Raw genomic sequence first — 144,179 nt, forward strand, 5'->3', positions numbered from 1 at the left:
ATTAAAAAGAGAGATGCACAAAAATACAAAACAATGCGCCCCTTTTCCCTAAATACTCTGAAAAATATCACTGGTCTCCATTACAAACTGCATGATGGGTTTTATCGTTGCTGTTTTAAAACGAGTTAATAAATAATTCTTCATGTGTCCACTGTTAACTTATCATACGATAAATACTGATCGGTACTGTGTAAAAGGGATCTTGTAACAAAAGCTCTTGAGGTCCTCCGTCATTGTTAAGGCTGTCGAGGAGTCCTGAGACCAGCACTGCAAACACCCACAAGGCGCTCGGCTAACGTAACCAGTCTAAGTGGTGTTTCTTACTGTCCCCGTTTTATAGTAGGGGAGACTGAGGCACGGGGGGAGACTCCAAGCCAGACAGAGGTTCAGAGCAAAGACAGACTCCAGCCCAGGTTTGTCTGAGCCCAAAGCCTGCGTGTTTGGCCAGATGGTGAGCACATTCTCATGCGATTTTCGGTGTTATTTAGCGACTAGTCGACAGTGGCTCTGCACGGAGTGGGCACCCTGCAAAGGCAGAGCGGATGAATGAATCCGTGAGCGAGCCTCCCGGCTTACACAGCATAATGGAACACATCTTGCTTTGAGCCCACCACATGCCAGCCGTGTCGGAGGGCTAAAGCACACTTCCCCAGAGCAGGATCGAGCCTGTCTTGATCTCTGCGTCTCCAACGTCCCGCACAAGTGCAGGCGAATGTTGGGGGGGTCTGTTCTCTATGGGAGGAAAAGACTTTCTTGTTCAAGGAAACCAGCATCCACACTAACAATCAACTCCACCACAAAAACCGTGGCTTTTGTTCGAATACCAGAGGAAAACTGGAAGCTGAAGAACTCGTATCGATTCCGAAAAGCCTTCCTGCGTGTCCCTCATTTTGTCTCGACATTAGCGAACTCCTGAAATAATCATTTGAAGTCGAACACCATCTGCCTTTTGTCTCGCTGACTTTCAGGGTAGAAAATGGCTGAATGCATCCAGAGGTACTTCATATTCGAGGCAGATCTGAAATCTATTCAGGCCAGGGCCACTGCAAGGGCTCTGCAGGAAGGAAGAGAACACGTGCTTCGACAGAGAGCTGGCGAGGTGGGGCCCTTGCAGACCCGGGCTCTACAGCCCCAGGGTGCTTACCCCCAGCACCCTAATTGCATCGTTTTATGGGGTGGTGTGGTTCTTCTCAAGTGCGTCTGCACATGGCTTGCAGCTCCCCATCCACACGAATTCGTCCCTCTGGTACACCAGGCGGTCATTTGAAATTCATATGTATGTAATTGAAAGCTACATTTCCTCCTGCAGTGCAGGAACCCACCAAGCAGTGACCACAGTGGTGATTAATAATATAGCTCCCCCAGCCCCCAGCCCCTAGGTTCAGGGTGGAAGTCAATTAGATTTCCACCTCTAAGTTCTCTGCGGCTCCGAAGCATATTATTTTATTCAATCTGTCAGTAATTTCCAACAATCTGGTTATAAAATCAAAGTACAATCTGTGGGGCTTCCCCCCCCATCCTTCCTCCTATAGGTTCTTTCTCCCCCAGATGAAATAGTGATGAAATCTGCACAATGAGGCTCTGATCCTGGGTTGTGCGCTGTCCTTTGCATGTCCCCGTGTCTGCGGGCTTCTCCTGGCAGAGGGCTGGTCCTTCCCCAGCCCCGTTCACGTCTTGTGGCAGACGTGTCCCCCGGGACGGGACTGCAGCTTTACTGTCTCTGCCACTGGTGCAGACTGACCTGTCGCAGCGTGAGGAGCCTGTGATCCTCTGTAACTCCCCTGCTGGGAAGCGTTTCGCTTTGGGTCATGGGCACAGGTCAGGGCGGGGACATGGACAGCGGGGACAACCAGCCCTACCCAGGGGCCCCGTGCCACCTGGAAGCCACCAGTGGTTTAAGAACTTCAATGTTCTTCATTCTCAAGTTTCCTTAATTAAACACCAATACGCACCTTCTGTTCCCAGGCTCCCATCCCTGGCGTGTCATCTTCTGACACTCAGAAGATGACACATTCTGAAGTGCTTCCCCCATATCCGATGTGCCCCTTGGCAGATGTGGACCATCTTTGTGAGTGCCGACGACTCATCTACACTGACCCAGGAATTGGTTTTTTAATTGGATGATCTCTGGGGGGGGGGGGGGGGGGGAGAGCTCAGCTCCTAATTGAAAAGGTTAAGCTTTTCAAACTTTAAAACCTGTGTTAAGTAAGGGCTCAGCCTGTAGAAGGAATAAAGTGGCCGAGGCAGGTGGGAGAACCCTAAGACCACAAACCCTCACAGACTGTTCCTCCTCAAGCCCAAAATAGGCTTGTTTTTCAAATGCTTCTCCGCAATTCTCAGTGAAGATGGAATGAGGGATAGAGAGAGAGAGAGAGAGAGAGGGAGGGAGGGAGGGAGAGAGAGAGAAGGAGGGGGAGAGAGAGAAGGACGGGGAGAGAGGGAGGGGGGGAGAGAGAGAGAGAGGGAGAGAGACTCCAAATGTAAGTCCCTTCTGGAATCTTATCGGATTCCAATTGATCTAGACTCTGTTCCTACACAGGTAACACTCCACAAGACATGACACCGGACAGCAGACATTTGGAATGTTCTGGATGTCAGAGCCACCTTTTTCTTTCATCTTTCCAACCAGATGAATGCCAAACTTGCAAGGCGGGTCAAGGTATCCACTCCTTTGTTAGAAAGTTTATGGACGGCGGTTCTCAAGTCCTGTGGTTGATTGACCCTTTAAGTATTTCATTTTACAGCCTAGGTTATCCCATGTAGATGGGCTGCTGTGAAAATGACAATGGCCAGGTTCAGTGGGATGACAAAAACCTAAATCAGTCTGTTTGGAACTTTGGGCAGTCCTGCCCGGTCCCCCTTAGGCCACACTGAAAGAAGCCAATTCAATCTTGGGTACCTCGCATTCTCAAAAACAATACAAACTTTCTGAGCAGGATTGCCATTTACATTTTAAATCAATTTCTAGGGGCGCCTGGGTGGCTCCGTCGGTTAAGCGTCAGACTTCAGCTCAGGTCATGGTCTCGTGGTTTGTGAGTTTGAGCCCCGCGTCGGGCTCTGTGCTGACAGCTGGGAGCCTGGAGCCTGCTTCGGATTCCGTCTCCCTCGCTCTCTGCCCCTCCCCCGCTCGTACTCTTGACTCTCTCTCACTCAAAATAAACAAACATTAAACCAACTTCTAGTTTTCCAGTCCCAGAAGAACCTTCCTACATCCGCAAGCATGGCATGGATTTTCAGGTCAGCCTGTTTCGGATCAAAGCACACTGCTTCACTCTGCCCATGGAATCCTCCAGATCGAGCCCTCACCCCACAGTTTCATTCCTGCTTCCCTGTGGCCCACGGGCCTCACCTCTCCTCCTAGTCTCCAGCTCAGAGCCTCCTCCCCCGGGAGCACCGTTCTCCTCATCCCAGGTCAGCCTTCTGGGTTCAGCCCAAAGGCTCCCTGATTCGTTTGGTTCCCCCAGATTCTTCTCTCTTTTCTCACCTGGCATGGTCCCTTGTTAGCGTTTGTCAAGTTGTAAATAAATAATGGGTAATATTTTGTCTAATGACATCTTCTCTACCAGGCTGTGCTGGGCAGATGGCAGTTGTTCAGTACGTATTTGCTGGGTAGTAAGGAAGGGAGGAAAGGAGGGAGGGAAGGAAGGAGGGAGGACAGTAATGGAGCCTCACTGGAGTTGACACTGTGACGTGCTTCCTAGCCCCTCTCATGAAGGATACCACCCAGCCGCTGGGAGGGCTGTCTGCAGGCAGAGACTGTAGCTGTTGGTCCCTCCAAGGACTGCCTTGGCTACAGAGAGCCGCCTCTCCCAGGGGCACACCCTTCTCCAGCGCACCCCATGGGTTGGCCAAGGCTCTCTTTGTATCAGAGCTCAGCCCCTCCCTCCGCCCCTTCTGCTTCCCCACACTCCTTTGCACAGGTGTCGCTCATCCCAAGGGCCCTCCCAAACCGACCTCCAACACTGAACTCTGTTTCAGAGCCTGCTTCCAGGAAAACCGACGTGAAACCCTCCTAAACCTCTCCTTGCAAACGGGTGCTCTCCAAAGCCTAGGATGCCCCAACCCCTAAAACTCAAGTTCCGGTGGGGAAAATGCCGAGTGATATTCCCCAGCTGTGCCTCGAAGCCAAACCATAAGTCTTGGCAAAAACCTTAGAAGAAATGGCCTTACTGGACCCACCACTGGAATCAGCAGTGAGGCATCTAGAAGTTTCTTTGCCATGACTGAAAGTTATTTTAAAAGTAGAAAAAGTCCCAGAAAGTGTAGCCAGGTACCTGGCAACATACCAAAAACCCAAGAAATGTTTGTTGAAACAATGAAAGCTCCTTTTTCCCTTGTTCTCTGCTTCTCCCCTAAGAATTTAAAAACCAGAAAAAGATAATAAGACTCACACACTCAGCCCCATGCAGTTATCTCCTCCAAATCACTTGTTTTTAGCACAAAAGGGATAACTACTTATGATGTATTTTTCCATTATTTTCTTTGTGCAGGAGGTTTTTAAATTAATTTATTCTCTCTCTGCATCAGGTTGTCTTATAATTGAAGATGTGAAGTGTTTGTCTTCCAGAGGCTTTCTGGTGATGTCTTTCTCGCTGTTAACATCTTCTTTGTCTACGCTTGTGATCCCTGCCAGATTGCCCACGGAACAGCAACTCAAGTGCATAAATTATGAGACCACATAGGCTCCGCTCACATCTCTTTGAGTCTAAATGTCTTAGGAGAGAAGTTTTCTTTTTGCAAAACAAACACAATCAAACCTTAATTAACTGGAGTATTTGGGGAATGGGATAGTCTGGATAATTTAATTTTCTGAGTTATTTCCAGCTAACCAGAAATTCGTCAATAGTTTCAAACCCTGATGCAGAGGATCTTTAGAAAATGTATTGTTCTTTCTTTGTGCTTTTTTGTAAGGACAGTAGAACATAATGGAAAATTTTCAGAGGCAGAATGTGATCACGTCACGGCAAGAATGTTGGACGTCAGGGCCGAAGCCCAGGTGTTAGTCACAGCTAACTCTGACTCAAGCCAGGACAAAATCCTCCGGTTCTCAGTTTCCCCTAAAAAAAAGAAAGCACGCACCGACAAACCTGCTCATCTTAGTCAAATCTGAAAGCTTCCTGGTGCCTAGATCAGCACCTATCTCTTACTTTCCTTTTGGCTCCGGAGGTCCAAGGGGACTGTTCTAGAGTTTGGGCTGCATTCATCCTCCCCGCAACATCCGAGCTTTTGCTCTAGAAATATTTTTTGAATGTCTACTCCATACTCAAACATCTGTTCGTGTGGCTCGACCTTCCCGTGTCCTGGTTCTTTTTCCTCAAGGTGGAATGAAGCAGGGCACATCTTACCGCATAGGACTCCTCTCGCTTTGCTGAGGACGGCAGAAGAAAAACGTACGTTTGCATGAAATGGTTTGAATTAGGGCAAGATACTTTCTCACGCCCCCTTCGGTTTTCTCAGCCCTCAGCACCACCTGATATGACACTGTTTACCTATTTGTCTGTCTGGTTGGTTCATCCATCGACATTCCCTCCGCCCAAACAAAAGCTCCATGGAATTCGGCCTGTATTTTTCAGTCCTATATCCTCATATGCCTACTACGTGCTTAAGCACTCAATAAATGTTGGGTGAACAAACAGGATGGAGCAGGTAATGGGAAAGCGTTGCTAAATTCTGAAATGGGGGGACAGAAAGTTCTCCATATGCTCTCGTTCATCTCTGATAATGAGGCAAGGGGTGGGGCCAAATCACTCATCTTAGAATCTTTCTTTCGGGGCGCCTGGGGGGCTCCGTCGGTCGGGCGTCCGACTTCGGCTCAGGTCACGATCTCACCGTCCGTGGGTTCGAACCCCGCTTCGGGCTCTGTGCTGTCGGCTCGGAGCCTGGAGCCTGCTTCGGATTCTGTCTCCCTCTCTCTCTGCCCCTCCCCCGCTCAAGCTCTGTCCCTGTCTCTCTCAAAAATAAACATTAAAAAAAAAATTAAAAATAAACTTTCTTTCCTCTCCTTGACCAGCAGTGAGCCACTTCATCCACTGACTTAACAAATGTGCACCAATACCCGCTATGAGCCATGCACTGTTCCAGCTACGGAGAACGCCAACATGAAGTCACCACGGGCCCTGCTCCAAGGCGATCCCTCCTGGGCTGTATATGTGGTTATCTCGTTCCCTAGCTCACTGGCCCCACTCTACTCAGTTCTCGAACAAGAAGACAACCTTTTGAGTAGGTCCCCAACAAATGACCTCTACGTGAGTGGGGGGCATGGGAGACATAAGGGGAGCAACCCTCAGAGCACAAGCATGTCTGACTGGAACTCTAGCCTATAGAAAAAACAAGCCTGAATAGCCAGCCTTTCATTTGTGATGGTGTCGAGAGGCCTCATTTTCGCTGAATTATATACCCTATTTCACACTATGTACACCCAGGACAACTAGATCTCCACTGTGGCCAGAGACAGGATTGGGCCACTCTGTCCCAGAGGCCACATGTACAAAGCCACCAATTTCTTATAGGAATCCATTCACTCATGCATTCATGCAGAAAAACAATTCACTTACTTCGGGGCAGAAATCGCCAAATGCTCCACCATAAAGGGTGTTGAATTTGCCTCTGGGAGGGAGACTGAAAGCAGATGTCCGTCACAGCTGGAGACAAAGGTCCGAGACGCCACAGAGCCAGTCCTTCTGCGTTCAAAGCCCAAACAGCAACAGGCTGCCACCGAGCAGGAGACTGGAAAGCTGTTCTCCTTGATTGCTGGAGCAGCCAAATTCATCTGCTTCAAATCCAAAAGTAGGGAAGCAGGTCCTTGAGAGGAACGGATTAGTCCTTGCGGCTCAGCATGAGTCCCTGACTGTGCTTTCCCGTGCGCCATTTGGTACTCACCAACCAACCAATCGACCGACCGACCAACCACCACAACAAAAATGTGTTTATGCCACAAGATATCACGGGACTCTTCCTTTGAGACTGAAACATGGGCTAATCCCTTCACTTGGGATGGTAGTTACTCACCTGTAAAGTTTGACTGAAGAAACTTACATGATTAACCTACAACGCTACTTGTGGCCTCAGTTCTATGGGCTCGGAGAAAAAAAATGGGGAAAGAGTTGTGCTTAAGAGGAACTAGAATAACAAAAGTAACGAGAGATGCGTGTACCTTTCAGATTCGCTCAATACTTCCCCCAGGGTGAGGGAGATACCACTGCTGGTGTGAAGATAGTATGTCATGTGGAGGAACAATTTTTAAGAGTTTAGTTTAATGCAGATCAGAAAATATACAATACTATCAAATTCAGGCTGAGATTTCACAGATATTATTATTTAGGGCAGTGATCCCTTCTTTAAGACAGAGGTGACAAAGAAGGTGTGGTATATACACAAGGGAATATTACTCGGCCATAAAAAAGAATGAGATCTTGCCGTTTGCAGTAACATGGATGACCCCAGAGGGCATTATGCTAAGTGAAATAAGTCAGACACAGAAAGACAAATACCTTATGACTTCACTTACATATGGAATCTAAAAAACAAAAATAGACTGACACTCTTAAATACAGAAAACAAACTGGTGGTTGCCAAAGGAGAAGTGGGTAGGGGGATGGAAGAAAGAAGGGGATTAAGAGGTACAAACTTCCAGTTCGAAAATAGTCACCGACGTGAAAAGTACGGCATCGGGAATACAGTCCACAGGATTATTAGAATGTTGTATGGTGACAGATGGTGACTGACTGAACACCGAGGGGCGTTTAAAACTGTTGAATCTCTATGTTGTACACCTAAAACTAACACCACGTTGCATGTCAACTACATTTCTATAAAAAAATTTTTTTAATAATAAAGGCATGGGACAAAAAAGACAGATGATTTAAACAAAAGTATCAAGTAAATAATATACCCACATGTGGACACATATGGCAAAAAGCATTAAATGGTTCTCAAATGACTGAAGGTTGGAAATAATGGGTTAATTTATTACTGTTAGAGTCGGAGGAGTTAGAATAAAAGCTCCTCAGATCCATCAATAAGTGTATCTGTGCCTTCTATTTTTCCTTTCCTACTTTTTCTCCCAATCCCTGTGTCTCCGTGGACTTCGAGTGCCTTCAAGAGGTATAGATGTGGAAGACTAGGACTGTGTTGGTATGTAAAAGAAGCCTACTTACTCCTGTGAAGAACACATAAGCTATCTTCATAGGGAGGTACTGTTTTGACTCATGAATGTTTTCTGTGTTAATGAATACCATTAAATATCCAAGAGACATCAATTCTAAGGGGAAAAGTTCTGGATTATTGCACTGTGGATAGTGCCCTCATGTGGCTTCAAAACTTAGCTACATTTAAGAATTTAAAAACACATTTTTAAGTTAAGAAGTCTAAAATATGGCAGACTACGACAAATGAGCCACGTGGGAAAAGGAAACAGCACAAGAAAATATGGTGATTCGCCATCACCTGATCCTTTTGTTGAGTGGAATGGGATACCAATATGGCGGACAGGATGTCTGGGTAACTACTTGGGAATAATCAGATATCGAATTCATACAGGATACTGCCTGTGTCGTTTGGGTTAAAATGTTAACAAATCACACGAGACGTTTTTCTTTTCAATTTTATTTTTATCAAAACAAAATAATTTAACCATATAAAGAAGAAGATAAATTTCAACAACCAACCAAGAAGCCAACAGCCTTCCTGATTACGAACAGTCAAAAGAGTAGCAACTTCTGAACGACTGATTGCATGTAGAAGATTCTGAGTCGCCCTCTGGGGCTCCAAGTGACAGAGACTACTTTTCCTGGCTCCTTTTCTTCCAGTGGTGAAGCACTACACTCAAATGTTCCTAGGCTTCTTCAGATCAAATTATACATATGCCCACAGAAGTACAAAGCATGGGACAAGAGAACTGTACAGGGGCAAATCTAGCACACGAGATTTTCTGGGTCCTGACACCTACATTTAATGAATTCTGAAAGATAAAGGCAGGAAACTTGTGCTTAAATACCAAGAAACGTAGTGTTTCAAAAGCCAAAGAGGCTCCCTCACAAGAACCATGGGCATCCCAACTGAAGTGAGGAAAAAACACCAGTTCTGTTTGCTGCGGCTGCAGCAATGTGACCGCCACGGAGCCAGGCAGACCGTTTTCTCCTCGCCATATTAAATTATGTCTGGAGAGTTGAGCAGCAGCACATTCCAATGATGATGACAGTTTCCATAACTATGAAAATCTGCCGCACCAGGCAGATTCTGTGCAAGATGCAAATTTCTATGCCGGGGAAAAAAAAATGAATAACGTGATCATTCTAAGTAATGAATGTAAATGCAAGGAAATTCTTTTTGGCATAAGGCTCCAAGTCGTTCATCTTTCGTGCCAAGAACTGTGGTCGCAATGCTTTCTGGCAAGGCTACTCTTCTCAACTGAGCCTTAAAGGAGGGATTTTAGGAAGGGGAAGTGTAACTCGCCCTCAGTGACCCATCATGCTATTGGCAGGGTTTGATGAGAATCTAAAGGCACCCCTCCGCCATCTTTTTTTTAATCCCTTGGCAAATGACCCATAGGTTCTCCTGGGTTGTTGAGTCAAAGGGATATTAGCTTCATCCAGAATCTCGAAGGTTATGAATGACAGGAGGCATGAGCTTCCTCCACCGTGCCTTACAACAAGGAGCATCTGGGTTGCCTGTTAAACACCAGGTGACTTTAAGAGTCACTTAACAGTACCGGCTGCCAAGGGGGGGGGTGGGGGGGTGAAACCTCTTTCCCCCACGCAGCTTTAACAAGGGATGTCTGGCCGGGTGTAGGTGAAGCTACAGAGGTAAACCTGGTGGTGAGTCTTGAGCATCGTGGGTCATGGCACTTGGATACCTTGCCCCGAGAGAACAGCAAGGAGTTCAAAGTGCACTTGACTTTAGTCTATGCCAGAGTCCCTAGAGTTATTCTCTGTGGAAGAAGCTGAGCACCAATTGACTTAAGACCCTGACCCAAAGGTACAATAAAAGTAACAGCCCTGGGGAGAGACAGGAATGAATCCCTGATCTGTAAACTCTAGTTTGCCTTGTTTTAAAGTCAATCTGTTTTACACAGGATGCACCCGAAGAGGAAAAACTGCAGCAGTTATCAATTAATAACATTGAAATTTTATTTTCAATAACCCAAAGCAGCGATACAGATCGCTGATGTTATCCCCAAAAGGTAGCCCTGGTGTTGCATTTCCCTTTATGAAAACCCCATAGGAAAGCTAAGACTTATAAAAGCAGAGATTATTGGGGCTTTATAAAAGGATTCTTTATTTTAAAAAAATTGTGTTTTAGGATGATTTCCAATAGCCAATTCCGCTAGAGTCATTCAAAATACTTTGTTGTTGTTGTTTTTTGATCCACTGGAATGTAGCTTTTCACAAATTCATGCTGACACAAAGTAAGGCGCACTTGGAAACACTGCCACCTGCCAGCTAAATGACCAGCTGACAGGATGGTTTGGCAACCCGCTCACCTTGGGAAGAGACACGAGGAGGCAGAGAGATGGAACCAGTGTTCCGCCATATTTGATCTAGGGTGGGATGTGGCAGCCAGCAATGGTGGCTCCTAGAAGGACAGGGCTTCCGTCACCATCTGGAGGTCAGTGTTACTCGGAGCTGTGACTTTACTGAGTTAGAACAGCGATCCCGCGGATAGCTTAGCAGCTACCAGGAAAGAAGGATCTGGAAGATGGTTTTCTTCCCCTGATCAGTGCCTCTCCAGACAAAGTACTCAGGTCAGCCTCTAAACACGTTGTCTTCCCCTCACACAGCAGTGTTGTGGTTTTGCTTCTAATCTTTGAATTATCGGCCAGACTTGTACACTGAATGACTGCACCCCCAAAATCTGGAACTCTGGGGGAAAAAATCACATGGAGCTTCTCTGAGCTCACGTTCTTTAGGGCAACACTTGGCAGAAGGTGTTCATGCTTCGGTTCTCCCCGGTCTCCACCCAAATGTCTTGCGTGTGGGACCCCTGCCCATGGGGGCCACCTCTGAGCCCCAGAACCCCCAGAGGTAAAGGAGAGAGAGCTCATCTCACAAGGAGATCACGTAAGCTGGAGATGCATCCAGTTCGTCTGGTCTAACTCTCATTCTCAGCTGGAGAAACTGAGGCACGGAGAGGGCACGTGTCTTACCCAAGATTTCCCAGCTCACTAAGGACAAGGTCAGGCCCTCACTCTCCCTCCAAGTCTCCCTTCAAGACTCAGACCACTCTCCTAGACCTCCTCTCTCATTACAGGAGCACGGGTAATTCAGAGGGTAGATAATCACCACATCACTTTTGTTTGGCTTAAAGAGCACACGACGAAGAAACCAATAGTACACAAAAGGAATGCCTGGCATCCTTTCATCTCCCTTCTTATGTTTTTCCTGGCTGGGCTTGAAATCACTCGGATATTTACGAGCGCACCTGAAATGACCACAGACACGTGCTAAGCCACCAGGGGAGGCTGGTCCTGCCTTGAAGTTTTCTATGAATAACCCTAGAATTGGAAAAGTCACATGATGGTCCTTGAAACGACCACCCTCGGGCCCAGGAAAGGACGCGTTAAAGCGCGTTCGCGCCTGTGTGCTGCCGCTTTGGATACGGGATGTCATACAAACGTCGTCACAGCGCAGCTAAGCCAAAAGAGCTCGGCTGTGCGTTTCAAATGGTACAAAATCACACCAAAAGAAAGTATAAAATGTTATCGAAATGCAGCAGTATAAATCTCGGTTAAGTTTTTCCTCTCCTCTTTAAGGAGAAGGAGAGGAACACAGTAAAACACAGTAAATCCGAGGCTTTGCTCACTGAGTCGGCTGACGTAGATCAGCTATTCTGTTCTGCACAGGGGTGCGCTGGCTTGGAATACTGGGGAATTTTATCTGTACTGTTCTGACTTGCACAATACAGAGGCTGATTTAATTTGACAGCAAAGTAACACCAAGCCCCCAAAATAAAATTACTGAGATGTAAAACAGCGTCAAAACTCCAATTAGTTTTGTATCCTTGAAGCTTCTGGAGGAAATCTAAAAGGCTCCCGTCACGATGAGCAGGCATCAATTTAAGCTGCACAGATTACTAAAATGTACCCCTCTAATTGAAATTGCTCAGAGCACAATATGACAGAGAGAATCAGAGAAAAATAAGTGAATTTTTCCCCCTCAAAAAATGACTCATTCCAGAGACTGTTCTATCAACTTTTAACACGGCGTTCCTTTGCAAGAGCTAAAAACACCGAGGGTTTCGGAGGCCTCAGCACAAAAGGCACCGGGCCCGAAAGCATGACATGCTTTTGCTGTAGGATCGTAGGTAAGCACTGACCACTTGGGTGACATGTAAGGACAATCGGCATTTCACCGGATCATAGGCATTTTGAAGGATATTTACAACTTCCACTACGGACGCAAGTTACTCTAGCCAAACTTCAGTTTTTTAATGCATCTCGATTTCGTTTCTAGAGTGAACAGAAGTATCTTGATGCCCACGTCATACCCCACCTCCTCTGCCAAGCTACCCCAGTGACCCAAGCATGCTTACCACCTTTGAAGCCAACCCTCAGCTTACTGATGGAGGAGGTCGGCCGACTCGACTCTATGGGTTCACTTATACGTAAACGAGTCGACTGTGACTGTGGCTCTCCTGGTTAATGCCACGTGACTGGAAGAGGCAGCGGGGGCCGATGCAGAGGACGCGGCTGGGAGTCCAGCACGGTCACCGTGCGCCAGGCGTCCTTAGGCTCTGCTCCATTGCGACCCCTGCCCTGCCTGGCGCCTGGTATACCGCCAGGGGATCTGGGGAAGGGAGGCTGGAGCCGGCTGGGGATGTCTTGCAAAGATCCCCCAGTGGCTCTCCTAACATGGAGGTGCTTGGCGAAATAGAGTTCAGCCTTCCTGCCAGCCCGACAGCATGCGGTCTCTGACTGCAGACATCAGAAGCCTCACATCTCTATCACTAACCGGTCCTCATCATCACTGCTGGTGTCGCTGACCTCCACTCGCGTCTGCTTCCTGAGTCCTTCCACGCCCCTCCTCTTGACGGTTTTCGAAGGGGCTTCAGGGGATTCTCTGGGCTGCCCTGGCTTGGAAGGAACCACACAATCCTTTAGGGAAGTTAATCCAGAGACTTGACGTTTCCCACTCTCATTTCCTAAAGGAGGGCAGGGGACCACCATTTCCCCACCCCCATACTGTCCCCCAGTGGGAAAAAACGTCTTGTGTTCTCCTTCCTCTTGGTGTGAACTACCTGAACCTGGTGCTGGCATTTCCAGATGAGTCTTTCCAGTTGACCCCAACAGAAGCGAACCTGACCTTCTTTGCCCACATGAAGGTTTCCCTGGCAAGACTGATGGCGACACGGCCGCGGCGATAGCCTTTCTAGCTGGGGAACTTTGCGCCAGAGCCTCCCCTGCCGCTCTGTGGTCCTGTGGCTCTGCACTGTGAAGTCCCAGGGTTGTGTGACCTACTCTCTCCCCCAGAGCACAGATGGCAGCCACACAGGGAGCAACATCCTGGCGGAGAGGGGTCCCTCTGGACCCAAGGGAAGAAGGCTCTTGAGTATCTGAGAAAATGGACGGTTTCAGATCCACCGAGACTTGCTCCCGGGTGGGCGGAGGGCGTGTCTCCAGCGTTCCCACGCCAGGACCTCTGCCTTGAGACAGAAGGCTATCAGTAGCCATGGCCACGCAGGAGTCAGAGCGCTCAGACGGTCCCGACCCGGAGGCAGTGTTCTGCGTGCAGCGGTCACCACGCCCACTGGGAGCTGCCGAAATCTGCAGAAAAGTACACAGGAAAACAAATGTGGGGGGGGGGGCGGTGGTTAATTGGTACAAACAAAAACAAAAGCTTGTGGTCAGAAACGTGGTCCTCAATGAAACTAGGTCCTGAGTTCCTAATGATTCTTGATCGAGCGTGAACTTCAATAGGATGTCCTCAATCGGTTCCCATTAATAACTAATTGGTGCAGTAACTCGAGTAAAACTCCCTGTTGACACAAAACAAGTCGCTGAGATTGCTGTGTGTTATCTGACTTTGTGAAAAACCACATCACTCCAGTCCCTCTCCAGTCCCGCGCATCCAATTTTAAGCTACCGCTGCTCGTGAGGTAGATGTGCTATTTCATAGCACCCTGTACTTAGGTTTGTCCACAGCAGCATTTCTAGAAGTGTGGTCTGGATTAGCATCTTTGTGCTCTGCAGCCCACGGCCCTCCCAACCTTGCCTGGCGGTGACGTCACGTCACGGAGATGCCCGCAGCGCGACAGCTTCTCTACCCTCTTCAAGTACAAATTCAAAAGCATATTTAGGACTTTTAGTGATCGCCCCGTTCTTTCAGTGCCTGGTGTCTGGAGGTGTTTGTGTACCTGCCAGACTTCGTGTTCCGGGCAGGGGGGCGAGCTCTGCCACACGGGACGCCGGCAACCAGGAAAGGAGAGCCATTCATCGACACGACCGACGGACAGAGTCGGCTCAGAACCACGGCTCCCCCCTTCACGGTTACCTGGTCCATTTCACTGCCGGCCCTTGAACTGGTGTTGGGAGAGAAGCTTCCGGAAGCTGGTCTGGAGACATCCTCCTCCTCCTCTCCGTGCCCACAACAAACAGGCGATTCTGAGGCGGTGCGAGATGGCTCCCCTCGCAGATTTAGACCTAAAATGGGGAGGTACATTTATACACACCGGAAAACATCAGCAAATGGTGATCCCCCAGGACTCTGCCTTCATCACCCACTCCGATGAGCTCGTCAACCCTCGTCTCCCACAATGTGTGCGGGAACGTTGACCTTGAGGCACTTCACACAAATAGAAGGTCTAAGCAATGGCAAAACCAACTCCCAAGGCAGAAAAATCCCCAAACTATATATATGTATATATGTGTGTGTGTGTGTATATATATATACACACACACACACATATATACATATATATATTTCACGTGGCTTTCTTCTATCAGAGCCATCTTCCTGGCCACGTTTGTTCAGGCTCACTTCCGACTGGCTTGAAGTCTCTGGCCATGCATCCGGGGTCAAGGGTAGAAATCTCCATCTATGTGGCGTATGAGGTTCTGTGTCCATCCGAGCACTGGGCAGCAGGAAGCAAGGTCGGTTTTGGTGCTGCTGTTGTTGTGAGATGGTTATTGCTGTGATCTGGGTGGGGAAAGGGGCACAAAGATGGGGCCTTGATAACATCTGCAAAACAGCAGCTCCCTTGCAAGGGCCTCACCCTTACCCTCTCCTCTGTCTGCCATGTTGGCCTGGGATACGGGTCAAAAGGACCACAGAATCGCAGGCAGGATGGCTTACAGCATGAGATGAGATCAGAAAAAATTCCGGAATGGCTGGGCCCCCAGAGAGAAACATCTGATTCACTTTCAAATTTGCTTCCATTTTATTAAAGTTACATAGGCACAGAGTTTCAAAAAGTTGAATCTGTCAACTTACTAAGAAAAATAGCGACGCTTGCCCACCCACTCACCTTTTCCCACTTTGCATTCTTCTGATATTTATCTCCCTCGCTTTTAACAACATGCTTCATAGCACTACTTGATTTTTTTTCCAGTTTGGAGGACAGTCTGTGATTTCTCCCAGGGGGACAGGAGCGTCGATCCCTTCCTCCAGCCCCCTCCGTCCAGAACCTTCATGCCCCGCCGGGTAGGCACACTTGCCACCCCGTCTCAACAGTTACATAACTATGACATCACAGTTTCGTTTAGGAGAATATTCGGTGTTCACATGCTCGGGACCGTGTCTCTCACTGCCGAGCCACGTCATGTACTGTGATGACAACGCCTTGCTGGCCAACACGGTTTTCCCTGGAGTTGATAATTACCTTGTTTTTTAAATTGTGCTTAGTTTTCTGTAGACCCAGTACTAAAACCTTCCTCCTACCTCCTTCTCAATTGTCTACGGGTTTCATTTCCTTTCCCTGGAAAGATCTCTCTGGAAATTCTCTGAAATGCCTACAGGGGACTGCTGCTCCCCGGGCCCAATGTGTGGCCATGCCCCAGGACCCCCTTTCATGCCACGGTGGCAATTCTCCTCACCTCCTTGGTTCCTGGGGCCCCACACTTCTTTTTCCTTGCTTTCCTAATGCAACCCTCCCTGCATCTTCAGGAGAAAGGGTGCGTGAAATAAAATTGTTTAGACTTTAATCTGCCACTTGTTTGGATACAGCATTTTGAATTAGAATTCATTATCTTTCAGAACCCAAGACACGGCTCCACTGAATTCTAGCTGTTAAGAAGTCTGGAGCCAACCTGATTTATGATTCATGGTCCTTTGGGCAAAACCTTTTTGTTTTTCGTCTCTCTGGAAACTCCTAGACTCTTCTTTGTTCAGTGTCTCTATGGGACTGGCTCTATTTTCATTCATTGTTTGGGCATTCAACGTGACCTTTCATTCTGAATCCTGTCCTTCGGTTTGGGGAAAACGCGTTGCTATTTCTTTGATATTTATTCTCCTTCTGTTTCATCTTTTCTCTGTTTCTAGAACTGTTCTTGGTGAGTTATTGGGTTTCCTTGTCTAACCCTCCTTTCTCTTCTCTTTTCTCTCTTTCCTAGCTGTCTTTTTATTTTACTTTTGGGAGAATTCCTTCAACTTTCTATTCCAACTCATAATCTTCTATTTCTATCATGTTTTTTTAATTTCTAAGAGCCCATCATGACTCCCTTCTGTAGATTTAATTTCTAAGAGCCCATTATGACTCCCTTCTGTAGAGAGCCCTGTTATCACTTCAGAGCTCCAGGGTCTTCCGTTGTATCACTGGCAAAATTAATGACGACTTGCTGTCCCTGCTGTTAATGCCGAAGTTCGCTTCTCCATACAGAGTCTCTCTCTCTTCCAAGTTCCTTTTGTTCTCATTTGTTTTTATCTTTCTCTTTCACATGAAAGACTTTCCTGAGGTATCCAGCAACCTTAATATCTGTCCACGTTCAGAAAACAGGCGCTCGACAACTGACTGGGAGCTCTTTACATGTGCAATTTGTCAGCTGGGGCCGCCCTGCAGGGTCATCTGGTTGCCGCATTCGAGCGGGAAACCCTAAAGGAATTCTCTGGGTCTTCCAAATTCTCAGGTTGGCTTCTATGCAGGGAGTCCTCCAAGCTCCTGCCTAGAAAGTACAGACCTACCTCTTCTATCTCGAGGGGTAGGTCACTAGATTATCAAGTGCATTAATCCTGAGCAAATCAACTTGGAAAATCTATAGAAAAGTACAGCGGCTTGGGAAAGGAAGCAGTAATTTTTCCTGTAATACAATTTTCACGTGAGCACCTGTGTATCGACACAGAACCAGGCTTTTGGTATTCCATTCGTTTGCTCAACAAATACGTCTTGTGCCCATTCGATGAAGCGGGCACCACGCTGCTCAACCCCGAAGCACCGGAGAGCAAGGCCAAGGCGCCCTGGCCCCCAACAGCCTCTGCTCCAACGGGGAAGAGAAACGACAAGTCAACTGGTAATTCACAGTTGTGCCAGGGGGGGTCATGAAAGAAACGAACACAGGGTGGGGATGTCACAGACAGTAAATACAACCAGGTGGCTATGACAGTGACTGGCAGCAAACAGGGGAGGTAAGCACGTTCCAGAGAGTCACAGTAAACGGGGGTCTTAACGGAGAGTCGCAGACAATGGCGGCATACTACAGAGAGTGGTGGGCAGGTGACTGTTCCACATAACTGAGGAAGGCCTCTCTGAAAAAGCGACATCCGAAATGAAACCTTGGGGACAAGAACGAACCAGCCCTCGGAGGCCATGTGGGGTGAGGAAGGAACCGATGAAGGTGGAAAGAAGCCCGAGGGATTAAGGAACCAGTGGGAGGGCACCCTGGAGGAAGGGTGGTGGGCAGGGGGCAGGAGGCAAAATGAGGGTGGGGAAGCCACCCGGGGCTCAGGTCTCGTGGGGTGCAGGCAGCCGCGGGGAGGGGTTTAGACGTTATTCCACGTTCGCCGCGAAGAAACCAACGTGGCTACCGCGCGGACAGTAGAGCTTGCCGGGGTAATCCAGCTGCCAGAAGAGATGGCTAGCCAAAGCAGTGGAAATTGAAGCGGAGGAAATGGATGGATTCAAGCTAGATTTTCATTCTCCCCCAGGAAGAATCACCGAAGGATAATAACGATGATAAACGTTTCTCTAGCCCTGTACTTCACCAAAGCATAAGCACCCCACCGTAAGTGGATTAAGCTGTGTCCCCACAGTGACAAAACAACGAGGCAATTCATTCAATTCAATGAAGAAGGAAAACCAATTAGTATAGAGAAAATAATCAGATTGGCCAAATGTCTTCTCAGCAGGTTGTGTGGGTTCTGAAGCTTAGCGGAAAGGCCATGTGCGCGTTCGACCGATGCCTTCTGACTCATCCGAGAAAGCGAAGGAAGAAAATCCATTGATTTAATTTGCTTTTGACCTACAGTCTACAGAGAAAAGTCGGTTATCTTTAATAATTGTGAAAAATGCCCAAATAATGTCACTGAAGTGTGTTAAACTAATTTGGATTATTGAAGAAGGAGGCTAACTTGCTTTTAAATGCATGGCCCTTTCCAAAAAGTTAAGTAGCGCCCTGGCCAAATGTTAAGGCACAGAATGTAATCCTGTTGAGGGCACAGCGTCACTCTGTGAATCACTTCCTCCTTCTTCTGAAATGATGGACTCCTCCGTCTTAATGCAATCTTCAGAAACCCGACTGCTCTTGCACGATCACATGAGTCTCCTTAAGAAACCACCTCTCATCCGAGCTCTGTGTGCCGTTCTGTTCTCCCCCTTGATTAAAGGCTGTGCTTTTAATCATTTCCCTCAGAAATAATTGCCAAGCCACGGTGAGAGGAAGAGACTGCTTAAAAACGTTGTAGCAAATTTAAATTTAGCCATCTTGAAAAGGCTACCAGAAACTGTAAAATAATTAGGAAGAAAATGGAGCGAAGCAGCCGGATGAAACTCACAACAGAAGCGTAGACCTCTTTAGTGCCAACCCTCTTCGCACTGTCTCAGTTCCTGGGCTTTATTAAAAAAATGCCAATAGACATATGACTTGAATATCATTATCTGAAAATGGAAGTAATTTGATGCATTTCCTTCGGTTCCCCCAATACACCAAAAACTCCATGAATTTGGGAGTCCACAGGCTCTGGAATTGTACATAAGGAAGGACTGAAAATGAGCCTACCATGTTGGCCTTCTAAGCAAGCTAGATGCATAATCAAGAACACACAAGTGATCTCCTAGACTATCACCTGATCTGAGATGGAACTGTCTAGAAGCGTACCTGCCACTGAAGGACGCACAATGCGTTAGCAGTTAAAATTTGCAGTTACTGGAGAAAAGCCGGGCAGAACTCTAAACGCAATCACCAAATGGGCAGATACTTGCTCATTTATTCAAATATCTGTCGAGCCCACTTTTCTGGAGTCTATATTTGTCAAGCCCATTTATGAGCCCATAATTTTAAGCCTAAATAGTCAGTGAGCCCATGTTTACGGAGTCCTGAGTACAGCCAGTACTCTGTGCCAAGAACTGTGCCGAACACAGGCAGTTAATTCAGCGGCAAACGAGGCGGACACCTCGTGGAAATTACAGTCTAACGGGGGAGCAATTCAGCCAGCACATAATGACACAGAAAACGCACCAAGAAAATGCAGTCAACACTACGAAGGGAAAAGTGGAAGGAGCCACGAGGTGGTGAAAATGGAGCCCTGACCCCACCCAGACCTACGGAGAAGACCAGAACCACACACACTGTAAGACTGTTCCGACAATGCACCTGCTGAGGCTGGTTTTCTCTCTACAAAGCCACAATCATTCACTCATGTAATTATTCGGCCACCATCTTCTAAGTCTCTATTTCATGCCGCGCACTGCACTAAAATTTTTTTGCAAGCAAATTCACCCGCTTCCGTCCATCCTACTACAATTTTGGTTTCTATGGGAAAGAGAAGAGAAAAGATCTTGCCGAGGATGATGGAAGACAGGACTTCTTCCTCTCAGGCAGAGCCTGGAGGATGTCGATTCCAATCAGAAAATGATCATGAGCCCGTGGGCGGCAGGCGGCAGCCCGAGACCTCAGTTCCACAGGCAGGGGGGTGGCGTGAGGGAGAACCACAGAAACATCTTCATCAAGTAGAGCCTTGGTATCTCTGTGCCATCCTAACGCAATCTGTTCAAAGTCTGCCTCTAAGTAATCACAAACACATCTTTTATTTCAGAAACCACTTTTCTTCGTGGTTTTCATCTCTTTTCTATTTCTTTGATGAAAGGCAATCAGGGCGACAGTCCTTCCCACGCAGAAATTGTGGGAAATACACTAAAACTGTGTTTAGTGCAAAGTGAGGTTCAAAATCTTGCTTTCAGTTAAAAGTTCTGTGGTGTCCAGGTAAGAGCGTGACTTTCAGATGCCCGGCAAAAGCAGGATTATGAAATCACATAAGGAGAAAAGAAGACTACGAAAGAAGCGCCGCTGGAAATGTTACAAATGCCAAGGCCGCCCCCTCGCCAATCTACTTCATGTGTCATTATTCCAGAATCTTCTTGTGGCTAAATGAGAATTATCTACGCAGGTCTCTTCTCTAGGACATTCGCCAGATACACCCGCAGCATCCTCTCTTTTCTTCTCCAGATTTACGCCTTGGAATGAAGGAGACACTCTTCTGTTTCAGCGATTTCGGAGCGCTAAGACCTAACTAATAGCTTTCGGGAAAGAATTAATACTTCTCTATTAATCCTAATGGGAAAAGATGTAGAGAAGTCATTAGCTCCTGTCAGAGAAGGAGAGCGAAGGCATGGGGAGAAGGGCCCTGGAGAGACTCCTCCCCAGCCCTACCATGTCTTCCTGACACGTTCGGAGGGGGACCCGGGTGAGGACGGGAGGGGGAGAGGTTAGCTGCCGAGGCCCCATGGTGAACCCACCGAGGGAAACTATTGCCGAGAGCCCGAGTGAACACAGGCAACGGCTACCTTTATTCCGGGGATCTGTTCAGCCTCTCCACACGCTGGTTAGAAATTGTACCTTTTATGTGTGTGTAATTAGGTAAAGCTTTTACTTCAGAAACTACCTGTAATCACAGTGTCTCTACATTTCTGTTCCTGAGATGAAAGCAATGTGTTTTGATCACTTGCTCCTCTCAGATATTTTCTCCAAACTCGGTGCATGGGGCTGGTATGAAACATTTCAGGGACTCTAAAGCTTGGTCGTGGGCAGAATTCAACAATGTGCCTTCACAGAGTAAGATGTTAGGCCCACGGAATATAGAAACATGATGAAAATGGCTCAGGACCACTCTGAAAAGTTTACGTCCAAACTTTTGACGTAAAATGGGTTTTGTGGACCTGTCTAAAGCAGTGGTTCTCAACACGGCGGCTTAACGCTGGCCAGTGCACAGGATGGCCCCACAGGGAGGGACCTGGCCCACAGGTCAGCAGATTCACGGCACAGACACCCTGCTTTAAACCAAGGTCACGATCTCAAATGCTATGGGGCCCGGGCAAATAACATAAACGAGACAAGTTGTCTGGGGCCGGGGACCGTGGGGAACGGAGGGACGCCCAGATTCCGGCACGCAGGAGACCCTTAGCTCCACCAACGGAGACCATGAAGAACCAAGGATCCGGTCGGTCACATCTGTCCATTTTCCAAGAGAAACCAGAAATGTCGATTCCATGTGTTTTTAAACACGGATGATGAATCCGCTTTCAAACAATAACACGGTGCCAAACGACGTGCCCGTAGCCTGAATTCGGCCAGGGAGGGGGTCAGTTTGTGACCCCCTGTTAGTTTATGAAGCTTAATAATCCGCCCACAGTGACGGTTAAGACTTTAGGCCTTACCCAGGCCTCACTCTTACAGAAGCGAAGTTTCTGTTAAAAACAAAAAATGCCATTGAAAACTATGGAAGAGTAAACATGTTTTTGCCAAGTGCTCTGGTGGTGCCTTACGCAGTGAAACATGTAATCATGAAACACATTGATCCACGTTTTGGGAAACTGACCCAGAATGTCTCCTGCAGCAAAAGAGCTGGGGTAGAAAAACAATAAAATAGCAATTGACAGGAACACAGGAACATCCACGGACACGGGAAGGGCCGGAGAGAAAAACACTGAGGTGCAGCTAAATCATGGGATTTTATGCCGTTATTAAAATGATCTATCGCTCACCTATCTATCTTTCTACGACACAGGCCTAGAATTTTACACAACATATATGAAGAGAAGTCGCAGATTTCTACATATGGGATGATTCTATTTGTGTAAAAAAAACAAAACAAAACAAAAAAACAAAACCAGAGACCAACACGGTCTGTTCATGCTTGTATGCATGTGGAGGTGGGTGCGCAAGGAACATCAGCTGGCCTCTGGCTGCCGCCGGCGGTCATGAGGCTGGGGACCGTCAAACCTCCCTCGGATATGTGGATGTCGCCTTCTTTGTTGCAACAGGCATGGGATGGCTTTATTCATTTGAAAGAAAAATCAGAAACAAATAATGACACCGGCCCCCAAATTCAGGCTGAAAGTCATAAGGAAAAGCCCCCGGGTGTGCCCGGCGTGTCCAGGCAAAGCTAAGGGTCGGGTCGGTTCGGTCAGAGCAGCCCGCTTAGACGGGGATCTGAAGCCTCGCACTCTGGTACGTAATGAAAGTTCTGCTTCTCAGCCAGAGAACAGACGAGACTTGCCAAAGGAGAGAAAAATACATTTTTCCATCTCTAACCAAATCTGGAGCCTTTCTGTACTCTCCTAATTTTTTTCTGAAATCTTGCCTCTTCCGAGTAATCATTTTTCAAGTTTTTTTTTTTTTTTTCCAGAAACCACTTTTCTCTGTGGTTCAAATTTCTCTTCTCTTTCTCTGATGAGAGGCAATCAGTTTGAGAACACTTCACTTACCGTTTTCTCCAGAAAAAAAAAAAAAAAAAAAAAACCAACATATTTAGTGGGAAAGTATGCTTAAAATCTTTCGGTAGGTTGAAACTTGAATCACGCTCAGACAATAAGAGAATGCTCTAAAATGAAGAGAGGACAAATTGTAGGGAGGAAGGAAAACTAAGTGGAGAACAAAAAAATTGCTAATGTTATTTGAATTATTTAGTGCCAAAATTTAGTCAAGAAAATTCACTTTATGGACCATTACTTTCAAAGTTTCTTAACTCTAAATGAAACTGCAGAGAAAGAAGTTCAGACTTGGGAATATAATTGATGTGTTTAAGCAATTGTCTTTTCATTTCTTAAGATTTACACCCTGGAGAAGGAGGTGTTATCCTGTTTCAAGCAATTCTGTAAGCAGTATTACTTAACTAATGGCTTTAGGAAAAGAATATCTCCCCATTAATTCTGACAGGAAAAATAATGGTACAGAGCCATTAGCTCCCGTCAGAGAGGCAGAGAGGGAGTTCGTGGATGAGGGAACCCTGGAGTTCACGCTGCCATTTTGTTTCTCTGAGGAAAACACTCTGAGGTGATTTGTGACAGAGGGAGCAGGGCACGAGTGACACCACGGGAGCCCCACCCCTCCCACTCCACTCACGGCAGACTAACAAAAGTTTAAAGGCTAAAAGGGGGGGTGGGAATCTACTCTCCTTCATTTCGGAGAATTACATCCCCGTCCTCACATAATATTTAGCCATTCTACCCCTTCAACATGATTAGGTAAACCTTTTATCTCACAAAGTACCTGTCAGAGAAGTTCTCTTTACCTTTTCCATTTTTTTTTTTCAACGAAAGACAGCTGCTGTGATAACCGTTACCCTCGGAGGCATTTTCCCTAAACTATGTCAGTGATTAAAAAAAAAAAAAAAACCAGTTAAAATCTTTCAGTCACTTAAAAGCTTGGTTATGTGCAGAATTCAAAAGAAGAGATTCTGGTGAGAAAGGAAGTAGAGGAGACAAAGAGAACAGAGGGGCTCCCTCACCCTGCAATTAAATGCGGGTTTACTGTCAATGATTTAGAAGCTCAATTCTACCTAGTTGATGCGACGTACGCAGAGCTGAAGAGAAGAAAATTAGGACATAATTACACAACGATTGGCATTGTGGTGAGAGCCAGAAAGGAGAGGAGTTATGAATCATACCACAAGGACATCTCCTCTGGCTTGAGACTCAGGAGTGACCAGCCGAAGGACCCACTAAAATGTCACCGCACAAAACCATCCAAGGAGCCAATGTGATCAAGAAGCCTCAGCCTGGTTCTTCAGAGAGAATGTGGCTGGGGGATAGGAAAGCAGAGGGACACAAAGATACATTTATCGAAAATCTGACTACATGCCCAAGTGTTTCCCTCTCCTAATGCAATTTTCTAAAAGTTTGCCTCTTCCAAGTAATCATATATTTTATTGCAGAAACTACTTTTCTTAGTGGTACTCATTTCTGTTTCTTTGATGAAAGGCAATCAATTTGAGATGTTCCTCTCAGAGAATGTTTCTTTCCCTGGAAGATGTTTAGTGGGAAGTCATGTTGAAAATCAATCCTTAAGTTGAAAGTTTATGCCCAGACCATAATCCCGTCCCTAAAATTCAGAGAGCAAATGTGGACAGTGAGGTGAAGTCGGGGGAAATACAATCACTGGAAATACCATTTGAAATCTATAACGCCAAGACTGAAAGTCAAGAGTATCTACTCTTCGAACTATTATTTTCAACACTTCTCATTACTAAATGAGTCTATAAGAGACAGTTCATTTCTCGAAATACAACTGAGGTATTTGAGAGCTCATCTTTCCTCAGGATTTGCATCCTTAAAAAGAAGAAACTGATCCATTTCGATGATAATAGCTGGGAAGAAAAATCTTCCCTTTTCTACTTCATTAATCCTGAGAAGGCAGAAAAATGGACTAATGTCAAACTCGAAACAAAGACAAGAAAGAAAATACTGGAGCTGGCCTCATCAGTTTTGGTTTTCCAATCACCCTAGGAAAGAAAACATTCTCGGCCCAGTCTCGGTGAAAAGATAAATGTGCAGGGAGAATCTAGCTCTTTCTTCAATCCTAAATTGTAGATGACTAAAACTCAACTGGACCCAGAAACCCAGGAAAAGAGGAGGAGGGAACACTTCTCTGTTTTCCTCGCACGGTTAGATACTCTCTACCTCGTGTGGTGCTTAGGTAATTTCTTCCTTGGGAATACCTGTCAGTGTGGTTCTCTCTGCTTTCTTGAGGAAGGGTGGGTGTTTGTTTGGAAAGCTGGAAACCCTCTTCCACTCAGATACTTTTTCTAGACAACGCTAGTGGAGGAGCCTGTTTACGATACTCCAGTAACGTAAAATCTTGCACGCGGACGGAATCCAGTAGCATTTCTTACATGCTATTTAAGAGTAAGAGGACCGGGAAAGAAGAGCAGTGGCCCCAAGACACTCCTGGAAGACTTTCGTACCAAAATTTACTCAAGAAGGTGTGGTTTTCTTCACAATGGAAGAACCTGGGCCGGGTGGACTAGGCCGCCATTGAAAGACTTTCCACGTGGCTTCTCTTTTCTCAAGATCTCCACCTCCGAAGAAAGAGGACTTCTGTAAGTGTGATCCTGTAGCGATGCGGCTCCAGTAGAGTTCTCTGAGCCAAAGCCTCTGCGTGATTTCTACGGGTCACGATAAAGAAATAAAAGGGGATGAGTTCTTTCAGACCAAAGCGGGGAACGAAGGATGAAATGGGACCTGTCCTGCTTCTGAAGGCCACGGACACTTGCACTTGACTGTTCCCTGTGCCGCGGAAGCTCAGAAGCAGGCAACAAAGAGAGGAGGAGGAAAAACAGGAAGACGTGGGCCAAATTCTCACAGAATTCTATGAAATCACTCTTTTGTCCTCATACCAGCTTTAGAAATCCTGCCTTTTATGATGTGGAACTTGAGGTACAGGGTTTTTTCTTTCTACTTCAGCAACTACCTCCCAGACTCAGAGTAGCGCCTTTATCCTCTCTAAAACCTAATCAGTCTGCAAATTCAAAAGCTCCAGTACACAAGCAAGCAAAAGCCTACCTAAGAATACAGGTAAGACCCCCGAGGCGACAGTAAGGAAAGACAAGAGACTACAAAAGAGAGAATACTGCCTCAGAAGTCATTTTTCATCCCAACGAATCAAGAAATCGAATTTCTCGATTTTTTTTTTTTTTTGAGAGTAGCAGTTGACGTGTTGGAACCATCTAGAAGGTCCAAGCTTTGAGACATTTAAAAAAATCTTTACACCTTTCCTGAAGACTTCTACTCCACCACCCCCCAAAAGAGGCATCTATTTTGCAGTCCTAAAGCAACATCGGGAAGGAAATCCATGGTCTGACAGAAAATGGAAGGCGCCCTTTGACTCTTGTCTGGAAAAGAGTGCAAGCAACATCGCACCCAGACATTCCACCTGGAGGGGGGGTGGAGGGTGGAGTGGGAGATGAAGCTTGAGGCAGACACACAGTTCCTCACAAACGACCTTACAGGGGCCGAGGGGTGTGGGGCAAGAACGGAATTTAAGCCACGCAAACAATCTTGCCTTGGAGCAGCTCCCAGAATGCTCCCTGGTGGCGGTCTTGGGCAGGCTTGGGGTGGGGGCACCGGCGCCCCTTATCACACAGCTGTCCACTCGCTCATCTTCTCAGAGAAAAGTCAGCTAGGCTGGTTAAGAGCAGCTCTCCGAAATTTTCTCCCAATAGAAAACTCACTTACGTACAGAAAATGAAGGTCCCGCGACAGGAAACTCAAGGTGGGGGGGGGGGGGGGGGCGCAGGGTGCAAACTGCCACCGGAGCCATTGTCATTAAAAAATCATTCAGGAACTCCTCTTGACTTGTCTTTAAAAATATGTTATTACCAAATTCAAATCAGAGACAGAGTAACACACAGCTCAAATTATCATGGGGTAAACTAACATAATGGCTCTGAAATAAAGTAGTTTCCACTGTTTCTGCGGATGCTGACAGGAAAATAATGAGAAAATTGCACGAGCATCCATCAAAGACGGAGGGCGGGAAGCGCCGAGAGCGGGTTCTGGGAGACTGGCTCACTCGGGCCCCTCACGAGAAGTTGAGAAAAAGGGAGGAGAGAGCAGGAGAAAATGGCAAGTGGGCTTCAACCCCAAAGGACGCTGGTCCGCAGGAAGAGAGCGCCGCGGCAGCCTCATCATCATGGGATCCCACACACTCTCTCTCTGAAGAGGGCTCAGCTTCTCTACGCAAAGGCACCCTCGCAAGCTTCTCTTTCGAGAGGTCATCGGCCCATTTGACCTCAAATATTCCTCTCCTGCAGGAGAAAACAAGGCTCTATCTGCCCATTTCCCTTGCAGAATATCCTCCACTGCCGTATTCGTGGGGAGCGCCCGTGAGTGAAGTACACTTCGTTACCGTGAAAGTTCTCTCAGGGAGAGGAATCCACACCCGGCCTCTAATAAACACGAGGGGGAGAGGACGAGACGAGGCGAAGCAGCATGAGGTGCGTAATAAAACTGAAAACAGGCTGCCGCGCAGAAATGTACCCCGTACGTCAGATCGCAGCTCGCCACCCATTACAGCTTCTCGATTACAGATTACAGCTTCTCCGAGCGCATTTTCTCGGCCAGATTGCAGCAGCTTCGATGCTCTCCTCCTCACGAATTTCAAAGAGAAGAGAAAATGAACCCCTTTCCTTCCGTGAGTTAGCTCTGAAAAGAAAGGGAATGAAGGTGGCCTTTCGCCACCGGTGAGGTAGTGGGCGAAGGCCCAGGAAAGCCCCTCCACCTGTCTGCCCTTCGGTTGTGGTGTGGGGCGGGGAGGCCTCAGGCCCTGGGAAGAAGGAAACCCCTCGCGTTGGAGCCAAGGACCCAGAGGGAAGACGGGCAGGGACGCCCGGAGGGATGCTGGAGGGTCCAGACGCCCGGTGACTGGAACCAGCCTCCCATCCCTCTGAAGAGACAATCCAGTGACGGTGTCACAGTCCGGAAATCAACCCGGCCGCAAGGAGGGCCCCAGGGAAAACCGGGCAGAAACGAGCAGGAACCCCCAAACTGACCGGGATTCAGAAGTGCAACCAGATTTGAAAGAAAGTTCAGGGTAAATTTTGAAACACATGGAGCCCCCCAGGGAGGTCTAAGCCAGCAAGGGTGCTCTGAGGGTCCTAGGGACAGTTGCCAGATAAAATGTGGCAGCCCGCTTAAGTTTAAATCTCAGGTCGGCAAGGAATCATTTTTAGCGTTAAGTATGTCTTCTGCAACGTTTGGGGCGCACTCAAGCTGAAAAAGAAGGTATCATTCTCCGAAATTCAACTTTAACTGGGTGCCCCGTATTTCCATTTGCTCACTCTGGCCACCCGCCTTAGGGTGTAGGGAAAGGGGGAGCTGGCCGGGGGCCGGCTGTGCTCAGAAAAGTCGGACATCTGACTGAAGGTACCAGGTTGGGCAGGTGACCTCGGCCCCCGACCGGCTCCAGGCACTGCCCTGGATGGATACAGGGTTTGGACGGGGCGACTATTATCAAGCAAGACATCTCGTGACGGGGCCCCTCACAAAGGCCCTGACAGTCAGACGGCCCCGACTGGTCTTGATGGAGACACGGCTCACGGGCCCTCCAAAACACTCAGGAGCCAAGCCCACAGGCAAAGGGCAAAGCAGGGGCCGGCGTGGACAGCCAGCCAGCCAGCATCCCGCAGCCCATCCCCTGTTTTCAAGACGTTTTGTTTTGTTGTTTTTTTTTTAATTTTTTTTTTCAACGTTTTTTATTTATTTTTGGGACAGAGAGAGACAGAGCATGAACGGGGGAGGGGCAGAGAGAGAGGGAGACACAGAATCGGAAACAGGCTCCAGGCTCCGAGCCATCAGCCCAGAGCCCGACGCGGGGCTCGAACTCACGGACCGCGAGATCGTGACCTGGCTGAAGTCGGACGCTTAACCGACTGCGCCACCCAGGCGCCCCTTCAAGACGTTTTTAATGCCACCATGAAGAGACGACCTTCAGGCTATTCCGGAAGATTATCAGGCTCTCTGATGTCATTAATTCTCCCACTTCTGTGGATACAAGGACCCAAGGTTATTTTTTTTTTCCCCCAAAAGGTCCCCTAACCCATACCCGCTAGAAAAGGCCTTCGGGTATAGTCTGTTATCAGGAAGGTTCTTTCCTGGGTGAGAAGCCTCAGCTAGCCTCTAACCAACGCGAGCGGCAAGGACGCGCACAGCGGAAATGGCCCGATGCAGATAATAACACCGGAAAGGAGCATCACGTGGAAATGCATTCTAGAGTTCTGCGTGAGGCGGCCACACTCCAGTAATTGCAGGCTCGGGGACATTTTCTAGACGAGAGTTCTGTTATGCTCGTCACTTCTCCCTCAAGGATTTTCACACACAGGGAGGGGAGAGAGAGACAAAGAATAAGCCCCTTTTTCTTCTCCTCTGAAGCCAGGAGGAAAAAAACTAGGGCAGACCCTCAGCCGTTACTGGCGGGCTCGCCAACGGCACCCACTTCAGAAAAGGACAAGGGTCGGCTTTGTTTCTGCCAAAAAAAACCACGTCTCTTTCCCCCAGAGGGCAGAGGGCTCCTAAGAAAACGATCCCCTGTCCAGAGGAAGGGACTCTGCCCTCAAGGGGGGCGCCCTGAAGGGACAAGTCAACAGCCCGGGAAGACGCTTGTGTTTTCATTTCCCTTCTCCACCTGCCAGAGGACAGAGAAGAAAGAAAAAGGACAAAATGAAATGTTTGGTCCAAATGCTCACTTTTGGGTTCGTCGTCGGTTACGTACAGCAACGTCAGGAAAACGTCTGGGGGCTGCAGGGGACCTGGGACAGGCCCAGAAGGAGAAACGAATTTACGAGGACTTCAGGTGGACCCAGAAGGCCACAATACAGAGACAGAAAGTACCGGACTGACCGATGGCCAGGCCGAAAAATCAGTACCCTATATCCTTCCTGTCAGTTCAAGACATTTTTAACCTCACTATGCAAAACCAGCCTTCAAAAATTCTACTTTAGAAAATTATTAGCGTATTTACCTCAGAAATCTCTCTCCCCCATATATGAGGCCCCAAGGCTATCTATTCTTCTCACTGAACGTCGCCTTCCTTGCCTGCCTCGTGGTCCCTGGAAGGGAATCAGATGTGTGCTCCACGATCGTGAAGGTCACTGAGGCACAGAAGGCTCTGCCCACCTGCTCGTAAATTCAGGGAGCAGAGATGGGAGTCGACGGAACAGCACAGGGTAAATGAGGAAAGTTAAAGCAGGTTTCAGTGCAGAAACGTACCCTATGGTTCTCCGTTTTTTCTAGTTGGTATCTCTCCTCTGATTACAGGCCTTGCATACATTTTCTCAGCGAGGATTCTGTGCAGTTCACACCACATATTTTCAAGGAAAATAAAAGTAATTTACTTCTCCAATAATGTTTGGGTTCAGGTAAAGACTACACGAACTTGGTCTCACACAGCAGCTCTGGGTTATCTTTGTTCCAGAAATCCTGATTACGCCATGCATCGCGGGAGACAGAACCAGCTTGAACGGGGACACCCTTGGAGGGCAGAGGGCAGAGTCTGCAACTGAAGGGAAGCCATGCAAGAGCGGGGCAGCAGAGGCTGGACGCTTGTGGGAGACGGAAGCCAAGTTCCCGCAGGGAAGAAGTCAGAGGGTGGGCATACGGGTGACCTTGCCACGGAGAGCCTGCCAGACCTCAAGCCAGAGAGGGTCAAGGTCAACATCAACCGAGGTAAGTCAGGCTGAGAGCCTGCGTTCTTGGTACGATAGGTCAAGGAGGGCACTTCGCCTCTGGAGTCTTGCTCCCCAAACCATTACCCCAAACTAATCATGGGGAAAACATCCGATAAATCCCAATACAGGGACATCCTACTGTTAATACACCTGGCCGGTTCTCCTCCAAACTGTCAAGGTCATCACAGACAAGGAGAGTCTGGGAGACCGTCAGAGCCAAGGGGAGCCTAAGGAGACAGGATGATAAATGCCATGTGGTGTCCCGGGTGGGATTCTGCGCCTGAACAAGAACATGAGGGGGGAAAAATAGGGACATCTGAATAAACTGTAAAATTCAGTTATTAATTCTTTGCCCATAGTTAATGTATGGTTAAGTGTAACAAATATGCCATATTAATATAAAAAATTAAAAACAGGGGAAACTGGGTGTGGGCTATATGGACCTCTCTGAGCTACCTTAACCACTTTTCTGTAAATCCAAAACTATTCTAAAATAAAAGGTTTACTGGGGGAGAAGGCCAATGGGCCAGGTGCTATTCGAAGGACTGTGCACACATGTCTCCTGGGGGCAGAGCTTTGTGGCTCTGTGGAAGCCTTTTGTGGAAGGGGGTGGTCTCCCCCTTCCATTGCCCTAGATGTCTCAAGACCTAGACAAAATCTAAGAACCTTCTAGAAGCCTACGCCTTCTCCCTTACTCTCCAGGACCCGTATGACACAATGCAGCTCTTCTGAGAGGTGACCGTGGGGCCTCTTTCCTCCCAGATGGGCCCTTGCCCCCCGTTCTCCTCTCCAACCACTTTCCTCGACGGAATTCGGGGTACTGTGTCATCCAGACAAACTGCCTCATTGGTAGGCCTCGTGCAAATGAAAACGTGGGCTCTTGTTCAAAATGATGGAGACCTTCAAGCCTCACGGCAGTGCCTGCCTGGACCACGGCGTGGGTCACACATGGGTCCAGACCCCCGGATGAGCTCTACTCTCAGGAAGAAACACGAGAGCCCACGGTCGGATCCATGTCCCTGCTATGCACATTCCCCCCGCAGCACCCGACGGGCTCGAAGGCAAACGCTGGGAGGAGACCCCCGGCCACGACGGCAGCTCACAGTGATGGACAGGCACGGCCTATGCCTGGGGGGGGGGGGGGGGAAGGCGACTGCCAGTGAGCCCCGCATGGCATAGCTGTGAGGACGGCCGTCTGCTCTCGCCTCCATGCAGAGGTCCTGTGCCTCTCTGTGCCCCAGTGTCCTCGCCTGTGCAACGGGACGATCCTAGCCCGTCCTGCGAGGGTGGTGGAGAGGCTTCAGCGAGCTGCTAACACAAGCGCCACGCTCAGGCTGCAAACGCGTGGGGCTCCTACTGCCCTCAGCGCTGCCCCTACCTCCACCGCTGTGACGTCTGGGTGTCGACCGGCTCACTGCTCTGGCCTGGACCCATCCCCATTCCAGTACAGTCAGCTCCGTGAGGGACAGGCCCTGCTCTGTCCTGATTGTAGCTTTTTCTGGCACCTAAAACACTGTGAGCGGCGCATAATAGGTGCTCAAGAAACAATCTGTTGAATGAACTCACTGAGTGAAGACCAGTCTGACTCCAAACCCCAACCATATGCTGCTTTCCCACTTCACTCCTCAAATCACAAATAACAATCTTTACAGAGCCTTTCCCCTTTGATGAGACTGCAGATCCCGGGGAGGCTCATCAAGGGTTAACCAAGTGTCCAACATCCTGGGGGGCCAGGAGGGGGGGCCCTGCAGCGGGGGCGGACCCCAGGGAGAACTCACAGTTGGACAGGCTTTCCAGAGAATCTCTTCTGATTAATGTGCCATTCTTCCCTCCCACCCCCACGAGTGAGATCAATAATGATTTGACTCTGCTCTGCTATTCTCACTGATTATAATCATATTTAAAAACCCTGATCATTTTCTTAAACTCCATTTAGTGTCAATTTGCATTCATCAAGGGTTTTTCTTTAAAGGGGTAGTTCTCTTTAACGGCGAACTCTGAATTTCGAAGGTAACGGGCCCTGTGCCTGAAGAGAGTCTGAGGAAGGAGATGAAAGGCACTCACGTTTTCGGCCACGTTTCCGCAAGGAGCCTCACCCTGCAGGGATGCACAGTGTCCCGGGTTACGAGCCAGTGCACGTCTGCGTGTCCCACAGCGTTTCTCCCCTCCCAGTTACACAGATATCAATGCTCTTTTTAGGGGGCATATGGGTACAGCCATGAGCCGTCCCTGGGCCATCGGTGGAAGCCCTGGGAAGGAACAGGAGAATACGTACACACAATGGGCCGCTCCGTGTAAGTAACTGCAAGGTGTTTTTACCACTCTTAGCTACTGCAGAAGCTCACCATGTAATTTGAGATTTCTTCGGCGGGCGATGGTGGGAAGCAGCGAGGACCGAATGGAAATGACAAAGATGAAGCCAGCCACCATCGGTTGCGGTGCCTCGAATCTCGGGGACAAAGGAGGAAAATGCGTGCCTGGTTTTACCTTCCGGGGCGGGGGGGGGGAGGGGGCACGCAAAAGAGGTTCAAAACAGAAGCGTCTGAAAGTAGAAGGGCTCAGGAAAGAAAGACACATGCCCAAGCTTATCAACACGAATGTAGCTGTTTATTTAAAAAAAATTTTTTTTAATGTTTATTTATTTTTGAGACAGAGAGAGACAGAGCACGAACAGGGGAGGGTCAGAGAGAGGGAGACGCAGAATCTGAAACAGGCTCCGGGCTCCGAGCTGTCAGCACAGAGCCCGATGCGGGGCTCGAACCCACGGACCGTGAGATCATGACCTGGGCCGAAGTCGGACGCTGAACCGACTGAGCCACCCAGGCGCCCCCCTTTTTTTTCTTTTTTAATTTTTTTTAATGTTTATTTATTTTTGAGACAGAGAGAGACAGAGCATGAACAGGGGAGGGTCAGAGAGAGAGGGAGTGAATGCAGCTGTTTAGTAACAAGACCCTTGAAGCGGGATCACCTGCCTTGTGCGGATAAACAGACAAAAATGTGCTCTTCTCCAATGAGGATTTCAAAGTTCTAGCTGTATTTTTTTTTCTAATTTGACTCATTTTTGCGACAGAGAATACAATCACAAACACGATTTTACTGCTACCTAGAGAGGCACATGGTCAGGGCCCAGAGAGAAATCGAACCATGTGAACAGTATCTGGAAAAAGGCATTATTGCACGAATGCTAACTGAAATGTTTCCTTCTAAGGAAGCGATTTCTGGACGTCCAGCCTGTCTGCATCTCAAGCTCATGTGGCGGAGCGTGTGCGTCGCCTCCTTATTTCTGTTCCTTTTTCTCAGGAGTGAGAACCCACTTTCTAGCTGAGGCGTGTTACCGCTCTGCTTAAAAACTCCATCTTTCAGTTTTTCTTGCAGACAAGTAGGACCAGGTAATTAAGTTCTGGCCAAAAAGATGTGAGAAGACATGATCTACAGAATTTGTAAAACATGCTCTTAAAGGGAGGGTGGATACTCTCTCCTTCCTCTCTCCCCTTTTCTCTTGGCTGGAATGCAGACCTAATGGCAGGAGTTAGAGCAGCCATCCTGTACCACAGCAACAGGAAAACTGATGGCAAGGAGAACAGAGCAACAGGACAGAAGGAACCTGGTCCCCACCACACTCCGGAGCCATCATACCAGACCAGGGTACCTACCCCGACAGTTGTCTGTAAGAGAAATAAACTATGTCTCTTTGAAAGTCATGGCTACTTTCAGCATTCATGAGAGAAGCCAAAGCCTTATTGTGCCTGATACCATGGTGATGAAAACTACTATACTGCGAGAGTCTCAACTTCAGCCTGTTTCTTTTTTTTTTTTTTTAATTTTTTTATGGATCAGCCTGTTTCTTAAAACTCTGATTATCCACACACGACCTTGCTCAGTACAAACGCCATGTCTGCTGACTGCTAAAGTATTAAGCCTTTATCATTTTGCCATATTTGAAAATTATGTGGACCAGGAATCAGCAAGCTACAGCCTGCAGGCCAGTCCGGCCCTCCACCTATTTTTATAAATAAAGTTTTATCGGAACACAGCCATGCCCATGTATTTACTATATATATATATGGCTGTTTCTGCCCCATAATGTCAGAGTTGTGTAGTTGCAACAGGGCCTGTATGGCTAGCAAAATTCAAAAAATAAAAAAAGTAAAAAATTACAAAAAAATTTTATCTGGCCTTTTATAAAGTTTGCAGACTCCCAATCTACACTATTAATTACATGAAAACTTCTAATTAACTCCCTTTCTCACTTAAACGAGACCCTTTTTAAAAACCAGATTATTGAGGCGCCTGGGTGGCACAGTCGGTTGAGCGTCCGACTTCAGCCAGGTCACGATCTCGCAGTCCGCAAGTTCGAGCCCCGCGTTGGGCTCTGGGCTGATGGCTCAGAGCCTGGAGCCTGTTTCCGATTCTGTGTCTCCCTCTTTCTCTGCCCCTCCCCCATTCATGCTCTGTCTCTCTCTGTCCCAAAAATAAATAAACATTGAAAAAAAAAATTAAAAACCAGATTATCTTTTAAGATCAGCTCTATATCACTGCCTCGGATGAAATGCTGGTGTTGCTTAGGGGGCAGGCACTGCACGTTGTCTATCCGCTACTATTCTCCATTCCTTCCTATCAACGGAACCCCAGAGATGTTTAGTGCACCTCTAGAATGCTCTTTTCCTGGACTCCCTGCAGCCAGGGGAGTCCTTGTGACCCAGCCCAGACAACACGACATAAGTAGGGGCCACTGACTGCCCCCGAGAAAGCTTTCAAAGGCACACCCTTTGGGGCCTCAGGCCCTTTTCCCTGCCTTTGGTGCAATCTTGAGGTCAGGCTACCCACAGAATAAAGGCCCAGGGTGGGGACAGGAGGGCAGAAAAACAGAAGGGCCCTGGGTCACTGTGGGGTCACTGCTGGGCTCCCTGGCCAGCTGTACTAGCCCAGACCACTTATCCTTAGCCTACTTGTTATAGGAAAAGAGGAACCACTTTTTTTTTTAAGAGCTCCTGACAAATGTGTTCCAAATCGCTACATGTGCCACAAAACAAACAAATAAACAGCCCCAATGCTTCACCGTTTCCTGTATCCACACCCTCTGCCATGTGATTTTCAAGGTCTCTCATGGGATGTGGGGTCAATTTCCTCACCCTTGAATCGAGGCTGGTCCTGTGATTCTCCTTGGCCACTAGAAAGCCACAGAAGTGATGTGCCAGTTCCAAACCTAGGTCCCCAGAGGTCGGTGTGAATCTGCGTTCATTCTCTCTCTCTCTCTGAAATATGGCAGGTTGGGAGACCCAGTCTTCACTTCACCCTCATTCCCCATGCTGATACCCAAGCAACCTCCACGCATGTGCGTGAGGCCAGCCTAGACCAGCCAGCTCCCCTCCAATTTCCCAGCGGTTCCCCCCTGTGACCCCGCAGATGTGTGAGCAAACCCAGCAAAGCTCAGACATGCCAGGCTCCAGTCAACAGAATGCCCGGCGAGCCCAGAGACTCACAGACAATGATAAATGCTTACCGTTATGAACCAGTGAGTTTGCTCTGTACGCAGCAGTAGCTAACTTAAATCATAAGTAAACATATATTTGATATAAGTTAGCTACTACTATATAGAAGATAGATGTACGGTTATTACCTTTGCTATTTTATATATATATATATATAATATATGTATATATATATATATACACACACGCGCGCGCATATATGTGTGTGTATGTATGTGTGTGTGTGTATGCGTATATATATATATATATATATATATATACACATATATATATACATACACATATATATCTTCTCCAACTCTATGAATCGTTTCCACGAGAACCCGAGATAACAGTTACCTACAAACCCTGTAATGGAGCTACTCACCCCTTCCTCCCCACTGTCTGTAAGGCTACCCCTCTCTTCTCAACACAAAGATCAGAAGGAGTTTGGGGGCCAACCCGAAATACGATAAACAGAGATACGGACGAAGTAGGCAAATGTCTACTGACAATATTCAATTTAAACCTAGTGGCGTCCACCCTGTAAAATCGCCCGTCACATCAGCTATTAATTTAGCAATCTTGTGCTTCCGGCTTCCATTTCCCGAGGCCGTTCTAGCCAGACTTGCAGCGTGCTCCTCTGTATGGCCATTAAGATACGTATCTTCCTGACTGATGTGTCTACTTTTTGATAATTTAAATTCTTTCTGAATATTTGATTATAAATCACAGAGGTAAACATACTATACGTTGGGGCTTCCAATGATAACTAGTGAGGCCTGGAGTGAGAAGCACGGTGGCTTATGACCTGGGACTCTCTCTGTCCCTCTCTGGCTCATGCTCTGTATCTCTCTCTCTCAAAAATAAGTAATAAACATTAAAAAAAATTTTTAATATAATTTAAAAACAGTTTAAAGGAGATGATAAAATGGCTCAGAATAATGACTAGTCCATAGGAAGTGTGCCAACTATATAAGCTGATTCCTAGAATTCTTAATAGATAATATGTGACTTTACAAGTAAATTATAATGTGACTGAGCACTTAGTAGAACCAGAGTTTGAGAGTAAAGTTGTTCACACTAAGGAAGGCTGAAACACATGACTGTTTCCAATAACGCACAGGAAAACGTCACTGCCCCAAACACCCTCCTCCGACTGAGTCATCGCTTAGATGTGGGGTCCCCTTCTGCTTGTTGTGAAGTGCAGAAAGCATTCCTTGTCCGTACCCTCCTACGTTTCACTGTACTTTCCAGATGTCGCCTCTGAATCAAGCGAGGCCGGTTGCTCGCACTTGAGCTCCTTGGCTGAACACTCAGAGGGTGTGTTATCTAAGGACCAAAGAAGTCACCTGAGTGTAAGAGGGGCTCCCCCAAATTCATCCTTCAGAGAAGATGGAGCTGCCTCATAATCAAATCCTTACCAAGAGTCCCATTTTAAGAGGAACTCTCCCAATTACTCCATTCCGAACTACAAAATACCGTTTAGGAAGGTACGCTGTCCTGAAAAGAGCCCAGTCCGTGGCCGTTTGGGTCCCTGACAGACATCACCTGATAAAATCAGTGTTAGAGGTGATGGGAGGGGGACTTTAATTCAGTCATCATTCTTGGGCACTTGGGACACAGTTATAAGCACTGACTATTGTAAATAAGTCTCTTGAGGACTGCCTCAAAAAGCAAAATGGGCCACGACTCTTTGGTGCAAATTACCAACGGCCAGCTACCAAGAGGAATGGAGGTGACAGTCTGAAAACAGCCGTGGGCAAGCTGCTATGACAGCACTGCACTCAGACTCTAGAAATACTAAGTCTCCAAGAGCCGAGATGGAAGTGAAGGCAATATGCTCTGAAAACTTGGATGACTCAGGCAGGTGGCTCTTGTGGTGACAAAGGCCATACAGAGGAGCACGCTGCAAGTCTGGCTAGAACGGCCTCGGGAAATGGAAGCCGGAAGCGCAAGATTGCTAAATTAATAGCTGATGTGACAGGCGATTTTACAGGGTGGACGCCACTAGGTTTAAATTGAATATTGTCAGTAGACATTTGCCTACTTCGTCCGTATCTCTGTTTATCGTATTTCGGGTTGGCCCCCAAACTCCTTCTGATCTTTGTGTTGAGAAGAGAGGGGTAGCCTTACAGACAGTGGGGAGGAAGGGGTGAGTAGCTCCATTACAGGGTTTGTAGGTAACTGTTATCTCAGGTTCTCGCGGAAGTGATTCATGGAGTTGGAGAAGTGGGAAGGAGTCAGACAGCAGTGGGATTTCTGGAGAAGTCCAGCCCTTGCCTGACCCCACGTGAGGCTCTGCAGTGAGTGCTGCTTTGCACAGTATGCCCCGGCCAGGGGTGAAGGACAGGGGAGAGGGTCTTACCCTGCATTGGTCAGTGTCGCATGTTATGTTGATGGCGAGGGGGTCGCATCAGCCAAGGGCGATCCTTTGGAGAAGGGCACGGGTGAGGGCTGGAAGCAGCTGAAACCCACGACAGCTAGCACGGGGGTGAGGTGCACAGGTGCCTGGCCGGAAAGGGGATCTGGGCAGGGCACCAACAGCGCCCGCCTCAGCTACGACACCGTCAACCTGCAGCAGCCCGCAGGGAGAACAAATCTGACCCCCAGGTTCTGAGTTCCCGCACCCAGGAGCAAGAGAAGCCGTGACTGACGTCTGTCATTCGGAGCCAGTTCATCCACCTGGATTCTCCATCGGGGAACATCGCTTCTCGGCAGAAGTGGGCTGGCTTACGATCACCTGTCCCCTCCCCAGGTATGGGCACATTCTACCCATCTGACCGAACAGAAGGTTCAGGACTCTGCACATGACCCCAGGAACTGTGAGCCACGCCAAAACATTCTCCTGACTCGTGCAGACCTCCGCACCCTCCTCGTGCCCCAGAGAAAGAAAGGGGTGGGGGCCAGGAATACCTGCCCACCCTGAACTCCCCCTTAACCATACTGAAGGTGGGATTACAGATTTCCTTAACGTTACCTAACGACAGATTTAAAATTCAAACCTTGATTGTCTGCTCCCACCCCTGGAAAACCATCTAATGTGTTTGCATAAGAGACGCAATCATGGCTTTGATGAAAGAAGCCAGTCTTTTTCATAAAGAGACATTTCCAACAGACATTGATTAATCTAGTTTCCCATTCTTCTAAGCAAAATAATAGAGAAATCATCATTTTCTTCCTTATCTAACTACACAGATGACTGCTTCGTGACTCCTCAAATTTATTGAGTGGCAACACCGGAAGAAATATGAAGAAGAAATATGTCCTGTGTCCTCAGAAGCATCGAGATCCTCAACGTGTCAGGACCAAAGCAAGCGCTGCTAAGCCATCTGAGGACCATCTAAGGAAAGGTGGGGATCGGTAAACACAAAATCAGAACGAGCCTCCTCCTCCTCCTCAAGGAGACTTCCAGAACAAACGGAGGGAGCTAAGCAGGTTTTCTCTCAGCTTGAATGCAGAATGGCTTAAAACTCACTAAAAATGTTCCCCATTTATTAATTAGACAAAGAAAAAAAACGGTATTTATGCACTGATCTAGAATGAAACATTACTTAAATGAATCCAAATTAGTGGAAATTAAAGACCATGCAGAATGTAAAAGGCAAAGCGGATGGAGATTAATAAATGGGAATGAAGTGCGCTCCTCCCCTCCCCCCCCCCCCCCCCCCCCCCCCCCCCCCCCGAGCAGGAGTGGGTCCGCAGAGCAGACGGGGAAAGCGGGGCGGGGACCCTGCAGCAGACGCAGGAAGCAGTTTCAAAAGGGCAATCATTGTTTTCACACGAAAACATACAAAACCAATTTCTTCTGAACCACTAACGTGCGGATTTGTAGAAATCAGTAACATAGTATATTTAATCCAGTTGAACGGAGATAAATGGGACTAGGGGTCTTCAGTTCTCAGGAGTCACCGCCAACGCTTTTTGGAATCGCCGTAGCATGCGGTTTCTGTTGTTGTTTTCTCTATTAAACCGGGAAAAGCCTGGAAGTCTCAACACTCTCCCCACTTAGGAGACAGGGGGAACGCAGTGAAGCGTGTCGATCTGCCCTAGGGGAAACCATGTCGGATGCAGACGCTGTAGGTGCTCAGTAAACAGCCAGGATGGCACGGACGCCTGGGTGAAGGGAACTACGTCTGCCAGGGCTGGAACAGGCACAGAGCACAGTCGGACCGATCACAGCCACAGGGCAGCACGAGCGGAGGGCAACTGGCCACACCATCAGGGCAGAAGGGCACGGTCTCAGGAAGGGACAAAGGAAACCCAGAGGGGGCTACGGGCAGAAGCGCGGCCCCCGGCTCCCGCTCTCGTGGTGCAGGGGGGCGCCGCTCTGCCCCCCGCACCCAGAATACGGGAGAAGCCAGCCCGGGGGCGGATGGCAACAAACCACAGACAGAAGCCAAGGTGAGCCTCGGAGCACCGAGGCTGAAAGGTGTCTGGGCTGGTGAAAAGCACGCACCTGTCGGGAGGGGAGCACAGGGTCTCCAGGGACAAGGACAGGAGGTCATGCCATCACATGTCCACTGTGGCTTCCGGAGATCTCATGTTCTTGTACTCACAGGGGGATGGGGGGGGGGCCACGTCTCCAGGATCCACTCACCCCAACGGAAGCGTGACCACAGGGGCTTCAGCATCTGGCTCAACCGCCCTGGATGTGGGGGCGGTAGATGGCGGCCAGCACCCGCTCTTCCTCCTTCTTCTCCCTCCTCCTCCTAGCAGCCTGTACGGCAAAGGTCTCAAACTACCGGACTACGTTTGGGGTCCAGACCAGTGTGTGTGTGCATGGGTTTGAATGTGAATTCACTACCATCAGGTAAAAATTGGGAGATTTTATTTAATGGGAAATTCTGTGTCTCTGTCTTCTCTACAGATTAATAATAAGGAGCTGGCATGCTCACCATACAACATCATGCTAAGCTCCATTTTAAATTATGGGGGATTAAGTTATAGATTATAAGTACTAAATTTTAAATTCGAATACATGAGACAAATGATAACCCAACAGCTAGCAAACAGCAACTGCTATTATCAGCTTCATGTTCCGGATGGGGAAACTGAGGCGTGGAGTTGCTGAGACCCATCCCTGAGACCACACAGCTCCCGGTGGTGGCCACCAATCGTGAGCCAGGGCGAGTCCCACCCCCCGCCCCCCGCCCCCAGGCTACCCTCCGGATGGCTGTGAGCTGGTGGCCCCTGCCAGCCAGGCTGCTGCAGCCTGTCTTCTAGATGTTTGCTTTGAACATTTTTACATGTGCTTTTTAAAAACGTGGCCAATTCTGAACGAGAGGCTGGTGTGCTTCTTAGTTGGGGAGGAGAGAAATGTCTCCTCGTTGGCAGAGAGAGACCCGGAGGTCCTGCTCAGTATGGAGACAGGGAGCTTGACCCGGCAGAAGCCTGGGTTCTCCATCACATGCCTCAGGACGGTGCTTGAGCCCGGAAAAGGTCCTTGAGGACCCCGCGTGGTCCTTCCCATCTCTTACCCCCATCTTCACATGTTCCCCCTCCTCTCCTCCCCTCTCTGTCCCTCCTGTTCTCAGCCACGGCTTCCACCTCCTCTCCTCTGCAATCATTTCTCATGTGTGCAATCGTCTGCACACATGCACAGCACTTATGCGCGAGAAACACAACTAGGGGTCTTCCTGCTCTGACAATGGCAGGGGTCCAGCCTGTTTCCGGAAGCAGCAGGGCTTCTGTCTCTAAACCCTGCTGTCCCTTCTTTTGGCTGCAGCCTTGCACATTTCAGCCACCTGAACCACTAAGAGCATAAGACAAACTTGTGCCCAGGGCCCCCCCCTGGTATTCAGAGCAGCCCCCGCGTGCCCAGGCCCCCAGGCGAGGTGAGATCGGGTCCACGTCCAGACCCACGTCCAGACCCGCCATCAGGCGCCAGGCAGAAGGGGACAGAGCTCAGCTGCTGGCGGTGCCTGCCTGCTCCTCGCAGACCAGCGCTAGGGGGCTCCCTTGAAGTTTGGAAGACGATTTCACATCAAATAAAAAGTCGTGCTTCGCTTTTTCCGGGTAATAAATTCGCAGAGCTTGTTTTTCACCCCCACCAGAGGTTAAAATAGTTTCATAAAAAGTTTTGGTAAATTCATGGGTAACTTTTGAGGTTATGTGAGGCTGTTGTCAAAAGAAAAAAAAAAAAAAGAAGGGAAAAGAAAAAAAACAGAGCCTTTTCTCTCTGCTCATGTAAGAACCCGAATCACGGAGCCCGAGAGGGCGGATGTGAGGGGGGGGCTTTGGGCTTTCTTGCTCCCTCTAGAAGGGTCCACGCAGAGACATGGTGCCCCCTGCCCTCTAATGCCAATCAGTGAGGGGGGCGGGGGGGGGGTGTGGAGAGGCAGGAAATTAGCTGAGCTCATCCTGCACCGTGGCTCATACTGCCGACAGCCCCTCCCTGCCCAGACTGCCCATCCGAGGCTACCCGTGCCACCTTCCTGATCTTTCCACTGCTCTCACCCGCAGCCTGGGGTAAGGGCTGGCCGGGGCTTTTGCACCCATTTCTTCCCGGCAGGTCGTCAGGAGTAAAGCAAAAGTTCCAGTCCCTGAGTAGGGGTTAAAAAGAATAAGAACTTTATCGGATTCATGAGAAATCAAAGGAGACAAGAGGAGGCAGAAGGGAAACAGTGCAGTTAAGGGAGGGGGCGTCGCACATTAACTATGATTCAGAGACTCAAATGCACTGAGTTCATTTTTCAATCTGCCTTTAGCTAGGGGAAAAAAAATAAGGAAATTATAGAAAATTGAGAAACAAACATCTCCGAGAGTGCTGTGCACCCGGGGGTGCTTAATGAACACTTAATAATTTCAAACGCTGGTACTTAGAAAAATGGCTTTTGTCCATTCCCGGCACGCCAGGTGCCTCGTAGCAAAAAAGGGAGAGCTGGAAATGACTGAAAATGATCACTAATGTCTATGTGGAGGGGGCACAAAAATTACTTTTTCATGTCTCTGGAAGTTAAGGAAATAAACAAGCCAAAATTTTAAGAGTTTTAGCAAAGGAAAAACCTTGGAATTGAATTTGTGTGTCTTTTTCTCAACGTGTGCACTTGGGCAGGACTCCTAATTGGGATGGAGAACAGCCACCACGTCCCCCTGCTGACCCCACAGGGCCGCACTGAAACTCAGATGGGGAAAAACACTTGGAGGAAACTCTCCAAAGGCTCAAGCAGAAAGCAGTGCTCGTTGTTGGAACAGATTTCCTATGCTCCCTGCCAGCATCCAACGCTGGGGTGAAGGCCAGATCCCTAAGCAGAACCTGGGGCTGCCAGGGAGGCCTGAGACAGGGTGGGGCTGGGGCATCGAGGATTATCCCCATCCTTTTATCTTCTCCACCTTCAAGGGTCTCACCGGGAGGTGGGGGGGGGGCACCTATGCAGCCACATGGCACATATTAAATTGCCCCCACGATGTCCCCAAAGGCCAGTGAAATTCACCATTCATGGACTCAATTCTTTGACTCATAGATGTCTTCTCCAGACCTGGAGTGAAAAGTCAGCCCCCCACAGAGGCCCCCACTGTCAGTCGTGATAGCCACCACACCCACAAAGTCCTTTATGGTTGACAAAGCACTTTCTACTCATCATCTCAGGTAGCTTGAGCCTCTCAACTGCCCAATGCGAAGATTCCTAGACTGGCTCGAGGGGGATTTCAAGGGCCAGGTGAAATGAATCAGTATAGGTGAACACCTCTGAGACCCATCTACACCCCCATTTTACAGATGAGGATGTGAAACAAAGACAAGGGATGACCCTTGCCCAAGAAGGTAGTAAGAGGGAAAGTCAGGACTCAAACAAATTCTTCTCAATCTAAAACCAAAATTTCTTCCCCAGGACCAGTCTTGGGCTAAAAAAAGGCTAAGAAGGGGGCAGTACTGGCATTACGGGCTTTCTAAGGTCTCTTACAAGGTGGCTGGGCAAGACGAGGTGTCTAATGTAAGAGGGTACCTGTACACATGGATCCAATGAAAACAGAACTGTGCTCTCAAATTCTAGCTAGATTTCAAACCTAACCTCTCTCTGCCTAAAAGGGAGATTAGGAAAGAGGGGTCAGGCAGGTGTTAAAGGCAGAGTAGCATCAAAACCAGACTTTCTCCATATGTAATCAAGAGCCTTAAAGGGGAATGAAGAACAGAATTACTTCTTCATTATGATCTGATACATTCTAATGTTAGTCTACATGTCACTGGTGATTACTTCTCCTCTAGGCTCACCGTTCGTGCCACCATTCTGCCTCAACTTGCCACTAACACCCTGGTTAGAATGAATCCCCCAGGCTCACCTGTCTGTCTCCAAAACCAAAACCTGTCTCCTGAAGACCAGGTGTGGAGGTGGGGAGGGGACGACCCACCAGGGTGAGCCCCAAATCCTTGCTGATTGTGCACCCCCTCTGGAGGTCTGCTGGACACCAACACCAGAGATCATTACTTCTCATTCTGCCTCAGCCTCTGATTCCATTTGGCTACTGGCTTCAGCATTACACGTAGAAAATTCTAGAACAAGACTCAGATTTTCCTTTTGGGGGCTCTTCCAACTCAAAGTTAAGAACGGTTTCCAGGAGGTCCTTCAAAAGGAGAACAGTCTCCATTTCAGGTTTGGGACTGAAGGTATGTCGATCTCTCTCTCTCTCTCTTAAACCCTTAGTATAAACACACGTTTACCTTGCGAATACCCATATTTCAACTTCTCTTTAAATGACTCTGTCATCCTGCCCTCCCACCTCCCCAACGGAACCAGCCAGGAGCGCACTAGCCACTTTTGCCTTCCCACCTTCTGTTGGCGCAGAAATTAGAATTCAGAACGTGTCGCTCCGTTTCTACAGGAATCTATTGGTGACTGCCAAGGGAAACACTTAGCATTTTAGATAAATAAGTAAATAGTAGTTAAGTGCTGTGCGCCCCCATTTCCAGCAGTTTAGTGTATGTGGCAAAATTTCTTTATGATGCAAGGAGGGGGAAAAAGGTCTGCCGTCCCTCCCCCCTGCAGTGGGGGCCCGGGCCGAGGGGCCCTCGGGATGGGCGTCGGAAGCATCGCGGCCCCTCCTCGTCATGTTCCTGTTTATGCTAGCCTCCTCTCCCTTCTCGCTCCAGCCGGCCTTGTCAGAGTCCCTCATTTGGAAGCTTAATCATATCAGCGAGCTTACCGCATTGCATTTGTAATGACTTGTTTACCAGTCTGTGCCGGCTCCCTCTGCCGGACTGGGCTCTCCCTAAGGACAAGGGCCGCGTCATGCTATCTGCCTCTCTTCCTGCTCCCACACACTGCCTGGCACAGAGCAGGCCCCTGTAATCGCATGTGAACCCGAGGCTGCGTGACTCTAATCTGCGCCACAAAGGTGTCTCCGTTCACCAGACCCTAAGCTCCTCAAGAAGAGGGCACACGGCATCGCCTGCCTCTCCCCTCTCCAGGGGCACACGGGGGCTCCACTGCTCACAAACATACCCCGCGCTGCGTTAAACCATGAGTGAGATGGTATGATTCGGACGTCTGTAGGGTTTACCTGCCTTGCCGTCTCTTCTCTGGAGGAACCAGCTCCCCCCCCTTCACCCTTAGCTGCCCTGGCAAAGGAGGCCCTGCCCATCCCTCTGCACAAGGACAGGTGAATGATCCCCACCTGAATCCCCAGTGATCGGTTCAGGAGACACAGGGCCCCAACCAGGCCAGCGAGATTCGGTCTGGGGACTCGGGCCGGGAGTGAGGCAGAGAGCGTGGACAGGCCGGGCAGACCCCGGAGGAGCCGATGCTGATGACCCAGAGAAAAGAGGGGCCAAGTGATGGAGAGAAACCCCGTCCTGATGGCAACGGCGGTACCTATGGACCCAGCCAAGCCTGCGGCCATTGTCTTACGTGAGATGATGTTCTTGTCCAGGCCAGTTTCAACTGGGTCCCTTTTCCCTACATGCAGAGTCCTTCCTACAACTGAATGTGGAGAGAGCATGGAGCTCCGGTGGCCACATTTCAGAATAAGACAGCCGTGGTGCCGTCCGGGGATAACAGAAGCTTGCAAAGAGGAACACTGCCCTTATATTGGCAGGTGCAGCTCTGTGAGCCTTCTCATTTGATCCTGGGAGTCTGATCTGTGGCCCAAATCCCACACCAAGCCAGAAAGGGCCGACAAATCCGTCTCTCGGGCTCCTGTTTATAATGCAGCGCAAAGACGCTGCTCGGCCTCTCACCAAAGCCTCACATATTACTGTTTGCTCTCTTGAGCTCCCCGGCGGCCTGAGCTTTCTGGGAGGCAGCTGAGTAACGCTTAGGGCCCAGCAGCCTGCAAATCAATTAATCTCTTCTGCAAATTGCTAACCGGGTCTAATGAATTGGCGAGGCACAGAGGAAGTCCTGCGTGGCTCTGTGTCCTTTGCAGTGACAGAGCTCTCTTGGAGCAGACTGAGACGTCATGCCTTGACTGAGGAACAAATCTATTAATATTTGGAGAGAACATCAAATTGTACCCGGTGGACTTAAAGTTGAGTCAAGAGAAACTCACTTCTCTGTGATTTAAAACAAAAACAAAGTCTTCTCATCCCTCCATGTTTTTCCCCATTGGATAAGGCCAGCCTTCCGTGTGGTCTGTCTGGGCAAGGCCCCCCCCACCCCCCATCCCCCCAGTCCCCAGTGGGCTGCCGGGTGGGGTGGGAAGGCCATGCTGTCCACGGGCACTGGAGGTAGCATCTTTTATGCATCCGAGGCACTTTTTTAAAAGTTGGAGAAGGTCAAGAAAAGAAGATAAACTCTGAAATGCTACAGGTGGGAATGTAAACTGGGAAGCAACCTGGAAAGATCAAAAATGTGCAACGTGGCCCCCAGAGGCCCAGGGATTCCTCTTCTCAGCTCTCCCTAGAGAAACGCTCTGCTCGGGCCGAGAACTATGGACAGCACGTCCCAGGGGAGTGACGCAACAGTGAAATGCTGACCGTACCAGACTCCCCCTGATTAGAGCGGCTCCGTAACTCCAAGTGCTCCCACCCAGAGAGGCTCTATCCCCATCTGCAAGGTTGAGATAGGTCTCTCTGGATTTATTAACAGTGTGGAAAGCTATGGAATGTGGCCGAGTAAAATAAGCAAGTTGCACAACGAGATACGCATGTGGCCGTTATGTCAACCACGCACATGGGCACACGCACGCCTAAGGTCTGGCAGATTCCCTCGGAACAGCCGTTTCATCTGCGGCGGAACTGGCAACGGGGGTGGTGGCCACGGCGAACACCAGCCTTTTCCGCCACACTTTTTATGTGTTAAAGGAAGCATCACACGCATAACCAAAAACGAATAGTTCACTATTTCGTACCTCTAGGTGGAACATCGATTTTCCCCAGCTCTTTTCAAACACAAACGTGCCCAGCCCGTCTCCAGGGCCTTCCAATCTGTTGTGTCCCGGTGTCCACTCCATCTGCCACAATCCTTGCTCCGCTCCGTGCCTGGAGCGATCTTTTTAGCACCCCCAGGGGACGGTCTCCCCACTGCCCTCCTCCCTGCACCCAAATCCTTCAGCAGCTCCCCATCTCCCTCGGAAGCAAGATCAAGCCCCTTCCCCAATGTCTGCAAAGCCCCGAAGAGTGCCCGGCCTCTCGCTGCACCTGGGCTCAGGGTCTTTCTCACCACCCCTCTCCTCGGCAGGTCGCGTGCCACAGCAGCTTCCGCGTCGCTATCTGGGAGTCTCAGAAATGGAGTGTGAGGCTGCCCAGGAGGCCTCTGGCAACCCCTGTCCCCTACCCCCCAACGAGGAGGAGAAGGTAGAGGCTTCAAGGAAGGTCTGTGTAGGTGGGTCATCCCATGGCCTCTGCAGCCAACTCTGTCGAATGCAGAGTTTGAGTCTATACAAGTCAAGGCCTTGTAAAAGTTAAAGAAACACTAGACTAGGATGACACGAGTGGATGTTGGTGGGGGGGGCCCTTCCCTTTGTCAAGAAAAGGGCATTGCAGCCCACAAAGTCCCAGGGAGGGGCGACTCACAGCTTGGAGACAAGTAAAACTGAATCACACAGTGAGAGAGCGGCGCCCTTATAATCTCTCTGACCAAGGAAGGAAGAAAGTCTCAACCGGGTGCTAATGTATTTCTAATGCCCCTCAAGACGTCACGGTCTCTTTCCAGCAGAGGGGCTCTTCCCAGGGCTCGTGGCCTTCTGCCCACAGCAGGCTGGAGCCAGGCTCTATTTACCATGAAACATTAGTGTTTCCATTCTGCAGTGCTCCCTCAACGGCATATGATGTTGGCTTCCCAACGGTTTCTCTTCAAAAGAAACGTATTTGTGTTTCTTCTGAGTTTCAAGGACAAGAGCAAACGTTCACAGGGGTGATGTACAGACGTGACGTTTCTGAAGGTGGCACATGAGTTCTGAGACTTTAGGAGACACTGTTGACCACCAGCTTCACCATCCGGGTGGCCTTCCGCAGAAGGAGCCCCTTATCACTAGTTTGCTGGAGGGATTAAAAGTGGTCGGGCCTCCGACGCTGAACGTGCCTTCTGGGTTTTGTTACTGGGACGGTTTCTGAAGTCTCGGTGTGAAACGCGGCCCCGAACTTCACCGTGTTTACGGCGGTGGGCATGCCGGCTGCAGGAAACTGCAAAACCGTAAACACCATGTAGTTCTTAGAGCTCAATAAAACATCTCCCTCCATCGATGTGACTTGGGATGTGTCATCCGGGCACAGGGCCACGCTCAGCTCCTCTTCGGTGTCCCAATTTTAGCCTGTGCTCCGGCAGGAGCAGCACCACTGCCAACACGCCCAGCAAAACCCAAAGAATTACCCTCAACCACATCAGCGTTCTCCATTCCAGCCCACAAAGCGCATTTCTCAGGAAATCTACAAGAGCACTCGATAGCAAGGGATGCTCTGATGTACCCCAGCTTTGGAGGAAACACAACGGGTCTCAGTTAATGGAGCAGGCCCTCTGAACACAAAGGAGTCCAACAATAAATAATAATAACAAAAGCTGATATGTCGGCGGCTAGAGAGAAAGGGGTGTGCGTATAAACACAGAAACAGGGCGAACCTAATTATGAGATTCGTTTCTGCAACCCAGGGGCAGGAAGTGTGATATTAGAACAGTAATAGGGTGGCAGGCTCATGGGTTTTAAGCTCCCAGAGACTCGAAAGTCCCACTTGAGATGCAAACGGAATTCAATGATGTTGTGTCCGTCTCCACTGCCACCCCCCACCCCCCGCCCCGCTTCGCCAATTCTGAAAAGAAAAGTATTCATTTCAGGGCAGTGACCTCATCAGGAGAAACGTACCAGGAATTGTGTAACCACAACAAAAGAGAATCGGGAGCTGCTTTCACTCAGGTGGTGTCATCCGTTCTGTGGGGACATGCGGGTTTTTCACCTGCTTTTTCTAATGGAAAAACAGCCTTCGAGTGCGAGCATGTGCACGCACCTGCAAAGCTTCTCTTAAGTGAGACCCCAACGCGGGAGGCGAAGAGTGGAGAAGCCGTTCTTGCGACGGGGTCGGTGGCGAACTTCCCCCTACACGAGAAGAGATGGTCTTCTGCTGTCCTACACCAGCGGGTTCACGGTGGCACGGAGTAACTGCCCCCCCCCCAAGTCCCGAGCTGGCACCAGACGAGGGACACCACCCTCCGCCCCCACAGCAGGGCCCCGTCACACATTTCACCTACGCTCAGGATTGTGAAACACTGCTCCCCGCACCGCCCAGAAGGCACAACGCCAGGATCTTAATCCCCACCACGACAAACCGACCCATGAAGATGTCATAGCGGTCTTAAAGGCTTAATGCTAAAACCAAATGGCGAACGCTGTGTGGCAAAGCAGGGACACCATATCCTCACCGGCTCCTTAGACAGCTGGCTGTTCATCTTCAAACAGCCCGCGCAGACAGCCTGCCTCTCTTCTCGCCTTCCTGGACCTCGGTGGTGCTCAAACACCTCGTGCGTGAGAACTTCTGCTCTGAGTTCTAGACAACAACACATTCTTGTAATTCATCTACAAAGTTTTCAAAGATAATTCTGACCACAGACTGTTTTGACCCAAGTGCTGGCTTTGGAAGCAAATCTCCCCGGTTAAGACTTGGTCCTATCTGTGGTGTCAGAGAGGTTAAAAGACATCAAAGTGAACATCTTCGGGTTCAAAGTCACCATCCCTTCCTCTCCAGAGCTTTCATCTTGTACAAATGACGTGGCATCAGACAGACAGATAATCCTTAAGGTTGAAGGCAGTGGTGCCACAAAACTGAGTCGGAAGCTGGAAGTTGTTTTTTTAGATGAAAAGGTTTCTTTTATGAAGAAAATAACAAGTTTGTTTTGCTGCGCTTAGCTCACTGCCATCCAAACCAGACACCCTCTGGACTCTTCTGTTGTTGACGCCTCTCCAAAACACAATCAGACATGAAATCTGCAGACTGCCTGTGCCTTCCTTCGTTCTCCAAGAAGTTTTGGGGGCTGACTTGGATCAAGCTTTCAACGGGGCTGAGCCTCAAGGAGACCTCCTTCTGCTTGTTCGGTGGTTCGTTCAACAAACACCTACTAAGAACCCAACGCTACGTGAGGCACTGAGGCAAAGGCCGAGATGACCCATCAGCTTGGGAAACAGGGCCCCGATTAACTCCAGTCACTGCCACTGGGGAAAGATCACCTAAGATGAATTCATTCACCAAAGGGACGAAAACTTCATAGCAAATAGTGGGGGATTAAGGACTTGGAGAATTTCTCTTGCAACCAAAAGCTATGAAGATAAGCTGATGAACCTACAAAGATAAAAATAAACCTTCAAGGTGAGGGGTTGTAACAGCAAACTGGGAACTAACTGCTAAAATCAACTGAGGTTAATCAAGTGCTAGTGGGGTCAGAGTACATTTTTACACAAAACTGTAGAGCAGACTGATGGGCTAGTCTTGAGTTTACGTTTCCTCTCACAGGAAGATCAAGAGGGACTCCCCACCCCCTAAATGTTATAGGGCTTCCTCCGTTTTCCCAAGGCCTTCTCTTCACTCCCTGGTATGTACCTCACTCTGCTGGAGCTACCTCCTCGGTTTCCTCTTGCTCATTTGTCATCTAGTCAGATTCTGTCAACGAGTTTCAACCAACCCAGTGGTCACTTCCATCGGCGTCATGAAGGGCTGCGTCCTGAGCGTGATGTGTGGTTTCGCTTGGCAACCCATTTACGTTATATTGTGAAAATTCTTCTGAAGGGCAGGGATGAGAGCTAACGGTGAGGAGAGAGGGACAGAGAGAAAGTGGTGTTGACAAGGGGTCTAAGTTTGTAAGCAATTCATTGGAGAAGGGTTTCATCCTGTGATAATGGTCGTCTCCCCAGGCAACCTCTGAACTGAGGTGTCCCATAAAGAAAGTTTGGATTACAAGGTCTTTCCTCAAGTAGATGTGCACTCTCCTTGGGATATTCATGCAAATCCTTTCCATGAGGAGCCCTGAGTTTCTAAGATTGACCCCACCTAACATCACAGCTCCACCTTGATCCTGAAGTAAATGTGACTGAAGAAGTTCTCTGAGGAAAGCGTGAAACTCCTGCCCACTGACAGTCACGTTTAGCCGGGCTGTCTGGTAACCTGTTGCCACTTGGTATTTAAAAAGAAACTTCCAGCCTCCCCCGTCCCCTTGCTGGAAACGTGGATGGGACAGACCACTGAATTCAGGTTTCAAAAAAAGACTCCGTTCTCAGGAGGGTCTCAAAGACTCCAATCACTCTAAAAATTCACAAATTGGGTCTTTATCCTTCCTAACTCCTCTGGCCTTCCGCTTGCAGATGACTTCACTGCCAAGCCATCTGTTAATTCCAGTGATTAGTACCAAGCTATCAGAATAGTTTACAGAGGAGGGAAATTAAGCACCCTTTAAAAAAATATTTTTCAAAAACATTCTCTTCCTCTCCTCTTCATAAGTTGTTGACAGGAAATTCGCCAAAAATGAAGACGACGAAGAGTCAGTTACAGCATCTTATTTCAGCCCCTGGACACAAGTATTCTTGCCTACTTAATTTAAGAGGTTTCACTGATTCTAGCTGACCTACAAGGATCAGGACCAAAGATTTTCCCTACCTTTTAATTGGGAAATTCCGCCCCCCCCCCCCGCCCCAAAGACCCTTTCCAATTTCTTTGTTGGGTTTCATCAAGTCCCCCCAAGTTACAGCCCCTCAGGCACCCAAACTAGATGATTCTATCACTGTCCCGCCACGGAAAACAGGTCCTCCTTCCCCCTGGACCCTGCAAAAACAAAAACAAAAACCAAAACCATGTACACAGCTGCATGCATTCACGAGCACACTGGTGCACACACACACACACACACACACACACACACACACACGCACAGACATGGCGAGGTCAGCTCCCTCACTTAGAAGCCAGCCCTGATCTCTCCATGCGGGGCCTGCCAGGTCAAAGGATGGGAGAAAGCTATTTGTCCATGGTGGACGACCTAGGCCCATCGTCAGGCTCCTATGAAGTCACGGTACTTTTCTTCAAACACCCAACACTCAGAGAGCCTGCCACTCCTCTGTGAAATGCCGGTATGAGCAAGTGGTGGCAAAAAAAATCCCAAGCCCCTTTGATTTCCAGGAGGTATTTATTTTCGTGCACTCGCCACCCTCCAACTCAACGGTGTCCAGCACGACCTGTCCAGCCCGCGCTTCCTGCTTTACCCAACCAGCCATCCCTGTTCACACTCTGACACTTCAGTGAGGGACAAGGGGTGATTAATACTCCCTGGGCAAACGCTCAGCCCACATCCCGCAGGCTCACACCTGCTCTTAACGGACATCCACCATGTTCTTCCTAATTGCACGGGAGGGAGCCCTCTGAAAACGGGCACCAGTGACCCAGGCCTCTGGCTCAATCCACTTCTCAAATAATAAACACGAAAGCATTTGTCACCACTCTGGGCTATCGCTGGGACATCATAATACCTCTGTGTGGGCTACGTCCCCGGGGGGGGGGGTGGATCTTAAATATGAATGGCCCCTCATTTCTTAGCTCCCCATTTAGACTTTGTTTCTGACGGGGTGTGTGTGTGTGTGTGTGTGTGTGTGTGTGTGTGTATGTGTGTTTACCCATCATTCATTGTGCCCCAGTTTTTTCTGAAGCTTTGGTATGAAAAGCTCACGCCAAGATAAGAAGTATACAGAAGTGGGATTTCTCCCAACATGGAGAGAGTCTCAAGATCCCCTCCGGGAGCCCATATGGATAGGAACAGACCCTTCCCCCTGAGGATGAGAGAAGCTTTTAAAGGGAAGGAGGAGTAAAAGGGACAATAAAAGGTCAGACGCTTCCCAACTGGTGTCCCTGCTCACACTGGGGCCCCCAGGGTCACCATGAGCACCCCGGGTACGTGTGCAAATTAGGAGGAGGTGCCCATTTCCGCTGGTGGACTGTGACAGGGAGGGAGAGGGGAGCCGGGGCTCCCTGCTTTGGTCTGACAGCCCCACAGAGTGCAAGGCTGGGCAAACCGGGCAGCTGCTGGCACAGTCCCCGGGCCCTACGCAGCGGGCTTGCCCGCGCCCTCCCCAGCCTGCCCCTGGGCTTCTCCCTAAAGAGGCGCCGATGGGTCCCCTGGCCCGACACACCGTCCTGGTATTGAAGCCACTTGGAGCCGCTTGGACGACTGTTCCCCCAAGTGGGGAACAGGCCCGACCGCTGGCGGGCTGCACGACTCCCTCTTAACGACTACGCGCCAGTTTGGTTTACAAAAGAACGTTCCTGCCTCAACTCTTCGCACACAATGAGAGTACACTTGACGTGCGCCCCTCGACACCGAATGTCCACACGTGCCACTCCTTTTTTTTCACCTAGAAACACATTTTAAGGTCGCTTCCATTGGCTCACAGACGGGGGGGGGGGGGGAATCGTAGAAGCCAAGCGGTTCAACGATGGCCCCCAAAATGGTACGTCCGAGTCCTAACTGCCAAACACGTGACTGTGACCTGACTCGGACAGAGTCTTTGCGGGTATAATTAAATTGAGACTCTTGAGTGAGATCATCCTGGATTTGGGAGCGGCCCTAAACCCCACAACAGGTATACTTACAGGGGGAAGACACGGGCGGCGGTGGGGTGGGGAACCTGATCCACAGAAACACAGGGGAGAAGCCCAGGTGTCGACAGAAGCAGAGGCTGGACAGACACAGCCAGGGGACGCCTGAGCCGCCAGAAGCTGGAAGAGGCAGGAAGGCTCCTCCCCTACAGCCTTTGGAGAGAGTGTGAGGCAACCGGCCTCCACAACCGTGAGAAAGGTAATCTTTGTTGTTTTAAACCACCAAGTTTGTGGCGATTTTTTCAGGTGGTGCCCAAGTGAGGCACCGCCCCAGTGACCGTCTCCGGCCTCCCACCGGGGCCCGGTGCGCATCCGGGCTGTCTGCCCTCTCCGGAGTCCGCGTTCTTGCCCCCGAGCCCATCCTCACCACCCGCCAGTCCAGAAAGCTTCTGTTCTACTCTCCCTACATCTGCGTTTCCGGACGAAACCCCTCGTCTCTCAAGAAAACTCCCCCAACGCTGACCTTGTCCTGTGCAGACAACGAAAACACCTATCACCACATGCCCCACGCTCACTGGGCGCTCAGCCCACGCCGGTTTTTACGGAGGTAGGCTTGTCGTGCCTGGCAGATAATGACAAGCGGCATTTATCAGCCACCGTGGGGGCGGCACGGTGCCCAGTGGATCCTCGTGTGGAGCCACTGGGTAGGTACAGCCTTCGTCGACGGCCTAGCTGTGCGGGCACAGACCCCCAGTGTGATCTGAGCGAAGGGCGAACAGCTAGTGTATGTGTCGTCACCCGTCACCACAGCAGGGACCGCTGTCCTCTTCAGGGCAGGGTGCGCTCGCTGCTCAGCAGCATAAACGTGGCCCCAGATGTGAGTCTCCCGCGGCAGCCCGGTTTCGCTGTCTTTAAGGTGCTGGGAGACAGCTGGTGGGAACGTTCTGCAGTTTGGGATAACTGGCAGAGTTCCGGGGGGTTCTGGTGGGTTCTGCAGGGGGGGGGGCGGGTACCACACAACCAAATCCCTCCAGGCAGTTCCCCGGGCTGCATTGATGGAGGAGGAAAGTAATGGAGTTGGGGATGTGGACATCCACTGGAAGAAAGGGTAAAGCTGGGCAACCCGAGGCATTCCGCCTACCGCCCCGCCCCCGCCCCCTCCCAGCCTCTCCCACGTGATTTTAACCCTTGATGTTCCATAGCAAAGACAACGTATTTCCCGGCCAACCGGTGGAACAAATACTTACCTCGATTTAAATTCTCACCAAGAAAAAAAAAAAAATTCTCACCAAGAAACAAGCCACAAGGAACCCTTGTCCTGGCCTACGGGAGAGGGCTTTGGGGCCTGGGGGATGGGGGGGGGGGGGGGGGAGGGAGAGGAGAGGAGCACAAAAGAGCCACCCGCCTGCAGGGGGCACTGGTGCTACACAAAGATGGAGGGGGAGGTGCCCCAGCCAACTCTCCCCAGGGACCAAAACCTCAGCCATCAGACACAGCCCAGGGTCAGCCCTTGAGCCAAAGAGACAATAACCAGCCACAAAAGGATGGTAATTCAGTCACTGCTGGCCAGATGGGACCCTGCAACCTTTCCACAGACGACCTTCATTTTTCCCAGTCGACACCTTGCAAACAAGACTAAGGCCAGGCGCGTTATTGCTGGGGAGGGGGAGAGAGGAGGGGGAACGGAGGTCCAGAGAAGCTGAGTGATTTGCCCTGATTGCCCAGTGATTACGGCTTAAAATAGTCCTTTTTCCAGGAAGCACCGCCCAGTAGTTCATCCTTGGTTTGTTTCTGGGCATGACGAGGCACCTCTGACGGCTTGCGTGTGAGCAGCTCTCGTGCGTCGTCGCCGCTCGTCTTTCTAGTTCACACGGACGCGCAAGCCCCCGTGGACCCACCGCAGAGAATCGAGTGGACTTCCGTCTCAAAGACGGGGTCCCCAAGAGTTCTGACTCACGTTTTCGAGGTCCCGGGAGAATCTGCCCGCAGCGCAGGGCCCCGCACACCTGGCCAGCACTGAAGGATGTGTGCCCACTTCTCAATATCTCAATGTTCTCCCCGCTACTTTGGGGTCACGGTGACTATCCCCCAGTTGTCACACTTGAGTCCTCACACCTTCAGGGCTCTCAAGGGCACAGCTGGCTGGTTGCTGCCCACCCTGCATCCCCAGCATCTGATGAGGGGCCTGGGCCCTTGCTGTGCCCAGTTGGGACTCACCTCCAAGGAGAACATTACCTGCCGTTTCTGAAGAAGGCTTCCTGGGGGTCCTGCGTGGGCCCAGCCCCTCGAGTGGGGGGAGGTGGCGGTCTTTCCTCAGCACTCTGGGTGGCCTGTGCAGGCCGCCTCCTCTCAGCTGAATGCGGCTCTGTAAGAAACCCCCTCTGCGCCTGTGGGACAGAGAAGCACACGTGTGGTGAACGGTCTTGAGAACGTGTGCCCAGGAGCCCACGCACAGACACTGATAAAGGCGACGTTCAGACAATGGACCCCAAGTCCCCGTGGGGCGCCCGGGAGAACACAAGGCCTCCACCTCTGAGCAGCCTGTCAGCTCGGAAACTCCTCGTCCTTCCTCCCACCGTCTCCCCCCTTATGACACGGGGCTAGATTGTCGTAGGGACTAAATGAGATAGTGCTTACGAAATGCTTTCCATGTGACTTAGCACAGAGCAAACGCTCAGCGAAGGTTAGCGGCTGTGTAATTAAACACCGAATCACATGGGCTTGACTGCTTAACAGGCAAGCTTCTCAATACAATTCCCTGCAATGACGGAAACGTTCTAGAATCTGCACTGACCATAGAGTGGCCACGCACCACGGGCGGCTACTGAGCATTTGAAATGTAGTTAGTGTTTCTGAGGAACTCACGTTTACATTTTATTTCATTTTACTGAATTTAAATCGCCACGTGTGGCGAACGGCTACTGCCTTGGACACCGTGGGCTCAGAGGGTCCACTTTGGAAACATGGGCATCGGAGACTTGCCACGCGGAGAAGCCCTTCCAGTGGTCTCATCCCCAGAAACAGTATTCACATCCCAGTGGGAGGACACGACAAGGGTTGAGAAAGAAAATACTAGGCCTTACACTTATTTGTATCCAGACTTTCTTGGATCTACAGCTGTACGCCCTTTTTAATATACATAATACATTAGTGGAGTAAAACGAACATGTAATTCCTAGGTAAACAATCGAGCATTTATTAGGATATGCAACCAAAAGCATACCAGCGAGCTGGTCTCATGCCACCATTTTGCAGGCGAAAGAACCAAGACGCAGAGCAGCTGCCGTGTCGCCCTATGACACGCAAGACCACGTAGCCAAGTGGGGCCAGACCCTTGATCCGGTGGCCCGCACCGTTTCGCCCAGGCCGCCATCAGCGGTCAGCTCTTCGAAAAGACCTTCGCACTGCCTCTCCCTGCCCACTTAAGTAACAAGGACAGCCTCTCTTTTACAAGCCCCAGTTCACAAGAACCCTACTCCCAGACACTCTTCAGTCTGGGGCGAAGGTGAGGCGACCTGCTTGGCCATCTTCCTTTCTCATCTGTCTGAGCCGCTGCCAGCTTCCAGCTGCAATCCCCTCATCATCAGCGCCGCTCACAGAATTTTAAGTAAGATCTGCAGAATGCTGTATTCTCTTAGGAGCTGACTTTTATGGCACCGACCATGAGAAAGTGACTTTTTGTTCGTCTTTCTGCAGTCTACGCGTTTGGGAGAGGCTCGGCTACCTCCCTGGCCTTGGACAGGAGCTGTCATCCCCCAGGGGGCCCTGCCTTGTTCTCTGAAGCAGTCGCCCCCGCTTGTCAAGACCACAGGTTCCTGAAAGAGCTATCTGAGCCAGGGTGGGGAGCTAATCACAAGCCCCAGAACCAGTCAGGGCTCCTGCTGGGCCCAGACAGAGAGTGATTTCAAAGTGTAGAGACAAAGGGAGGGAGGAGGGTGGGGCGATGCGGGGAGAATTCTTCTCTGTGTGCTGTGGGTCACCTTTACCCCAAGCCAGTGGGTGACTGCCACAAGCCTTCAGGCGTTAAGAAAGGCACAGTTTGAACTGCAGAGAGGTTTTGCTTTTGGAAAACGGCCTAGTGAGGGACTGCAGTCAATGAAAATAACTAGGAGACTGAAGAGTCCCAGCCCCTGAACCCAGCTCTCATTAAGGTGGAATCTGGGCCCCCTTTGGCCCTCATGGGGGACTGCCTTTGGAGCAGTATTTGATTTGGTCACGGTCACGGGTCTGCTTCTCCCGCCCCTGGGCTCTCTCAGAACGTTCTGCGTGCAGCCCCTCGTGGAGCGCCGTCCTCTGGGCACGGACACACCGGGTGTGGCGGGGGGGGGGGGGGGGGTGGGGGCAAGCCTGCACCATCACCCAGGCCTCCTGCAGTTTAGCAGATGCCACGAGTGCCCGTCTCGACCGCCTCCCCCCACCGCTCCAGATGCTGGGGTGTTGGCTGCTGGTGACTCACATCTACCCCCTTCTCGAGAGGACTGCCCTTGGCTGACGGGAGCCATCTTGCCTAGAGAAACCTGGGAGAGCTTGCACACACCCCAGGAAGGGCCCCTGGCCACTGGCAGCTGCAGGGGGTGATAGCTCGGCCCCTGTGTCCCGTGGTGGCCACTCTCTAGGGCATTCCACACTCCAGAGCTCCCCGTGGGATCAGGCAGGACTGGACACTCAATGCCACACCCCGCTGAGTCCTTCCCTTGCCCTGGTCTGCTTCTCTCACTCCTGAGAGCCCTCCCTCCGCAATCACCTGTCCAGGAACGCCCATCTCGGGCTCTGCTTCTAGGGAGCCCGACCCCAGACACATGATTCGCATGTTTCCCGTCTCCTCTAACCCCCATTTGCCTATTTTCCCCCCAGAGACGCTCACGCAGATACGTCTGACAAACATCCTTGGATACGCGAGGATCCTTATAAATACGTGGTGTCACTTCTGCGCGTGACATTGTCCCACAAAGCCATGCTTTTTCTCACTGTGGTTTCATTCAAGGCTACCTTTTTACATCCTATCTAGGTTTCTGTATTTACGTCTAATTTGCTGTTAGCTGACCTGTAGAGTGGTTTAGAGGGTTTTTAATAAGCTGCCACTTAAGGTCCAGATTTTAAATTGAATTCCTATATTCAGTGTACCCTCTGCCCTCTTGGTCTCTCCAGAGGTCTGCCGTCAAGAGCCACCATTACTGACACACGAGATCGGCACAACGTTTTTGTTTATAGGCCTCATGGAAAACTGCTCAGAAAAAAAAAGCCTTCTTGCCCCGCATCCGCTCCAGTGGGGACACCGGTGCCTGGTTGGCCAAGGTCAAGAGCTCAGGGGACACCAGTTTTAACTAGAGTTCAGTGAGAAGCTCTCCAAAGGAGGCAGGGTGAGGTTTTTGAGGCCGGCTGAAAGCCACCGGCCACCCTGCCTCCTCCAACCACACTCTCCCCACCCCACACACACTCGCTGCCCCTTTGATCAGCCAAGTCTGAGGGGCGGAAGGCGGATCCGAGGAGAGGGTCTTACACGTTCATCCCGGGGGGTGGGGGGAACATGTGCTGTCATATCATCCCTTTCGTTTCATCCCACAGGAAACGAAGCAAAGCGACCGGAAGTGGAGGCAAGCAGACCTCAGCGTCCCGCTAAGCAGAACACTGTGGTCAAAGCTTCCGGGGCCTTGGTGACTGTGACAGAGGGTCTCAGCCAGGTGTGGTGGCAGCCACCACACCTCGTTTGTGTCTCCACCTCACCTCAGAGACCGTGCCATCACTCCTGAGAGCCCTACCTCGTTGACTAAGGAAACTCGGTCGGGACTGAAGTGAGCAGGCCCCCGCCTCGGACAAATAAACGCCCGCTTTACAAGGAAAAATGTCATTCTCGGCGCCCGGTTTTCTCTCCGCCCCGCACCTTCGATGACTCACATGTACCTTGGGGTCTGCAGTGCACGCCTCCCCCAGATGACCCCCAATGCCTTCCTCGCTCACGCCGACCCACTCGGGACTTGACAGCTCATTGTTCCGTTCGGCAGAAGCTTCACAGAACAAGCGTTTCGTGCTTCATACGGCCCTGGCCACGGTTACAAATTAATCAATAAAATCCAATTCCATGGTCCAGCACTCGCTTTGGGCACGGCGGAGGCGCGGTCTGTGGGCACTCTGGATCTCTATGCCTCTGGTTAATGTCAGGGCAATTAGGCATCCAAGTACGAACTTGCTACATTTTTCCATTTCCACTCTGAAAACAGATCCTGCATTTTCTAATCTCTCTCCTTTCGCTCATGGACTTTCCTTAATGAAAACAACCTCTTCCATTACAGTGTGGTATTTGAAGTAGGGAACAAACGAAGACACAAATGACATCTAATGGAGGACCCAGAAATGAACTGCAGGTAGGAGTGGGAAGTGAAAATACAGCAAATAGGTGAGAAAAAAAAAGGGGGGGGGATCAATCCGGAGGTCTGCAAGCTTTTTGTATCAAGGTCCAGATAGTAAATATTTTAGATTTTGCCGACCACATACCATCTCCACCACATATTCTTTACATATGTAACCTTTTAAAAATGTAAAAGCCACGTCTAGCTCTCAAGGGCATACAAAAACACGTCAAAAGTCGAGTTTGACCCATGGTCCGTAGTTCTCTATGTGGACAAAAGTAAAAATAAATCCTTCCTTACATTGATATGTATACAGAGAGAACACAGGGGAATATCTTTCTGTGTTTGTGACACCGGGAGAGTGAGCGTAAGGAAAGACCTCTTAGACAAGACCAAAAAGCAATGCTCATAAAGGACAAGGCAGTTCCACCTGACTAGTATCAACATATTCACGTTCTCGATGATGAAAAGAAGTCCACTTGCAACAGTGCAGCTGGCGAGTTACTCTGGCTGACTACTACCACACTCACCTTTACACTGAAAACAAGTAAAAATGCAGATAGAAGTATAAAAATGTTCAAAACTTTATATTTAAAGTTCAAAACCCAAGTGAAAACTGAAACCTACAAAGAGAGTTTTCATCTTGAGAGCATTTGCCAAACAAACCAGGTGAGCTTGATCTTGTGTTTGTTTTTGGTTTTTTTTTTGTTTTTAACATTTATTTATTTTTGAGACACAGAGAGACAGAGCATGAACGGGGGAGGGGCAGAGAGAGAGGGAGACACAGAATCGGAAACAGGCTCCAGGCTCTGAGCCATCAGCCCAGAGCCCGACACGGGGCTCGAACTCATGGACCGTGAGATCGTGACCTGAGCTGAAGTCGGACGCTTAACCGACTGAGCCACCCAGGCGCCCCTTGATCTTGTGTTTTTATGGTCTGCAGAAGGGGGGCGGTAGAGGGAGCAGGATTCAAACCCAAACCCAGAACCTACCCTGGGGACCCTAGAGGCACCCAACATCTGTACTCCTGCAAAAACTGAGACCTCAGAGGGCCGTACCCTTGATACAAGGGCGAATTAGAAATAAACACCCTATCCCCACCACCTTCCCCGGGGGACACTGAAAACCTCCACTCTTATCACTAAGTGACTAAGTGAAGGGGGCAAAAGTCTCTTCCGTTAATTTTATAACAATAAGATGGTCTTTTCATGGGTTTGCAATCTGAATTCACACTACACATGACATAAAAAAGCCTAAAACTAAGAATTTTACTTAAAGTAGTGCCAAGTACATGCCTTCAGGCACCCAGTGGGTGGGTGGGGGGGAGGGGGGGGTATTACTGGAGAAACCTACCTCCAACCCAAGTCCCAAAGTTCCAGAAATCTCAGCTCACCATCAAAAATCCAAAAACAAATAAGGAAATAAGTTCCTGCAAGTGAGAATTAATACCTAAAACAGAGTCAGACGTGCCACAACTTTCTATACTGGCGTTATCAGATGTAAAAAATTAAGTGTGTTTTTAGAAAAGGTTGAAAATAAGAGCAAAGATTATAGAACTTAAAAAAAAAACCCTAAAATTCATATGGAACCATAAGAGACTCCAAATAACCAGAGCAATCTTGAGCAAGAACAAAAGAGCAGGCAGCATCACACTTACTGATTTTAAAATATATTACAAAGCTACAGTCATAAAAATATTATGGCACTGGCATAAAAATGGATATATCAACTAATGGAACATAACAGAATGCGATAAAGAGCCCAGAAATAAACCCACACGTCTATTGTAAGCTGATTTTCAACAAAAGCGGCAAGAACATACAATGGGAAAATGAGTCTCTTCACAAAATGGGGCCAGGAAAACTGGACGTCCACATGCAAAACAGTGAAATCGGACCCTTACTTTATATCATACACAAAAATCCAATCAAAATGGTTTAAAGACTTAAACTGCAACTGTAACACTCTTAAAAGAAAAACAAAGGGGGAAATCTTGATACTGGCCTTGGCAATGATTTCTTGGATGTGATATCAAAGGCAACAAAAACAAAAATCACCAGCTGGGACCACATCAAACTAAAAAGCTTCTGCACAGCAAAGAAAACCATCAACAAAATGAAAAGGCAACCTACAGAATGGGAGAAAATATTTGCAAACCATATATTTGAGAAGAGGTTAATACCCAAAATATATAAGGACCTTCTGCAACTCAATGGCAAAAAAAAAAAAAAAAAAAAAAAAAAATGCCCGACTTAAAAACAACAGGTAAACAGCCTGTTACGTATGTCAACCACAGCCTGGGTGACTCAGTCAGTTAAGCTCAGGTCATGATCTCACAGCTCATGAGTTCAAGCGCTGTGTCGTGCTGTATGCTGACAGCTCAGAACCTGGAACCTGCTTTTGGATGCTGTGTCTCCCTCTCTTTCTGCCCCTCCCCCACTTGCACTCTGTGTGTTTCTCTCTCTCAAAAATAAATAAACATTAAAAAAACTTTTTTTAAATGGGTAAAATATGAGTAGACCTTTCTCCATAGAAAATCCAGAAATGTCAGAAGACATACGAAAAGGTGCTCAATATCACTGATCATCAGGGAAATGCAGATCAAAACCACAATGAAAGATCACCTCACACCTGCTGTCTATTATCAAAAAAAATAATAAAAATAAAAGATAGTAAGTATTGACAAGGATGTGGAGAAAAAGGAATCCTTGTACTATGTTGGCGGGAATTAGTACATCCACCATGGAAAGCAGTACAGAGGTTCCTCAGAAAATTAACACTAGAACTACCCCATGACCCAGCAAACACTCTTGGGTGTATACCCAAACAAACTGAAATGAGGACCTCAGAGAGGTAACTGCACATGCCTGTTCACCGCAGTACTGTTTACAACAGCCAAGATATGGAACCACGCCAAATGTCCATCAATGGATGAATGGATAAAGAAGGTGTGGTATACACAATGGAATATTCCTCAGCCTTAAAGAAACAAGGAAGTCTTGCCATTTGCTGCAACACGGATGAACTTGAAAGATGCTATGCAAAGTAACGTAAGCCAGATACAGAAGAATAAATAGTACATGACCCCAAGTATTTCAGAAATCTAACACAGTCAAACTGATCAAAACAGAAAGGAGAGTGGTGGCTGCCAGGGATTGGAGGAAGGGGGAATCAAGGAGGTGCTGATCAAAGGGTACACAGTTTCACTGTGTGAAAGATGAATGAATCCTAGGGAACTACCGTATGCCACAGGGCACATAGTCAACAATGCTGGATTATGTACTTAAAAATTTAAGAAGGTAGATCGTATGTCAATGTTCTTACCCCCCCCAAAAAGGAAAGAAACTTCTAGAAATTACAGATAAGTTAAAGACATCATATGTGGGCATGGTTTCAGGGTGTACACTTATCTTCAAACTCATCAACATGTATACATTAAATATGTCAAGCTTTTACATATGTCAATCAAAGCTCAGTAAAGAAAAGACTAGAGAGCAAGAGACTATAAAAAACGATCAAGCAGGTCTGAAAAATAATTAAGTGGAACTTCTTGGAAATAAAGCATAATATACACTAACAATTAAATTTAACACTCGACAGATCAGTAAAAGTTGGGGGACAGGGGGACAATTAACAGGCTGTTGCAATAGTCCAGGGACTTTTTCTTCTGACCAAGATGGTTTAACAGCAGCAAGATTATCCTCCCCCCCCCCAAAAAAACAGGCAAATGAATAAAACAATGGTTTTTGAGACATGAGTCAAGTAATGAAGGCGGCATCCCCTGAGAGCAGAGAAACTAATGAGGCGAACTTTGTAACTGCTCAGCTTACTGGCGAAGACATTTACCAGGTTCAGCACCATCTGCTGAAAAGACTGTACTTTCCTCCCCGAATTGCCTTTGAACCTTTGCTGAAAATCAATTGACCAAATACATGGGGCCTATTTCTATACTCTCTAACCCGTTCCATTGATCTATTTGTCCACTATGATGCAAATACCATTCTGCCTTGGATATCTTAGCTTCACAGTGAGTCTTCAAGTCAGGCGGTGTAGTCCTGACAGTGTGGTGCTGCCTCAAAACAGACAGACGAACACATAGTACTGAAACAATTACACGTCCACGTGCAAAGACAAGAGATTTCCCCTGTTTGTCACATGACACAGAAGAATTAAATGAAAATGGGCGGCAGGCTTGAGTGTTAAACCTAAAAGTAGAAAACATTAGAAGAAAACCCTCTGTGGTCATGGATTAGGCAAAGATTTTTGTAGCGATGACACCAAAAGCATAATCCAGAAAGAATGGTAGGTGGACTTCATCAAAATTAAAAATATATGCTCTTCGAGAGACACTGTTCAGAGAGTTAAAAAAAAAAAAAAGGGGGGGGGGTGCACCTGGGTGGCTCAGTCGGTTTTAAGTGTCCGACCTCAGCTCAGGTCATGATCTCACAGTTTGTGAGTTCGAGCCCCACATAGGGCTCTGTACTAACAGCATGGAGCCTGGAGCCTGCCTCCCGATTCTGTGTCTCCTCCTCTCTCTGCCCCTCCCATGCTCATGCTCTGTCTCTCAATAATAAATAAATGTCAAAAAAAATTAAAAAAAAAAAAAACAAGGCACAGACTGGAAGAAAATATTTACAAGTCACATATCTGATGCAGGACTTACAACCAGAATATGTAAAGAATTCTCAAAACTCAACAATAAGAAAACAACCCATTTTTATGATGGCCAAAGGACTCGGACAGATACTTCACCGAAGAAGAAACATGGAAGACAAGCCCGTGAAAAGATGCTCGATGTCTTAGTCAGGAGGGAAGTGCAAATTCCAGCTTGCGAGACGCCGCCACGCATCTAGTAAAATGACTGAAGTGAAAAACAGGGCCACACGAAGGGTCGGCAAGGTCGTGGAAACACGGGAAGTTTCACGTGGCTAGTGAGAGTGTGAAATAACATGGCCGCTTTGGAGAATATTTTGGCAGCTTACCATGAATCACACATCTCCCGTATGAGCTAGACAGTCCGCTCTTCGATATCACTCAAGGGAATGTAAAGTGTACATCCATACAGGTAAGAGTCTGTTCCTTTGACTTTTTTCTTCTTTGTTTGTTCATTTCGGGGGGGGGGGGGGAGTGATGGTGAAACAGGTGCAGGGGATAAAGGGCACTCTTACCCTGATGAGCACCGAGTAACGTATAAAGTGGGGAACGAGTAGACTGTATACCTGAAACTAATATAATACGGTGTTAATTATACTTGAACAACAACAAAAATAACCAGCTCAAAATTTTAAAAAGTGAAGTATAGATCCACAAAGACCTGCGTATGGGTATTTATAGTTTTTATTTGTCACAGCCTCAAACTGAAACAAACCATGAATGTCTACCGACAAGGAAATGTATCAACTGTGACATATCCACTAGATGGCTTAGTACGTAGGGATAAGAAGGAACGAATTGATACACATGACGTGGATGAACCTCAAAATCATCGTGCTGAGTGAAAAAAAAGTCAGCCCCCCCATCCCCCCCACACACAAAAAAGAGCATATATTGTGTGATTCCGTTCCTATAAAATTTTAGAAGAAGGGAACTACTCCATGGTTCCAGAAAGCACATCAGGGGCTGTCTGGGGAGGGGAGGGTGGCCAGAGGGAAGACGCATGGAAATTTGAGGGATTTTTGATACATTCATTATTCTGATTGTGTTGTTGGCTTTCAGAGGTGTATACACACATCAAAACTTATTAAATTTTACACTTTAAATATGCATAACATTGAAATTCAATATACCTTAATAGAGCTTAAAAAAATAACTTAGGGGGTTGAGAAAATTCATAAAATTTTAAAGACAGCATCTAAATTTTCACACAGAAAGACAAGGTTATTGAAAACAGAGGTTAAGACACGTAAAAGAGAAGATCTAAGATACATTATTTCAGGGTTCCAGAAAGAGAAGACAGAGAACAGGGTAGAGACAATGTTTGAAGAATGAAGGCAGAGAATTTTCTAGGTAGACATCAATCCACAGATCACAAAAGCCCAAGGGACTCCTAATGGAATAAATAATAGTAACATATACCTTTATACATCAAAGTAAAACAATGGAACACCAGAGATTAAAAGATCTTAAAAGTAGCCAGAGATAAGAGACCAGAGAGGAGTACACCAATAGCTGACTTCTCCGCCACGAAATGGAAGCCAAAAGACAGTGCATGAGATCTCTGATGTACGGAGAGCAAATGACTGTCAACCTGAGGTTGTACGCCCAGAAAAAACAGTTTTCAACAAGGATGAAATACATGTACTTTCAGATTAATGAGAACTGAGATTTTTCTGCTCTAAAGGAAGTTTTCAGAAATATGTTTCAGACGGAAGAACGGTCCCAGAAGATCTGATATGTGAGAATGAAGGGGCAAGACGTTTGCAATTATGTGGGTAAAACATATATAAATGGGCTTTTATTTTTTTTATTTTTTTTTTTCAACATTTATTTATTTTTCGGACAGAGAGAGACAGAGCATGAACGGGGGAGGGGCAGAGAGAGAGGGAGACACAGAATCCGAAGCAGGCTCCAGGCTCCGAGCCATCAGCCCAGAGCCCGACGCGGGGCTCGAACTCACGGACCGTGAGATCGTGACCTGGCTGAAGTCGGACGCTTAACCGACTGCGCCACCCAGGCGCCCCTAAATGGGCTTTTAAAAGACAGAGAATAGATGTGGGAAAATGTCTGCAGTGCGTGTAATGGCAAAGCACACGTACAAACCTAGGATATACACAGAATCCTACAAAGTCTGGATGCGCAAACCATAAAAGCAAGCTAATAACAAACATCAGTAGGAATATGGGAGCAGAGCCAACCTTCACTTACACCTGGAGGAAATGTAAATTGACACACCCACTCTGGAGAGTGATTCAGTGAAAACGCGTGAAGTTGAAAATGTGATTACCTTATAACCCAACAATTCCACTTTGGGGTGTACTCTTGGAAAACTTCTTGCATTGTGCTTAAGGAGGCATGCATAGACATTCATTCGCTGCAAAGTTAGCAAAAAAAAAAATATTTGCAAACCATTTAAATGCCCACAAATAGGGGAACGGACAATAAAATGTGTCATACTCGTGCAAGGGAGCACGCTACAGCACTTACAATGAATGAATTTGGTCCAACATGGCTGGATCTTCAAAAACACAACACTGAGTTATAAAGCGAACTGAAGAATGATGAATTCGGTATGATGTTTATACACACCCCCAAGGGGCGCTTGGGTGGCTCAGTCAGTTAAGCATCTGACTTCAGCTCAGGTCATGGTCTTGTAGTTCATGAGTTCGAGCCCTGCATTGGGCTCTGTGCTGACAGCTCAGAGTCTGGAGCCTGCTTCCGATTCTGTGTCTCCCTCTCTCTCTGCCCCCCCCCCCCCGCTCATGCTCTGTCTCTGTCTCAGAAATAAACATTAAAAAATTTTTTTTAAATAAACGTTAAAAAAATATAAAGACACAAAATCATATATATTATTAGTGTATACACCGATTTGTAAAGTATGAAGACACAGATCGAAACAATCAGTGCCAAATATGTAAACCTACATAATTATCTTGTTTTGTTTCATTTTACATAATATATAGTATACAAACTAATATTTTATTTTTTAGAGGCTCAGAAACAAATATGACAAAATATTAATATTTGTTAATTCTGGATCATTACCTAGCAGTCTGTTATATATTTTTCTGAACTTTTCTGCATTTTCAAATGTTTAAAAAAAAAAAAAAAAAGGAGTAAAAGAGAACAGATACTCTGCGACACGCATTCCACCATTTGCTGTGACTTAGGGCCAATGGGGACTCCCTGCTACAGTGTTTCATTTTCTGGTGAAACGTAAGACAACTGAAGTAAAATGGGAGAGTGAATGAGAAAACAGACCCCTTTCCTGAGAACCCGCGAGCGAACGAACGACAGACATTCACGTACACCCACGTACGTGAGCGGGTAGACACGTACGTCCCCGGATGCATACGTGCATATATACGGTCATACACATGTGGCTGGACAGACAGATGGACAGGTGGACGGTGTGGAATAATGACCCCACCCTAAAAGATGCCCATATGCTAATCCCCAGAGCTGTGACTAGGTTACCTTCCGTGGTAAAAGGGACTTTGTGAATGTGATTAAGGGCACAGACCCCATGATGACGAGGACGTCCTGGATTAGCCAGGTAAACCCAGCCTAACCACGTGAGTCCTTAAAAATGAAAGAGAGGCAGAAGGTCAGAGAAATGAAGCTGGACAGGAAGGAGCAGGCGCCTGAAGGGTGAAAAGGGACCCAGCCCGCCCTTGCCGGTTCAGGACACACACGAGGGGCCACCAGCCACGGGGCAAAATTCTGCCAACAACGCAAATGAGTAGGAAGCCCATTCTCCACGGGAGCCTCCAGAAGGAACCCGGCCCTGCTGGCACCTTGATCTTGTCAGGTGACCCCCTTAATGAGCTCTGACCTACAGAACTTTGAAATAATACACTGGGGTTGTTTAAAAATGCATCTACGTTAAACTGGTGGTTTCTTACAGCAGCAACAGAGATAGACGGTAGCCAGGTAGGTGGGTAGGTAGACAGCCCAAGCAACCCTTCATCAAATTAGTTTTTCCGTTTGGTTATCTGCAAAGTAAGTGTATGCAAATCCTATGTTACTATTAACTTCTGTTACAAATTCACCCTAAGTTACTATGCGAGAGATGGACAGATTTCAACACGTTGAAGACAAAACACGAGCTCTGTGCATGGCTTCCAGAACAGTGAGCTGAAGCACCTCTGGGCACCACCTTTCAGCCTTTTCCCCGCACCAGCACTGAGAGCGAGCGCCGATCCGTGTCTCTGAAGCTGGACCAAATACGAAGGAGAAGCAGCACATTTCTCCAAAAAGCTCTATCATCTAACTATGCCACCCACCACCAGAAAATGGATTGAGTTTGACACCTCACGCGAGTCAAACGAATTGGTCGTCTCCTTTATCAAATCTTTGCAGGCCAAGTGCCATTGAACCAGTGGCTTCATAAGAAACTGCCTTTAGAAGGAACTTTCTTAGAAGGCCAGCATCATGTTCCCCTCCGAACACCTCCCCAGACATGTGTGTCCTTCACTAAGAGGACCGTTCATCATGAATGATCTGATGCAAGGCACTGGGTCAGAAAACTCAACTGGTTGCAACTCTAATTCCATTAGCTGGGTGAGCCGGGGAAAGCTGGGCCGGGCAGACACAGCCTGGGGTGATCCTGTAGGTCACACCTTTGTGTAATCCTCTCCTCTTGAGGATTTGCTGATGCAATTGTAGTTTCTATCAAAAGGTAGATTATCCTGGGTGGGCCTGACCTAATCAGGCAAGCCCTTCAAAAGCTCTAGAAGTCAGAGACAAGGCACTAGAGGCACATTCTATCTCCACTGCTGGTCTTTAAGAAACAAGCTACCACAATGGGCACCTGGGTGGCTGAGCCAGTTAAGCATCTCTTAGTTTCAGCTCAGGTCATGATCTCACGGTCTGGGAGTTCGAGCCCCGCATCGGGCTCTGTGCCGACAGTGCGGAGCCTGCTTGGGATTCTCTCTCTCCCTCTCTCTCTGCCCCTCCCCCACTCACATGGTGTTTCTCTCAGACAAATAAACAAACTTAAAAAAAAAAAAAGCAGCAAGAAGCTATCATGAATTCTATGCCTCAAAAAAATGAATTCTGCCAACAGGCTGTGAAGGCAATGAAACCAGATGACGGGAGGGGGAACCACCGAAGTACAGAGGTCGAGGAGGTCCCACTGTGATAGCGAGGTCTTGCCTGAGAGGAGGGGGAGCCAGCTATGTGAACAGCCACAGGTGAGCTCTGCAGGAGGAGGTGGGGGGGGGGGGGTCTGCAAGTGCCAAGCCCCGAAGCTGACATGAACTCAGGACAGTTGTAAGCCAAAAAAGGCACAAACGACAAATGAATCACGGTTGCCCAATAAATGCTCAATGGACATAAAAATTTCAGTGGCCCCATTCTCACTTCACCCAGTCAGGGGCTCCGGGACAGAGCTGCCCAGTCTGAATTCAGACCCCTCCTGGTTCTACACTGGGGCCAATGCCCCCTCGCCTTGCCACCCACGGGCTCTTGCCGAGAAGCTCGCTGGCTGGGGAGGCGGTCTTCTGCCCCCCCTCCACCAGGCCGCACGTTAAGACCAAGGTTTGCACACTCGAACGTCACACGACAGGGAGAGGTGGGGCCTGAGCAAGCTGGGGAGCACGGGCGCTGCCCACGAGGCGGTCACTCTCAGCTCCCGCCAGCCGCTGCCATGCAAGAAGGAGGGCCTGGCGTCCCCAGGGCTTCAGATGTTTCAAGACAAGCTGCAAATCCAGATTTTTCTGTGAACTCTCCTGGTATTTATCTGGCTACTAAGAGCCAAGACTTTTAGATACGGTCAGGCCTAAGAAGATTCCCACACAGGCCATGTGCGGCCCAGGAGGTGCTGGGACACCTCTCCGGGCCTCCCAGGGCGTGGGCCTGGCACCAGCAGCCGCGCTGGGAAGGGTTCCTGCACGGCCTCCACCTGCGGCACCCGGCACCTGGCAGGTACACGGTGCTGAGCTGTTGCATTGGGTGGGGTCCCGGGAGGCGGGAGTGGCTAACAGGCACGCACGCTCGGCCCTCTCCCCACGACTCCCGGGCCCGTGACTGACACCCAGAAACAGCCTTGGCGGCTGTCACTCCGTGTAACCTAGCGCTCCTTCCAGGTCAGTCCAACGTGGCAGAGAGTGACTGCCTCGTGGGCAGCGCCCGTGCTCCCCAGCTTGCTCACGCTGGAGGGACGAGGCCACATGCCAGTGTCCCTGTGCTCCCAGAATCCACGGGCAGCTACTCTTCGGTCTGGCTAGCGTTCATTCGGTCTGAAAAGGGCACCCAAATATTCCCCGAGGGAGCCATCCCTCCCCCACTCTGCACGGTTCAGGGGTGCGGGGTAGGGCCGGATGTCCCCGTGACACAGAGCAATCCTTCTTTCGTTTGGCAACGAACAGGTGGGCTGAAACGTGGCTTGGGGCAACACTAGCATGGCTCTTCCACGAGTGCTCCCTGGGCCGGCACCCTTAGCATCACCTGGGAGCCCGTGGGAAACGCGAGCTCAGGCCCCAGACCGGAGGACTGTGACTCAGCATCACAAGAAAACCCAGAAAACTCCAGGTGACTGTCAGGCCCACCACAGACTGTGGAGCGTGGAGCAACCAGGCTCTGGGGGAAGACTTGCTGATTCACATCTGGGTCCGTGAGGCCACATCTGGCCACCTGATCTGTCTGCGTCTCGGGCTCCTCGGGAGGAAAATGGGGCGGGGTCATGACACGGCACCCGGGGCACAGCAAGCCCTTAGCTGTGTCAGCCCTGGACACGCAGGCCTGGCAGACAGCTGAGCCGGGGCCCCCTCTCCAGGCACGTCCAGAAGACGTGTCTTCTCCAGCCGCCGAGGTTCTGAGCAGCTGCAGGGAAGAATTCGGACCCTGCCCGGCCTCTTGAAGAGTATCTCGGGTTTGGGTCAAATACTGACAATGGGGGCAGAAGGTGGGAGCCTTCCAGGGAGGGGAGAATAGGGGGCCAAGACGTGGCGGGGGATTTGGGAAAGCAGCCGGGACCTGGGTTCAGAGTGTGAATTTGAGAATGGGAGAGGGGGAGGAGGCTCAAAGTCACCGTGAGTGGGACAGGAGGCCATGGGAAAAATCAGACAACAGCTTCTCGGGTGGCACGGAGGGGCTGGGGCCTGGCTAAAGAGGGGCCTTTCCCCCTTGTCCACAGTGGTTAGAGGGTTTGGAGCAAAGGGGCAAGACCATCAAAGAACGGTGTGATGAAAGAGTGTATTAGTAAAAACCTGTGCGTCCCATTTGCTGTCAGGAGATGCTGTGTGCGCACACACATCACAGGGAAAAGTCTGGAAGGGAGCGCCCCACGCACTGGTGGCGTTACCCCGAGCACGAGGACTAGGATGCTTTATCATCTCCTCTTTGCTCGTCTGTATTTCCCAATTTTTCTGCAAAGGACACGCACCGCTTGCATAAATAAAAAAAGCAATAAAAGCTGTAAATAATTAATGCACTCTCTCCTCAGGACTTAAGCCAGTGGATGTGTTTTCAACTCAGTTATTTCAAATATTTATTGGACTCCTGGCCTTAGAATGTTTGGCCCTCCAAAGAAACACACCATCCGATCGGGGGCAGGGGGACTGTGCAGATGGGCTGATGGAGAACCAACTGATTCCTTTACCCACGGACCTCCAGACCCTCACTCCCACACACAAGCCCTTCCTCTGGAACACACGGACAGCTCTGGAACCCCGCGAAGGTCTTCCCGGGAGTTAGTGGAACCGCCCCTTGTAGTTCCAGATACGCAGGGCACGTGTGAGACGGACAGTGGGTCACACACCCTACCTTCTGGGGCGGACGCTCAGCCTCTTCTGTTTGCCACTCCCCCGAAACAGCTTTGCCCTCCTCCAAGGCGGTCCTTTCTTCCATTCAGGCTCAGACACCCGCTCCTGGGACGCCATCCCTGAGGCCACTGGGCAGAAGAGCTGAAAATACCCGGCACGTTGGCATCATACTGCTGAGAGCCCTACAGTGCTGACTGGAGGCCCAGGGGACACCGTGGCCAGCCCTGCCCCCACCCCCAACTCCATCCATCTCTCTAGGAACCCCTGCATCCCGTGCCTAATTGCCTGGTGGAGGAAGGCAGGCCAAACTGGGTCTTGGACCCAGCACATTCTTTATTAATCGCCATTCTCGGGATCAAGAGCAGCCTGTGGGGCTCTGGAGTCCAGGCACTGTTCGGCACGGCTACGCCAGAACCGAGGCTTCAGGATACTCTCCGGCTGCCCTGGCCCAAGATATCTCAGAGCAGGACATAACCCAGACATATGGATGCGCTCTTAAGTTGGGACCACACACCTACCACTTAGGTAACAGGTGGACACTCTGCAGCACTCAGCCCCCTTCCCTTTTAGCCACTGCTCCCAGGAAACTCAGACGCAAGTTGAATCTGATCATGGTAATTGTTTCCTCAGTCCCCAGTACGGTAACTTTATTTTTTTTTAAGTAATCTCTACATCCAATGTGGGGCTTAAACTCACAGCCCCAAGATCGAGAGTCACATGCTCTACCGCCTGAACCAGCCAGGCACCCCAACAACTCTCTCCTTTTAAGAGATGGGGTTTCACCTGGAATCTATCTCTCGGTAAGAGTTTCTGGTTTATACTCTTAGGTTACCCAGAGAACTCTCTCCTCGGCAGGGTTTCATTTCACTTTTTGCTGCTGTTACCAGGAAGCTCAGAGTAAAATTTAAGGTCTAGTGATGAAAAGTATCTCATCCAGGGTCCTGGGTGCAGTAATTCTTTCCCTTGACATTTCTGTTTCCATGAGTCTGTTTTCTTTTGTGTTGCATTGTTCAGCCCTTGTCCTGTCTTGCCCCGTATGTGACAGCTCAGCCTCCTCTGGGAGCAGACGGCAGGTGTTACAAGGCCGGCTTCCCGCTCCCTCTCCTTCACTACAAGCGCCGCCTGCCAAGCACGCTCCCCCAGCCCCAGGGCCCTGGGCAAGGGGGTCGGGGGGGTGTTACCTTTGCTGTCCGCACCTGCCCTCCTTCTCCCAGGGCCGTCCTCGTCCGTCCTCCCACCACCACCCTGCTCAGGGGCCGGGCATCTGGACCCTCGTCCCGGGTGCTGCCACCGAGGAAGTGCAGAGCCAAGTAGACAGAGGCGGTCGTTTCCTTCTGCTCTGTGGGCAGAGGCAGGCTTCGGCTCAGGCAACACCACGTGAGTCGGGGCTCAGCCCTCAAGGATGGGAAGGGGCCCTGGGCCCTGGTGCTCCTCAGGGTTTCTGAGTGGGTACACGAGGCCAGCTGGGGCCAGCCCGGGGACGCGGGGGCCGTGAGGAAGCAGCAGCAGGAACTGAGCCCGGCCAGAGGCCCTGAGGGGGGGTTTTCCGGGGCATTCTCGGGAGGTCCGCCCAACTCCCTGCCGAGGGCACAGGGACTCAGGACACCCCCAGAGGGCCTGGCCCCCGCTGAAGTACTACCCACGCAGAGGTGTCGGGGCTCAGGGGTCCCACTCTTCTGGGTGGCACACGCTGGGGTGGGCAGGAAGGAGGTCGTCTCCCTGGAGGCACCGGAGGATGAGCCAGGGGACGGCCCTGCAGCTGGGGGGTCGGCATCCAAGTCTGGCTTCTCCTCTCCCTGCACCCCCTTTCTCCTGCCCCAGTGCCTGGACCAGCCGGGATCCTCCTCGAAGGTGTCTGCTCCACCGGAGGCCAAGCCCGTGGCTGGGCAGGGCGGCAGGCAGGTCCCCAGCCCTGGCCCAACAACGGAGGGCTGTTCCTCCGGCCACCTTCTCCTGCAGAGAGGGTCCTGGCCTCGTCTGGGACCCTGGGCGGTGGGAGGTGGGGGGCAGGCCTCACCCTGAGGCAGCCTGAGCAGGTACTTGGGGGGAAAGGCAGTGTCTGCCGGGGCAGTGAGGACGCCGGGGGCCGGGGGCTGCGTGGCCAGCTGGGGGTGACGTCCAGGGGACACAGCTGCAGGACACGGGTCCTGCAGGACCTGCCTCAGGGCCACAGATGGAATAGCAGAGGAGACGCCACAAACTTCCGACGGCTTTGCTGGCTCCCCAGCCCTGCCCCCCGCCACGCCATCAGCACTCCCGCGCGGCTCTCCCGGCCTGTCCCCAGGATCACCGTCCTGGTTGTGAGATGGCGGGGAGGTGGCCTGCCCGGGGCCACTCGGGGTCTCCCCTTCTGCCCCCACGGGCTCTGGCGGCTCCTGGCAGCTCAGCTTCTCGACCTTCAGCTTCTTTCTCTCCGATGGGAGCTTGTCCTCTGAAGGCTGGGGCTCCCCAGTGCCACCGCTGGGTTGCCTCGACACCGTTGGGGCCTGCTGGCAGGTCTCCTTGCCGCCCCCACCACGGGCGCCTCCTTCCAGGTTAGGGTCTGCCGAAACCGGCATGGGAGCCTCTAGGTTACCTCCCTTGAGGGGACCAGGTGCTACGGGCCGCTGAGTCCCCAGCTCCAGCCTCCCATTTGGAGGAAGCAGAGGGCTCTTGCTGCCCGAACAGGGGGGTTCTCTGCAGCTGAGGGTGGAGGGTAAGGTGGCCCTGTTCACCCTGGGCTGGTCCCTGCCTCCTGCTCTGGCCGCCGTCTCCCCCTCCGTGGCTGGATCCATCACCGGGAAGCCCTCCTGGGCCAGTGGACGTCCCCAAGGCCCCGGCTGGGTCCCCACAGACACATCTCCACGGACAGGGGTCCGCCCGCCCTGCGATGGGGCTGTGCCCTCATCCCCTGCCACCTCTTCCTGGAGAGGACGACCTAGCTCTGTCCCACTCCCCACCGTCCCCTCCCGTGCCTTCTTGCCTCCGTGGTAGCTGGTTTTCATTTTCTGGTAGATTCTCTTGAATGTCTCTTTCCCATACACCTGCCACTTGTCCTGGGAGAACATCTTCAGCGGCCTCTGGCCGCACTTCTTCCCTGCTGCTCCGCCCCTGCTGGCCGCCCCCTCCCCCGCAGCCGCTCTGCTTCCGTCCAGGTCCTCTGTGGGGGCCGGGCCGTCTCCGGTGAGGGGACACGGCAGGTCCTCCACGGCCGCCTGTCTGACCAGGGCCCGGGGGTGACCGCCGGGGACGTCCGCCGGCCGGGCAGGGGCGGGCCTGGGGCTCAGAGGCTTCTGCCTCCGGGGACCGGCGTCCCGCGGGTCCGGCGGCTCCTGCCACATTCCCGTGCCCTCGACGAAGGGCAGCGAGTTGCTCCTGGTGATGGGCACGCACGCCACGGTGGAGGAGAGCTGGGTGGGGACGGAGTGGAAGAAGACTGGGCGCGCCTTGTCGGGGGGCGTGAAGGTAGAGCGGGCCGGGCCCAGGGCGGCGGGCTTCCTACGGCCGGAGGGCAGCGCCCGGATGTCGAAGTGGAAGGAGTCCTTGTAGGTGTAGGGCATGGGCAGGTCGATGCTGCCCTGCTTGCACAGGACTGTCTTACGGGGCCGCACGTTGTCCAGCTGGGAGTCGTCCACCACGGCCTGGTTGTGAGAGATGAGCCAGGCGATGCGCTGTTCCAGCTGCCTCTCCAGCCGCGGGCCCGGGGCCGCCTCCCCCTCCGACAGGCCACGCGGGGGGCTGCCGGGGGCCGGCGGCTGCTCCGCGCTGTCCGAGCGGGACAGGTAGCCCGAGTCCGTGCTCTCACACTTCCTCAGCCGGCCCTCCGAGGCCCTGACGTCCCGGGCTTTCTCCGAGGACGGCGCCGCCTGCTGCCGCGGGGCGCACGGCAGGCCGGCGGTCGGGGACGGCCGCTCGGGCGACTTCCGCCTCAGCTGGGTGCCGCCGGCCAGGGTGCGCGCGGGGGAGTCCACGGGGGTCTCTCTGTCGGCTGGTGCGGACCCCGGACGGGGAACGGCTTCCAACTTCACACCCAGGGTCTTAGCAACAGAAGACGGGTGCGTGGCTGGCACCGGGCAGCGCCCGGCACCCTGGGCGCCTGGAGAGAGGGGCCTCCCGGATCGGCTCTGGCTCCGGCCGTCCCCTGCGCCCGCTGCCCTGCAGCTCTCTCCGGCCCCGGCCCCCTCCTCCGGGAGGCTGCCGCCCCCTCCCTCAGACTCCGAAGACAGCCGGGAGTGGTTGAGGTGCGTCTGGGTGCGCCTGTGCTTGTACAGGTTGCTCTGGGTCTTAAAGGCGATGCCGCAGGTGGCACACGGGAAGGGCCTCTCGCCCGTGTGGGACCGGATGTGCTTCTCCAGAACGCTGGGCTTCAGGCAGTCGCGGCCACAGTGTGGGCAGAGGTACTTGCCGGCGTTCCGTACCTTCCCCGGGCTGCCCAGCGTGGGCCCCAGGCCCGGCGACAGGACGGGCAGCGCGCCCACGATGTTCACGGTGAGGGTCGGGGCCGCCGGCTTCCCCGCCTGGGCGGGGCCGGGGCCTTCGGGCTGCAGCAGGGGGCTGAGGATAAAGGGTCCGCCGCCCCCGTCCAGGCTGCCCGTCACCAGGGGGGCACGTGGCTGGAGGCCCCCCGGGGGCCCCGTGTGGTACAGCGGGATGGGCAGGGCCTTCAGGAACACGGCGGGGGCCAGACCCTGCTCCGGTGACAGAATCACGGGGCCCAGGGTCAGGTGAGGCGAGACCTGCCCACCTGAGGCTCCTGGGTGTCCAGGGGCAGGAGCTGGCTGGTCCCGGGCAGGCGAGGCAGGGCGAGTGAGGTCTGGCACCTCCATGCTGCATCATCCGGGTGGCCCAGGATGCCTGGCGACCTGTGGGCAACAACCAAACTTTACCATGGTACCTCTCTTCTCTGATGGTGCAGTAAACTCTTCCCTGCCCCCACCAGGCATGCCGTCGCCCCACTGAAGCCCGGGAACAATCCCCCAAGAGAAGCACCGTCATCCCCACGTTAGGAAAGGGGAGACTGAGGCTCCAAGAGCGGAAGCGACTTCACAGGCAGCTGACACATGGCAAAGCAGGATCCGGACCTGCTTTGAATCCTGTCTATTTCACATGCTGAAAGGGAACTCTTAACTCCCGCCCCCTACCCAGGCCCACGGCAGTCTTGTCACTGTCACTCCCAACACCCAGCACAGGGCCCTGTGCAGAGGGGACACCCAGAAAATGCGCTGACTTTATGAGAAAGAAAAGTTCACGCTGGGACTCAGTTTCCAGACCTGCAAAACAGGCAGAGAATAGGCACTGCCCCCGGACCCTTTTCACCCTGGGGTTCTGAGTCCCTGCTGTTGGAAGAGGGCAGAAGGTTAGAACACTGACCTGAGGGAGAGCCTAACAGATTCAGCAAATGAAAACACAAGATCCCAACTAAATGAATTTCAGAGAAACAATGCATAATTCTTTAGTAGAAGTCTACCCCAATCTCGCACGGGTCACGCTTCTACTAAAAATTATGGGTTATCTACCTGAAATCCAAACGTCGCTGAGCATCCAGTACTTTATCCGGTTACCCAACCAGGATAAGGGACACTTTCTCAACCTCAGGATCAGGCTTGGTTCTCTGCTCACAGGTGGGGCTTCCAAAAGCCCTCCACACCAGCTGGGACATAATCAGTTCCCTCTGAGCCAGAGGGAAGAGCTGGGCAAATGTGGAGGCAAGACAGGCAGAGAGACCCAGCCACGTTCTTTGAACCAGGGGAGGGGGAAAGCCAGATTCAACGGCAGGAGGGTGGACGAGCCCAGATGCTCCTTGCCCAGACACTCACTCCCCAGGAGCTCTGTAAGCACACTGCGGTCATCCCCCAGCTGGGCTCCTTAAGAAAAACAAATACAAACTCCTGCCTTTTGCAGCAAGCAAGTAAGGTGGAAATAGCGGCTGAAACCATTTCGTATTGGCTCATACCAGCTCACGCTGCCTCCTGAGAGCTGATTTTCGGGAATTGTGCGAGCCGGTTGTTAAACACGGCCATTATTAAGAGTTAAATTACATAAACTTACAATAAGCTACGTTCAAAACAAAGATACACTACTGGATGGTCACATGTAGAAGAATGAGGCAGAACTCCCTATCTCACATCAACTGAAAATCGATCAAAGACCTACATGTAATAACTGAAACTACAAAACTCTCAGAGGAAAACACAGGAGTAAATCTTCATGACCTTTGATCCGGCAGTGGATTCTTAGATATGACACCAAAAGCATGAGTGATTTAAAAAAAAAAAAAAAAAAAAACACACCTTTTTAAATCAATTTTATATAATTGTATACTAAACTTTCTTAAAATATAATTTTATACCAACTTTTTACACTGTTTTTTTACCAAAATTAAACTTTTGAGCGTCAAAGGACACTATCAAGAAAGTGAAAAGACAGCTCACAGGATGGGAGAACGTACTCGCAAATCATACGTCTGGTCCATGCAGAATAAAGAACCCTTACAACTCAATAACAAAAGAACTACCAAGTCAACTGAAAAACGAGCAAAGGACTTGAACACCCACTTCTCCCAGGAAGATTTACAAACAGCCAAAAGCACGTGCATGGATGCTAAACACTACCAGTCATTAGAAAAAAAAAAGCGTACATCAAAACCCCGATGAGACATGACCTCACAGCAGCTAGCATGGCTAGGGAACTGGAAATGACAGGTGTCCGTGAGGATGCCGGGAAGTGAGGACACACGAGCACTGCTTACGGGAATGTAAGATGGCGAACCACAATTCGGAAGCTCCTCAAAAAGTGAACCTTGGAATACCGTATGACCCAGCAAGCCCACTTCGGGGCACATAATACCCCCAAAGAACTAAAGAGAGGAGCTCAAATAAAAATGTGTATGTGAATGTGTACAGCAGCACATTTCGAAACAGCCAAAAGGCAGAAACAGCCCAGATGTCCACTGATGGATGAACAGGTAACCAAAACGCGACATACCCAGAAGGAGGCCCCCTTCGGCCACAGCAAGGAAGGCAGTGCTGAAACACACCGCAACGTGGACGAGCCATGAACACACACGCCACGTGCAAGAAGCCAGACCTGAGAGGTCGCGTAGCGTACGATTCCGTTCGCGTGAAAAACCCGGATGGGCACATTCATAGACACGGAAAGCAGATCACGATGATGGCCAGGGATGGAGAGAGAGAATGAGGGGTGACCGCTTGATCAGGTTCAGGGCTTCCTTGGCAGGGATGCAAATGTTCTGGCAGTGGATGTACTTCATGCTGCCCAAATGTCCACTTTAAAATAGTGAAAATGGGGCGCCTGGGGGGCTCAGTCGGTTCAGCGTCCGACTTCGGCTCAGGTCACGATCTCGCCGTTTGTGAGTTCGAGCCCCGCGTGGGGCTCTGTGCTGACAGCTTGGATCCTGGAGCCGGCTTCAGACTCTGTGTCTCCCTCTTTCTCTGCCCCTCCCCTGCTCACGCTCTGTCTCTCTCTCTCTCTCAAAAATAAACAAACATTAAAAAAAATAATAATAAAGTAAAATAGTGAAAATGGTTGGGATGAGCACTGGGTGTTGTATGGAAACCAACCTGACAGATAAATTTCATATTCAAAAATAAATAAATAAATAAATAAATAAATAAATAAATAGTGAAGATGGGGAGTGTGCGGCTACGTGAATTTTACCTCCCTAAAAAAGGCACTAAATACTTGAAATACTTGAAGCTCGTCACTTGCCAATTATTTGATTCCATCTTACCATTCTCGGTGCCCTCGGGGTCATTCTCGCTGCGTCGGCATCGTGGGCACGCCACACAACGGTGTGGCACTCCACGCTGCCGTCACTTCCCACCCGTCGCGTTCATAGCTTGGGACTGGCTGTGCTGGGGGTGTTCACACCACAGGAATCGGCCAAGGCCGTCAGACAGACTCCTTTGTAACGTGCAACCCACCCTCCAGGTCGCTGCCCCTCGAATGGCTCTCGCGCCACCGTCTCCCCTGCCGCAAAGCATCTGGCGCGATGTAATTTTTTCGGGAAAGGTTCAAAGACGAGAGTCTGTAGAGATCGGAAGGGGGTTCTGGAATTCCTTGGTGCTGATGCCGACGGGAGACCATGGCTGACCTCGAGGTGCCGCAGCCTTTCTGCTAGCTGAGGAATTTCGAGGTGCTCCCCCTGGGAATCATGGGAACTGAGTGTCGGTCCCTGCTTCCTCGGCTGGCGGGCAGATTAGCCCCGAGACCCAGACCCCTCGGCGCTGAGAAGAGGCCACTCGGGCAGAGCTACAGGGAGGACCGTCCAAAACGCTGTCTGTGAGAACGCTGGGCGCGGTGCCAGGCGTGGGGGAAGGGCCCACTCATCCGGGTTTCCAAAGATCCGCCTCGACAGTTTGAACTATCAACTAGTGAGTCTCTTCCCTCATCGGTCAGCAGGCCCCATTCCCTGCTTCTGAGAAGAGATGCTGTGTCATGTTGGGTTCCCCCCAAAAAGATGATGCCATTGCCAGGATTCTATTTGGGAGGTGACCCCAGGAAACACTCACAGAGGAGAGAGAAAGACAGGGTGAAGGAGCCTATAAAGTGTCATGGGGCAGCCAGAGCGTGACTCGACGAGGGAACGATGGGAGATCACATAGAACACACGCCTCGGCAGCCCCACAGGGCGAGAAGGCCGCTCGTGCATGGAAGGTCTTCCCGGGAGCAACGAGATGCTGGCTGTGCAACTGGCCCAGTGCACACACTGAGCAGCTCTGGGGCCCCAGAAAGCCAGCAGGCCCACAGCATCCATGCGCTGGCTCCTACGTGGCAAGTGCAGGGGGAGATGGGCGGGCAGGGCTCATGCTGGAGTTGCTGCAGCAGAAACAGAGTCAAGACTTCTGGATTCCAGAGCTTAAACCCTAAGAAGGAAATCCATTTCCCAACCCTCAGATCTGACGGTCCCCAAGTTGGGAAGAGATGGGAAGAAGGAGGAGTGGGAGGGAAAGGAGGAGGTCCCCCAGAGTCGGCTTCAGGGTGAGTTGGGCGGAGGGGTGACCTGGACCCCACCCTCTAAGGCCATCAGGGGAGAGCCCAGGACGGAACACAAAGCACCCACTGTGCGAGTCCAGGCAGGCAAGACGGAGGAGGCCCACGGGGTTCCCGCACCCCAGGGTGAACCCTGAGGTCCCGCACCAGAGCCTGAGACGGGCCCAGGAGGGACCAGGAAAACTCGGGTTGCGTCCCGGGGGGCCTGCCTGGGGAGCTGAGGGCTGAGCATCACGTTGAGCATGGCCCCTGACATCGGCCCTCCCTCGGCGGAAAGAGAAAAGCGGCCTCGGTGGGGAGGTGCCGGGCTTCAAAACAGAAACCCCAGAAAAAGAGTGCTCCATTTCTGATACACCTGCCACGACGATGATTTGGCTCTCTCCGCAGCCTGTTCTGTGATCACAGCAAAATCGACGCCTTTAGGAGCAGCTGAGCCCGGCCGGCAAGATAATGAGCCAACTGACACCCTCCTCCAGGGAGACCTCAAAAGGCCACTACTAATTTTTCTCACCAAGGTGAGAACCAAGGTGGCAGCAGGTCATACGATTCCCGCTGGACTAATGGGGACATTGAGGCACAAGGTTGGGAAGGCTCTGGGAAGACCAGCCGGTTGGCAAGACTCGCGGCCAGGGGCTCGCCTCCTTGCCATCCTCAGGGTCCACCACGTGGAGAGTGTGAAGGACCCCTCGCCTCCTCCATTCTGCCACGTGCACGGCCCCCCACCTCCTCCGAGCCCCCGGGCCAGTAATATTGCTGTGAGTGTGCAGCTTTACAGGGAGGTGAACAGAGAGGAGGGAGAAATTTGCAGGAAAGAAGGGACTATTTTCCAAAGCCCCCTTTTCCAAAGACAACCCATCCAGGGACCTGGGCAAAGAAAGAGCACAGAAATGCCACCAACAGGTTCTAAAACTTCATGTTGGGACGCTGACAGAGAAGACCACACAGAAATGTACCCCAAATGTATTACCCCAAATGCTGAACTTTTGGGGAAGAACGCAGGGCTGGGTCCACTGTTCGAGCTGCGAGTTTCCCAAGCCCCCGGGTGCCAGTCGTTGTGCCGTGTGGGGACCCCTCAGACCCTGACCTCCTCCCCACCCCTGGATAACTGGGGTTTGCTGGAATACGGTTGCTTTGTTGTTAAGTTTGTCTTTTTTTTTTTTTTTTTAAGTTTATTTCAGTAATCTCCACACCCAACTCAGCTCCAAGATCAAGAGTTACATGACATGCTCTTCTGACTGAGCCACCAGGTGCCCCTGGAATACGGTTGCTTTAAAAGGGAGACCGTGTGTTCAACAATGTGAATGCATTTGGTGCCTCTGAACTGCACACTTAGGAATGGTTAAAAGGGTAAACTGTATGTTATGTGGATCAACTTTTAGAAAGTAAAAAAAAAAAAAAAAAAATTGCTGTTGGGGAGACTAGATCATTACCCTGTAAGCCACGACTTGTCACTCATACAAAAACCTGCCCATGAATGTTTCTAGCGACTCTAATTCTGACTGCTAACACCAGCCAAGCTGTCCTTTAGTAGGCAAATGGAAACCGTGCCCCATCTGACGATGGAATGTTAACCACCGCTAAAGAGAAACGCGACCAAGCCCCGAAGAGACACGGAGGAACCGTAAATGTATGTTACTGAATGGAAGCAGCCAGCCTGAAAAGGCTACAGCCTGTATGACCCCGTGAGACATTCTGGAAAGGACAAGACTCTGGAGACAGTAAAAAGACCAGTGGCTGCTGGGGCCTGGTGGGGAGGAAGGAGGGACGACCTGGTGGAGCACAGAGGATGTTCAGGGCAGTGAAACGCTTCTGTTTAACACTGCAGGTGGACGCGTTATCACTACACGTGTCCAAACCCACCGAATGTGCAACGCCAGGAGGGAGCCCGATGGAAACCGTGAGCTTCAGTTAATAATAACGGATTAATACTGGCCGATCGGCTGTAACAACAGCCACACGCATGCAAGACGGCAAACACAGGCAGAAGTGGATGGGGGCTAAGGGTGCGCACTCTTCGGGGGCCCTCTGTACTCTCCCCTCGTTCTTCTAAAAACCCAAAACTGCTCTAAAGAAGTGAAGTCTGGGGGCGCCTCGGGGGCTCAGCCAGTTAAGCATCCAACTCTTGATTTCGACTCAGGTCCTGATCTCACGATTCATGAGATTGAGCCCCATGCTGCGCTCTGTGCGGACAGCGTGGAGCCTGCTTGGGATTCTCTCTCTCTCTCTCTCTCTCTCTCTCTCTCTCTCTGCCTCTCCCCCATTCACGCTCTGTCTCACAAAATAAATAAACTTTAAAAAAAAAAGTAAAGTCCATTAATTTTTAAAATTAAAATCAAAATCATTTTTAAAAAGACACGTGAAAAGACGTTTACCCTCACCAGCCAAGGAATGCAAGGTGGGTACCATGATGCCATATGCTTTGCCCGTCAGAGTAAAAAACATAAATAAGTAAATAAGTTCTTGTCCTAACTGGAGGAGAAAAAAAGAAGATCGTTTTTGTCCTTAGAGCTATTATTAAAATAAATACGTAACGATCTTTTTAAAAGTGTATCTGTGGGGCCCCGATATGACCTTGCACACGTGAATGTACAGCCCCATACTTCGGGGGATGCACCTCCAATTTAAGACCTTGACCTGGGACACCTTCAGCCAGACCTTCCAGAGAAACCGGACCTTCTTCCCTCTGCCCCGTGCCCCCAGTGGAGTAGCCTCTGGTGAGGACTGCAGGTGAGAGCAGGGACGGAGGAGAGTCAGGCCGGGACTGGCTCCGAGGGTGCCCTGTCCCAGGCGCCAGGCAGCATCTCTGCCCGGCTCTCCCGGGGCCCTGGGGTCCCTGGGCCGAAGAAGGACCACCTCCCAGGCTCGAGTCCCAGTTCTGCCACTCGGCCACTGGATGGCCTGGGCAAGCTCCTCTAACGTTAGGCTCTCGTTTGTAAAATGAGGAGAACCAAGGAGGATAAAGGAGATGCCACCTACAGGCTCTTATCACAGCATAAGCACAAAAGGGGAACAATCCACTGACAGTTATTGGCCTGTTTCTCTCTTTCTTCCTTTTCCAAGTTAATCCAGTTCACCCTCATCCGCCTGAGGCATCTATCTGCCCAAGGAGCCGAGCATTTCTACAGGTTTGTATCAGGCACACCTGAGCCTCATTTAGTGCCTGCCGTGTGCCCGTCACCAGCACCCGAGTGCTTTACGTGGGCTGAGTCGCCCAATCCACACCAGGCTGCCCCTCTGGAAGGCGATGCTGCTCTTCCAGGGGAGGGGGCCCCGAGGGAGGGAAACATTTGCCCAAGGGCAAGCTGCTGGGAGACATATTCCCTCCTAAAGGAAGACAGACGGCGAAACAAGGTAAGATTCAGCTTCCCAAATGCAAATCAGGATTTCTGGAAAAACCATCATCTCCAGAGGAGATGTTGTTGACAGTGAAAGTTCTTCACAATTGCCTTGTCTTTATTAGACGTCCTGGGCCCCAAGGTGAGAGGACTTGTACCAGAAGGTGCGTGGGCACTAAATCCAATGACCACTGCCCACGTGAGAAGGGGGACGACGCAGAGACAGCCATGTGAAGGCCACGTGCCCAGGCAGGCAAAGACGAGGGTTGTGGTCACAAGCCCAGGAGCACCTGGAGCCACCAGAAGCTGCCAGAGGCCAGAGGGGGCGTCCCGAGAGCCCGCAGAGCGAGCCCAGCCCTGCCCACACCTGGATTCCAGACCCCCGGCCTCCAGACCAGGGGAGGTCACAGTGCTGCTCTCAACCTCCCAGTGTCGGGGACTTGGCCACCGCAGCCCCAGGACACTCATACAGGAAACACACGAAAAGTCTCCAATTTTCCTGGCCCTGGAAGACGGTGAGGAGGGCACGGGCCCAGCACAGGAAGGCAAGCAGGACAGGAGAAGGTGTAAGCCCGGGCGACCCCGGGCTGCCCCCCATTTCCCAGAGGAGGCCATGGCAGGACACGGCCCGAGCAAAGCAAGGCTGGGCAGAGGGAGGCCCCCGGGGCTGAGCTGTCCTGAGCTGCCACAGGGTCCTCTTGCGGGCTGGACGGGGTCTGGGGTGGGGCTCACAGAGTGCTGGGAAGGGGGCATCTGGAAGGCAGGCTCACTCTGTAATGAACCCCCCTCCCCCAAACAGGCCGAGTGGACCACCAGACAACACCTGGAGACGCTGCAGGGGGTGGCGGGGGAGGACACGAGGTGAGGGGACCCTGGGGAGACCAGACATTTAATCTTCTCTGCCGAGGGGTGAGGAAGGGGGCTGGGGAGGCAAGGTTCAAATCCTGCCCTGCACCTACCTGTTAGTGCCGTGACCCCAGACGATCTGCACCGCCTCCTCGGGACTCAGTTTCCTCATCGTTAACACGGGGAAATAGCGGTACCTCCCCCAGAGGTGAGAGTTAACTCTCCCCCATGTGAGAGTTAATCGGGTGGGAAGCATGCCCGGCCTAAAGTACCAGCTCGACAATCAGTAAGCCCGCGTTAACTCTTCTCCCGGCCTCCGCTAGCCAGGAGCAGGGCTTTAGGGAAGAGCCGGCCAAGCGGAGGCAGAGTGAAAGAGCCCTCCGCTCTTTGTGTGTCCCACTCACAGAATGAGTTACGTTTTCTCCTGCCGTGAAAGTGTCTCCGAGTCATTCCAGGTAGTGGCTGTATACTCTCAACCATTGACCCAGTGTCCCGAGCACCGCCCGGCACATGCTAGGCCTTCAATAAGTGACTGGTGAGTGAATGAAGTGCAGGTTGGAAAAGACTGCCAGGGGCGCCTGGGTGGCGCAGTCGGTTGAGCGTCCGACTTCAGCCAGGTCACGATCTCGCGGTCCGTGAGTTCGAGCCCCGCGTCGGGCTCTGGGCTGATGGCTCGGAGCCTGGAGCCTGTTTCCGATTCTGTGTCTCCCTCTCTCTCTGCCCCTCCCCCGTTCATGCTCTGTCTCTCTCTGTCCCAAAAATAAATAAAAACGTGGAAAAAAAAATTTTTTTAAAAAAAGGAAAAGACTGCCAAGAGATGGCCGAACTTGGGTGAAGAGCTGCGTCAGCCCCACGGCAGATTCAGGGGCCCATCCAGGGACTACCCACCCCGTGCCCCCTCCCCCCCAGAAAAGAAGTCAACGGTAAGCAGTGCGCAGTGAAACCAGACGGCGCTGCCGGCTCCCGTCTCCCCACGCGGTCCGCTCTGAGGAGCGGGTGCGACTCGGGTCCACGAAACTCCGGTCTAAGGAGATTCCTCCTGCGACACGGGCCAAGCCACGCTGTTCCAGTCTTTCACCTGTCAGAAACTCCCAAAGGTTTCTACAGTGGAGCCACGACACGCAGTGAGGCTGAACAAAACGAAAATAATGACTTCAATCTCTTGGCAATGGCCCCTAGAGGTCAACTCCATAAGCAAATACCCGCGTACAACGAGCAGCCTCAAAGCCCACTTGGTTCCCGCCGTGAGCAGTTCGCTGCTGAGCGCGACGCTGGAGCCGGCAGTGTTTTTCCTACACGTGTACTGAACACACAAGGCCCCTACTGCATGTGTACTGATTAAACATGGAAATAGGACAAGTTTCAGCACCAAAGGAAAAACTGGCTGAGGTTGAGGAATACAGTTAGGGGCTGCAAAAACTACAGTCCTTCACACCTCCCTATTTCCACAGACTTTGAAAGGGAGGCTTTGCAGGGTCCCCTAGGTGGCTCAGTCAGTTAAGTAGCTGACTTCGGCTCAGGTCATGATCCCGTGGTTGGTGAGTTCGAGCCCCACGTCGGGCTCCGTGCTGACAGCTCAAAGCCTGGAGCCTGCATTGGATTCTGTGTCTCCCTCTCTCTCTGCCCCTCCCCTACTTGTGCTCTGTCTCTCTCTCTCTGTCAAAGATAAATAAACATTTAAAAAACTTAGAAAGAAAGAAAGAAAGAAAGAGAGAAAGAAAGAAAGAAAGAGAAAAAAAAAGAAAGAAAAGAAAAGGAAAGGAAAGAAAAGAGAGACTTTGCTGCCCTTCCCATCATGATCTGGAGACTTTTCATCTACCCCTCGACCCTGGGTAACAGAGTGGCATTAGTGATAGTGAGCTGGTTCCCAGCCCGGCACTCGAGAGCTCTGCATGCTTCAGCTCTGCTTCGGCCTGGGAGCAAGCCCACGCTAGCCGCCTGGAGGATGAGCGACCATGTGGAGCTGAGACAAGCCATCCCGGGGAGGCCACCTTAGTCCGACCAGCCCCCTGTAACAGAGCTGGCTGCTGCCCACAGGCACATGAGTAAGCCCAGCCAAGACAAGGCCCGCTCAGCGGAGCCCGGCCTAAAACACTGACCCATAGCGTCGTTAGCTAAATAAACGGTTGTCATTTTAAGCCGCTATGGTTTGGGCTGTTCGATAGCAAGAGCTAACTGAATAGTACGATATCAACATGGTACCTAAAAGAATTTTAAGGGTAATTTTGACCAGTGGTGATTTTTGCCTTACGACATCCCTCACATGCAGGGACTCCATGATAACCCACGTTTCCGGGGACACGCTGCTCTCACAGGCAACCGCATCAGCATCGAAAGGCTCAGAACTGATTAGCTCCTCTGGCAATGGCATCGTACTTTCTATCTTCTTCAAATATCGAAAGGTCTTGACGCAGAGTTTCCTCAGCTTCCCTTTGTGAACCTTTGGTCACCCTCCCAGGCTAAGTTAGCATCGATGACGGCCTCTGTGTCTGACCTCCGCCATCTGTCTTCTCGCCCGTTTCTTTGAAGAGCCTAGACAGCTCGTAAATTAGCATTTTAACCCCCAGCAAGATTATCTTCCACTGGTTCTTACCGCAACCCAGCTCAAGTACTCACATGCTTTTTGACATCCATTTGAGATCAAAACTGTTTGTTGGAATGCAAAAGAGGCGGCCAGGAGAGAGGCCAGTGGACACACAGAACCCTCACTGGCCGACAGAGCTGGCAGGATGGATCTCCCATTCTCCCTGGCTGAGCAAACAGTACATTCTGCCACACGGGGTCTCACCAGCCAGACACCGTGCCAGAATGATCGGGACATTCGCATTAACAAAGCACTCGGTTTATTTAGCAAAATATTTGAAACGGAAAGTGGTAAAACCAGCACCGTTCAGGAAGACATCAAGTAGAGTATTTCTGTTTAGTTTCCACCTGTTGAGAATTCATTTTCTCATCCACTCAAATGTTTATGGAGCAGCTACTCTGGGTCAGATACTATTTCGTGTGTTGGTCTCTCTTATGATACACCCCTACACAGACAGGTAAGAGAGTTCTTTGAAATAAATTATATAAAATACCAGAAAATGATAAGTGTTACGGAAAAAAACAGAGCATGGTAAGGAAGGGGAGGGGTGAGGTGGGGAGAGGAGCCAGGCAGGGAGGGAGGGGTGCCGTTGTAAATGGGATGAGTCAGGTGAGACCCACCTAGAAGGTGAGAACACAGGAAGCTAGCGATGGAGTGAGCCACACTGGTATCGGGGGGAAGAGGTTGCAGGCAGCAGGAACGGCCAGTGCCAAGGTCCTGGCGTGAGAATGTCTGGTCCACATCTGGGAATGTATCGTGAGACATGATACGCTAAGAGAGAAGGCAATACATTCACAGATGCCAACCTGCCCAACTATATTTTGTGATTCTTTTGGGGGAACTCCATTTCCCTGGGCCTTTGTTTCCTCCACTGCAAAAGGGGGAGAAAGACATCTAGGTACAAACTCGCAGCTACAGAGGCACCGTTCTTGCTTAAATGACAAGAGGTGTGTCCTTAGCACCGCTGTCACTGTCACTCTCCTCCACGGCAGACGGAGAAGGCGCAGCTGGACGCTCTCTTGCCGACTGGGAGAAGGGGATCACCCAAGGGGGGGACCCCGCCCCCCAGGACCACCTCCCTTTTCCACACACACACACACACACACACACACACAACCGCGAAGGTCACCTTGGCCTGCTCCCACACCCCCCACCCCCCCAAGGCCAGCTCTCGCCACCGCAGGCCTGGCCACGCTAGAGGCCGATCGTGACCCCTCGCGGCTCAGAACGCATACGATAAAAGGGTACAGAACACCATAATTCATGATTGCCTGACAGGCTATAAACAGATTTGTGTGTTTACGGTATGAAACAGCATAATTCAGAATACGGTATTGGTGATGCTTATTGTTTTATATAATTATATTAATTAGGCAGCAAAACAGCAAACAGATGGCAGGGCTGAATTCAAAGCAGGATAAGATAGAGAGCCCCAGATATTGATGGGATTCAGAGGATTACAGGAGTAACCCCTACCTTCTCAACCGCCCACTCAGGGAATGCAGCACACAGCTGGGCATTCTTGGTACGTGCGCACCCTGTGTGCACGGACCGCGACGCACAGATCCGCGTTACAGGGGCCTGCGGGCTCCGCTCGTTAAAGGCATGTCGATTGGGACCCACAAAGATGACCCTCTGGCTGACAGGTGTGGGGCTCCTTAAACCTCTCCTCCATCTTCTGGTGGTGCCAGCCGGCACAGAGTTCTGTTTTCTAGTGAAGCTACAATTCAGGGGCGCCTGGGGGGCCCGGTCAGTTACACATCCTATTTTTTTTTTAATGTTTATTTATTTTTGAGACAGAGGGACACAGAGCATGAACAGGGGAGGGTCAGAGAGAGAGGGAGATACAGAATCTGAAACAGGCTCCGGGCTCCAAGCTGTCTGCACAGAGCCCGATGCGGGGCTCGAACCCATGGACCGTGAGATCATGACCTGGGCTGAAGTCGGACGCTCAACCGACTGAGCCACCCAGGCGCCCCTACACATCCTATTTTTTACCTCGGCTCAGGTCATCTCACAATGCGTAGCATCGAGCCCCGCGTCGGGCTCTGTACTGACACCATGGAGCCTGCTTGGGATTCTCTGTCTCCCCCTCCCTTCCCATCTCCTGCCCACTCTCTCAAAATAAATAAATAAACTTAAAAAAAAAAAAAAAGTTTAGGGGCACATGGGTGGCTCAAGCATCTGACTTCGGCTCAGATCATGATCTCGCAGTCCGTGAGTTCGAGCCCCGCGTCGGGCTCTGTGCTGACAGCTCAGAGCCTAGAGCCTGGAGACTGTTTGGGATTCTGTGTCTCCCTCTCTCTCTGCCCCTCCGCCATTTGCATGTGTGCGCACACGCTCTCTCTCTCTCTCAAAAATAAACATTTAAAAAAAGTTTAACGAAGCTACAACTTACATACAGTATGGTTCACCTTTCTAGCGTATGGCTCTATGAATCTGGATAAGCAGACACAGCTGCATAGCCACCAACCAAACTGGGGTACAGAAAACCTCCACCTCCCAGGTACCCCACACCTCTTCTGATCAGCCCCTTCACCTCCCCCAGTCTGGCAACCACAGACCCAGTTCCGTCCCTACTGTTCTGCCTTTTCCAGATGTCACATAAATGGCCTTATAGACCGTGTAACTTTTCTAACCTTCCACGACGCCCCTGAGATCCGTTCGTGGTGCTGCACGTTTCATTAGTTCACCCTCGTTGCTGCTGAGTAGTACTCCAGTATGTGGAGGTGACCTACTTTAGTTACTTCCCCTCCTTGCCAGGCGGTGTCTGAGGAGGCCTGGGGGGGACAGTCGGGACATTCGCTGCTGCCTGACAGCAACAAGGCCACCCTTGCCCCCGGGAGCAGTGGAAGGCACGTGGGGAGCAGGAACGGGCATCGTAGCTCCCCCAGGCATCACTCTCTCCCAGGGAGTTACCCAGGGTGGCCTGGTGGGGAGCCACCCCCTCCCCAAGGAGCAATGAGAAGCTCCCCCCGGGGGGTCAAGCCTCTACCCACCCACTTCCCCTGCTGAGCAAGGTCAAACAGGAGGCTTGATCAATCCAGGCTCTCATAACACAGCACCCAAGATGTCCAAGTTTCAATCAAAACTCATTTGTCATATCAAGAAAAAGTCCACAGATGTCAACACCAAGATGCAAGAAACGTTGGAATTATCTGACAAAGATTTTAGAGCAGCCATCATCAAAATGTCTCAATGAACACTTATGAATATGCTTGAAACAAATTTTAGAAAGTAGAAAGTTTCAGGAAAAAAACAACCAAACGGAAATTTTAGAACTGGAAAATGCTATAACAAAAATTTTTTAAATGCTGTGAATGGCATTAAAGTGTCAATACTACCCAAATAAATCTACACATTCAATGCAATCCCTATCAAAGTAACACCAGGGACACCTGGGTGGCTCAGTCTGTTAAGCATCCCACTTTGGCTCAGGGCATAATCTCATAGTTCATGGGTTCATGGGTTCAAGGCCCACATCGGGCTCTACACTGACAGTGCAGAACTCTCTCTCTCTCTCTCTCTCTCTCTCTCTCTCTGCCTCCCCCCACTTGTGCTCTTTCTCTCTTTCAAAATAAAATTAAACTTAAAAAAATAATAACAATAACAACACCAGCATTCTCCACAGAGCTAGAACAAGCAATCCTAAAATTCGTATGGAACCAAAAAAGACCCGGAATAGCCAAAGGAATGTTGAAAAGGAAAACCCAAGCTGGAGGCATCACAATTCCAGACTTTAAGCTGTATTACAAAGCTGTAATCATCAAGACAGTATGGCACAGGCTCAACAACAGACACATAGATCAATGGAATAGAATAAAGAACCCAGAAATGGACCCACAAACGTATGGCCAACTAATCTTTGACAAAGCAGGAAAGGGTATCCTATGGAAAAAAGACAGTCTCTTCAACAAATGGTGCTGGGAGAATTGGACAGCAACATGCAGAAGAATGAAACTAGACCACTTTCTTACAACCTACACAAAAATAAATTCAAAATGTTTGAAAGACCTAAATGTGAGACAGAAAACCATCAAAATCCTACGGGAGAAAACAGGCACCAACCTCTTTGACCTTGGCCACAGCAACTTCTTACCTGACGTGTCTCCAGAGGCAAGGGAAATAAAAGTGAAAATGACCTATTGGGGTCCCATCAAGGTAAAAAGCTTCTGCCCAGCAAAGGAAACAATCAATAAAACTAAAAGGCAACCAACGGAATGGGAGAAGATATTTGCAAATGGCATACTGGATAAAGGGTTAGCATCAAAAATTTATAAATAACTTACCAAACCGAACACCCAAAAATAAATAATCCAGTGCAGAAATGGGCAGAAGACATGAATAGACAGTTTTCCAAAGAAGACATCCAGATGGCCGATAGGCACATGAAAAGAGGCTCAATATCATTCATCATCAGAGAAATACAAATCAAAGCTACAATGAGATACCACCTCACACCTGCCAGAATGGCTAAACTTAACTCAGGGACAACAGATGTTGGTGAGGATGCAGAGAAAGGAGAACCCTTTTGCACTATTGGTGGGAATGCAAACTGGCGCAGCCACTCTGGAAAATAGTATGAAGGTTCCTCAAAAAATTATAAATAGAACGATCTTATATCCAGCAATTGCACTACTAGATATTTACCCAAAGGATACAAAAATGCTGATTCGAAGGGGCACATGCACACCAATGTTTATAGCAGCAGCATCAATAATAGTCTAATTATGGAAAGAGCCCAAATGTCCATCAACTAATGAATGGATAAAGAAGATGTGATGTCACACACACATACACACACAATGGAATACTACTTGGAGATGAAAAAGAATGAAATCTCGCATCTGTGACAACACAGATGGAACTAGAAGGTATTATGCTAAGCGAAATAAGTCAGATATAGGATTTCACTCATAGGTGGAATTTGAGAAATACAACAGATGAACACAGGGGAGGGAAAGGAAAAATAAGACAAAAACAGAGAGGGTGGAAACCCATAGAGACTCTCAAATACAGAGAATAAACTGAAGGGTGCTGGAGGGAAGGTGGGTGGGGGGATGGGTTAACTGGGTGATGGGCATTAAGGAGGGCACTTCCGGGGATGAGCACTGGGAGTCATATGTAAGAGATGAACCACTGGGTTCTCCTCCTGAAGCCAAGACCACACTGTATGTTAACTAACTTGAATTTAAAATAAAAAATAAAAAGACCTCTGCGGCTAGCAAGCACCCCGGAAGCAGCCCCATCTCAGGGTCATGATGGCAAGCAAGATGGCGTCTGCCAGCAGGGTGGTTCAGTCAGTCAAGCCACATACTCCATGAATAAGGAGTGTCTCCTGACAGAAGAGACAATCCTAAACCCAATGGATCAGAAGTTTGGGGATCAGCAGGACTACTATCTCGCTCTTCTTCACTTTCATCAGAGCATTCGAAGGGAAGGAAATCACCAGATTTGCTGATGCATCAGGGTCCACCACTATCTCGCTCTTCTTCACTTTCATCAGAGCATTCGAAGGGAAGGAAATCACCAGATTTGCTGATGCATCAGGGTCCACCAGACACCGCAGAAATAATAAAAACGTTACCTCAGAAATACAGAAGGAAGCTTGTGTCTCAAGAAGAAATTGAATTTACCCAACGCAGAGGTCCAGAATAATCACTGACAGTGTGGCTGCTATTTGTCATCATTCAAAAGAATAGTCTTTACGATGAAGGACTTCTAAAATGGCACATGAGAAATTATACATTAAACAACTTGAAGAAATGTTCTATAAAAAAAAATGAAATAGAAAATTTAGGTGGACACTTGTATCTCCTAATATATGTATGTTGGTCAGTTTTTCCACAAGCTTACCTGATTGTTAATGTACTTATTGAAGTACACATTTTTTAATGTAAAATAAATAAAATAAAATAAAATAAAATAATAAAAAAAAACTCTGTGGATGGGCTCAACAGCAGAATGGAAGAGACACAAAAAGAATGAATGAATTTGAAGATAAAAAAATACAGATTTCCAGTCTACTACAGATGAAAAAAAGGCTGAAAAAATGAACAGAGCCTCAGGAATCTGGGGGACTAATGAAACATATAACATTCATGTCATGAGAGTCCTGGTAGGGGAGTGGGCTCACACAGCACTTAAATAATGGCTGCAAACTTCAATTTGGCAAAAGACCTAAAAACCTACAGATTTGGGAAACTAGTGAATCCCAAATAGGACAAAACCAAAGAAATCCTAACCAAAATACATCAAAGTCAAACTTCTGAATTCTAAAGATAAAAGAAAAAAGGATCTTGAAAGCAATGAGAAAAAAGTCACACCTTAGGGGAAAAACCACTCTAATGACAGCAAAGTTCTCATCAGAAACTTGGGAGGACAAAAGGAAATGGTACATTCCAAAAGGGCTAAAATGAAAGAATGTCAACCCAAATGCTATATCCAGAAGAAAAAAAAAAAAAAACCTTCCTCAACGAAGGGACAATCTAGACATCTTCAAATAAAAGAAAACAAAGATAATGTCACCTCAGACCCACCCTAAAGGAAGAGTTAAAGGACATTCTCTAAACAGAAAGGAAATAATGAAAGAAGGAAAACCTGGAGCATCGAGAAGGAAAAACATGAACAGAAAGAGTAAAAATATAGACAAATACAGTAGTTCCTTCAGAACTTTTTAAATGATGGTGGATGGTTAAGACAAAAATAAAACTGCCTGATACGGTTCTAGATGTACGTAGAATCTAGATGACCGTAAGCGGGGGAAGGGAGGAAGGTAAAGCTTCTACACTTCGTTCCAAATGGCGAAACAGTGACACCCACGGACTGTGATGAATTACAGGTCTACTCTGTCATACAGAGAGCAGTCGTATAATCAATATGGGGATATCCAACAGAGTCTGCCTGAACCATGGGCCACAAATGTGGTCTCCCTGCAACCGTACAGCCTCAGATTGGAAATGATATGTCTGCAGCCTTCTTGACGGGAACTAGGGCCCTGGCGGTAAGAATACAGCCCATCTGAGCCGGGGGTTCAAAGTTCCTGCTCCCTCAGCAAGCCCTACTTCCCACCACACAGCCCAGGAGCTCTGAAGACCTCTGGCTCCGATGGTGTCCAAGCTCCCAGTGCACCCCCACACCTCCTGCTTCCTGCCTGCCCTCCGGGGTATTATCTACTCTGGACAAGCTCCAGTCTGGCTAAACCAACCAACTTCTCCGCTGTTCAGTGGTAAAACCACAGCTCCTCCAATGAGGTCCCAAGCCCTTCCACGTATGCCTTCTCTTGGGTACTATTCTCTCTCAACCCTAGGGTACTGCAGAGAGTTCCCTTATATCTTATAGCTGCCCTTTCAGTACAGTGAATCATTCTGATGTTGAACTTCCACAGTGTGACTTACTAGGTTTTCTACTTCCCGATTAGACACAGACTACTGCAGAATTCTAGGAGTGGTCCCGGAAGAGAGATCCCTAAAGGTGGGATCTAGGGATGGGTCCGGTCATGTTCCTGGACTTGAGTGTAATGCTGAGCTCCCTGCCAATGAGGAATGTGCTGCTTGTAACCCATGACATACAACAGCACTGCAATCAATCAAGCTGTCCTCTGTGGTCGGTTGTGACGAAGTACCACTGGAGCACGTGCCTCGGGAGCCCGAGTTGCTCCCGCTCTTGCCGCGTGGCAGTAATGGTGACTACACGGGCTGTGGTGCGGGATGAGTTTTTCTGAGTGCCCTTGAGTGCTTACAGAAAGAAAGTGACAAACTCAGGTCTGTTAACTCCCACCTCGAGTCACGGTCTGAGAATCAGACAGCTTCCATGACAGCCCTGAACGAATCTCTCATTTCTTGTAGCCACAGGACTGACATTGCTGAAAATCAAGCACAAAATGTCACGGTGTGAGTTGCTGAGTTAAAATGGCAGTTGAATTCACAGTCTTGCCAGGTTTCTCCTGTGAAAATTAGGGCATTAATGGGGGTGGGGGGAGAATGAGATCCTGAAACATAGAAGAAGGGCATCAGGAAACTGCCAATGTTGACACGCAGGTCATTCTGAGCCTTTCTTACCAGCAGCAACAGATTCCCCTCCAGTGTCCAAGAAGACCCATCTCTGACAGCTTAAAAACACTGTGATCCCCTCATTTGGGACAGATACCTTGAAAGGGATTTCTTCTTCTTCTCTAAACCCACCCAACCACCCTGTTGCCAGTAGACCCCTAACTAGAATCAAGTCTCTGCATGACCCGGGCGACGGGTATACACTATGACCCAGGAAGAAACAGCTTATCCACCAAAAGAGCTGGAGGCCTTTGCTAACACACCCTGGCAGAAACATGGGGAACATATAGGTGGGAATAGAGTCTAAGGTCATTGAGAAACACCTTAGTGAGGGGCCACTTGCACCCCTGAAAACCTCTGTGGCTGCTCTTTTTTCAGGCCAAGTATGACTGGGCAGGATGCCACCCTTGAGATGGGCTCCCTGATTTCACTGTGATGTTTGAATCCTGGTATAGCAGAGGCTAAGTGGCAGCACTTAAGTATCAAAGGCAAAGTGGGCATGTCAACCACATGGCGGTAGGGACCTACCAGTAGCCAGAATGCTCTGGGTCGCAGAGACCTTTAGCCGGAGCTCACTGAGACTGACTCCCTGGGAGTGGAAAAGGTCATCAGCCTGCTAGGACACTGCCTGACCCACGCAGCGAGAAACACGCTAAGTGTGGTGCAAACAACCGGACTTGAGTCACCAAATGGAGAATCAGAGCCCTTCATCCAGTTTTCAGACCTAATTCAGTAGTTCACAGACCAGAGGCCCCTGAATGACACGGGCGTCGAGTCCTACGGCCACCCAGACACGCTGTCGATTTCCCTCCTAGCCTTCCCCAGAGGGACCCTTGGCCACACACCACACACTCGAGTGGCTGTAGTTTGAGGAAAAAGTAAATACTGGAACTTTTTAGGGACTACTAGATACACCAAAGGTAAAGGACCCAGAGCTAGCTGAGGTCCTGCTCTGAGGGCAAGGAAACTCACGACCGGACAGTTCGAGAAAGCCACAGACGGGGACTACAATCTCACGGCCAAATGCAGAAATGAGGACTGGACTAGCTTTGCGTGTGATCTCTATGCGTGCTGTATGGTTGAGTTTGTTTCCATATACTAATCGCTCTCGACTTCTTTCTCCTTCCTCGTATTTTTAGATTTTATACATGAGTTATTGAAGGTTAAGTTTACAACTTAGTCTTAGAGAATATACAGGAAGCCCTTGACTGAATTTGAGGAGTAATTACTATAGCCCATGATGGATTAAATGACTGGCTGTTCTCATTCTGAAAAAGAGTTAAAATTTCTTCACTTGTAAGGAGGAAAGATGTATCTCGTTAGGCAGAAAATACAGCGCCTTTTCATAGTTTCGAGGAAGTCCCAATACGCATATGGAAGTTGAGGGGCCACGGGGATAGGCCATGTCAGTTATGAATTTATTGCATCTCAGCTCTCAATGCACCTCCAACGAATGCTGTACGATAAACAATGCAATTCCTTTAAGTTTTTAAAGTAGGCACAATGTTAAGGGTGACTGCAGGAAGGAGAGGCTTCCTGCAATTTTCAGCGGGGGCCAAGGAAAAGGTCAGTGGTGTGGGTGTGAGGACATCTGCTAGAGCCTGCCCCCTGCCAAAGTCCCCAGATGCTACTCCCTCTGCAATCTTGCAGCCTCGGGCCGGTGCTAAGCTGTCCACGGCCCCGCCCACGAAAACCGAAGCTTCTTCCCAGCCTGCCGATGGCCAGAGTCGCGTGGCCGCTGAGCCCCTGCTGCATCCTGTGCACAGCGCACCTCTGGTTGGGGCGCCCACAGAGAACCACTCCGCCTCCCACCCACGCAGACCATCAGCTCCAAAGGCCTCCGTTCCCCCTGGTGCCCAGATTCCCAACGTACACCCATGTCTCCTGTTGTCCGTCACCCGCTCACCGCCTACGCTCTAGAATGCGGTCCACTGTTCACCCAGCAACTCCAGGCGAGCTCCGGTCTGGCTAAGCCAGCCAGCTTCTCCGCAGCTCGAGAGCCAAGCTATAGCCTCTCCAATGAGGCAGGAACCTCTTCCAAGTCCGTCCTTCCTCTCAACCCTAAAGTACCCCGTAAAGTTTCCTTACATCTTACAGCCACTCTCTACAGTTATTAGTACTCATCTTAACCTTCTCTTGTTTAACCCACTGTGTGATTTCTACTTCCTGATGGGACCCAGAATGCTGCTCCTAGAGAGGTCCTCTCCCAGGCCGTAACACAAACCTTAGCAAATTGAAACAACTGAAATCATACAGCGTGTGTTCTCTGCTCAGAATAAAGTCAAATTGGAAGTCAACAACAGAAAGATAACAGGAAAATCTCCGAACGCTTGGAACGAATCAGCATACCACAAAGTAACCCACGTGTTCCAAGAGGAAGTGTCAAGGGTAACATCAACAACAACAAACACCGAATGAATGGCAGTGAAAATACGCCATCTCAGAATGTGTGGGATGCAGCTAACACAGTGCTGAGGGGGAAATGTTGAGCACTAAAGGCTTATGTTAGAAAAGAGAGAGCACCACAAAGCAATAATTTAAACTCCTACTTCAAAAAGCTAGTGAAAGAAAAGCATAACAAACCCAAAGAAGGCAGAAGGAAGGAAATGATAAGGAAAATTGAAGAAATAAATAAAGGTGGAAGAGAAAACTAATAAAGGGAATGAATGGAAATGCTTATGCTTTCAGCAGATCAATAAAACTGACCTTTAGAATCGCTACAAAGCCTGGGGCGCCTGGGGGGCTCGGTTGGCTGAGCGTCCAACTCTGGCTCAGGTCATGACCGCACAGTTTGTGAGTTCGAGCCCCACATCGGGCTCTGTGCTGACAGCTCAGAGCCTGGAGGCTGCTTCAGATTCTGTGTCTCCTCCACTCTGCCCCTCCCCAGCTCGCGCACGCTCTCTCTCTTTCTCTCTCTCAAAAATAAACATTAAAAAAATTTTTTTTTTTAAAGAATCTCTACAAAGACTGAAAAAGGAAAAATAAGAGAAGGCACGAATTACCAGTATCAGGAGACTAGCAGGGATAGGACTACAGACCCAGTGGGTATCACATGGATAAAGGGGAATACTGTGAATAAATGTGATAGTCATATTAACATGATAACCTAGATACAATGGACAAATTCCTCAAAAAGCACAAACTACCACAATTCACCAATTATGAAACAGCTCATTTGTAGAGCCCTCTATTAAGCAGCCTGAATTTGTAATTTTAAAACTCCAAGGAAAGAAGTCTCCAGGCCCCGATGGTTTCACTGAAGAATTCTACATAATGTTTAAAAAAAGAATTAACACGAATTCTATACAACCTCTTCCAGAAAACAGAAAAGGGGAGAACGCTTCCTAATTGATTGCATGAATCTGTCCATCATCTGGACCCCAAGACCAAAGATGGTACAAAAAGAAAACTACAGTGCAAAATCTCTCACGAATGCAGATGGAGAAAAATATTAGCAAACAGATTTACGATGTGAGAAGAATCACGTATCATGGCCAAGGGTTGCCCAGCGTTGGACCAGGGTGATCCACCGCATTAACGGCATAAAGGAGAAAAATCACACGACTGTATCAAGTGCTACAGGAAAAGCTTTTGACAAAAGTCAAAACCTACTTGTGATAAAATCTCTCAGAAAAGAGAAACAGGGAGCAAGTTTCTCAACTTGATGAAAAGTATCTATAAAACATCTATAGCCAATATTACACTTACTGGTTAAAAAAAAAAAAAAAAAAAAAAGAAATACTTCCTCCTGAAGATGGAGAACAAGAGAAAGACGTCTCCCTTCGCGCTGTTACTCAACGTAGTTCTGGAAGTTCCAGACAGTGCGATAAAGCAAGAAAGGAAATGAAAGACATACGGGTAGAAAAGAAGAATAAAACTGTCCTTTTTGCAGATGACATGATTGTAGAGAACCCCAAGAAATCTACAAAAAAAATTCCTAGAATAAATAAGTTCATCAAAGTCACATGATACAAGTTCAACATACAAAAGTCAGTTCCAGTTTTATTACTAGCAATGAACAACTGGAAACCAAAGCTTAGAATACAATGCCATTTATAAACACTCAAAGAAAAAGGGAAGACTTGGGTATTAATCTAATGAAGCTCGTACAGGCCCTAGATGCTGAAAAGTGTAAAACACTGATGAAGAACTCAGTGTGAGAAAGCGTAAACAGAAAGAGACACTGTGTCCATGGACCGGAAAACTGACCTTAGTAAAGAACGTCCGTTCTCTCCAGACTACTATGTAGGCTGAACTCAGTTCCTATCAAAATCCCAGTAAAACTTCGTGTGGGCATAGATTATTCAAAAATTTACACTGAAGGGTAAAAGAACTGGAATAACTCAGTATTTGGAAAAGGATAATAAAATAGAAAGAATCAAATCAGTCTACCTGAGTTGGAAAACCTATTACACAGCACGGTAATCAAGACTGTGTCATATTAGCTGAGGAACAGACACACAGATCAACAGAACAGAATTTTCTTTAAAAAAAAGAAACAAAACAGAAATAGAACCACACGTATATGCCCAACTGATTTTGAACAAAGGTTCAAGGCAATTTAGTGAGGAGTGTGTAACCTTTTCAGCAAATGACACTGGGGCAACTGACACCCACAGGGCACAAAAAATACAGGTCAGCCTAGACCTCATACCTTGCTTCAGCAAATATTAACTCAAAATGGGAAACAGACCTGAATGTAAAACGTAAAACCATCGGGCTCTAGGAAAAAACGGGGGAGAAAAATCTTCAGGATTGAGGGCAGAGGAAAGAGTTTTCAGACCCGGCACCAAGGGCGCAAGCCATAGGAGGGAAACTGATCAACAGGTCTCATCGAAATGAAAAATATTTGCTCTGTGAAAGTCCCTCCTGATAAGACAGTGAAAACAGTACCTACACACCCACAAGCTCATGAAAAAAACATCCAACATTATTAGCTTTAGCCATCAGAGAAATGCAAATTAAAACCACAGTGACACAGTGACATATCACTGCACATCTATCGGGATGGCAAAAAGGACTGACAACATCCGACGTCGGCGAGGATGTGGCAGTTATTGGATACAGTGGCCGTGTGAACAAGGAGTAGCACAGCCATTCTGGAAAAGAGTTTGGCAGTTTCAAAAAAAAACAAAAACAAAAACAAATTTAAATTTTTTTTTCAACGTTTATTTATTTTTGGGACAGAGAGAGACAGAGCTTGAACGGGGGAGGGGCAGAGAGAGAGGGAGACACAGAATCGGAAACAGGCTCCAGGCTCTGAGCCATCAGCCCAGAGCCCGACGCGGGGCTCGAACTCACGGACCGCGAGATCGTGACCTGGCTGAAGTCGGACGCTTAACCGACTGCGCCACCCAGGCGCCCCAAAAACAAATTTAAACATGCAACTACCATTCAGTCCACACCTCCTGGGCATTTATCCCAGAGAAATGAAAAGTTACGTCCGCACAAAAGCCTGTACATGAGCGTTCACAGCAGCTCTCTTTGTAAGAGCCAAACGGCCCAGATGCCCTGCAACAGATGACCTGAAACCAACTATGGTGCATCCGTATCATAGGCCACTCAACAGTAAGAAGGGACAGGCTATGGATACACAGAACAACTGGAACACCCCTGCAGAGAATTACACAGAGCCAAAAAGGTCAATCCCTAAAGGCTACGCACTGTGCGACTCTATTCATGTGATCCCCCCCTTTTTTTTAATATAATTTATTGTCAGACTGGCTTACCCACAACACCCTCAGGTAACACTCTCGAATTGATAAATTATACAACTGGAGTCCAGGCTGATGGTTCCGGGGAGTGAAGAGGAGGAAGGCAGGAGAAAAGTGAGCATGACCACAAGGGGTACCTGTGATTTACAAGATGTCGCCATCAGGGGAAAGTGGGTAAAGGTATGTGAGATCTTTCTGGATTATTTCTTACAACCGCATGAGAATCTACAACGACCTCAAAGACTAATTTATTAAAATAAGAAATAGTAAGTAAGTAAATAAAAAGAGAACTGAAAGAGGAACCACCTTTCCAGTGTGGGAGTCAGTGTATTTAACGCAGCACCTGTAGTTTCCCTAAAACCGTGTCCCCAGCTTGGAGCGCCACAGGGCTCCCCTGGCAGAAACGGACTCAACGCACAGCACCTTCCTTGACGCGGCCTTCTTTGTATCGACCTCTTTTCTTTACGTGCCCTTCTATTCAAAGGACATCGTACATCGCTACCAGAGATGGAAAGGCTCCGCCGTGGCTTTGAACACAAAGTGGTCCTCCCGAAACTACAGCTGGAGCAGTGAAGGTCTGCAAAAGCCCCTCCCTCGGTTGCAAGCCAGAGCGGAGACAAGGCTTCCTCCGGACGCCCCAAGCGGGCTCTGCGGAAATCCCCGAATGCGGCCGTCCCAGGGCAGCTCGGCCGCGGCCGTGGCACCACGTCCAGAGGGGCGGCGTGAGCGCCGGAATGCCCGGAGTCCAGACACAGCGCGTGCCTTTGAGGCGGCCGCGACCCACAAACACCGTGACTTTGATAAGCCACCCACCCTCTCCAAGCCGAGCGTTCCTGATCTCGGAAGTGGGGCTCAGAGAATCGGACAACACAGTAGATGTGATGTGTGTGTGCACGGCAGGTGCTCCGCCTGTTAGGCACCCCCCCCCCCCCGCAACCTTAATCAAACAGACCTCCCATCCCCCTTCCGCAAGCTTGGTTCTCTGCGTCCACGTGTATGACCTCTACCAGGAGAAGGGTCCCTGCCTGGTACCTAGTCGGCTCTTGGAGTGGCCACCAGGCAGTGATCATTTAGGCTCTTCTGGGTGACCCTGCTCACACGGACCTCCCCCTCTGGGACTGTGCCCCTCCCCTGACTTCCCAGCAGAAATACAATGGGGGAAGCACACCTTCACTCCTTGGCTTCTCAGAATCTCCCCTCAGCCCCCAAGATCGCTGCAGAACCAAACACCCGCTCTAATTAACATCAGCCTCGCGACCCTAAATGCCTGCTCGTATCTCTGGGGCAGGAGAATCAGGCACGTTATTTTAAACCGGCCCTGACGTTTATTCTGCTTTTCCCAGCCAGCCGACACTATCGTTTTTCTAGCTTGCATCCTGCCCCTCGCTGCATTCTGGCCGATAACATCTCTGGTTTCATTCTTACAGAAAGATTTGCTACGGGAACAGAGAAGCACGTTACCTCTCAGAGCACGGTCCCATGCCTTATCTGACAGACCCTCCAGCTCTCAGCTATTTTGGACACTGGGAAGCCAAGTATGTGTCTAAATACGTGGACCAGGGTCCATGGTCCCTTGTAAATCTCACTGAAAAATGCTACCCTTGGGTGATCGGTAGACTCACTATAAATAGGATCTGTATCAAATACCTAAATATTTATAGCGTCCTGTACACTCAGTCTTTCAAACTCTTGGGCTCACATAACTAATATTTCTAAACCATTCACACCGTCATTTTAATTAGATCTAGCAATGGGGAAAAACTGCTTACAAAGCCACAAATTGCCTTATAGGTTTAGTCTGCCTTTTTTGTTTAATCGAACATGGACTGTGGACCTGGTTTCTGACAGCCATTATGAACTGCAGTAAATATTTTGACAAATAGCAACAGTGCTGTTAGGCGCACAAGAGAATTACTGAACCGGGTCAGACCCAGTTTTATGTAGTATTTCTTCTCAACTGCGTGCTTGAAGATAGAGACATCATTAAGAACACAGGGTAAAAAAAAAAAAAAAGAAAAAGTTTGGTTTTTTTGGTTGTTTTTTTTTTTTAAGCTTCCATTTTCTATATGCTTATCCCATAGGGCATGTCACATACCTTTACGAAGAGTGACGATCTTTGGCCAACGATGCTCCGACTCAAACACGAGTGACCTAGCCGGAAACCGAGAAGACACCCATGGTTCCAGAAAAGACGTGTGCGCTGGCCACCCCAAGAAGCCAGGGGTTCACGCGCCTTCCTCCCACTGCGTGTAGGGAGTTTGTGACTCTTTGCTGAGAAGGTGTCTGAGACATCTTCCACCGGTCCCCACTCTGCAGGCAGCATCTCGAAGGACAGAGGGAGAGAGAGATGCTCCCTATGTCTTAGAAAATAAAGCAAAAGAGGATGGCTCCCCCATTGCTTGGCCTTGGAATCAACTCTGTGTTTAACTGAGAAAAAGTACCATTTTGAGCAGCATGGAGGAGACTCAAGCAGAGATGAAACCCAGGCTGGCCCAGAAATAGGAAGCACACTATTTTCTATACGTCACTTAATGTCACAGTGGCGGCCCTTAGAAAACAGGAAGAGATAGACACAGACAGGGGGAAAAACAGAGCCTCAGCTCACATCTAGTAGTTGTGACTATTGATCTAACAACCCATAAACAGAGACGGGTGCCAGAAAGGGAGGTACACGGCCTACTGCATCACACGTTCCGGGCAGGCTGGGGAGAAATGGAGCCAGGGTGGCCCTTTTCCTGGGTGTGGCCTTGGAAAGAGCATCTGCAGGGCCTCTCCGTGCACGCCTGGAGGGTCCCCAGGGCCCAGAACGAGCATTCCCACTGCAGGTGATGATGGCAGGAGACCTCACAAGGATCTCTGTGATGCTGTCTCTATTTACAACTTGGATATTTTGTTCAACGCGGAACTGCATTCTTCTTTATTTTTAACATACTGCAGGAACTGTGATCCTGATGGCTGCGTTTTGGGTCCCCTTAAGTTGTGCACCCACAGTGAGCCCCCCTCTCTCCCCCCGACTTTGGAAGGGGCAAACGTGAGGGTGACGGAGAGTGAAAAATACAGTCGTCTAAGTGGTGGAGCCTGACAGGCAAAATGGGGCACACTACCGGAAAGACGTGCACTGAGGGGAGAGACAGGACAGACCAGATGCCACACGGCCGTACAGGCTGGGGGCATATTAACACCTTTAAGCTGGTTTCCTATCGCTTTGCCAGTTTTTCACTGGAGAGAGGATGCTTCTTTGCCCACTTTGCCATCAGTGATATCTAGCTGGTCATGTTCAGCTAGGTTCGGTTTGGGAAGGGGGAGGGTTTCATCTGGCTGAGTGATCTAGGCTTTGGAAGAACCAAATTGTGCAGATTCGCAGGGCGTCGACTCCCCACCCCCGCCCCCCGCCCCCCCAGCATCAATGAGCAGGCACGTCACTGGCTATGCCAGAGGCCACAGGAAATGTGAAGGTGAAAACGGGAAAGTGACCGACGCAGAGCCAGCTCTGATGCAAGTGGTCCACGCGAGCGAGACGGAACTCAGCCTGAGGCCACACTTCAGTGTCCCCTGCCCTCCTCTGGGACCCCCGGAAATCTCCACGACCCAGCAAACAAGGAGTAAATACCTGCCTAGCACTGACCCCGTCCGTTCTGATTTATCGGCGCTTGCACTTCTTCTGTCATTAAATACTGTAAGAAACACCCCTGGCCTCATCAGACACGTAAACAGAGCCTTGCTGGAGCCCCGAGGAAGAGGGTTTCTGGAGGCTTCCTGGAGGAAATGACAGATGAGCTGGACATTGCAGGATGTATATAAGTTTGATAGGCAGAGGGGCAGCAGGAGGCAAGCTGGGAGCAGACAACTTGTGAGTGCCTTTGCCCCACGGGGAGGGAACCCGGCAGCCGTGGACGAGTGGGAGCGGGTCGTCCTGGGAACACAAGCTGGCCAGAGCCGACGACACACCCAAGCACTCACCCAAGCGGCAGACACGGGCCTCGCCTGCGGTGGGGAGGGCCCCGGCAGCTTGGGCACTGTGGGAAAGGAGGGACCGAAACAGAAAAGGCTGAGGTGGCTCCCTGGGCCGCTGCCACCCCCACTCTCCGAGGGGCCCGGGCCAGACGTGGCCCCAGGTGTGGCTAAGGAGATCCTCAAGAACAAATCCACCTCTTTATCCTCCAGAAGGACATAGAGCCTTTTTCCTCCAAAGTTACAGTCTGAACAGACTTCACTGAGATACACGAAGGAAGAAGCTTCCTATACGAGAACTCAAACGTTGTTTAAAAACAGTAACAACAACAACAACAAAAACCTTTGGAGTTGATTGAAGGTAAACACATCGAGGAGGAACAGATAAACAGAATGCGGTGCATGCATCCAAAGGAATATCATTGGGCAACAGAAAGGAAATGAAGCCCTGAGACCCGCCAGCACGTGGGTGACCCGTGAAAATGCGACGCTAAGGGTGAGAAGCCAGACACAGAAGGCCACAAGTTGTAGGCTTCCATTTATAGGAAATGTCCAGAATAGGTAACTCTGGAGAGAGAGAGAGAGTGGATTTGTGGTTGCCAAGGGCTGGGGGAGTGGGGGGGCGGGCTGCTCATTGGTACAGAGTTTATTTGGGGGGTTCTGAAAATCTTCTGGAACTAGACCATAGCGGTGACTGCACAACTCTGTGAATATACGAAAAACCACTCCATCATCCACTTTCGGAGGACGGATTTCATGGTAGGCGACTTGCACCTCAACGTAGAGCCATGACGTACGTAGGCCAGCCTTCCAGAGCAGGTGCAACCGATAACCACCGAGCTCAGCGTTGGCAATAGTCGCCCAAAACAAAGAAACGTGATTTCCAAAGAATGGTGACCTTGCTTTCTCCAACCTCTTTCTCCCCCAGGGAAACAAAAACAGATCTATCACTCCCTCGCCAGGGCAACACCGCAGTGCTCGGCGCCTCATCTTTACCACACAGCTACCTCGTGCAGTTACAAGCAGCGGTGGCAGCAAAACCGGAAGGCCTCCGACATCCCAGGGATCCCGGTGACCACAGGCGCGAAGAGTCACACACACACGTTCCTATTGAGAAGCCACAGCCAGAAAGGACAGGACGGTCCGCCGCCTTTGGGGTTCGGTCTCGGGACCTTCCCCGGGCCCCCCGACTGTGCAGTCCCGCGGCAGAAAGAGGAAGGGAGAGTCACAGGCTGCAGCCAGTCCCCCTCTTACAACTCTGCACACAGCCACCTGTCACCCCAGACTTTCCGGGGACTGGCCCAGCCTCCTTGCAAAGAAGCAATTCTCGCTGCCTCATGAGTCAACAGTGGCTGCCAGACTCTCTCTCTCCCAGGCTGGTCCCCAGGTGCTGTCCCCGTCCCCTGCATCCTGCCACCTGCCTTTCTCGGCCCCAACTCCAGTGGCGCTCTTCAAAGCACTCAGTGGACCTGGAACAGCGTCTAGAGCACAGCGCCACGGTCCCCAAAGAGTATGTGTTGAATAAATGAATGAGAACGGGTGGATATGTTTGTTTCACCACAATGCACGAAGAACCCAGGCCAAACAAGGCCAAGCAAGACGGACGCCATCCCTTCCCGAGGTGGACCCCCCTAGCGCACGCCCAGTTCTGTGTGGGCACCCCTTCTCCCGCCAGGCGTCCCGCGTGTCTCAAACACTTCATCTCTGCGTGATGCGGGCACGGGATCAGCCCTCTGTCCACGTCCGCGGAGCGATAAACCCTATCAAACCCCTGGCTCCCCAGGCCAAACCCAGACCGTGTGCCGGGAGGCTTACAAACGTACAAACCAGGGGACCCTGCCTGACAGGGAAAGCCTGGGGGGGGAGGGGGCAGGCCCACCCTCCAAGCAGAGGCGGCTCTGGGGACTTTGCAGCGCGATGCCTTGGGGACACGCGCACTCGGGTGTGCATTTAAGCCTATTCCTCTCCGGGTTCCGGTCCCCTTAGCGTCCCCCACACACTCTCCTGTCAGAAGAGGTTTGTAATCACAGCCCGTGTGATGGGAAACGAGGTGTGCCTGCCGAGCCCCTTCGAAGAGGAGCACTCCACAGATGTGTGACCCCGAGCCAAGGGCCGCCGTTCCCGTTTCTGTGCAGAGAGAAAAGTGCCCCCCCCCCCGAAAGGGTAATTGCACGAGTGCCCCATGCAATTATCTGTCTGCACGTCCTCGGGGCCACTTAAACAATGTTTTTATTTAAAATATGATGCATCCAGCCAGCTTTTGATTATCCATGGTAATGGGGGTCAAGGATCAGCTGAATAATTGAAATGGAAACTTTATTCCCACCGAGAGCGTCGCTCTCCCCCACCTCCTTCCTTCCTTCCGCTGAGGAGAGTGGCGCTGTGGGATCGTGGAAGGGGCGCTGGGCTGGGAGGTCCAGCCCAGCCCCGGCCCGGACTTCGTGACTGCCTTTCTGGGGGGCGGGGCACCGTGACGGGAAGGGGCCGGTCCCCGGCGGCCCCCGTCACCAGGCCGCGCGTGATCTTTGTAGTCAGAACACGTGTCTTCAGATGCACCTGCTTTCACCGCGTACCGTGCCCCCGAGCCGCGTGATCGCCATTACGGCAATAATAACCGATGCGGCCCTCAGACACGTTTGTGACGTCCGTGAAGATAACTCCCTAGCGTTACAATTTTTCAAAAGGCTCCGTCCAGAGAGACCAGCAGCACTTCACTGAGATGACGTCCCTCTGACTCACAAGATGCTCTCCCCCAAAGCGTCCGCTCCCCGCGCGGCGAAGGCCCTTTGGGAACACGGGCCCCCCTTCCCTGCCCCTTTCCGGAACAGCTCCCATCGCGCCGATGGAGACGGTCCACGCAGCCGGCTCGCGCCTCGCCCCCGGTGACCGCGGCGTCGGGGGAAAGGTACAAAGCCTCCCAGGGCCCATTACACCCGATGTTCTCCGCGGTAATTGCCTGCCGCAAACCATCGCCCCTGGCTGCCTGAGTGACAGACGAAGAGCGAGGGGAAGGCAGGGCGTTTTGTTTCCCTACAAATTGTATCCCTATTTAGGAAGGCGCACCTGGCTATCAGACTTTTAATCACAGAGCATAAAACTGAAATCATTTCCAGCACCTGAAGTGATTTCGTTGGCGTCACCCGGTTTTTGTGGATTAAGTTTTTAGAGCAGAAAGAAAAAGCCTTACACTTCAACGATAACAAGAAAAACTGGTTTCTTCCCAACCCCCACCCCCTCCCCACCCCCAAATCCCAAAAGTTTCTTATGTAAGGACTTTGGGTTTTATTTTTCTTTCTTTAAGGAGAAGAGTTCACTGGTCCAGATGGGAAACAAAATGGCAGGGTTGAGACCCCACCCCACTCCACCCCACCCCTTGGGAGACTGGCTAATCAGCGTCTTCTGGATGTATTTACAAAAACAATATGTTTAAACATTTCAATAAACAGATTAAAACACAGATTTGTATATTAGCCTCTGCCAGCTACTTCTCCAAGCCAAGAATCCTTTTGTCCTTATGAAACCACATGATGATTGTTCCTCGAATCCAAGTCCCGGCCTGAGAGGCCCCGGACCTTCCTGGAGATTTGGTTTTCTCTTCTTCCTCTCGGTGGCCTCTGATCTCACGTACTGGCTTTACTTCCCACTGTTCTACCCCCTGGGTGTGTTCTTACCATAAGTTCCCCAAAGCCTTTTTGGAAGGAAGAAGAGCTCAAGTTGTAAGCCACCCAATTTCCCTCCAAAGCCAGAGTTCAGAGTGCCATCCACATCCAGAGGGAAGAGACGGCATGACCTCGATGTCATGCTTCCGGAGGCACGGGGACCTCCAGCTCCCAGCAGGACCTGCCTTTAAGCGCTGGGAACTTCTGGGACTTTGGTTGAGCCCCAGGAGAAACACACAACTCACCCAGACCTTCCTGGGGTTGTCTATCACTTGCTGCCTTCCAGGAGAGAGCTTCTGTAGCACATCTCTCAAGACCAGGCTCTGAAGATAAAGTCTTCCCAAGTGGGAGAATTGGCCCCTTCGCTCAGGCTCCCCAACCCATCCCCCACCATTCCCAAAGGACGAGGGCTCCTGGAATTTAGACGTAAAGCTACTGCAGGGATCACGTGACCCCGGAACACCAAGTACAGGGGCGTATCCCCTCCCCGACAACACCCATGGCTACTTGGTCACGGTGTTCTTCCCCACAGAGCCAGGCATCAGAAGCCCCTTTGCCCGGACCTCCAGCCAGATTCGGTACTCGAGCTAAAGCCGATCTGCCACCCGCCTCGTTTTAAAGATCACAGAAGGGGGACCAGAACCCGCCTCTCACCAGAGCCCACGCCACTACCCGTGATGCCGAGCTCTGGCTGTCACGAATTCTGTCCTGGTGTAACCTGCACGTGTGTGTAGACACAGACACACGCTCACACGATGCACACGTGTGCCCAGCCTTGCCTGTTTTCCTGACCGCTGAAAGGTGTCCTGGCTTCGTGCAGTCTACTCACTTCCCGCTGCCTTGAGAGGGTTTGGGCTTCACTAACATGCTTTTTCATCTTTCCTGTGATGCATAATCAAGATAACTGGGGAGAAAATACGGGTAAATTCCAAACAGGCAGATACTAGCCCAAAAGAGCAATGAAAAATGAAGACATTGCCCCCCCCCCCCCCCCCCCCGCCCAGGTGTCTGGGGATTTGCATTCAACAGGTACACGTTCACCAAATATTTCTTGAGTACCAGCCAGGTTCTAAAGTCTGTTCTAGGTCAGAGGATCAGGGGAGAAGAAGACAGAGAAGGTCCCTGCCCTCATGAGGCCGACAGCAAAGTGAGAGAGAGAATCATAACTAAGAAAACACACAAATGAGTGGGGTAACTTCCGAGGAAAATAAGTGTATTGAAGACAGAAAAACGGAATGGGTTGATGAGGGGTGAGAGAAAGGGAAGGGGGAGCAACCTTGGGAAGAGACCTGAAATATAAGAAAGATTCAGCTATGACGGAACACGAGCACGACGGGTTCCAGACAGAGGGAGCACTACGGACAAAGGCCCCGGGGCAAGCACTCCATTGGCAGGTTAAGGCCGGCAGAAGGCCAAGGGCATACGGAGTAATAACAGCAGAGGAGAGAGCAGGATGACAGGGCAGCGGGCGGGCAGACAACAGACGATACAGACCTTTTTAGGCCACAGGAGAAATCGCATTGTAAGAAAGATCAGACGAGGTGTGAAGGTGGGGAGAGCAGCCGAGAGAAACAGCAGGGTCAGAACAGAGGAAGGAACTTTTCACAGAGTCTGGAGAAGGGAAACACCGCGTGAGAGAGAGCGAATGGAAGAAGAAGAAACCTGACATGTGCTGCTGTGGAGCATACGGGACCCCCCAGGGGCCGAAACAAAACTCCTAGCAAAGGACGCGCGCTACCGAATCACTTACTGTTTTCCGCCCCGAACCTGGCACTCGTCAAGCTGCTCGGAGACGAGACCACACGGGTGCCCATTCGAAAGGGGCCGTACACGCCTTCTACGGGATTTACCCGCGCGTGTGAACACGCAGAGGCGCGTCCTCGGAGAAGCCCAGCTCTGGGTGCACGCCTCCCTGTCCCTGAGCGGGGAAAAATGGATCCGGGCTGTTTAAATGCTGTGTCCTCCACAAGGCATGACCCAACTCGCTCGGGCAGCGGGGACCCCCTCCCCTTCCAGGGCCCCGTGGCAGCTTCCACCTCCTGCCTCCTGCCCCCCGCTCCCAGCACAGTATACCCCAAGGACCACTGGACACGACACTTTCTCTCACTACACTATGCCCTCCTTGAAAAGATGGACACAAATCTAACTTTCCGGGCCCAGCCCCAAGTAGGTGCTTCATAAGTAACTGCTGAACAAGGCCTCGGCCGCCTTGGGAGGGCAAGTGTCACCTGTGGCCTTTTCAAGGGAGTTCGCCGCAGCGCGAAGCCACGGGGCGGTAGTTCCCTCTGTGAGGCTGGTCTGGCCCGCCGAGTCCCTGTCCCTCGGCAGCTCAGCACGGCGGGGACACCCCATCTCTGACCTGCCCCCCACAGGGACAGGCAGGCATGTCCCGCCAGCCTCCCAATCAGGTCCCGGCAGCCGGGAGACCCAAGCCGCCCGGACAGCATTCGGCACAGTGACGCTCTTCGCCTCGCGGCCTCCCGGGGAAGCCCAGCCCGTGCAGATGTGCCTGGCCCCGTGAGGACAAACGGGAAGCGGCCCTGACCTCCTCCAGAGGCAGCCAGCAGATGCTGAGCGCGCTGAACATCTTGCAGACTCCTTCCTGTTCCCCTCGGGCCCGGCCGTGCAGAACGCGGTGCGGCGGGGAAGAACTCCAAGCCAGTGGGCCAGCAGCCGATGCACGCGTTCTCCCAAGGAAGGTGGCGGGGAGGCCAGGGGAGGGGGGACCTCAGGAACGGGGTCGGTGCAGACGCCACTCCAGGCGCCAAGCAGGTTGGGGACGACGAGGGCAGCCAGGAAGGATTTGTGGTCCGGTCGTGGGGCCACGGCTGGCGCAAGCCAGTACCTACCTTCCCCCTTGTCCCTCACAGACCCACTCTCCACTCCACGGCCAGAGGGACAGCCCCCAAACACACGGTTACACCCAGCACCTCACACCGGTGACAACCCCTTGGGGGTCCCATAACTCCGTGATCTGCTCCGCCTGCACGACCCGCGGGGCCCCGGCCTCTGTCACCTCTGGAGTCCCTCCCCAAAGCCCGCATCCTGTTCCTGCGTCCCAGCGGCACTGGCCTCGCCACGGCTCACACTCCAGCCCAGTCAGGACCGGGCCCCACGGTCAGAACTCCTTCCTTTCCCCCTTGCCTCACCGTCCCCGCGAGGCCTTCATCTGTCAGCCCGTCCCCAGCCCCCAGGGCAGCCTTCTGAGATGCCCGCTCCAAGGCCAAGTCGGACCTCCGGACTCACCACGGGTGTCACGGAACGTTACGGGTGTCATGGCCTGCTCGTGACGCAAACCCCACAGGCCGGGGACCTTTCTACCTTGTCGCCAGCTCCGAGGCCGCCGCCCGGCAGGAGTGAAAGAGTGGACGAGCCCTCCCCCCAAACGGAACAGCTCAGGACACCCCCCCCCCCACCGGTGCCCTGTGCTCCTGCTCGCACCTGCTCCGCCAGCCTGGCGTTCCCAAAGCTTACTGTTGATCGCAACGCTTGGTTCTCTGGACGCCAGGACCTTCAAAGGTCAGAGTCACACATTTTCTACCGCTGGACCTCTTGCGGCCCCCAGTGCACAGCAAAGACTAGTAACAGCCAACACTGGTGGGAGGACAGGCCAGCCACACCTCCGAGCCACGACAAGGGGCAAGCGGTCACTACGCACGCCCGCTTTACAGAAGAGGAGAAGGAGGTTCACGCAGGTGAGGCAGCTTGGAGCCACCCACTCGGCCAGCCGCCAGCAAAGACGCCATTCAGACCCAGGCTACCGGCCCCACCAGCACGTGTCGCCACGACACCGGGCTCCCTGCTTCAGCTAACAAGAGAGACGGGCGACCCCCTCTCCGTCAGCAGCCCCTGTGCTCAGACCCCGTCTCGGAGAACACCTCCCAGCGCCCCCGATGTCCGAAGCCAGCCGTCTTAACTCTGAGAGTACAAATCCCAGACCACCTCAGTTCATCTGACGCAAACCCCCACCCAGAACTTTTCAAGACAGCGCTCCCTCTTCAGAAAGTCCGTGCCCAGGATCAAGGTCTGAATACTGTCTTTGATTCAGAGGGCCGTGATGCACCTGGCTGGGCGGCGGGCCGCGGGAGCCCGGGGCATCTGGGGGTGAGCTCGGCCGGGTGTCTCCTCAGCCGTGGGCAAGCCACCTTACTTGTCAAAGCCTCGGTGTATCCGTCTGCCTGTCAAGCGGGGTCAATCATCATCACACAGGCACTCGGGAGAATCAGGTACGAGGCGCTCGCCACGGGACAGGCCGACCTCTGGACAGACGTCACAGGAGGGTGACGGTCGCAGTCACTGTCCTCAGTAGCATCCAGTGCCGGCCATCTCAGCACACGGGTGCCCAGAGAAAGGGGTTGCCTCCCGCCTCAGGAGAGGTCACCCCAGGAGACGGGAGCCACGCAGCCTGCGTGCACAGCTCAAGGAGGCAAAGTCACGCACATGTCAACACGCCTCCTCCAGCCCCACACATCCACCTCCACGCCAGCCCCCTCGCGTCTTCATCCGCACAGAGAGAGCACGTGTGTGCACTCGCTCACGCACACACACACGCCTCCTGTCCCGGCCTACGTGCGCCCGGGGACGCGGACCTCGCCGGGGGCCCAGCAGCGCTCAGCCGGGTACACCTGCCCTGCCAGAAACCCAGGGTGGCAGGGGCTGTGCTGGCGGGGGGCGGGGGGTCCCATCGGGTAGGTGAGCCTGCGAGGGGGCCAAGTGTATTTGCATATAATTTGCATGTATTGACACAGCCTTCCCATCTCTGCACAGAGCACTCCCAAGCTAACCTGTCATTACTGCTCCTCTGAAGCCTGGTTTCTCTCAGTGATTCGTGCGGCTTACCACCCACTACTAGAAAGTACTACGTGGTGAGACGGGCCAAGAGCTGACTCTGAGCACCCAGCAAGTCACACCCGCCTCCCTGGGCCTCAGTGTCTCCCCGCGAACGACCGATAAAACGGCACCCCTCCAGCGGGCGCACCCAACGAGCCCTTCCCGCACAGAAAACGTTGGCATCTGCCTGGTGCCGAGCACCTGCCAGAGTGCGACGGGCCGCCTCGCTATTATCGGAGGGCCGGGGGAAGTCTGGGTGGAGACGCGGGCCCCACGTTCTTCCCGGATGCAGTTTCGGGGTCTCGGATGCTGGGCCCCCCGTGCTATGGTCGCGAGATGTAGCAAATACATCCAATGCGGGTGCCAAGTTAAATCTGAATCTCAAAGAAACGATGAATAAAACATTAGAGTGAGCATGTCCCGTGCAGTACTGAGGACACATTTATACCAAAAGCAAGACAAAAACGTTATCTGGCTGCATACCCGGAACTCACATTGTAACTGGGGATCCTGTTGTTTTATGTGACCACGCCACCCGGGACTCGATGCCCACTGGCTTCCACTGTTCCTAACGCTCTCTTTTCTCACGGCTTCCACCTACACCCAGAGAACACGGACCTGATTTCCTAAGTGCCCGGCTTCCCAGTGTAGGACCGGGAGAGCAGAGGCTACACGTGAGGTGAACTGAAAATTGCTGAGGGAGGGAGGGAGGAACGTGTGTTTCTAACTTAGTTAAAAATCTAAAATCTGTTCCTCTTGGGTTTCTGCGAGGAGCCCGGTGGTTGTCGCTGCAAACGTGAGGCGACGCTTCCTGTGGCGAAGGGTACGTGTGTTTGCATCAACAGGGCCCGTTTCTAGGGTTCCTCTCAGGATGTGAGGCCCGTGGCAGGTCGCAGAGGAAGAGGGAGGGCCTGTGGGCAGGGGCCGCTGGGGAGGGGGGCCGCTGGGGAGGGAGGCTCTCCCTCTGGGGGCTCCCAGGAGAGCCCCGCCCCACACGGGGTAAGAGCCTCCTTCCCCGAGCCCCTTGCCCAGCTTCCCCATCACACGCCAGTCGCCTGGGACCCTCTGCAGAGCACAGGGGTGAGCACGTGCCCAATTCCTTATTCACGCGGGGGGGGGGGGGGTGGCCATGGCAGGGAAGGGACACGGCTCGGGGAGTCCAACCTCTGACTGGGAGTCACCATCAAGCGCAGAAGGCGCAAACACAAAATGTGCACAGAGCACGGCACCCGGGGCGTTGCAGGCTGACCCTCCAGTGGACTCAGCTAGGGCTTCTCCAGCCGGGACACCTGTTCTTCTGGAATGGGCGAAGGGCCACAGAAGGACCACTGATTGACCCTACAGGTGAATACGGGCCACGCTTGGGAGTGACCATTTTCCTTCCAGATTTCTTTTTTTTTAGCGGCGAGTGTGACTTCACAGTAATATCAATGGATGCACTATGGAGTGCAATGCAAATTTTTCATATTTTTAAGATAAAAACACTAAAAATAAAAGGGGAACGTTGCAGTTTCCTCCTCCTTAAAGCAGTGATGGGAGAGCACACCAGCCTCACGGGCCCATTGCCAGGATGAAAGGGAGAAACGCAGGTAAAGCCTTTCCCTGACACAGCACGAGGCAGGAACAGGACCTTCTCTAGTTGGGACTTTCATCACCACTGAGACAGGGTTCAAGGATTAAGCTCTCATCTGATCTCGTGTATCGGTCCTCCCCACGCATGAAGAGATCACAAAGCAATCAAAGAACTCTATAGGCTTTGGGCACCAGAGGAAGACTCCCTTTGATTTCTAATGGCATCCTCAAGTCAGGTCTCAAAAGTCTGAAAGCCACCTGCCTTATCTGACACGCTGAGATGGCCCTCAGCTTGTACAGCCATGGCCACGGACACGGCTGGCCTGAAAGGGGCCAGAGATCTTTATTACCAATAGAGAGACGATTCTTTGCCTCCCCCTTCGTGACCTCTCGCCATGGCTGAACACAGGTGTCCCCAGCCCAGAATAACCCAGCGGTGCCTGCTCAGGATGCCAGGCCAGAGATGCCCTGGTGAAGGATGTGGCCAGCAGCATTCAAGGGGCATGGGGTGGTCAGGAGGGCCGAGGCACCTAACTGAGACTGGGGGGCCCAAGACCCTTGAATCAGCTGTCTGGGTGGAGGGATGGAAGGGATGGGGCCTCAGGGCATGACACCCAAGGTCAGTGCCCTGCTTCCTCATACCCTCTGACCCGTGCTCTTAACAACTTCAGAAATTCAGTTGGCACCTCTTCTTCAGGACTGAAAACTGACTTGGCCAGTGCTCATCTATGCTCTGTTTCTCCACTCAACACAGAGGCCAGCCCCATGCCCTGGGAACTCTCCCAGCCTGCTCGGAAGAGGTCGTCCACGCGCCTGTCTTGGATGGGCCAACCAGAAGTGAACTGTAAACTAAACGAAGACCTACACAGGCCTTGACAAGTGGCACTGAACCATGAGCGGCTGGCGACGCGGTCTGACTCTAGGACAGCAGGAGAACAGTCTGCATAACGTCAGAGAACAGAAGGCGGGTCTCTTCTGATCAGGGCCCCTGATGTACTCCCACTTTCTTATTGACCGGATCATCGTGGCAAAGATACAGAAACAGTTGTCCCCACAGCTCCACTACCGTTTGGCCTTCCACCTCTCATCCTTGCCTCTGACTCAAGCTGGCTGCTGTCCTGTTGTCACCTCGGAAAGCAAGGTGCCACGCCCATGCTAAGTCCTACATTTAAACTGCTCGTCAGGTTTACAGCCTCAGCTCTGAAACACCAACAGGCTTTTTCAGGGTAATTAGCTTCACACACATGCGACCGTGCCAACATGCGATCAACCTAGCCCCAAAATTAGTTCCTGCTAAAATATTACACTGTGTCTAAACTACATCGGGAGATGTTCCTCGGTCATGAAATCTGCTCTATCAAAATCAGCCTTGTTTGGAGATCGGGGACCTCGCTCTTCTTCTCTGGGGTGGCAGAGTTGCTTCCAAAGCCAGTTTTGTTTATCTAAGCTATGATCCAACATCGTTTTTCTCCCCCCCCCCCCCCCCGCCCCAATTTCAGCTCGTACAGCCTTTCCTATTGGAAAAACAAAGCACGGCAAAAATCACAACTCTCTCTTGGCCAGTGGCCAGACCTCCAAGGGCTGGAGCCAGGAGATTAACGGATACGCCCAGAGAGGGCAAGGTCAGAGAGCAGAACATTCTGGACACGTGTGTGTCGGAGACAGACTCGTAGGACCGGAGCGCGCCCGTACACGAGGGCCGGCGTCTCCCGCTTTGAATGACATGCTAAGGCCCTTCTGAACCAGTGGGTGAAACATGCCTGTGACACTAATTAATGCCAGGCAAAATGTAACAGCAGATCTTGAAAACTAAAAATAGATCTATTCCAACTGATTCATCCCCTGACTGCACAGAATTCGGGGTTTTTTCATCTGTTTCTCTCCTACGTGTACGTTAGATGATGGCCTCTTTTCTCTCCCTCCATCTTGTGGTTCTACTTCTCTCCTTCGTGTTGTGTGGTTCAAACCTTCCCGAAGAGATGTCCCCACTTGGCTACCCTCCGGCCCACAAACATGCTTAATAAGCAAGGAAATCATCTCTTTTCCTGGCTCACATGGCTGGGAGCTATGTAATTTGTCCTTAATATTTTCCATGCGGATGTTTCTACCCTGTTGCATCACACACAGAACTCTATGGCTTTGTTTCCGATTACAGTCCCTTCTATTTTAAACTTTGTTGATTTCTACTGGGAAGGAAGCCTATTTCGTACAGATTAGCTGGACAGCTGGGTCTGATTGCTTCTGATGACTGGGCTTGGGGCCACCGGGGAAACAGGCTTCCCAAAGCCCCTTGCACGGAGCCCCATTCCATACGGCCCCAAAAGAACGGGGTCAGCGCTCGCTTCGGGGAGGAAGGGTTAGCAGCCTCAGGTGGAAATCAACAGGTCAAGCCAAAGGCGGGTTCGGACCTTATTCCACAGCTCAGGCTTGGGAGGCTGTGCTGGAAAGTGGAGGAGGGGGGAACCAGAAGCCCCCTGGTTCGAAAGCTCTCACAGGGACCTGACTGGGGGCTTGTGTCAGAGAGAGACCTACGTGTGCTTGGAAGGAAGCATCCATCATGCTTGCCTGATATAATCACTCGGGAGGCAACAGACAAGGCTCAAGGATTAAGGTCCCTTCATCTGGCCTTGCATCCCAGACCTCCAGGTGCATAAAGAAATCACAAAGACCTCTCTCACCTTCACGTGCTCAGTCCACAGGCAGGTGGGGGCTGCCGCGCTCTCCGGAAAACCGGTGGCTCCGATGAGGCAGGAGTATTCTCCCTGCTCGTCCCATCTCTGCCTTGCTTCTCTCTATGCCTTCTCTAGAGAAAACCGAGTGCTGGAAATTAAAAAAAAAAAAAAAAAAAAAAAATCGTGTGTGTGGAGGGTGGTGGGTGTCGGGGGTGCCGGGGCGGTGGGGGGGTGGCAGAGGGACACCGGGGGGTAGGTGTGCAGCCTGCCCTGGTGTGGGTTCGGGTTTAATGGCCGACGCTGGTGATACGGTTTGCCTGCTGAAGCTCAGTGCCACTGCAGCTCTGTGTGTGGGCGGCGGCAGCTACACGTCTGGGTTTCAAACCATTACACTGAACATTTGCAAACAGATAAAAAAACAAAACCATCCGGTACAAATGGAAACTTCTGTTTTCCCTTCTCTTCCTGCGTTCTGGCCCCTTTCACCTCTCCCCGGGAGGAGGAGGAGGAGGAGGAGGAGGGTGGGCGCGTCGCCCTCTGGGCTTCCCCGCAACCCCCGGCCCCGGCTCCTGCGGCCACACCGCTCGCTGCCACGGCCACTGACATGGACAGGCGCGTCAGGTCGTCCAGACTTACCGCCACGGCTTGGGGAAGGCTTCCTCTTCTCCAGGGTCCTGCTCAGAATCCAGCCTCTTGGGAGCCATCAAACCCAAGGGGCGTTGGGGTCTCCATACTGGGTCCCTTCTTAACCCTCCTGGTCTCAAAGCTACCTTAGAACTGGCCAACGAGGGGGAATCAGGTGCGCCTTCCCATCCGGACGACACTCTCCCCGAAGAATATCGCGTGAGCGGCGACGCGAAGGTACGCCGTGAAAAGAAAACGGGTCCGGTGGTCAAAAGACTTTGGCAACTGTTGTATCCGGTATTGTCCTGTGAGAGTCACGGAGCACATTAGCAGCTAAAGGCTCTGAGAAGTCCTGCAATTCAGAATCCCGTCCCACTTGTTCAATCCAGCGTTTCCAAAGCGTGCGTGAGGTTAGCCCACGGGGCACCGGGGCCCTGAAGAGCAGCGCCAGCCATCACGACACGCGCACGCGCCCGTCCCCACACCGCGAACGCACACGCACGCAAAGGCGGTGAGCGACGCAGGCGCGCGTGCGCGCGTGCACGCACAGCGCGCACGCGCACTCCCGCCGGCCCAGCCCGCCGTGGAGCTGTCGCCCGAGTCCACTACCTGCGCGGGAAGGGAAGCCGGCGGAGAGAGATGCTGAGGGGGCGGCGTCACGGTGCACGGGGTGAGGTCGCGCGGCACGCGGTGAGCGGTGAGCCCGAGGCCGCGGTTCCAGCGGGACGGGGGACACACGAGGAGCGCAGAATGTTCTCCGGGGGCGCCATCGGCGGCTTAGCCCCCAGCCCGGTGGCTCCACTCCCGCCCCTCCCGCCCGGGGGCACAGCCACGCGAGCTCACGGGGCGCTGTGGGGCACGCGCCCCCGACTGGCTTGAGAGCCCCCGGCGCGCCGTCCCCTGCTGGGCGGTGCGAAAAGCGACCCGTCGTCTGATCCTCGGGAGCCTGAGGCTTCGGAGGCGGAAGAACAGAACATGAAACCCTTAACCTCCAGGAGGCAACTTTGCCGAACGGAGACGTTCATGCTGGAAATGGGCAGCAGGACAGGCAGCGGGACGCAGAGCAGGGGACAGGAGAGGAAGAGGTGGCGCGCTCTGCCGGATTGGGGGCTGCCATGCCCCCCGCCCCGTTCCAGGAGATACCCGCCCCACGGTCCCCCGTTGATGGGCCTTGAGCCTCAGTCGCCTCCTCTAAAAACAGTTTTTAACCAAGGATCATTTTGACTCCCCCCCCCCCCCCAGGGGACATTTGGCAAGGTCTGAGGACATTTGTGGTTGTCGCAACGGGGGTGTAGTGCTATTGGCATCCAGTGGGTAGCATCCAGGGATACTGCTAAACGCCACCAGGAGAGAATGATCCAGCTCAAATGTCCGTAGTGCAGCAGAAGCTGAGAATCCTGTCCCAGTGGACCCTCCGGTTCCCCGGGGTGGGGCTCAAATGAGACCCCGCATGGGATTCGGACTAAACCAGAAGGCAAGTACAGTATGTTTGACAAGAAGAACTTCCATATCGTATAGATGGCAGTTCATTTCTTATTGGGCAACAAGATAAAGAGTAGAGTGAAAGCTCTCTGCTTCAGCCCGAGACGAGAGAGAGCCTGCCTGCCTTACAAACACTCCACATGACATGATCAAAAAAATAAATAAATAAGAAAAGAAATGCCTCCTCTTGCTTAAGTACACCAGAGAACTTGAACTCTGTGTGAACAAAGTGAAATGGGTGTAGAAAGGCTTTAAAAAGCTTGCAAGCACTTCGATGGATAATCATTGGTAATTAGAGCATTTTATAGAGTCCATTAAAGAGGCTTTAAACAAAGCTGAAATTATTTGTTGACCTTTCTTCTGAAGGAGGGTAACAGTCGTGCTGACAACACTAATGTGTCCGGCCTGGTTGGGGGTTTTCTTTGGAAGAAATCTTCAGCCAGGCTTGCAGTACGGTCCTCAGGACGTGGCAGATTATTAGAGACCGGCAAAAAGAGAAAGTGAAATTAAAGTTCAGACTCCTGTTCCAGCTGACCTCCCAGAGGCAAAAAGGAAATCTGACCAGGCCTCACTCTGGGCCCCCATTCAGTGGGACCCTGAGGCAGGACTCAGGGTCCAGACCCTGGAAACGGTTTTCTCCTGGCCAGCGGCAAAGTCCCAGGTGGGTGTGAAACCAGGAGAGGCAGGTAGGGCCGGGCCGGCTGTGATGGGAGTGAAGGAAGACAGGGTGTGTTCGAGGCCATCAGTGCAGAGACCAGCGCCCTCGCAAAGAGGCTTTCGAGGAAGGAATGACCAGCCAAGTTTCTGACGTGGACAGTGCACTGGGCCCACACGAGCCAGTTACATCAGCTTCCTACAGGAGCCAAAACAGAGAGCAAGGCCAGGCCGTTAGTTTTGACTTTCCCGTGCCTTCCTCATTCACCTGTCTGCTTGCTAACCAAGACAAGCAATAGTCACGCATTCGAGGGCTTCCTGTGCCAGCACTTTGCTTGGCCCTACGAACAAAACAGTGAAGGAAAAGCAAAGCACGGTCCGTCCCTGCCTTCACGGGGCTCAGAGTCAGAGGGAGTAGAAAAGGCAAAAAAAAAAAAAAAAAAAACAAATAATTATGAAAAAAAAAAAAACGTCCCATTCATTCAGTTAGTCATTGGCTAAGAATCTGAACCTGTACTTTATACTAGGCCGTGTTCAAGGAGAAAAAAAAAATGCACGAGCAAATTACTATCAAAAACTACAATGAAGACAACAATGTAATGAAAATCTACCTGAAAAGAGTAATGCTCATCAGGAGCTCTAAAGCCAAGGCCACCTCTCTTTGTTAAAAGCGGATAAGAGGGCCTAAGTGTTAAGCACCTACCTGCCTAGGCTAGGCTAACTTCTCATTTTTGGCAGTGCATCATTATTCAGCTCCAGGTTCTGTGCCACCCACAGTTTCTATGAACCCCAAGCTTTGGAAACACTCCCTTAAGCATGGAGGCATTGTTGAAGAAGAGTATCTAGACCATCCCAACCATGGACTTGAGGTCTTACCAAGGGAAGAGGACTGTTCAGGACCTAGGACAGCTCTGGAATGCCTGGTTGTCTAGTTCCCCACCTTCCCTGGGTGCTGCCAGGCCAGAGGAGGCACACCAGTGCTTCCACCACGGCGGACAGGATAACCTTCACACAGGTGTCTACGGCTTTCTGTGTGCCTCACTCCCTCGTGTCTCTACTTTTTCATGGCTTTCACCCTATTCCCACTGCCAATTCCTGACTCTTTCCACCTGACACTCAAGTAAAACAAGGGAGAAACTGGTTAATTTAGTCTATACGGGGCCTCACAGTTGGTCAGAGCTTGACCTTTGGGTTAACCCAGAAGCTGCAAGCCATCTTACAGAGAACTGCTGGGCAGCCAGTCAGCCACTGCTGAGCCAGCCCTAGACAAGGGACAGGGTTTCTCCAAAGGGCACAGCTAGCATTCCATGGAGAGCCTCCCTCCCAATACAGTGGTGCTAGGAGATGAGGGTCTGGACCAACCTGGTGGTCCAAGAGATCATTTCACATGACTTACAAATGAATATTTTAAATTGCAGTAGATATATTTTTATTCTGATGTCACTTAGTATGTCTGTAGCTAAAAGATCAAACTTGTGTTTCCCTTTTCAATAGATTTTAATAGCTAACTTAGAAGTATTAATTTTATTCGAAGACTTATATGGAAATCTAAATGAACCAGAATATCTAAAATTATTTTGAAAAAGAAGAATAAAGTCAGAGGAATCATACTATCTAATTTTAAGACTTATTATATAGCTACAGTAATCAAGACAGTGTGGTATTGATGGAGATAAACACATAGATCAATAGAACAGAATAAAGAACCCAGAAATAGACCCACACAAATATGCTTGACTGATTCTGGCAAAGGTGCAAAAGCAATTTAATGAAGGAAGGATAATCTTTTCAACAAATGATGCTGAGCAATTGCATGTCTTAGGCAAAAAGAAAAAATCTATGCTAAACCTCACACCTTAGACAAAAAGGAACTTGGAATGGATTGTAGATTTAAATGTCAAACATAAAACCATAAAGGTTCTAGAAAAGAGGCACCTGGATGGCTTAGACAGTTAAGCATCCAACTCTTGATCTTGGCTCAGGTCATAATTTCATGGTTCGTGGGTTTGAGCCTGTGTCGGGCTCTGTGCTGACTACACAGAGCCTGCTTGCGATTTTCCCTCTCTCTCTCTCTCTCTGTCTCTCTCTCTCTCTCCCTCTCTCTCTGCCTTTCCCCCACCCGCTCACTCTCTTTCTCAAAATAAATGAACTTAAAAAAATAAAAAAATTTTAGAATAAAATATGGGAGAAAAGCCTTGGGACCAAAGGTGAAGGCAAAAAGTTCTTAGATATGACACCAAAAATGCAATTCATAAAAGAAAAAATGAATAAATTAGACTATTAAAATTAAATATTCTGCTCTGCAAAAGACTCTCAAGAGGATGAAAAAGAAGCTTTATTGAACACATGATGTTGGAACAACTGGATATCCACATGCAAAAAAAAATTTTTAATGAATCCAGACACGGACCTTATACTCTTCACAAAAATTAACTCAAAGTGAATCATTGACCTAAATGCAAAATGCAAAACTATAAAACTCCAGGAAGATAACATAGGAGAACACCTAGATGACCTTGGGGTTGGCAGTGACCTTGTAGATAAAACACCAAAGTCACCATCCATGACAGAAATAGCCAATCAGCTAGACTTTGTTAAAATTAAAAACATTTTAATTAAAAACTTTTGCTCTGTGGAAGACAGTGTAAAGGGAATGAGGAAATAAGCTACAGATGGGGAGAAAATATTTGTGAAAGACATCTGATAAAGACTGTTATCCAAAACATACAAAGAGCTCTTAAAATTCAACAATAAGAAAGCAAACAACCCAGTTAAAAAATGAGCTAAAGACCGCAATACACACCTCACCAAAGAAGATATACGGGTGGCAAATAGGCATATTAGAAGATACTCAACATCATATGTCAATAGGTAATTGCAAATTAAAACAATGAGATGCTACTGTATACGTATTAGAATGGCCAAAACCTGGAACACTGCCAACACCAAAGGCTGGTGAGGAACTCTCATTCATTGCTGGTGGGAACACAATAACAGTTTCTTATGACATTAAACATACTCTTACAAATAATCCAGCAATCATGGTCCTTAGTGTTTACCCAAAGGAGCTGAAAACTTATGCCCACAAAAAAACCACAGATATTTATAGCAGCTTTATTCATAATCGCTAAAACTTGGAAGCAACCAAGATGTCCTTCAGTAAGCGAATGAATAAAGAAGCCATAGTCCATCCAGACAATGGAATATTATTCAGTGCTAACAAGAAATGAGCTTCAAGCCATGAAAAGACATGGAAGAAACTGAAACACATTACTAAGTGAAAGAAGCCAATCTGAAAGGCTACCCACTGTATGATTCCAACTATATGACATTCTGGAAATGGCGAAACTATTATACATTTGTCCAAACCAATAGGATGCACACCACCAAGAGTGACCTTATTTTAAACTGTAGACTTTAAGTGATGATGATGTATCAGTGTGCGTTCATCAGTTGTAACAAATGGCCCCTTATGGTGCGGAGTATTGGTAGTGGGGAAGGTCATGCAGATGTGGGGGCCAGGAGTATGTGGGAAATCTTTGTACTTTCACTTTTGATGTGAACCTTAAACTACTCTAAATTATCTATTTTTTAAACATTGGAAAGAATATTTGCAAATCATATATTGAATAAAAGACTAGCATCTAGAATATATAAAGAACTCTCAAAATTGAATGGTTAAAAAAAATCCAGTCAGAAAATGGACATCAGACACGAACAGGTGCTCCACCAAGAGGACAAACAGATGGTCTAAAAGCACATGAGAAGACACTCAACACCATCAGGAAACACAGACTAAAACCATCACTGCATACCTATCAGAGTAGCTAAAATTAAAAATACCAGCAATACCAAATACTGGCAGAGATGCAGATAAACTAGGTCACCCACACGTGATCACCTACTTGAGAAATTGGACACTCTGAAAAACATCCTGGTGGCTTCTTATGGAAATAAACATACATTTATTAGACAATTTGGCAATTGCACATTTGGGAATTTATCCCTGAGAAATGAAAACTTATTTTCACATACAAACCTCTATGTGCATGTTGATAGGTACTTTATTTGCAACAGCCAACAACTGGAAACAACCCAAATGTCCTTCAACAGGTAAGTAATTCAACAAACTCTGGTGCATCTACAACATGGAATACTATTAAGCAAAACAAACAAACAAACAAACCTGATTCACACAACTTGGATGAATCTCAAGAGCATTGTGCTGAGGACAAAAGGCCAATATGTACCATCGGATTCAATTTTTATGTAATACTCTCAAAATGACAAAATTATAGAAATGGAGAACATGGTTGCCAGCGGAGGGGTGTGTTAGGGGAAAACAGTGAAGTGAGATCATAAAAGGGCAGCACAGGCAGCCGTATCTTGATAGTGTCTACATAGGATAAAATTGCACAGACTTACACACACTCACACAAGTGCATGTGAATGCTGGTGGAATCTGAATGAGGTCTGCAGCAGAATTGATTGCATTGTACAATGTCAGTTCTTACTTCTGATATTGTACAGAGTTATTAAGATGTTGTCATTGAAACTGGATGAAGGGTCAACAGGACTTCTCTCTACTATTTTTGAGTCTATAATTATTGAAAAAGAGGCTTCAAAAGAAAAATATTAATTAAATACAAGTACAGGTAATTCATGAATTCAGCAGAATAACTGTGGTTGGTAACACAGACCTGCCCAAGTTTCAGGGGTGTACGTTCCTCTGGTGTCAAGAGGCCTGGTGCCACCCAGGGAAGGTCAGAAGCAAGACTAGCTCTTCTCCACTCAGGGCTGGGCAAATTTAAAATTACAGGGGCCTCAGATTCCAAATGAGCCAACTTTCTAAGTGGCCAGAGGCCTTCTTTAAGCTCAACTGAAATTGAATTGAATGACACAGCAGATGTCTTTGTGATAAGAGCAGCCTCCGACAGAAATACCACATTTCATCAACTCTAAGACACACAATTGCAAGAAGCACCATTATTTTTTGTTCCGCTATGAAAGAAAAATAAGCTGCCAATTAAACCGTGACACAATGCTTTCTTATCGCTTAGAATTTTTAATTTTACTTATTGAAAGGGTTCTTTGAGACTTAATTAGACAGATTTTTATCACATATTACTATTGTGCATACATAAAAATGAAAATACAAGGGAAATAAATTGGTTGTTATTCCTCAAACTTCTTTATACTGAGTCCAACTCTTCTGAATCACTTTTCAACTCAGGCTCATCAATGTCTGGGTTTTTTCCACACTCTCTCATCCTCTGTGCATTCATCCATAGCGCTGATGATGTAGCATTTCTTTAAAGAACTCATAAAAGGATTAAAAGTCATGAGCACAGGGCTCTCAGCAGACTTTAGAGTTATATACAGTTTTTCTGCCTCAGTTCCCACTTCAGCAGTGTTGCTAAACAGGAATGATTTGCTCAAATCATTCACTCCGTTCCTACAACCATGACATTCATAGAGGTTATAACAGGGCTCACTGTCCAATCCAGGATCTTCCAGTATGCTGACACTGGTCAGTTCCATATCAGTTACATGTGTTCACTGCAGAAAGGAATGCCAGGCTTGGATTCCAGGCTTTTTGAGGTTCATGCATGCACGGACAATTCGGCCATGTCGTGGCCTTCATGACATACTATGGACCCTAAGATCCATTCTAATTTCAGAAATAATATTTGTGTGAAAAATATTCATCACAGAAATAATGAAATGCAGTAAGTGCATAAATAATGTCAGATGGCCTTAAGTGCAATGAAGAAAATGAAGCAGGGAAATATGATCAACAGTGGCTGTGGGGGAGGTGGACAAAGAGAACCTTTCTGAGGATAGGATACTTGAGAAGAGTCTGAAAAGTAAGAAGTCTTCGGCCAAAGGAAAATCAGAAGGAAGTGTCCCTGATGGTATCTGCCCGAGACGTTAGATTATGCTGCGAGACAAAACAACCCCGAGGTCTCAGTGGCATAAAACAATAAAATAAAAATTTGTTTCTAATTTATACTTCTTGTGCATAAGCAAGTATTCTGAAGTATCTTTCTCACTTCAAGATCTGAGGTTGATGGAGAAGCCACTGGCTGGAAATCTCCAGTTGCCATGGCAAAGAGAAAGGGAGGAGGGTCAATCCCAAACAGGTTGTGAAATCTACCCACCAGCGACACGTGTCCATCTGCCCACGTTACTTTAGTGACAGCAAGTTACTAGGGCTGCCTAACTTCCAGGGGCTGGGCAGTGGAGTGCAATCTACCGCATGCCTATGAGAAGAGTCAAACAGATTTAGGGAACAGCGGTAATGATCACACAGGCAGAGAGAAAAGCAAGCACAAATGCACTGAGGTGCAAAGAAGCATGGTTTGGGGGGTGGGGGAAAGAGGTAGAAGGTCTTTCTGGAGAAGGGTGGAAGGGGGGACAAGGTGACAGAAGAAGACAACACCCTATAGAATGGAGAGACCTGTCCTAGAACCCAACCATGCTCTAGAAATCTCTATTTCATCTTATGACCTCCAATGCCTGGAGACAGAATTAAACAACCAATTGTGTAATGAGGTGGTTGAATTACACCTAATTTCCACAAATGCTTTTGTTGAGCAAACATTGTAGTGCCAGAATGTGGTTTTCAATCATTTAATTAGTCTTCCAAAATGCTCCAAAATCGGTGTTAATCACAGTTTTAAAATAATACATTTAATGTGTCCTTAAATACTTTAGTGTGTCTCAGCGTTAATCCCATAATTAAATACGTTGAGTAATTGATACATATTTAACACCTGCCACTTGGAATTTTGAAAATAATGCATTTCTGAAAGCAGGTAGCCAATGGGGAAAGCCCATCGGGCTTAGCAATTTTCTTTGGGATGACCAGGGACAGAGGGGCCTGGCTCTCAGAACTGGGAGTATGTGCAGAGATGAGGCAAGCATTCAAACGAAGGGCTTGGGGCTTGGTGCAGTGTCACAGCCTTAGAATAACAATGCTGCACCCAGGGGAACCTACAGGCACTGCCGGGCCCCTCCGCCTGGCGCTGGGTGCCTACAAATGCTCCGTGGACACTGCTCCCGTCTGTCTGGAGACTCTGTGGCCATGTTGATGATGCTGTCAAAAACCAAAGGTTGCAAACCACAGGTGGACTGTATCCTCACAACCCCACTCCACACAAGAACACCTGCCCAGCCCCTGCCTGACTGCTGCTAAAGGAAATGTCAAGGGGGAGCCGGGAGCTGATGGGAGTGCCAGGTTTGATACCCCCATAAAGTCTGAGCCACCAAGAGAACCCGAAAAGGCTGAGTTTGAGGTTGACCGCCCCTTACGGCCCAGAGACATCAAGGCACATCTCTGCTCTTCCAATTCATCCTAGCTTCATCAGAGAACAGAAATAAAGAGGGGGGTTATCACGTCCAATAGAAAAATGTGGTCGAACACACAAGATATTTTTACCTTGTATACTGTGCTTCATTGATTCACCCCAGAAGAGGGTTTATTGGGAGCATCTAAAAGGCATATTAGCATGTATGACAAGTCAACAATCTGGATATTGCTGTTTGAGAGTGAAAGTTTTCACTTTTGTCCTAGAGAACCAAAAAGCAGAGTGGCATAAGCAAGATGAAGGTCTATTTTCCCGCTAGGTGACAGACCTGACACTGGATGGCACATCCAGAGTCAACAACCCACGCTTCTTCTAACTGGTTGGTCCACCCCCACTGGCAGATGCCCTGCCCACGCAATCCAAGATGGTGCACCACCTCTTTTCACGATGGGCGAAGGGGTGGGGCCTGGGCACACCCCTCCCCTGTATGGGCTTGACATGGAAAGTGTATAACTCATTTCCCTTCACAGCTCTTTGGCCAGACGTTAGTCATAAGGCCATTTCGAGCTGCAAGAGAAGACAGAAAGTTTTATTTTTATCTGGGTGACCAGGTGTACAGCTATGAGACAGAAAGGAAAAGTGATGTAGTGGACAACTTGCGAACCTTGGCATGTTGCCCTCCAGGGGTTTGGAGTCTGCTGGGGAAAGAAAAGCATATGGCCCAATTCCAACATCTCATCCTAGAATGGGCCAAACACCTATTAGGGTGGAAACTCACAGGAGGGGGTAGTTTGGGGACCAAACTCAAGAGGGAGCTACAGTATCTACCGCAAAGGATAGTTATGGCTTAACATGAACTCAAGAGTGCGGAGACAAGCTGGGTGGTAGAACGCAGCATGGGCTCCACAGTCACAGAACAGAGCTTGAGCCCTGCCCCACCACTTACTTTCTGGGTGACGGTGAAGGAAGAATTCTAAAGGTCTCCCCCAGGATTCCCAGCCACTGATTATTCAAACACAAGAGCAGGTACAGCTGCAAATGGCCTTGGCAGACGGCATTAATATTACTAAGTCTGCTGAGACTGTAAAGATAGGGAGAGTATTCTGGGTTATCCAGGTGACGCCAATGTAACCACATGAGCCCTTCAAAGTAGGAGAGGAAGGCAGAGGTGCAGGGGGATAAGAAGGCAAATGATAAGGCAGTAGGAAGGGAAAAGAGGTTTGAAGCACGAGAACAACCCACTTGCCAATGCTGGCATGAAGGGGGCCATGAACCAGAGGGTGTGGGTGGCCTCCTGAAGCTGAGAATGTTCCCCAGCCCCAATGAATAAGGACAGGACCTCAGCCCTACACCCACGTGGAACTCAATTCTGCCAACAGCCTTAACGAGCTTAAAAGTGGGATCTTCCCCAGACAAGAATGCAGCCCTGCTCACCCCTGGATTTCGGCATCCTGGGACTTGGAGCAGAGGACCAGCAGAGCCCAACAGACTATGAGGCAACAGCTGGATGCCGCTTGAAGCTGATAAACATGTGGTCATTTGCTATGGCAGCAGTAGGAAACAAGGCCAGCGACCTTGGGCAAATCCCTTCTCTGCGGCCTGTTTTCCTCTTGGGTCAACAGAATAGCAGTCACTCCTGAGGGCTTGTATGAGGCTGAAAGGAGGCAATCCAGATGGCTGGTATACAAGAGATGGTCAACAAATGCTCCTGCTATAACACGGATGGTTGCTATTCCCACCTCGGAGATCCCGAGGCCATCGAGACACAGAAGGAAATGGGCACTTCCCATGCACAGTCTCACCCAACCCTATAAGGCAGCTACTTTTATTGGCCCACTTGCAAAAATGAAACCGAAGCACTGAGAGATTAAGTGATTTTCTCAAGGCAGAACAGCTAATAAGAAACAAAGCTGAGATTCCACCCAAGCCATGGGGCTCTAGAGCTCTGAGGGGAGGGAGCCAGATGCTCCCATCCCAGCTCCATTGTGCGTGCAGATGAGCAAAGAGAGGCCAGGAGCCAGTCTGCAGGGAGCCAACCTCCACACGAACAGCAGGTCTTGGGTTGAAACACAGATGACCACCTGTCTTCTGGGCATGCCTACAATGGAGCCAGTGGTTTTCTCTCATCCTTCCTGGGTTGTAGGGAAGCCTAGGTTCTTTCTGCTCAGCTTCCAAGAGTAGTCTGCCTGAACAGAAAGGTCATAACTTCCATCCTTTAAAGGCCAAAAGAGAGACAAGTAGACAAAAAGCCCAATAGACTTCCTCCATTATTCAGCCATCATTGGGCTCCTTCTGGATGCCGGGCCAGCACCGTTCTTGGTGCTGGGTTACATCACTGAGCAAGCTGGGCACATTCCCAGCATGAGGGTTAAGACAAGAAGCAAGTAACTAACCAAGTGAGCAAATTTGATCATGATGGAGAGAGGGAGCTCTTCAGGCCTGTGTCTGTTGGTTGCTGGTGCCACTACCCTCTGTCCACAGTTCAGTAAGATGCTGGGCATCACTGTCCATGTTGGAAGAGTCGGGCTGGTCCCCAGGATAGAGAAGCTGGCACAGAGCTCACCCAGAGACATACCCAAGGCATCCCCTGGAAACAAGGAGGATGGGCTGCCATCTGTCCCCATATCAGGGCACTGATCTTCCCTGACGACGGTCAGTGACCACCACTTCATGGTAGGGACAGGCAAAATTCTGGAACCTGAGAACGAGCTAATAGAAGTCAAGCAGAACCTAATGGAGGAAGAAGAGGAGCCATGAGGTCTCCGTGCAGGGCCAGCCCTGGCCACCAGGCTGCCTCCCCTCTCCGAGCCCCAATTTCTAAGCTTTAGATGAAAGAACAGAGGGAGATGAGCCGTCAAGTCTCCTCCCAGCTCCCGGTCTCGAACATGTGCTCGACCCTCCCTCCCTCAACCAGTCTTGGTCCGCCTCTGCTGTGCGCGCACCCCTGCATTCATAACTATGAATTGATGCTTTCGGTTCCCTCTTCCTGCTTGGCAACTGTCAAACCGAGCCACACATAGGGCCACCGGGCTTGCCCATGGGCAGGGCTGTCTGGTTCTGCATGGAGGTGCCTGTGTGCAGATCGGCATTAGCATACGTTGCTTTAAATCATCTCAAAAATTGACTTTGGGCAAGCGCTTGACAGGTGAGCTGTGTTTTCCTACTAGAAAACAAGCTGAGCAACAACCCAAGGTGACCCCACAGAAGTCATGTGGGACCAGAGGTTGAATAGGCCCTAACAGATCAGTTGAGAAGCTTCCAGCTGCGGTCAACAGCATAAGGGGCCCCTGTCAGGCCCTGGGAACCTCAGCAGAGCAGAACCTCCATGTGGCGGGGTTTTCGCCTGGCTCGCTGGGGCCCACAAGGCTGGAGAAAGAGCCCATCGCCCCCAACTGGCTCACCTTCCTCCCGGCAAGGCATGCTTGAGGTGGAGTGCAGGGTTTACAGAGGATTTGAGTTAATTCACCAGTTGAGCAATCCAGTGGTTTACAGAGAAGTATGAAAAGAACAAAGAGCCCAGAGGAGGCAAAGATGTTTCCAGAAAATGTCCAAGGAGCATATGAAAAGATGCTTCACCTCCAGAAAAGCATCAAGAGGAAAGCTAGTGAAAAATGAGATCACAACAAGGGCGAGTATCACCAACATTTGACACAGGTGTTCTCCAACACCCCCCCCCCGCCCCCCGACGAGGGGCGTGTAAAATGGTCAACTTTTTGGAGTCCAGCCTGGCACAACCAGCACAGCAATTAATCACCTGCGAATTTTTTTGCCTGGCAACATTATCAGACAAATTCACAATATGTGTGTACGAGGCGGTCTGTTGAAGCAAGAAAGGCCCCCCACCAATAAAAAATGCTTAAATCCCCAACAAAAGAGACTCGGCCAGTTAGATGAAGGGACATCCACACAACGAAATGCAGCGCAGTCATTTAAAAGGCTGGTATAACTTTACATTTTTTGACTTAGAGAGACGTCTCCATCACATTATTGGGTGGAAAAATAGCAAGTTCCAGAACAGCACCCTGTGAGGTTCCCATTTATGCAAAATGGCTCGTACAATGGGGCGTTTGTGTGCACAGCGCAGCGAGAGGCAGCAGAAGACCGACCACAATGTTACCCCTCCGTGGAGGGAACTGGAGGGATTTTAATTTTCATCTTTATGCTTTCCTGTGTGGTTTGAATTCTTTACAATCATCATGTATCATTTTTATAATCAGAAAGAAAAAGTACAATAAAAACGGTTTCCATTTTTAAAAGAGAGCGAATTCAATGAGGCACAGAGTGCAGGCGTTCTGAAGGCCCTCGCCATGCCTGGGTGGGAAATAAATCTGCCGGGCGCCCCAGAGAGCAAGGGCTCGGCAAGGCCGTCCCCGCCCACGGCAACGCGTGTGGTTTCAGAGACCTCCCGCTGATGCGCTCACCGCCACCCCACTGGCAAGTTCTCATCCATGCCACGGAACAGGCCTCCCTTCTTTTCCCCAGGGTCCTGCAGGGACTCCAACGCCCACTAGGGATGCTGTCCGGGGTGCAGGAAGCCAGGGGGGCTGGGGCTTGTGGAGGCAGGTACGCTAGCCGGCCGTGTACCACTGAGTGATGGACTCCCCCCTCTTCCGTCCAGCGAGGTGCAGCAGTGCTAGCCTTACGGGGACCCCCCGAGCCGACACACGTGGGGGCCGAGCACAGCATCCAGACGGCCTGGACTTCACAGAGGGAACAAGGAAGTATGAATCCTCCTCGTTGCCGGAGGTTCCTGCCGTCCGGAGGAGCCTAGACTCTGGCTGGAGACAAACTTTAAGTACCTGATGACCTTGGGCATCGGTGGTCAGGTTGCTGAGCATGAGAAGGGAAGCCTCTGCCGACCCCAGACCAGGAAATGCCCCAAGATGGTGGCAGGTTTGCACTGGGAGGACAGCATTTCTTTACCCACTGTCCTGCACCAAAAAAAAAAAAAAACACATTTTATTTTGTTTAATGTTCATTTTATTTTTGAGAGAGAGAGAAAGAGCACAAGCGGAGGAGGGGCAGAGAGAGAGGGAGACACGGAATCCAAAGCGAGCTCCAGGCTCCGAGCTGTCAGCACAGAGCCTGACACAGGGCTCGAACTCACAAACCGCGAGATCGTGACCTGAGCCGAAGTCGGACGCTGAACCGACTGAGCCACCCAGGCACCCCAGGAAACATTTTAAATGGAGGTCCGTTCAGAAGCAGCTCATGCTTGCTGAACACCTGCTGTGCACCACACACTTTCACACTTACTTCTTTTGGGCCCCATGACAACCTGATAAGAGTGTTACCAGCCCTCATGGCAGATGAGGAAGCCACAGCAGACAGAGCTGAGTGACAGCCTACATCACACTGTGAGCAGACGTCAGAGACAGGACACTGGGTCCCGAGTTTCAAAAGCAGAGATTTGGAAAACCACCCCTGAATTCCTGAGCCTCCTGCCTCAGAACCGCTTGTAACCCCCAAAACACCAAGGTCACGGATGCTTCCACACCCTGAGTGAATTTGGGGTATCTATTCTTTCTGGGTTAATCCTGCTACCCGTGGCTTCCAACACCACGGACAAGCTCTACGTGAAAGCACCTTGCATTTCAAAGGTGTTCTTGTGCATTCGGCGGGGCTCAAGTACATAAACATCCACAGGGCACACGTGTGACGCCCGTCTCATACATCAGGAGAGGACAGGAGCAAAAGGCCCCCGTTTCCCAGCACTCACCCACTGACAGGCAGAAGGGAAGGGGATGCGTCAGGTGACTGCCTGGAACGCCAGGGCCAGAACGGTTCAGCAGTTCAGAGCATCCTAGAAACTGAGGGGGCCTTTCACACTTCAAAACCCACACGTCGCCCAACAGCCATGATGGTTCACATCCTGTTGGAAAAATACAAACAGGGAAGGAGCTCGTAGGCTACCTGGCATCCTAACGGCCTTCCTCTTCCGTGACAGCAAATGCTGGGTTCTTCTGCATCCTGATAGCGTTGGAGTCACATGAATGCACATGTGATGACATTGCGTAGAACTATACACACGCACACACACCCAAGTGCACGCAAACACAGGTGATACCTCAGTAAGGTTGGCAGCATGTTAACGGTATGGTGCAAAAGTCGGATTCCCGGTTTGGATAAGTGCTATGGCCCCACAAGGTGCCATCGTTGGGGGAAGCTGCGTGAAGGGTCCACAGGAACTCTCTGTACTATTTTCATAACTTTTCGTGGGTCTAAAATTATTTCAAATTTTAGAAATTTCAGTTTTCTAAAATACATCCAGTACAAAAATGCTGATTCGAAGGGGCGTATGCACCCCAATGATTATAGCAGCGCTATTGACAACAGCCAAATTATGGGAAAAGCCCAAATGTCCATTGACTGGTGAATGGATAAAGAAGATGTGGTATATATATATTCGATAGAATATTACCTGGCAATTGAAAAGAATGAAATCTTGCCATTTGCAACAACATGGCTGGAACTAGAGTGTATTATGCTAAGTGAAGTAAGTCAGTCAGAGAAAGACAAATATCATACGATTTCACTCATATGTGAAATTTAAGAAACACAACAGATAAACATAGGGAAAGGGAAGGAAAAATAAGATTAAAACAGAGAGGAAGGCAAACCGTAAGAGACTCTTAAATACAGAGAACAAACTGAGGGTTGTTGGAGGGGAGGTGGGTCAGGGGGATGGGCTGAGTGGGGGATGGGTATTAAGGAGGGAACTTCTTGGGACGAGCACTGGGTGTCGTATGCAAGTGATGAGCCACTGAATTCTACTCCTGAAACCATTGTTACACTATATGTTCATTAACCTGGGTTAAAATAAAATTTAAAAAATAAATGCATCCATCCATCCAGGATCTGACCGCTTCTCCCAACTTCCCAGTCTGAGCTGCACCACCCCTTACCTGGTCACCCCGCTTTGTACCTTTGCAGTAATCCCCAGGGGCCACCAAGAGCTTAGGTGGACTGAAGGCCTTATGTGGCCTTGGCCTTATGTGGCACCTGGCCTTATGTGGCCGCAGCCTTATGCGGTCTCCTTGCCAAACCTTCTGTTCATCTGCTCCCCATCATCCACATGGCCCCCTTGGTTTCCCAACATCAGGACATGATCAGGCCCGGCTCTCCTGTGGCCACTGCTTTCTCCTCTTTCGGGTCACAGAGACCACCTCTTCGGAGAGGACTCCCCTGACCCTTCATCTATAGGACCCCTTCTGGGCCTGACAGGGGAGGGCCATGGGACTTTCTACAGTGGTGGAATTGTACCCGGGTCAAGGTGATACGGGTGCATACGCTGGCCAAAGCTCACCAAGTGAGCGGGTTGGATCTGTGCAGTTTACCTTATACGATTCCACCTGATGAAAAATGCAATCACAGGGGCACCTGGGTGGCTCAGCCGGTTGAACACCAGACTTTGGCTTAGATTATGATCTCATGGGTCGTGGGTTCAAGCCCTGCATCAGGCTCTGTGCTGATGGCTCAGAGCCTGGAGCCTGCTGCAGATTCTGTGTCTCTCTCTTCTCTCTCTGTCCCTCCTCTGTTCATGCTCTGTCTCTCTCTCTGAAAACAAATAAATAAAACATTTTTAAAAATTCAGTCACAGTATTAAAGACCCCTGCCCACTGTGACTGTTCTAGCACCTTATTTATTTTCTTCATGGTACTCGTTATTTTCCATAATCATCTTTTCACGTATATGTTTACTTGTTTATCATCTGTTCCCTGACACACACATGCACACACACACCATCAGAACCCCTCCACAAGAGGTGAAGCGCAGGCCTCCAGGACAGCGGGAGCCAGGTCTGGCCTATCACACTGCATGCCCAGCACCCAGCTCAGGTCCTTGCCGGACACGGTGAGTAAACATCTGCCTGGCTTATCTCACCACAGATGCACTGTGCAGTGAGCTCACCAGGAAGGATCTCGGATCTTTTCCACTCTGATGCTCCCGAAAGCCCTCTTCTTGTGTCTTGGCCAACTCAGTCCAAATGCAAGAACTGACTGGCTCATTTGATGAGTGCTGAATGAGCGCTGTGGGGTGCAGCAGTGACCAAAACAGCCAAAGCCCGATGCTCGAGGGTCATCCGTTCTGGAGGGTGACAGACACTCAACACCTTGATGTCGCACAAGCCAGGAAATGAAAACTTCCCAGCAGAAAAATAAAGTCGGAACCTCTGGGTAGAGATCCCATAAAGGGATGAGTAAAGCCAGGCACACACCTGAGGGAAGCAAGTTCCAAAAACAGAGGAAAGCAAGTGTTGATGCTCTGAGTTGAGGCATGTTGTTGGGACAACCCAAGTGGGGGAACAGGAATGTGGGGTCTCAAGGTCATAATGAGGACTTGGGACTGTACTTGAGTAAGAGAAAATCCTAGGGAGGCTCAACCGGACAGTGCAGTGATCTGACTGAGGCTCTCACAGGATCCCGTGGACTGCTTGGGAAAGGGACACAAGGGCAGGGGGAGAGGTGAGGTGGGGGGTCACCACCCAGGGCACACGAGAGGGCAGCTCAGACCTAGCAGGTTGCCATGGAGGTGTTAAGACCCCAACTCTAACTCTTAAATACTGAGAACAAACTGAGGGTTGATGGGGGTGGGGGAGAGGGGAAAGTGGGGGGAGGGCATCGAGGAGGGGACCTGTTGGGATGAGCACTAGGCGTTATATGGAAGCCAACTTGACAATAAATTATATTTAATTAAAAAATAAATAAAATAAAATAAAATAAAATAAAGGCTATTTTAATATTTTAGCCATTTCAGCCACTAAAAAGAAAAAGAAAAAAAAAGGCCCCAACTCTACTTCAACTGGAGCATCTACGGGATGGATTCCATGGAGCGTGTGAGGTAAAGAGAGGAGTCAAAGCTCCAGGAGTTCTGCCCAGAGCAAGAAGAAGAAAGGAGTTGGCACGTCTCAAGAATAACTGAAGTTTAGCCCACCTGGGGAGCAGCATCCTCAGACGGGGAATTGAGAAGCTAGGGATAGCTGGCAGTGAGGGGGGACAGTCGTCCCGTGGCTCCCAAGCCATGGATACAAATACAAGCAGCACCATGTGGCCCACATACAGCACCTCACCTAGTAGAGAGTCAGGGATGCCAACAGCAGAGACCAGAAGACCGGAAGAATCCAGCAAAGAGCCCTGAGACGGAGCAACCAATGTGGCTGGCAGACCACCAGGAAAGAGCTGACCCTAGAGGATAAAGAAAGTGTTTCCAGAAAAAAAAAGAGGGATAGACCACGTCCCGCTGCTGGCTGAAGGCAGAACGTGGAGCTGGGCCGCCTCGGGCCCCAGTGAGTGTGAAAGGAGCCGTATCTATGGGGCGTGGGAGGAAGGCTGAATTTCAGTGGGTCTGAAGGAAAATGGCGGCCAGGTGCAAATGGGAGCAGTCCACTCTTTGAAAACATTCCAGGTAAAGGCGGGCAGAGAAATGGGATGGTGGTGAAGGGAAACGTGGGGTCGAGATGAGCCCTTCTCTCAAGATGACGGAAATAGCATCAAGGTATACACACCTCGTGGGGAAGGAGGATCAACATCCCGGGAGAGGGGACACAGGCAGCAGTCGAGTGCGCACGCGCACAAGGGGAGGGTAGCAGACAGGGGAACACAGAACGCTTCCGAAATTGCATTTCCTAAAGAAATTCATTACTTTCCAGCATGGGTAATGATTAAAAGTAACTTCTAACAAAGTGTGCTCTGCCAGCCAGGGACATGTGCATAAGGGACACTCAATAAATATTTGTTGATGGATTGATTTTCAAGTACGGTTCCCGCTGAACTTGAACACGCGAGGTTCATTTATAATTGGAAGCATCTCGTTACATCCACCTAGTGAGCCAAAGTCCTTAAAAACAGTTTGCTCTCCATCATGCTCCCACTCCAGCCAGCCCTCAGCCTGGCCCCAATTTAAATTATCACTTCAAAATTGGTGAGGCCTGAATTAATGAGATTTTACTGCACTCACGGCTTTAGATTAAAATCAATGCTGTGCCCGAATGCGAGTCGATGAAAAATGGCTGGAGAAAGCAGAAACTAATAAACAGCTCACATTTTTCTGGGAGACGCCGGCCAAGGCTCTCTATCTTCCTGACCGGCTCCCCCGCTCCTTGGCTTACCTGAGACAGCACATCTGAACCCACAGACCCAACACCTCTTTCTTTGTCTTGGGGGCAAATCCAAAGGCCTTTTCGGTCGGGCCTGCTGAACAAAAAGCATACCCGTTAGGGCAGGGGCCTCTCAGACTTCAGGGCGAGTACAAATGGCCTGGGGTCACTCTCGGAGGAGCAGGGCACTTAGGACGCACTAATCTGCAAGTAACCGCGGCTGGCACTTCAAAACGGCTGAAACGGTAAGTCAGTATTTGGTTATCTCCAGTGACCAGAGGCCCTGCAGCCGGGCAGGGCCAGGGACAGCAAATCCAGGGGCTCTGCGGCTCCAAGCAGGGACCCGAGTCCTTTCCCTCCGATCTTGCACCCCCGGCACACAAGCTCTGTCACAAGATGGCCGGTGCCATCCCAGGTGTCACATCCAGTCCCGACAATGTCCAGCCAAAAAAAAGAGCTATTTCTACCTGAGTCTTTTTTTTTTTTAATTTTTAAAAAAAATTTTTTAACGTTTATTTATTATTGACAGACAGAGAGACACAGAGCGTGAGCAGGGGAGGGCCAGAGAGAGCGGGAGACACAGAATCCGAAGCAGGCTCCAGGCTCCGAGCTGTCAGCACAGAGCCCGACGCGGGGCTCGAACCCACAAACCGCGAGATCATGACCTGAGCCGAAGTCGGTCACCCAACCAACTGAGCCACCCGGGCGCCCCTTTTTTCCATTTTTTAAAGTTCCTTTATTTATTTTTGAGAGAGACAGAGACAGCACAAGTTGGGGGGGGAGAGGGGAAGGACAGATAGAGAAGGAGAGAGAGAATCCCAAGCAGGTTCCACAACAGCCTGGTGTGGGGCTTAAACCCACGAAACCGCAAAATCAAGACCTGAGCTGAAACCAAGAGTCAGACGTTTAACCGACTGAGCCACCCGGGCGCCCGTGAGCCTGAGTGTCTTTTCAAGAGCAGCCTCTTCCAGAAGCCCCCCAGCAGACACCATGTAGTGCCTCGTCGGCCAGGCCTGAGACACCTGCTCGCCCCAAAGCTTTTGCACTGTACAGAGGAGTAGTGCCAAGGCTGACTGACTCTGGTCAGAGTTTAACCCCTGCGTGAGGTTGGGGACACACCCCCGGCTTGGAAGAGGGTGGACGCCTCCACCAAAGAGCTCCCGCCAGCGAGGGTGAGGAGTGGTGGGCACCAATGCCAGCTGCGGGCCCGGCCATCACACGCCAGACTGAGCCTTGCCAAAGAGCCCCCCCCCTTGTGCGGGAGGAAGCTGGGGTACGGAGGGAGGTCACTTGCCCTGAGCCCCGGCTTCTGACTCCAAGCTCGCTGTCACCGCGTGTGACTTCCTCCTTGGCCCGATGGGAGGCCCAGTGGAAGGGGAGAAGGCTCCCAGACATGCTGTCCCCAGGGAGGCCTCTTTTCTTTGCCGACGGCGCCTGAGCGGTGACCCCGGAGGCTGACGCTACAGAGCACAAACACAGACAGCCCTGTGTCTGCCTCCCCCTCAGAGCCTTGTGAGAAGCAGCAGCCATGGGAGGAAAGTTTATTTTTCCTGAGCTGTTGGAGGATCACCTGACGTTGCCACCAACACCGAGTATTTTGCATCCGACGCCCTCCGCGCCTCGTCCCCACACCTGAACCAACACGGCCGACCTTCGCGGGGAGCGGACGCGTGCTCTCCGGGCAGAAGGGGGGGGTCTGTGTCTCCCGCTGTCGTGAGCCCTGGCTAAGCTGGTGAGAAGTCAGACTTCAATATCCTTTCAACTGGCACCCACTTCAAAGAAGCTTTGCGGAGCCTCTTAATCTGGTTTATGTTCTGGGAATGAGAAGCCTGATCAGAACTCAGAAGTGCTCTGCGAGCAAATGCCCAGATCACAGACGCTCGTCGGAGAGCAAGATGCCTCTGCGGCCTGCTGACCCCGGGGCGTGCGGGAAGTCCGCTGCCCTCCCGGGAACTAGTGGGGAGCCCCCTTCCCTCCTCCTGTGCGGACCCTGCCATCGAATCCCCACTCACCGCCGCCTTCTAGCCTCTCCCTCCGTGCTGGGGTTGTCAAACACGAGGGCTGCTGGTTTGATCCGCAAGCCCACCCTCCCCCCAAATGACGCCCACCAGATAGGCTCTTCTTCCACACCGGCTCAGCCGGCCTGTTGGCCGGTGGACCTCGGCGGGCCCCTCCTCTCCACTGTGACACCAGGCCACGCACAGAGGCCCTTCCCCGTCCCTTAACAAAACTTACTTAGGGGCGCCTGGGTGGCTCAGTCGGTTAAGTGTCCGACTTCGGCTCAGGTCATGATCTCACTGCTCATGGGTTTGAGCCCCACGTCAGGCTCTATGCTGACGGCTCAGAGCCTGAAGGCTGCTTTAGATTCTGTCTCCCTTTCTGCCCATCCCTGCTTTGCACTCTGTCTCTCTCTCTCTCTGTCTCTCAAAAATAAATAAACATTAAAAAAAAAAACGAAAAACAAAGCAAAACAAAAAACTTCTTACTTAGCTGGAATTGTTTAGGTAGGACAGGGCATTCAGGTCTGAGGCGGGCCTCTCAACACGTGGGTGATATTTGCCATACGTGAGATTTCCACGCGTGGCTGGGCGATTCTCTGGGGGTGGGGGGGCGGGTTGTACCAGGGGAGCCGGGCTACAGCCCTCGGGCGCACGGAAGCTTCCTGGGGCCTTCGGGCCATGTCCTCCTTGACAAGGTGAGACCATAAAGCTATATCATCCTCCATTCGCCCGGCTGGGCTGCCGTGAGGAGGAAATCAGAGTGGCTTGGACGAGAATGATCTGTGACATCCAACCGCGGGAGACAGAAAATGACAGCGGGCCTTGTAACAGGCACCGTCAAGCCTCCCAGGGAAGATTCTGGGTCCTGTTGGGCCTCCCCGGTGTTATTTCCGTGACTCTGCATAGCAGACACAGAGGAACACGATTATAGCAAAAAATCAGAGCGAGCCGCTCTGCAGGCCGGACGCTGTGCTTTCTGTGCGTGAGCTCACTGGGCCGTCCCCACCTTTGAGGCTGACATCGTTATGAGCCCCCCTCGCAGCAAGGGTCTGAGGGGTCCGCTGGCTCAGGTACCAAGACGCAGCTAGTAGCTGGCGTCACGAGGACTTTTACCCGGGGCTGGCTGATCCCCCCCCCACTCCCCCCCAGCGTGGAGCCGTCTAGGACCAGAATCCTAGCTCCGCGGGTGACGTGTAGCTGCCCTGCCCTCTCTGGGCCTCGGTTTTCCTCTTTGCAGAAGGGAGAGAATGAGCCAGGGAGCGGGCGCTCCGAGTCCCCTCCCAGCTCGGGCGAACTCTAATTCTCGGAATGAAACTTGGTTGAGAGCAAATTGCAAACTCTCTAAGGCGGCACTTAGCGACTGTGCTGCCTGCTGCTTCTTGGCTGTGCAATTTCCTGCCGCTGCAGGGACGGGCCGCGAACAGAGAAGACCTTCCTGTTCCTCACTTTATAGCCCCCGATTCAAGCAGCGCCGATTCTAATAGACTGACGACTCCATGGAGGCAAGTTCCTGTTTGGGGGGGGAAGCTTTTTCAGGCTAATGTCCCCCCCTCCTCCTGCTTCTTCGTATTTTCTCCCATTCCCCCCCCCCCACCCCGGTCTTTGCCTTACCAGCCTCAGATTTTCAAACCTGTTGTCAAGGCAACACTAGGTTTCTCTCTCTGCACTCCAGTGTCTCAATGGGGGTATCCATAGCAACAAGAATACCTTGCACTTTCAAAGTCAGTGACCTCCCAAAGCTTCGTGGGACTTGTGGAGATAAATTATGTTTAGACCACTTTTTACCACGGCAAACCATTTAGTACCTAAACCAGCCCAACCAGTGATGTCTGTACCAGTTAGCTTCTGCCGTGTAACAAATAACCCTATGGCTTAAAGCGGCAGGCGTTTATCAGTGCTCTAAAGGCTACCTGGGAGTTCTCCTCATCTCAACTGGGCTCACTCTCCCGTCTGCAGGAAGCTGCAGGTGGGTAGGCACATAGCCTGCTTGTCTTGGCTGAGCTCTTGAACTTCTTTGGGGGTCATCTGGCCACAGACTGGATCAGGACAGGCTCAGATGGGACAGGATTCCCCTTCTGAGGTACAGGGAGGTAGACAGGGAGAGACCAGAAGCCTACAAGGACTCTTGAGGCTGGCATGAGATCACTTCTACAACATTCCATCGGCCAAAGCAAGTCTCAGGCCAGGCACAAGGGACAAAGAGCTAGACTTTACCTTTTGACGGGAGGGACTGAAAAGCCACATCACAAAGAGCGTGGGTGGGTGGGGAGGTGGGGTGGAGAACTGTGACCATTTGTGCAAACAATCGACCACATTTCTTGTGGAGAGATTCAGGCACCACTTACGTATGATCTGGGTTTCGACAGCTAAGAAGTGGCCTTAGCACAGAAGGAATGGATCCCTTGGAATTCCCCGGGTCTCCCGGCCCTTCTGGAAGCCGCCCCAGACTCCTGCTCCTCGCAGACATCTTTAGCTATAGCACTGCTTCCATCTGTGCATGTTATCAGTTCGCTTGATCCCCACAGGCGGAGAATGCAGGATGCCCCAGCAGAAAAGAGAGACCCTGCCCCCAGAGAAAGGGACCTGAGCGCTGGACAGTCCCCAGCCAGCCTCCACTGGCCAACAAGCAGGAATCTGTGCTGGGTCAACAGTCGGCAATTTAGCAAGAGCGATGGAGTAGTTTCTCACTGGGTAAAACCTTCTCCCCCTGGCTTCTCACCGGGTAAAACCTTCTCCCCTCTCTCTGGCAGGCTTCAGAGCTCAAACAAAACTATTTTAAAAAACAAACCCTTAGAAATCTCAGCTTGCCTAACCTTAGACCAGGAAAACACAAGCACTTTGCACTCTGCTGCAGGATTCTGCATCAGTCCTGAGGCTGGCAAAGTATGCTGTGCTCCAGAGGGGTCCGGAATGAAGGGTCACGGCGCGTGTGGGGTTCGCCAACAGCCCGACAAAATTGGTGAAAATGCCCTTCTTGATGAGTGCTCACCACATGCCCAGAGCTGCCCTCACACAACAAACGTTAGCTTCCCATTCCTCAAGATTCTTT

General features: G+C 50.4%; 1 protein-coding gene across 7 annotated transcripts; it reads right to left on the reverse strand.

The window, feature by feature from the left end:
• Positions 1 to 8,588: 8,588 nt before the first annotated feature.
• On the reverse strand, positions 8,589 to 120,075 carry ZNF831 (zinc finger protein 831). Of its 7 annotated transcripts, XM_045053429.1 has the most exons (8): positions 119,601 to 120,074; positions 118,971 to 119,112; positions 73,941 to 77,600; positions 72,761 to 72,900; positions 56,226 to 56,377; positions 14,487 to 14,635; positions 13,234 to 13,759; positions 8,589 to 13,069 (listed from the first exon to the last, which is right to left on the reverse strand). In XM_045053429.1, exons 3-8 carry the CDS (start codon positions 77,562 to 77,564, stop codon positions 13,044 to 13,046), a joined length of 4,617 nt encoding a protein of 1,538 aa, XP_044909364.1. In that variant the 5' UTR covers positions 77,565 to 77,600; positions 118,971 to 119,112; positions 119,601 to 120,074; the 3' UTR covers positions 8,589 to 13,043. The 7 variants fall into 7 exon arrangements, 6 of the variants coding, with proteins under 6 accessions (XP_044909364.1, XP_019681849.3, XP_023106824.2 ...); XM_019826290.3 differs by having other exon boundaries at positions 8,589 to 13,759; positions 73,956 to 77,600; positions 119,601 to 120,073; XM_023251056.2 differs by having other exon boundaries at positions 8,589 to 13,759; positions 119,601 to 120,073.
• Positions 120,076 to 144,179: the final 24,104 nt, after the last annotated feature.

This window comes from Felis catus, chromosome A3 (assembly GCF_018350175.1).
Source record: "Felis catus isolate Fca126 chromosome A3, F.catus_Fca126_mat1.0, whole genome shotgun sequence".
Taxonomy (NCBI): domain Eukaryota; kingdom Metazoa; phylum Chordata; class Mammalia; order Carnivora; family Felidae; genus Felis; species Felis catus.

What these genes read in the sequence shown, in the direction of transcription:
- ZNF831 (XM_023251056.2), bottom strand. Translation starts at nt 77,564, where the DNA reads ATGGAGGTGCCAGACCTCACTCGCCCTGCCTCGCCTGCCCGGGACCAG. An exon ending in CTGAGCGTCCGCCCCAGAAG is followed by an intron (nt 56,378 to 72,760) that starts GTAGGGTGTGTG and finishes TCTGTCCCACAG; the next exon opens with GCGCAGAGGGGGTTTCTTAC. An exon ending in GCCTTCTTCAGAAACGGCAG is followed by an intron (nt 14,636 to 56,225) that starts GTAATGTTCTCC and finishes TCCCCATTTTAG; the next exon opens with GTCTAAATCTGCGAGGGGAG.